Consider the following 144,179-nt stretch of genomic DNA (forward strand, 5'->3'; position numbering starts at 1 on the left):
TAATTTGATCCCCTTTGTTGTAGCAGCCTTTCAAATACTGGAATACTGCTATCATGTCACCCCTATTCTTTTCTTTAGACTAGCCAAACCCATGTCCTGCAGCTGTTCATGTTTTAGTCTCCAGGCCTTTGATCATTTTAGTTATTCTTCTCTGAACTTTTTCCGAAGTCTCAACATCTTTTTAGTAGTAGGTTAACCAAAACTGGTTGCAGTATTCCAGGTGTGGTCTTACTAGGGTTTTATAAAGCGGTACTAATAGTTTGCATCACCTTGATTCTATGTCTCTGTTTATATAACCCAGGATTGTATTAGCTTTTTTGGCTGCTGCGGCACACTGCTGGTTCATGGTTAAGTGATCGCCCACTAGGACTCCAAGGTCCCTCTCACAGTTGCTGTTTTTGAGCCAGGTCTTGCCTAATCTTTACATAAAACTTTGATTTTTCCTGTCTAAATGAAACTCATTTTGTTGGATAGGGCCAATTGTTCAAGTTTGTCAGGATCTTTTTAGATCCTAAGCTTGTCTTCTGGGGTGTTGGCTACTCCTACCAGTTTAGTGTCATATGCAAATTTGATGAGTTCCCCTTCTATTCCCTCATCTAAGTCATTTATGAAGATATTGAACAGTACTGGGCCCGGAATGGGACCTTTAGGCTCCTAGCCTTGGCCACACCTCTTTCTCCTCGAGCCTCCCACCTCCGCCCATTTACCTCCAGTGTTTCTTCTCAGCTGGCCTGCCCCCGCCCATTCTCCCTGGCCAATGGACCCCTGGCCCTCTGCCTTGTGTCCTTGGCCCTGCCCTTTTACCAATCTTTGTTCCAGACCATTGGCCGCCCAGGACAGTTAGCCGCCAGCCAATCAGAGGGGTGACAGGCAGTAGTCCTGTTGCTCTCAGGGGGGCAGTGTGTGATAGGTGATTGCAGGGGATGTCCTGTGAGGTAGCAGGAGAACAGCAGGGCCAGTGCGGCTTCTCTGATTGTGGGGGAAAGGGGAGGAAGTCTGGTGTGGGGCAGGAAGTGGGGGAAGCCTGGCGTGGGGCAGCAGGCCAACTCCCCATTCGGTGTGAGGCCAGAGTACAGAAGCAGAGGCAACGGAGGGAAGGGTGGAAGAAAAAAAAGAAGCTGGTGCTTTGCAGGCTTTTTTAAGCTGTCAGAGTCTCTGGGCAGAGCAGGCAACATGCAGGCAGTGGTGCGCGGGGGCTTCCCATTTTGATCCCTCCCACCCGTCGTTGCCTCTGCGCCTGGACTCCAGCCTGATGGGCCTCTGCGTGGCTTTCAGCTCACCTCTCCCTTCCCCCTTTTCCCCTCTGTTCATCCAGTCTGGTTTCAGTCCCCCTTCCTCCTAGCCAATGTTCCCCTCCGTTCATCCAGTCTGGGAAGGGAAGGGAAGGGAAGGGAAGGGAAGGGAAGGGAAGGGAAGGGAAGGGAAGGGAAGTAAGTCATGGGCTGGCTGCCAAAACAAAGCAAGATTATGACATACACTTGAAAGGAGATCAGGAAGTTTGTAATTGGGGGGTTTGTCTGGCAAGAACAAAGAAAGCTTATTCACAGGGAATATGCACCTGTAAAGCTTGTAACAATTCTGGGTGGTTAGAAAGCTGATAAAAGTAACCAAGACTTAGGTATCTTGCAAGCTCAGCTAAAAGTTAGGAATAGGGATGGCCTGGAGAAAATAGAATGTGTATTAGGTATCTCCTTAAGCACTCATTAGCCGAGGCTTAAGAATAGGGATGACTACAGACCAATAGAATGATTGTTAGATCATTATTAAAATGTTTATTAGATGATATTTCTTATATATTCCGCATTTTGCTTTAGTGAAAATGCATAAAGCTTTCTTAATTCTGTGGTTCGAGGTTTCTTGGCATTTTGGCCAGGATCCCTTTAGAGCACTTCAATAAAAGAAAACAAAACCTGCACCTCCTCAGCACTAGGCTCAAACATGAATTGGGGACAACAGAAGGGAGAAGGAGAGTGGGAAGGAAGGAAGAAGGAAGGAAGGAAGGAAGAAGGAAGGAAGGAAGGAAGGAAGGAAGGAAGGAAGGAAGGAAGGAAGGAAGGAAGGAAGGAAGGAAGGAAGTCAAAGCCTTCCGTAGGAATCTCAATTTGGATATCTTGACATCAAGATGTACAGAGGAAATTGGAACTTTGAGGGTGAAGAGATAGAACAGTGCCCCTTTGCAGATAAGATAAAATATCAATTATTAAATAAACTAATGAAAGCTGTTTTGGGGAGTGCTTGTTTCTTTTTCTTACCTATTACTACTTCAATGGTGTGTGTGTTCAAGGGGCTGTGGACTGCACCTCCCCCCTCCAACCTGATGCACCCTGCCACCCTCCCTGCTCCTGTCCCCAGCCCCATGGAAGGCTGCAAGAAGCTCCCATCCCAGCTTCTCATCTCTCCCTTTCTTTTCCTCCCCAATGTTTATGCTTGCCTCTGTGTTTTCCCTCCTCACTTCCCCTCTTGCAGCCTTTTGTGATTTTTCAATCTCTTTTATTTTCCTCTTGAACAGAGCCTACATGTCAAGATCCAGCTGCTGCCCAAGAAGAGCCTTGGTGGAGCAGTGGGCTAATGCCTCCTTAAGTAACACCAGCTGCCTGCAATTAGTGCAGGTTCGCATCCCACCAGGCTCAAGGTTGACTCAGCCTTCCATCCTTCCGAGGTAGGTAAAATGAGGACCCAGATTGTTGGGGGCAATAAGCTGACTTTGTAATAGTGCCGCTTGGGGGGGGGGCTGAAAGCCCTAATAAACAGGCATATACATAGAATGAAGGCTATTGATAAGCACACCAGACCTGCCGTTCCACAGAACAGCCCCTGCAATCGCCCATTGCATACTGCCCTCAAGAGCAACATGGCTGCTGCCTGCCACCCATCTGATTGACTGGCGGCTAACTGTCCCGTGCGGCCAAAGGTGGCCTTGGGGAAAGGCAGAGGTCCAGGAACCCATTGGCTAGGGAGACTGGGCAAGGGAAGGCCAGCCAAGGAGAAATGCTGGAGGCAAATAGGCGGAGGCAGGAGGCTCAAGAAGGAGGCATGGTCAAGGGTAGGGGCAGAAGGATCCTAGAACCTACTTGGCCTAAGCTGGAACCCTGTGATACCCCACTGCTTACTTCTCTCCATGAGGATGTAGTACCATTGAGGACTTACTCGTGTATGGTTTGTCAGCTAGCTACAGATCCATCTGGTGGTGATATTTTCTACCTCACCTTTTTCTAGCTTACTAAGTAGCAGATTGTGATCTACTTTGTCAAATGCTTTACTGAAATCTAAGTATACTACATCCACATCATTTCGCTGGTCTACTAATTTAGTCACTTTATCAAAGAATGAAATAAGATTGGTTTGGCATGATCTGCTTTTAACAAACGTGTGTTGGCTACTAGTTATAACTTTGTTTGCTTCTAGTTGTTTGGAGATCTGTTGTCAATGCTGCAAACATTGGATTTTTTGCTCTGACAATATAATAGGCAGCCTTTTTATTTAAACTGTTTGCTCTGATTAAAATGAAGGCTAACCAGTTGTTTTAAACAAGGTACAGATAGGAATGAAACTTGGCATGTTAAACTAATTGGAGAATGTGATTAATGACGTGCAATTAAGAGAGGGAATTGCGTATGATACGATGAGTTCAGGGGAGGAGAATTCAGATTCTGGCATCAATCCATGAGTGCCGATACTTCGTTCTCATTATTATAGACTTTTAAGAAAAACAATGCCTGAACCATGACATTATGCCAGAATCTACTTTCTTTTCAAAAAACCTGGGAGTCCTGAGCCGCAGTTGCTGTCTCTAGCCTTGAGAGAAGCTGGCAAAGATTCAGGGAAAAATCTTCCATCATGGGAAAAAAGAAACTGCTTGGAGACGGTGACCTGGCAGCTACTGAGGAGGAAGTAACAGACAGCATGCTGTGGGAAGATGAGTTTGTGCAGGTCTCCCAATTTCAGGGAGAACACAAGCAGTTAGGAGAGCTTATCTGGTCGTCAGGCTGGAACTACTCCAGCGGAGACTCCAGACACGAGACTGCCCTGCCAGAGACTTCAAAAGCAGAAGGGTGGGGAGCTACCAGATTGTCTGCCACTGACAATTTGGGACAGTGGAAAATCCTGTCTGCAGACCAAACAGCCCTCCAGCCCCAGAAGTCCCTTGCCAGGCCCTCCAGACCCACAGAGACAGAGAACCCCAACCTGGGGCCTCTGCAGCAACAGGAGGTTTGGGATGCAAGTGGAAGGCCAACAACCTCTGAGCTTGCCACAGCTAATAGAGGCCTTGCAACAGCTTGGGGTAGTGCAGAAGCCTGGAGATCAGCAGCTGGTGGGAGGAGGACGACAGCAAGGAGATTGGTCGCCGACCCTGAAAGTACAGCAACCGCTGAGGGGCCCGCAAATGAGGGAGACCCAGCAGCCTCCCCTCAGACAACCACAGCAAGGTGGGGCAGCAGCAGGGCCCAAACGTGCAACCCCTGGGCATACAGCAGCACCAATGGGGTCACCAGCAACTGGGGGCACAACAGCAGCAGTGGGGGCCCCAGCAACCAATGATGGCCCCACCCTTCAGAGCAACCTTCAATGGGGACGCAGAGAAATTGATTTTTTTCCTCAATCAAGTACACTCTCATTTGAATCGCTGGGCCTATCTCTACCCAGACCAAGGTGCTATGGTCGATGTGATTGTGTCCAGCCTAGAGGGAGAAGCATCCGAATGGTTAAACAATTTATATAATGAGCAAGCCCCTGAATTGGAGGACCCCCACCTCTTCCTCCTAGGGCTGAGAGAAAGATTTGAGGACCCATCCATTGCCCTCAAAGCAGAAGAACAAATCCACAAAATAAAACAAGCTGGCCGGCCTGCCCTGGAGTACGTGCAGGAGTTCCGCAAGATAGCCAGTCGGATAGAGAGATGGCCTGAGCAATCCATAATTCATAATTTCAGCGAAGGATTGAATGACCACCTTTCTCAGGCCTGCATCTACCAAGCTGTACCTGACCAGCTGCAAGATTAGATGTTCAGCTGCCCCGCTATAAGAAGCCTCTCCCATCTGAATCCAAACTGAGGTCAGACCACCCCGAATAGCAATCACCTCCACGAAAATCTCCAACTACTGTGATGGCTGAAAGACCCAGACCACCTGCAGGCCCATCAATTAAGTGTTTCTGGTGTGGACAGCAGAGACATCAAGTATCGAACTGCCCAGTACCCTACCCCCAATCGCAGAATAGACCAGGACCAGCAGTGAGAAAGAAACCTGCAAAGTGGCTAACAGGAGAGAAATCCAACCGGATGACGCAGGAACCTGTTGCCCAGGTCACATCCCCCACAAGGGAGGACGCCAGAACTCAGGCTGGATCTGCCCTCATTCTACCCTCTTTCGACAGTGACGACGGAGAGAACGACCTGATGGTGAGCCAAGACGTCCCACCTTTCTCACTACCTGCCAAGCTCATAATCCCTAAGTCGGGTATGCAGGTAGATTTAAAGGTGCTAGTTGATTCTGGATGTTCCTGATGCATCATTAGCTTGCCATTTGCCATGAACCTGGTTGTTGTTAGCTGCGAAGTCATGTCTGACCCATCGCGACCCTATGGACAACGTTCCTCCAGGCCTTCCTGTCCTCTACCATCTTCTGGAGTCCATTTAAGCTCACGCCTACTGCTTCAGTGATTCCATCCAGCCACCTCATTCTCTGTCATCCCTTTCTTCTATTGCCCTCCATCTTTCCCAGCATTAGGCTCTTCTCCAGTGAGTCCTTCCTTCTCATTAGGTGGCCAAAGTATTTGAGTTTTAGCTTCAGGATCTGGCCTTCTAAAGAGCAGTCAGTGTTGACTGACCGGTTTGATCGCCTTGCAATCCAAGGGAGTCGCAGGAGTCTTCTCCAGCACCATAGTTCAAAGGCCTCAATTCTTTGGCGCTCAGCCTTTTTTATGGTCCAGCTTTCACTGCCATACATTGCAACTGGGAAGACCATAGCCTTGACTATACGCACTTTTGTTGACAGGGTGAACATGAACCTGGGCATACGAGCAAAACTGCTCTCCAAACCTGTGAAGTTCGAGCAAGCCGATGGCTCCCTGATGGGAGGGACTTTAGTCACGCAATTAATGGAGCCCCTACGCCTAGAAATAGGTGAGCACTGGGAGTTTATTTGCTTCCTGGTGGCTCCAAAAATGACTGAGACTGTGATCCTAGGATTAACCTGGTTGGACAAATGGAAGCTGTCTATCTGGTGGGAGAAAGGAATGAGAACTGTCAGACTATAGGGCCCAATCCCCCCATTGATTCAACAGATGTTACAGGGAATTTTAGCCCACCCAATGAACAAGCACACATGGCTGCCTCACGGCCACCAGGCAAGCCGCTCATCCCCAGTGAGTACCAGGACCTAGCGGAAGCATTTAGTGAGAAAGAATGCGATACCTTGCCTCCTCACTGGCCCAATGATTGTTCCATTGAACTGTAGCCGGGGGCCAAACTTCCACGACCAAGAATGTACAATATGTCCCCCCTTGAAATGGAGGAAATGCAGCGATATGTGGATACAAACCTAGCGAGAGGATTCATTGAATGGGCCAAGTCTACTGTGGGAGCCCCTGTGTTGTTCAAAGAGAAAAAAGATGGGTCTCTTCATCTCTGTGTGGACTATAAAGGCCTAAACACTGTGAGTGTGGAAAATAAATACCCTCTCCCCCTCCTGAAAGAGTTGCTAACCCACCTGGTGAAGGGGAGCGTCTTCACCAAGTTAGACCTGAGAGAAGCATATTACCGGGTAAGAATAAAGGAGGGGGATGAGTGGAAGACAGCCTTCAACTGCCCCTTGGGGAGCTACCAATTCAAAGTCATGCCATTTGGACTGCAGGGGGCCCCAGTCATATTTATGCAGTTGATTAATGAGGTCCTACATGATTATTTATACAAAAGTGTTCTGGTGTATCTTGATGACATTCTGATAATACAGTATGAATATGACGGACCACATAACCGGTCAGAGAAGTGTTAAAGAAACTATTGAATGCCAAACTTTATATCAAATTGTCGAAATGTGAATTTCACCAGACCCGATTAGATTATCTTGGCTACACAATTTCCAATGAGGGCATAGAAATGGACCCAGCCAAAGTGAGAGCTATAATTGAATGGCAACCCCCAAAGACTCGCAAACAGCTTCAGAGCTTTTTAGGTTTTGCTAACTTTTATCGCCAATTCATTCCCTCCTTTGCTGAGATTGCCCTACCCCTTACAGAACTACTCAAGACAGGCAAAGGAGGAGGGAAACGCGACCGGGCCAACCATTTGCTTGGACAATGAGCTGTCAAACAGCTTTTGAGAATTTAAAAAGACTATTTGCTGCTGAACCAGTCCTAAAGCATCCATGCCCAGGAGAGCCCTTCGTAATCCAAGCTGACGCCAGCGACGCTGCAGTCGGAGCTGTATTATTGCAAAAGAACAAAAGTGGAGTCCTACAATCCTGCATCTACATCTCAAAAAAATTAACTGAAAGTGAGAGGAGATGGGCAATCTGGGAGAAGGACGCCTTCGCCATTAGGTGGAGCCTGTTAAACTGGCGACAGTATCTAGAGGGGAGCAAGGTGCCATTTGAAGTATGGACAGATCAGAAAAACCTAGAGGCCCTGAAGACACACACACACACACACACACCGCAAACTGTCCCCAAAACAAGTGCAGTGGGCACAGTACTTTAATCATTTCAACTTCACTCTAAAGTACATACCGGGAGAGAAAAACTTCTTAGCTAATGTGCTATCCTGATTACCCCAGTACAAAAGCGAACGCGTAGAGGTCAAAGAGGTAATATCTCCAGTTCACAACCTGCGGCACAACTCACATCTTCCAGAACCCCCAATCCTGATGACCCAGGAGTGAGGAAGATAAAACGAGAGCTCCTCACTGATCAATGGTTCAAAGATAATCAAACCTCCTTAACATGCAGGGATGGTTTGGCATACAAGGGTGGGGGGGAACTGTATCTACCCGAAGCCCTCCGTCTCAATGCTCTCAAACACAGCCATGATGTAAAACAGGCTGGACACTTCAGATATTTAAAAACTCTACACCTCACACCTGTGATGTGACACCCAGAAAAATACGGCATACCCCATTTAATTCTCCAGGAAAAGATTGAAGGCAAATGAGGTCCAGGCAGAAGAAGAATATCATGGTTTCAAAATCTAAGGGATTGGTTTGGACAGAACTAAGAAGCACTTTTTTGTGCGGCTGCTGATAAAAAACAAGATCACCAACATGATCGCCAACGTCTGATAATGGATATGGCACAAGAAGAAGATATTTTATTTATTTATTTATTTTATTGGATTTGTATACCGCCCTATTCCCGTAGGACTCAGGGCGGTTTACAGGGCAGTTAAAACCATGAATACAAAAAAATAAAAACAAATAAAACAATTAAATTAAATTCAAGCCCCAAGAGTAAATCTAAAACCCAGTTAAATTAACAACCCCACAGTCTGGACCAAACAGATCAAAGAGCCAAGTTTTCAGGTCCCGGCGAAATGAGCGAAGGTCGGGGGCAGTCCTAAGTTCTGTGGGTAGTTGGTTCCATAGGGCAGGCGCACCCACAGAGAACGCCCTTCCCCTGGGAATAACCTGCCGGCATTCATTAACCAGTGGTACCCTGAGAAGGCCCTCCCTGTGGGGGCACACAGGACGATGGGAAGATGATGCCGGCAGCAGGTGTTCCCTTAGATAGTCCGGACCCAAGCCATTTAGGGCTTTATAGGTCATTACCAGCACCTTGAATCTCACCTGGAGGGCAACCGGAAGCCAATGCAGCTCACGGAGGTGTTACACGGGAGTATTGGGAAGCTCCCAAGATAGAGGAAACCAAAGTAAGAATTCTGTTTTATTCAGTACATTTTATTAAAAAAAAGTATGGCTTAAGAAAGTATATAAACCTAAGAATTATGGCTGCACGGTCAATTAAATTCCACTAGATATTAGGTCCAATTATATAATAGATCCCCTTCATGGATTACAGCCTTGTCGTGGTGAAGGGGCTTGTGTAATTCAATGAAGCTATGAGCTATGCTATGCTATGCAGGGCCACCCAAGGCAGATAGGTGATAGCAGAGAGTTATGGTGGAGAGGTGGAGATGAAACAGCATACATGGGGTAGGTACAAAAACTATCCATATGGTTTTCAACTTGCACCTGAACATCGGCAAGACAAAAGAGATGGTGCTAGACTTCTGGAGGAAAAGAGAGGAACCTGTCCCACTTTACATAGGGGTGGGGGGGGCTGTGTGGAGTTTCCTCCTTTAAATTCCTGGGAATCTACCTCTGTGAAGATCTTACCTGGAAAGTCAATACAACCCAGGTGGCCAGAAAGGCCCAACAGAGACTTCACTTTCTGAATGGGTCTTGCGGAAGAACAGGGTAGAACAACGGCTAATGACCTTCTTTTACCAGTCTACTATAGAGAACATCAAAAGGGACGTGGTGGCTCAGTGGGTTAGGACGCTGAGCTTGTCGATCAGAAGGTCGGCAGTTTGGCGGGTCGAATCCCGAGTGCCGCGTAACAGAGTGAGCGCCTGTTACTCGTCCCAGCTTCTGCCAACCTAGCAGTTCGAAAGCACGTAAAAATGCAAGTAGAAAAATAGGGACCACTACGGTGGGAAGGTAACAGCGTTCTGTGCGCCTTTGGTGTCTAGTCATGCCGGCCACATGACCACAGAGACGTCCTCGGACAAACGCTGGCTCTTCGGCTATGAAACGGAGATGAGCACCGGCCCCTAGAGTCGGAAACGACTAGCACGCATGTGCGGGGGAACCTTTACCTTTACCTATAGAGAACATCCTCTCACAAAGTATTGTGGTTTGGTATGCTGGCCTGACAGCTGCGGATAGGAAAGCATTACAAAGGGTGGTGAGCACAGCACAAAACGTTGTGGGCTGTCCCGACACCACTGGATGACATCGCCAGGGCTCACTGCCTTGGAAGAGTGAGGAAAATTCTCAGGGATGACTCACACCCTGGTCGGTATCTCTTTACTCTCCTACCATCAGGTAGGAGATACAGGAGTATAGCCAGCCATACCAACAGGCTGAAGAACAGCTTTTGTCCATGGGCTGCCAGGCTCTTGAGCGGGAAATAATTTTATATATGATTGACTTGCGAGGCTGGTGTGTTGTGCAATTAACTCACATGGTGTAACAAGATGGTGGGTTTCTTGTCACTGTGAGTTGTGGTGGGGGGCACAAAGGGAGGCTCAGCCAATCTCAATGTATACATGGTTGTGCTTTGACAATAAAGGTTCATTCATTCAGAGTTCTGACAAAACGTAATCCACTGGAGAAGGAAATGGCAACCCACTCCAGTATCTTTGCCATGAAAACCCTATGGACAGTAACAAAAGGCAAAAAGATATGATACTGGAAGAAGCCCCTCAGGTTGGAACGTGTCCAATATGCTACTGGGGAAGAGCAGAGGGCTAGTACTAGTAGTGCCAGAAAGAATGAAGCGACTGGGCCAAAGCCAAAATGACGCTCAGCTGTGAATGTATCTGGTGGTGAAAGGAAAGTCCAATGCTGTAAAGATTTTTTTCTCTATAGGAACCTGGAATTTAAGATCCATGAATGAAGGAAATGTTCTGAACCAGCCAACTACCGGCCTTGTAATAAGGCAAACCCCTGTTCAAGCAGTAGAGACTGGAGAGCGTCTGAGGCTGCAAAGCGTCTGCCAAGTTTAATTCACAAGCAAAACAACAGAACAAAAACACAAGAACTTGAATCCTCAAGCGGAAGGGTTGCTTTCAGCAACCAGCCCCTCCCCAAACACTCCTTTTATTTAGAGTTCAGGGCGTGGTCTCCCTGTGCCTCCTCCCGAGGAGTCCCACAGCCTTTCTTTGTTTGTTCCTGCTCGACTGCCTCCTGCGTCGGGCGTCCTTGAACAGGGCCAGCTGTGGGTCATCATCCTCCGCACTATCGGGCTCACGCAGCTGAGAAGAGGGCCCCGGCTGAGAGCTCTGCGAAGCCTCCAAGCCATCATCAGCCGGTTCGTCTTCCACACCCTCCTCCTCCCCCTCATCTGAGTCATCCGATACATCCGAGCCGGCTGCCGGACCCACCGGCTGGCCCTGAGTCACAACAGGAAAGCTGCAAGAGATGACAAGACTGTACATCAACATCTTAGGAATCAACGAACTAAAATGGACAGGAATGGGTGAATTTAAGTCAGATGACCATCAGGTATTCTACTGTGGGCAAGAATCCCTCAGAAGAAATGGAGTAGCTTTCATAGTCAATAAAAGAGTAGCAAAAGCAATACTGGGATACAATCCCCAAAATGACAGAATGATCTCAGTTCGGATGCAAAGCAAACCATTCAATATCACAATAGTCCAAGTCTATGCCCCAACCACCAGTGCTGAAGAGGATGAAATTGACCAGTTCTATGAAGCCCTACAGCACCTTATAGAATTAACACCAAAAAATGATGTCCTTACAGCTGAGCTATTCAAAATTTTAAAAGAATGTTCACACTATCCCACCGTCGCACTCATTTCACATGCAAGTAAAGTTATGCTTAAAATCCTACAAGCTAGACTCCAGCAGTATGTGGATTGAGAACTACCAGAAGCACAGGAAGGATTTCGAAGAGGCAGAGGAACGAGAAATCAAATTGCCAACATATGCTGGATCATGGAGAAAGCTAGGGAGTTCCAGAAAAAACATCTACTTCTGCTTCATTGACTATGCTAAAGCATTTGATTGTGTGGATCACAACAAACTGTGGCAAGTTCTTAAAAAGATGGGATTACCAGAGCATCTTATTTGTCTCTTGAGAAACCTATATGCGGGTCAAGAAGCAACAGTGAGAACTGGACACGGAACCACTGATTGGTTCAAAATTGGGAAAGGAGTCCGGCAAGGCTGTTTACTGTCACACTGCCTATTTAACTTATATGCAGAGCACATCATGAGAAAGGTAGGGCTAGATGAATCAAAAGTTGGAATTAAGATTGCCAGGAGAAATATCAACAACCTAAGATATGCAGATGATACCACTCTAATGGCAGAAAGTGAAGAACTAAACAGCCTCTTGTTGCAGGTGAAGAAGGAGAGTGCAAAAATTGGCTTGAAACTTAACATTAAGAAAACCAGATTATGGCATCCATCCCTCTCAATTCCTGGCAAATAGATGGGGAAGAAATGGAGGTAGTGACAGATTTTATTTTCCTGGGCTCCAAGATCACCACAGACGAGGACTGCAGCCAAGAAATTAAAAGATGCTTGCTCCTGGGGAGGAAAGCCATGGCAAATCTAGACAGCACACTAAAAAGCAGAGACATCACCCTGCCAACAAAAGTGTGTATAGTCAAGGCTATGGTCTTCCCAGTTGCAATGTATTGCTGTGAAAGTTGGACCATAAGAAAGGCTGAGCGCCAAAGAATTGAGGCCTTTTAACTATGGTGCTAGAGAAGACTCCTGCAAATCCCTTGGTCTGCCAAGCGATCAATCCAGTCAGTCCTAGCGGAGATCAACCCTGACTGCTCTTTAGAAGGCTAGATCCTGAAGTTGAAACTCAAATACTTTGGCCATGTAATGAGAAGGAAGGACTCACTGGAGACGAGCCTAATGCTGGGAAAGGTTGAGGGCAAGAGAAGAAAGGGAGGATAGAGAATGAGGTGGCTGGATGGAGTCACTGAAGCAGTAGGCGTGAGTCTAAATGGACTCCAGAAGATGGTACAGGACAGGAAGGCCTGGAGGAACATTGTCCATGGGGTCGCGATGGGTCGGACACGACTTTGCAACTAACAACAACATATAATAGATGAAATGAAGGTGAAGGTGGAGTCATGTTCACAAGAAGAGTAAAGTTATACATAGGTAAAAGATTGAAAAATCTACATTTTTTAAAAGATCAGTATTTAATGAAAGTAAATAGTATGACCAAAATATCTCCCAAAGCAATTTCATCTTTGTTTGCTTTAAAATAGAAGTATAAAACCATCCCATTTCTTTTCCTTTCTTAGTAAATCACAAATATCTTTATTCTCAGGTTTTAGATTTATTTTAGTACTTTATGTCTATTTAGCTCAGCAGTGTATTAACTGGTGCACTACAAGTGCTAATGTAGATCCTGCCTTCTCTCCAAAGAGCTCTAAACTGCCAGTACTTTCAGGATTTAAGCACTGATATAAATCTTGGAGCCAGATGCTTCTAAATTAGTATTTTTTTAGTTTGCAAATTATACTTTTTTCAATCCTAGCAAAAATTTGAGTGTTGAACATTTGTAGTAAATGAATGAAAATCTAAATAAGATAAAATAAACATATTTTACATTAGGGAAAGCATATCAGATGACTTGAATAATCAGAGTAGAAAAACAGCTATATAAAGGAATAGTATTGAAGAATAATAAAATGAAAGCCAAAACACCCATCCTGTTCACAAATAACCTAGCCAAAACAAAAACAAGGCAGTCAGAACTGCTTCTTCAAGTAGAAATTTGACTGTCAGAAGTCTTCAAATCTGTCTGTTTTGATAATCATGCTTTGCTTTTTTATTTCTTGATTTTGAATGTTCTCAACTGTCCAATATTGGAAAATAAAAAAGAATATTTTGAGCACTGCCCCTGAAAAGTAGGTTAGAATACAAAAGTTGTAACACTAAATTGTTCACCCACTTTACTTTCATTATGCTGGCTCCAATTATCATATTATTACATAACTAACTTGATAAACTCTTTCCCAGGAAAGTAAAATATTCAACTATAAAATTAGTTAATTAAGAGGAAATTTGCAGATAAAATCAACACAAGTAAAGGCGTTTCTATTATTAATAAAGCACATACTGACTTGTTTATTTTCTTTAGGTTCCTCAATTATCAAGTGCACTTCTGCAATATCTGTTGTTCCTTAGCAAGCAGAGCTCTAATCTATGTTAATAATTTTCCTGCAAAATACTAAGGATTAAGGATATTTAACAATACTTTGCACATCCTGTTAACCTTCATTTAATATTTAGATTGACCTCTTCTAATCTATTGGTCACTATATTGTTTTCCAGGTTTTCTAGGACAGAGAATTCTACTGGAATCTATTGATTCTTCTTCTATTGTTTGTTATATTTCTCTAGATTTTATTTCACAATTCCTCTATCAATGAGATGCAGGACTTCAAAACAATTCCTGTTATTGTTTTGGAAAATTGTGGTATGAGCTCAAGATCAGTATGGAAATTGGTTGCCTTTGTTCTGCTTGAGTTTGACTTGGAATTTGGAGATAACCTTCTCCAATATTCTGTTTCTGGTCGCATCTTTATAACTGAGCTCTTCAATTTTTTAAAATCCATAATACAGTAAGTTTGATTTTTGTGGATATAATCTGGTGATGTGGAACAACATATCCAAGATAAATAATTTCAGAAGACTTGATTTCCAAACTATGGAGAAGGAAACTGTGATGTAACAATAGAACTCTTTCACTCATTGGCCTGCATCATGCAACATATTGAAGCGTAGTATTAGTTATTTCATTTAGGTTTAAGGATATTGATTCATTCACCTATTAAGACTTTTGAAAACTATGATAACATGTTGTGCAAACTCAGTTATATTGTTGTACAATTGTGAGTGACTCAGACTGAAATGTGACTTTAAATAAGCTCACCAAATTTTAACTCCTGAAATAATATATATATATATATATATATATATATATATATATATATATATATATATATATATATATATATATAATGTAGTTTCATCATTACAATTCAAATCATTTTATTTGCCTTACAAAAAGGATATACATAGCCTGCCTTATAAAGCAGTTTGCTGATGTGCTGATGATTCTCAACATCATTATGCAGATTTATAGATTTCTCGGTCCCCCTAGAAAATATTACTGTTTTTATTTCCCTACATGTTCATAAATCATATATGACATTTATATAAGAGATATAAGACTTATGAACATGTAGGGAAATAAAAACAGTAATATTTTCTCAGGGGACCATATTGATAAAGTGTACGTCCCAGATCATCTGTCATATCCTAGGCAAGGATATTTTCAGAGGAAATTTGATATGCACAGGAAAGAAAATGTATTTGTAAACTCTTTATGAGCTAGCATACAGTTGAAATCAGTAATGTGTAGTTTTTCAAATATTTATTCATCTGCACAATATGACTGCAGGGCAGCATGGCCAATGATGAAGACTGTATTGGGAATGTGTATACTGTCCATCCTTAGCTTCTAGGATGGCAACCATCTTCTTTCAAAATTTCAGCTTTAGTGACAGGTTTGACAAACTATGCAAATCACCCTTCCCATTTTAGCATCCTTCAAGTGTGTTGTCACAGTAAAAGGATTGTCAGATTACATGACTATGCATTTGCATCAGTTGGAAAGTTGATGGTTCAATAGAAGGGAAAGGTTGATCTGTCTAATCTGTTCAATTTATGATTGCAATACTCTAATGTACTAAAGACATTTACAACCAGAAAGGCAATATAACCTCAATAAGAATATAGGTTAGCAATCCTAACATAAGGTATAGCTAGGTATATAGGTATCTGTTCATACAGAATGTTATAGTATTTTTCATGAGAATTGTTACACAAATACAACACATAACCTTGGCATTTCCCTGACAAAAATGTATTGACATCTTAAAACTACCTGACATGAATCTACATATTGCGTAAAACCACATTATTTCATAGCTGTGTAGTATTTTTTTGACACATCACCTCTTTCTTACCATAATGATCTGCAGCACTTACCACTAGTACTTAGACTTATATACTGTTTTATAGTACTTGACAGCACTCTCTAAGCTGTTTACAGAGACAACATATTAGTGGTCCTTGGTGCTCTCCGAGCTTGCTTGTTTTCTTGTAGACGTTTCATTACCCGAACTAGGTAACATCATCAGTGCTAGTAAGGAGTGCTGTTTGTGGTCAGTTTATATTCTAGTGGCTTGTTTGTCAGTGTCGGTGGGGGTGGGTCTTAGAGATTCTTTGATTGAGCTAATAATAATAATAATATATATAAAGTTGGAAGGGACCTTGGAGGTCATCTAGTCCAACCCCCTGCTCAGGCAGGAAACCCTATACCATTTCAGACAAATGGCTGTCCAGTCTCTTCTTAAAAACCTCCAGTGTTGGAGCATTCACCACCTCTGGAGGCAGGTTGTTCCACCGGTTAATTGTTCTAACTGTCAGGAAGTTTCTCCTTAGTTCTAGGTTGCTTCTCTCCTTGACTAGTTTCCATCCGTTGCTTCTTGTCCTGCTTTCAGGTGCTTTGGAGAATAGCTTGACTCCCTCTTCTTTGTGGTAGCCCCTGAGATATTGGAACACTGCTATCATGTCACCCCTCACCCTTCTCTTCATTAAACTACACATACCCAATTCCAGCAACCGTTCCCTATATGTTTTAGCCTCCAGCCCCCTAATCATCTTGGTTGCTCTTCTCTGTACCCTTTCTAGAGTCTCGACATCTTTTTTACATCGTGGTGACCAAAACTGGATGCAGTATTCCAGGTGTGGCCTTACCAAAGCATTGTAAAGTGGTATTAGTACTTCACTTGATCTTGATTCTATCCCTCTGTTAATGCAGCCTAGCACTGTGTTGGCTTTTTTGGCAGCTGCAGCACACTGCTGGCTCAAACAGAAGCTGTTTGCTTCTTTGGCAGTTTCAACTTTATTGTTTACTTGATTATTGGTCTGATTAATGGTTAACATCAGACCAACAATTAAGTAAACAATACCCCAATCAAAAAACCTCCAAAGAAGCCAACAGCAAACAGTTCAATCAAAGAATGTCTAAGACTACTCTTACCAATACTGACAGGCAAGTCACTAGAATATAAACTGACAGCAAACAGCACTCCATACTAGCACTCATGATGTTATCTACTTTAGTTTAGGTAATGAAATGTCCGAAAGAAAACAAGCAAGCTCAGAGAGTACCAAGGATCGTTTATGTCAACCCTGAGCTACAAATATTCTCTTTTATTAGACAGCATCTTACCTCCAACAATCTGAGTCCTCATTTTACAGACCTCGGAAGGATGGAAGGCTGAGTCAACCTAGAGCCAGTCAGGATCGAATTCCTGGCAGTGGAATGCAAAGTTATCCTGTAATACTGTATTTTAACCATTGTGCCTCCACAGCATAAGTTTGCTTAATTAATTTGAAGTTAACACACTATATTATAGCTATACTGGTATTCTTTTTAAGAAACACGTTTTCCAGATTGTAACTTTAGTTATAAAGTTGTATCCCACTCTTATGCACTGGTTACCAGTACTTAGCAATATCATACTGCCCCACATTAGAAGACATCTTGTTCAGCTATACAGAACAAGGTGCACCCTATTCACCAGGACAATGCACAGTTCATCACAAGATTGAAATCCCACAGGACAGCTTGGAGAACAGCTATTCACTAACATCTACCCAGTTTAACCCTGAGATGCCTAGAAAGAGAAATGGTCCAAGATACCTTCTTGGAGACTGACCATTAGTGATCCCTCTACCAAACCACCTGGTTTTGACCTGCTTCTCTCTGTTCGATCAAAATTGAACAGAAGTAGGTGTGATACGGATGCACTGTATCAGTAGGAATGGAGAGTCCTCTTGTTCCAATTGTGCTGCTGATATGCAAATGATTAAACATATTGAGCAACATTGCCACAACATGCATTCTCTGATTCCCTAGAACACAGGTCTGCAACCCGCGGCTCCGGAGCCGCATGCGGCTCTTTCAGCCGTCTCCTGCGGCTCCCATTCCTCTGCCATGTGCAGTCCCCCCCAAAAAATGGGACTAAAAAAGTTCAACCAATCAATTCAAATATGCAGGGTAGGTGCATATCTCGCCTTGGCTCCACTCTTCAGTCAAACCCTGTTCTGCGCATGCACGCATGTACACGCATGTGAACACATTTTTTGCGGCTCCCAGTTTTTCCTTTTGTGAGGGAACCGGTTCCGAGTGGCTCTTTCACTGTTTCAGGTTGCTGACCCCTGCACTAGAAGATCTGCATGAAACAACACCAGAGGCGATCGCCTGGAGGCTGAATTGGACATCCAGTTATGAGGCCACTGCAATATTCCTATAGAAGTTTTACTTATAATTACGTAGACTGTGTATATATTTTACTTATCTTCTGTCATGTTCTCACCATGCGCTAAATAATAAAAGTACTCTTGCATGTGAAATGGTAAAAAATAATTTTGTTCTTAATTGGAAATGGTATGCTCAAAATATAGAATTAATTTGTTATGTATAAAAGTGCTTTTAAAGGATATCTTGATCATTAAATTGTGTTGCATTTTGTAATGCTCATTATTTTTAATCATACAGTTTTGAGCAAACTTATTAGAAATGGAAATTATATTTTATGTAGTTACAGGATCGATCCCTGAATAATTTATTGCTGTCAATTGTGCAGTTATTCTATGAGTTTTGGCTAAGATCAAGTGTAGTATCTGTTATAATTAATTTAATTACATAATCTGAATAACTTTCTTCACTATTCAAAAATTGGAAATTTTACACTGTTTTATATGCTTGATTTTGTCTTTTCTTCTCGTTGTAAGTAAAATGATTTAATGCTATAGAGCTAGCTTTCATTTAACAACCAAATGTTTAATGACCATTCAATGTTTTTATTTATTAAACTTCCATGCTGCCCATCTCAGGAAGGCAATTCTAGGCAGCTTACAGGCAATCAACTTCACAACAGAGCTCCTCAGAACTCCTTATGACCAGTTCCAGAGTTCGGACAGCCATCCACCTGCAGTCACATTTTGGGCACTTGGCAACCAGCTTGCATATATGGCCATTTGCAGCATCCTATGGTCACATGACTTATTTTCAATGGGTTTTTTGCTGGTTTATAGCATTTACTTCCAGCAAAACACCCATTGAAGAAAATAGGCTCTCTTAATGACCATGGCATTTGCTTAATGACTGCTGCAAAAAAGATAAATCAGGTATGGTAGCCTGATGACATGTTTAATGACTTCCATTACTTAGGACCATAATTCCAGGGTCAATTACTGTCATAATTCTTACCACTGAAAATTTGGTTAGGGAAAAATATCTTTCATGTAATAAATATATCTTCTCAATTTGTTCTTACTTCCAACAAAAATAAAAATAATATTAGCAATTCTATTATACATAGTTGAATAAATATAAATAATGATGTAATTCTGGATTGCTCAATAATATCCCAATATTTTGAAAAGCAATTTGAATTAATTACTTAAAATAGTACTTAAATAATTACTTAAAATAGTACTTAGTATAGTAGGACTATACTATTAATATAATGTGGTTAGCTAAATAGAGATATATTTACTTAGAAAGATTATGCTTCTGCTTTACTTTTTACAAACTGGGAATATGATTAACTTTTGAGAAACTTCCTTTTAAGAATCAGCTAAGACACAGTATAAACTAGCTTAAACAGATAAACTAATCTATTTAAGCTGGTTTAAGACAGGGGAAATCACTGTACAGAAACTGCTTTCTCACATTTTCAGATCCTACTACCGTGTTTCCCCGAAAGTAAGGCCTACACCAACAATAAGCCCTAGCTTGATTTTTTGGGGTGGGCCTAATATAAGACCTATCCCAAAAATAAGGCTTAGTTTTGGGGTGAGGCACACACCTAAAAGTCAAGCTAGGGCGGGGGTGGGGTGTGGAGCTGCCTCACCCACCCTGTACCCATTTATCTTGCAGCCAGACCTCTCCTTGTTGGCCCACTTCTTCTGAGGCCTCTTCTGCAGCCAGGCCTGCATTTTTCAGTCACAGGGCTTTCCAGAAGGCCTGTGCAGCCAAGAACCAAGCTATGGATTCAACCCATAGCTCAGTTCTGCAAGACCTCAACAGCCGAGCACCAAGCTATGGATTGAATTCATAGCTCAGTACTCGGTTGCTTAGGCCTTCTGGAAAGGCCTAACTGCAAATGCAGGCTTGAAAGCAGCTGCAGAACTTCAGCCCCAGAAGAAGTGGACCGGCTGGGTGGGACTGTTGGTGCCAGAAGTGAGATAAGGCCTACCCCAAAAATAAGAATTGGTGCCTCTTTTGGAGGCAAAAAATAAAATAAAAATAAATAAGACCCGGTCTTATTTTCGGGAAAACATGATATTAAAAAAATATCAATGATAAATGTGATAAATATATTTTGATATGAACATATGGAAGTATGATTAATATAATTAAAAACTTCTCAATGTAACATATAAATATAAAACAATTTAAAGATGTTTATTCCTTTCCGCAATTCCTTAGGTATTTCTCACCAAATAAATCATATTTATGAATATTTTACATTGATTTTAATCTCCAAAGAATCATTTATACGGCTTCAAATCATAAAAGTGTGCATTTTTATATACCAACACAATGGTCTCCATTTGTCCTACTGATCTTAAAATGTGTCTGGTTATTTAGCACTAAAATATTCAACGTATTTGTTAGTCAAAATCTCAAAATCTTATTTACATATTTAATAACTTTTTATCCAAATAGCCTTCATTTTATTATGCACGCTAAAAGTTGAAATGTATTGCTGTTCTGTTCACAGATAAATATTAAAATATATCTGAATGTATTTAAGATAAGTTAAAAAACAATATATATATAATATGTGTAAAAGACTTGCACACTTTATTGATGGCACATATACTGCTCAAAAAAATAAAGGGAACAGAAAATAAGACATCCTACTATTAAATACAGTACATTGTGTTAAGTGTTCCCTTTATTTTTTTGAGCAGTATATATATTTTCCTTAGGTATAATATGCAAGCCCCAGATAGAATATTTCCAACAAAATATAAAATATAGTTATTGAGCCGATTCTTTAAAATTAAATACCATTTAACCTAATGCCTGCAAATTTTGTTACAAAGATAGACTGGGTACATTAATGTTGCCACATATTGGAATAGTTTAAATAATTTCAATCCAAAACACAACAAAAAAGAGTTCTAAAAAAGTTCAAGGACACACATAATTACTTTCAGTTCTATGGCTGAATAAAATACTCTGAAGAGGTGTTACGTGAAATCTTCAACAATTCTGAAGTTTCCTCAACCCTTAAGACATAAAATACGTAAACAAAGTTAAATGACTCTTCCAAAATATAAAAACAGTAGCAATTTTGTATCTCTATTAAAAATTGGTAAATTTATGCAACTTCATATATAATTGAACAGACATATTCCATTATGTTAAATGAGTTTTTAATTTTAAAAATCAATGTTTAAGTATTTCTCAGTAGAAAATTAAGAATTATGAGCTTTAAAAAAACACTTTCCAATAAAACATCACTGCTTTTTCAAACCACATTACTACTTAATCCAAGATAACTTTTTTCAGTATAGTAAAAGATTTCCAATAGAAAAAAAAAGTTTAGCAAATAAATACTTTATTATTAAAGCATCTCATATTGTCTTCCAAAAACAAAAAATATTTTTTGTTTTTGGAAAACAATATGTGATGCTTTAATAATCAAGAACTTTAGTTTGATTCATTGTCTAATACAATTTTAAGAAAATACTACCTCATGGGAGTATGGAAAACACATGTACAGTACACTCATAATTTAATGAGGAAGGGGAATTTCAGTTAAAGTGCAATGTCCACTAACTCTGAGTGGTGTGTTCAAGTGAAATTGAAATGAGATTTTATTTCTGCATTTTTATGCATTTATGAATATCTAAAATAGCAAATCCCCTTCAAGGATTACTGCCTTGTCGTGGTGAAGGGGCATGGGTAATTCAATGAAGCTATGAGCTATACCATGCAGGACTCCCCAAGACGGACAGGTCATAGCAGAGAGTACTGACAAAATGTGATCCACTGGAGAAGGAAATGGCAACCCACTCCAGTATCTTTGCCATGAAAACCCCATGGACAATACCAAAAGGCAAAAAGATATGACGCTGCAAGATGAGCCCCTCAGGTTGGAAGGTGTCCAATATGCTACTGGGGAAGAGCAGAGGGCTAGAACTAGTAGCGCCAGAAAGAATGAAGCGACTGGGCCAAAGCTGAAAGGACGCTCAGCTGTGGGTGTATCTGGTGGTGAAAGGAAAGTCCGATGCTGTAAAGATTTTTTCTTCATAGGAACCTGGAATGTAAAATCCATGAATCAAGGCAAGCTGGACGTGGTCAAACAAGAGATGACAAGACTGAGCATCGACATCTTAAGAATCAGCAAACTAAAATGGACAGGAATGGGTGAATTTAATTCAGATGACCACCAGGTATACTACTGTGGGCAAGAATTCCTCAGAAGGAATGGAGTAGCCTTCACAGTCAATAAGAGTAGGAAAAGCAATACTGGGATACAATCCCCAAAATGACAGAATGATCTCAGTTCGAATCCAAGGCAAACCATTCAATATGACAGTAGTCCAAGTCTATGCCCCAACCACTGGTGCTGAAGAGGATGAAATTGACTGGTTCTATGAAGCTTTACAGCACCTTATAGAACTAACACCAAAAAATGATGTCCTTATCATCATGGGGGATTGGAATGCTAAAGTAGGAAACCAAAAGATAACCAGAATAACAGGCAAGTTTGGCCTTGGCGTACAAAATGAAGCAGGGCACAAGAGAATGCGATGGTCATAGCAAACACTCTATTCCAACTATCCAAGAGACGGATCTACACAAGGACATCACCAGACGGTCAACACAGAAATCAGATTGACTATGTGCTCTGCAGCCAAAGATGGAGCAGCTCTATACAGTCAGGCGCTGACTGTGGCTCAGACCATGAGCTTCTCGTTGCAAAATTTAGGCTTAAACTTAAGAAAGTAGGGAAAAGTACTAGGCCACTCAGGTATCAACTAAATCATATCCCTCACGAATATACAGTAGAGGTGACAAATAGATTTAAGGAATTAGATCTGATAGACAAAGTGCCTAAAGAATTATGGACAGTGGTTCGCAACACTGTGCAAGAGGTAGCAACTAAAACCATCCCAAAGAAATGCAAGAAAGCAAAATGGCTGTCTGAGGAAGCTTTGCAAATAGCTGAACAAAAGAGGGAAGCGAAAGGCAAGGGAGAAAGATACACCCAATTGAATGCAGAATTCCAGAGAATAGCTAGAAGAGATAAGAATGCCTTCTTAAATGAACAGTACAAAGAAATAGAAGAAAACAATAGAATAGGGAGGACCAGAGATCTCTTCAAGAAAAATGGAGAGATGAAGGAAATGTTTTATGCAAAAATGGGTATGATAAAGGACCAAACTGGCAGGGACCTAAAAGAGGCAGAAGAGATTAAGAAGAGGTGGAAAAATTACACAGAAGAACTATACAAGAACGAGCTTAACGTCCCTGATAACCACGATGAGGTGGTCACTGACCTCAAGCCAGACATCATAGAATGTGAAGTGAAGTGGGCCTTAGGAAAGCTGAACAACAACAAAGCTAGTGGAGGTGACAGTATTCCAGCTGAGCTATTCAAAATTTTAAAAGATGTTGCAGGTAAAAGTGCTACACTCAATTTTGCCAGAAAATTTGGAAAACTCAACAGTGGCCACAGGATTGGAAAAGATGAGTTTACATTCCAATTCCAAAGAAAGGCAGTGCCAAAGAATGTTCAAGTTATTGCATCATTGCACTCATTTCATATGCTAGTAAAGTTATGGTTAAAATCCTACAAGCTAGACTCCAGCAGTATGTGGATTGAAAACTACCAGAAGTACAGGCAGGATTTCGAAGAGGCAGAGGAACTAGAGATCAAATTGCCAACATACGCTGGACCATGCAGAAAGCTAGGGAGTTCCAGAAAAACATCTACTTCTGCTTCATTGACTATGCTAAAGCCTTTGATTGTGTGGATCACAACAAATTGTGGCAAGTTCTTAAAGAGATGGGAGTACCAGACCATCTTATTTGTCTCTTGAGAAACCTATATGCGGGTCAAGAAGCAACAGTGAGAACTGGACACGGAACCACTGATTGGTTCAAAATTGGGAAACGAGTCCAGTAAGGCTGTATACTGTTGCCCTGCCTATTTACCTTATATGCAGAGCACATCACGAGAAAGGCAGGGCTAGATGAATCAAAAGTTGAAATTAAGATTGCCGGGAGAAATATCAACAACCTAAGATATGCAGATGATACCACTCTAATGGCAGAAAGTGAAGAACTAAAGAGCCTCTTGTTGTGGGTGAAGAAGAAGAGTGCAAAAGTTGGCTTGAAACTTAACATTAAGAAAACCAAGATCATGGCATCCAGCCCTCTCAATTCCTGGCAAACAGATGGGGAAGAAATAGAGGTAATGACAGATTTTATTTTCCTGGGCTCCAAGATCACTGCAGATGTTGGCTGCAGTCAAGAAATTAAAAGACGCTCGCTCCTGGGGAGGAAAGCCATGGCAAATCTAGACAGCACATCAAAAAGCAGAGACATCACTCTTCCAACAAAAGTGCATATAGTCAAGCTATGGTCTTCCCAGTTGCAATGTATGGCTGTGAAAGCTGGACTATAAGACTGAGCGCCAAAGAGTTGAGGCCTTTGAACTCTGGTGCTGGGGAAGACTCCTGCGAGTCCCATGGACTGCAAGGCGATCAAACCGGTCAGTCTTAAAAGAGATCAACCCTGACTGCTCTTTAAAAGGCCAGATCCTGAAGTTGAAACTCAAATACTTTGGCCACCTAATGAGAAGGAAGGACTCACTGGAGAAGAGCCTAATGCTGGGAAAGATGGAGGGCAAGAGAAGAATGGGATGACAGAGAATGAGGTGGCTGGATGGAGTCACTGAAGCAATAGGCGTGAGCCTAAATGGACTCCAGAAGATGGCAGAGGACAGGAAGGTCTGGAGGAACGTTGTCCATGGGGTCGCAATGGGTCAGACATGACATCACAACAACAAAAAATAGCAAATAGAAGTTTATGACTGCATGTAATGAAAGATTCTGTTCACTTCATCTGATATTCATTATACTGTTTTCTGTATTCTGTATCTACATTTGAAATCTTGTTAGCTAAAAAATAAAACTGGATCCTCTTACTTACATTTTGTTTATTCTTTCCATTTTTTGGATTGTGTTTTCCTACAATTTAAAAGCAAGAATTTTAACTTTATACACTTACATTATCAACAACAAATAAAATCACAAACTTTCTATAGCTCTGCCAAAATATATATGTGCCAGTTTTAACTTACCTTTGAAACTTCTGACACATCATCATTAACAGCCAGGGCTTTGGGAGATGGATCTGCAGATAACAATGAACTATATCCAGATGACTGATGAGGACTGTCTGGCAATTCTACTTTCTCTTTATCTGTGAATAAATTCACATTTTAAAAATCAGCTTTGCCTTTACACACTTTAATCAGTCTAATTATCATATAGTCTGATTTATAGAATATTTTCATTAAAGAAACTAAGAACTCAAAGCAATGTTCTCAGACAAATTCAGATGTGAATATAAATGTAAATTAAAGGTAAAGGTTCCCCCGCATATGCGTGCTAGTCATTTCCAACTCTAGGGGCCGGTGCTCATCTCCGTTTCAAAGCTGAAGAGCCAGCGCTTGTCCGAGGACATCTCTGTGGTCATGTGGCCGGCATGACTAGGCACCAAAGGTGCACGGAACGCTGTTACCTTCCCACCATAGTGGTCCCTATTTTTCTACTTGCATTTTTATGTTATTTCGAACTGCTAGGTTGGCAGAAACTGGGACGAGTAACAGGCATTCACTCTGTTACACGGCACTCGGGATTCGACCCGCCAAACTGCCGACCTTCTGATCAACAAGCTCAGTGTCCTAACCCACTGAGCCACCGCGTCCCTTATAATGTAAATTACTACAGTTTTATAACCAATACAACCTGATAAATTACTTGTACAATCTTTCCCAACATAAACCTTTTCTACAGAGTTCAAAGAAATACAATGTGAATCTGTAATTTCTCTGCTTCTGTTAGAAAGTGTTTGATGTAGTTACAGGTTATTTTTATAAAACAACAAAATCTTCTATGGAAATGTCAATCTTTTTATATTGAGAAAATAATAGTTAATTGTGTCTAAAGGGAGAAAACATATGAAACTTGCTGATTGACCTCAGAGCTTAGAAATAGCATCTGTATTTTATTACACTTTAAAACTTTTCCAACTGCCACACACTAAAGTTAATTTATACGTTGGTACTTCTACAGAAGTACTGTAGCTTACTATCAAAATATAATCTTTAGAGAATAGGAAAAATCAATATTTTTATAAAAATACTAATCAATACAGTAGAAACCAGAGACAGATTAAATTTGTTCCCAATTCAGACTCTTTCTCTTAGAGTGCAACAGAACATATCTGTCAGCAATTTTTTATTTTTATTTTTGGAAAATCTTATTAAAAACATTGAAATAACTACAATCTAAATAGCAAGTCAACTTGCTAAATAACAATAAGGTAGTATTTAAAAAGTGACTACTCTATGTTACAGTAATTAAAATTCAGTTTGACTAAATTTCCATGCAATGTAGCATATTTAAATGAATAGCATTTTAGCAAAAAATAAATTAAAAAAACAGATTCAAGAAAGTTGCAACAAGTACTTACCAGAAGAAGATGGAGTCATGTTTCTGCTAGAAGAATTTTCTTTACTCATATTATTTAATTCTGTATCTAAATCAGCCTGAAATTGTAAAATATTTTACCATTAGTAACTCTATAGTGGTATAATTGTTCTGTAAAACAATAGTTATTTTGAAGTTTTCAGTCCTACTTCTGCAATAACTAAGCTACATTATAATCATTTTATAACATATTAGTAACATACTAAATAGCCTTAATTTTCAAAAATTATCATTAATTCAGGAATCACAGTCTTAGGTGTATAAATCCAATCTTCCTATTTTACTGCAGTTTGTTGTTGTTGTTGTTAGTTGCGAAGTCGTGTCCGACCCATCGCGACCCTATGGACAACGTTCCTCCAGGCCTTCCTGTCCTCTACCATCTTTTGGAGTCCATTTAAGCTCACGCCTACGGCTTCAGTGACTCCATCCAGCCACCTCATTCTCTGTCGTCCCTTTCTTCTATTGCCCTCAATCTTTCCCAGCATTAGGCTCTTCTCCAGTGAGTCCTTCCTTCTCATTAGGTGGCCAAAGTATTTGAGTTTTAGCTTCAGGATCTGGCCTTCTAAAGAGCAGTCAGGGTTGATCTCCTCTAGGACTGACCGGTTTGATCGCCTTGCAGTCCAAGGGACTTGCAGGAGTCTTCTCCAGCACCATAGTTCAAAGGCTTCAATTCTTTGGCGCTCAGCCTTTCTTATGGTCCAACTTTCACTGCCATACATTGCAACTGGGAAAACCATAGCCTTGACTATACGCACTTTTGTTGACAGGGTGATGTCTCTGCTTTTTAGTGTGCTGTCTAGATTTGCCATTGCTTTCCTCCCGAGGAGCAAGCGTCTTTTAATTTCTTGGCTACAGTCCCCATCTGCAGTGATCTTGGAGCCCAGGAAAATAAAATCTGTCACTACCTCCATTTCTTCCCCATCTATTTGCCAGGAATTGAGACTGCAGTTACAGTAGCACAATCCATGAATAGGCACTATGTGATTAACATAATCTTCAAACCCTGAATTGAAACACTATCTAACCTGAGATAAAGTGATATTTTTGTAGATCATGTTTCAAATTGGAGTACATCAAATATAGTAACAACTGCATAGCTTATGTCTCCTTATCAGAAATTTTGTACTATACCATTGACTTTTGATCGTGTAAACATTCATGGACTAGATCTATTACTTTTTTTCTATGTAAAAACAGTTACTGGGATATTTTTGGTCTGAGTGCAAAATGCTTGCATTAAAAAAAATAATTAAATCCCCAAATGTACTTTCATACAGTAAGAGAGCCAGGGGAGTATAATGGTTAAGATGGTAGACTAAGAGCAGTGAGAAACAGCTTCTAATTCTCCCTCAGAATCCAGCTGAGACTCATTCTCTTCTAACAGTATCAGAGTCTGTGACCAGCTAACTGATAAACAAACTCTCTCTTGCAAAACCAATCAGACCCTGAAAGCATGCAGGGCAAACACTAAGAAAAGCAACAATGATCCTATGCTGAACATGAAAATAATGCCTCTTGTTATACATTCTCTGGTTTAAATTTACAATTTTAAAATAATGTTTTGAAAAGCAGAAACCTACGTGTCATTTTAGCATCACATTAGAAATGTATTAAAAATAAATTACTTAAAATAGAGAAATTTCAAATAATACAGGAAACTGTATTAACAATTGTCAATTATGTTCATTAATATGAAGTAATAATAAATGTAAAAATAAGAGTAGCAGTTGGAATAGAATTACAATTTTCAAAATTTTCTATAGGCTTTCCATTATAATTGAAAAATATTTTAGAAGGTTGTCTTTGTAAAAGAAAGAACATTCTTTAGTTTTGATAACCTCATGACAGTATAAAAAAGGGAGTCTGTGCTATCTGAATTAATAGCTAAGCCAGATAACCTCTAAAGATAAAATGTAATATTAAATATTAGACTATTGTATTTCCAATTTTTAACAGAGAGGAAAGTACATAATAAAACATACTGTTTTAGAATGAAGCAACAGTTGTGTTTCAAGGAGGAGGACACGGCTCAAAAGATTATTCCACTCATTCTCTTCTATAACAATTTTCCCTTGTAGTTTCTTCTCTAAAGTCTTTAACTTTTTGTCCACACTGCTCAATAAATGAAACTTTTGCTGCAGTTCAGCAAGTTGACCTTTCAAGTCTTCTAATTCATTGTCCTTCTTTACAACCTGAAAATAACATAATTTTCATTCGCTGTAGTTATAGCACAAGTTTAGATTCTTACTAATTACATGAAACGTAAAAACCTCCACATGAAATCAGAAAGCATATTCATAGTGCTTATTCATTCACTAGAATCTTGTGCACTACTACTCACAGCACAAAAAACTTTAAGTAACAACAAGAAGACTGGTGTAAGTTCTAATAATTCACGTATAACCTGTTGACAGTACAGATTTGATTTTAGATCTGCTCTGTAGAAGCAAGCAGGATAGTTATCAAAACATTCATTTTCTGACATGCATTACCTGAAAGACATCAATGAAAGAAAAGTTTTATCTTTTCATTGATCTCATGGCTGAGTTATATTTGGGTGCAGTTGGACTTCCACAGGACAAAAGTGGACCAAGGGTGGAAAAGGGATTGATTTTGTCATATTTTATTCTTTCCTGCACCATAGGATTGCCTTGTCACAGTGGCAACACTTACAGAACTCTAGAAGCAATTCTTTATAATTATTCATTAGACATAATCAATTTGTTCAGTTTAGTATAGTAATGCAAAAGCTTTTTATCTAAATACCTTTATTCATATTAATGTTTATTCAATTATGATTTGTCTTCTAGTATTGCTACAAACATTGGTTTTCAAATGTCATTTTAACAAGCAGGAATTGGCCCAAGAAAATAAGAATGGTCTTACCTGCACATCTGTATTATCCAAGACATCAGTGTCATAATCCAAAACCTCAACCTTATTGACAACATAATCTTTCACTTCCTGCAGTGTTTCACTGATAAAATCTTCAGGGATATGCATGTTAGTTAAATTTTTATGATGTTCTATTTGAGGTTCCTTTGCATGTAGAAGACCCCACCCAAAGTAATAGTAAAGAATTTATTAAACAAAATTATTGATTCAATTAAAAAACATTTTGATATAATGTATCTGTGGAATATATTTGCACCGACATTCACTACAAATACTTGCTCTCCTTAATATTACACAGACAGGTAATCTCAAGCCTAAAGGACAAGATAGGCCATTTCCTTTTTTTTTATTCAACATCAGTCCCATTTGTATAATTGTGAGAATCAGTTTAAATTTCAGGTTCATAATTCAGTTTTACAGAGTATATGGTTAGTGATGGATATAATTTCTTAATATGCTTTCTTAAGAAATGTTATTTTTACTTTTATTTAAACAAAATCCATTCATAATTGAGAAATCTACTACCGCCAAATATCTTATTCTGCTCATATTAGGGTTTGAAAAGCAGCCATCAAATAATACGCTAATAAAAGAGAGTCCATTTTAAAAATATCAATCATAATTGTTTCTTTTAATCTCTGTCTCTGCTGTATATTAATCAGAAGTAAAATGGAATAGTAATGTCAATACTCCTAGGCAGCAATCTTTCTACGACTGTCCTCATTCAGTGAGAAATAATCCATTAGCAGACTGTTCATGTAAAATATGAGACAACAGAATTGTCAGATTTAGTGCTTTGGGGGGAAAAAAGAACATCAATAGATCTTTATTCTATCACCTCAATCATTGATTCTATACTGAAGGATTCTTTACACAGACTTCTTAAACAGATTAAGATGCAACATAGAACAGATCTATATTATGAACAGCCACTGACAATCCACCACTAATCGTAAAATATTATTTTGTCTTTTATTTTCATTTTTTATTATTGTTATTTTTAATACTTTGATTTGTAATGCTGGTCTATGACTGTAATGAAATTGATTGATTGATTACATTGTGAATATTTCAGTCATCTTACGGTACAAGGATGGAAAATTAAAAAAGAGATATGATCAGTTTAGTAAGATAGCATAATGAAGTTCACATCCTCCCAGAACATTATTATTAACAATAAAGCTACTTATGTTGAAAACAGATAAAATATACAACAGTATATTTTAAAATGACATGTCTCATTTCTTAAGAAAAATATTTAATTCCTATACTAAAGAATATTGAATATTCCTACCTGCTGCAAATCCACAGTATTGATAGCTACAGTAACAGACTGATTAGAAAAACTTGTGTGGGATAGAGATTTAACCAAATGGGTTCTCTTTTCTGTTTGGGATTTTATCTATAAGATATAGAAAGCCAAAATCCAGAGTTAGGCTAAGAAATGTATTGTATGCAAAACAGAGTATGTTTATTACATGACTGCTGAAATTCAGGATCTTTAGGTACATGATGGATCATACATAGTTCATATCAGTCATATCAATACGCTAATGGAATACCACTAGTCAGCAGATAGTATGGGAGGAAGGAGAACTATCTCTCCAAAAACTATTCTGGAAAATGAGATATTCTGACAATTTGGGGATAGGGAATTTTGGAGGAACCTATATGCAGAAGTGGAAACTTTCACATACAAAGCTATTGGTACAATAAACCTTTCTCATAAATTTGACTAAATTTACAACTAATTTAGTATTTATTGAAACCACTGCAATTTTAACTGCAACATGGATGTAGGAAATTGAAGAAATTAAATGAAAGAATGAAATAAATAAAATTGTAATGTTTCAAACATCGGAAGGAAAAAAAAACTCTATAGTATGTTTAGTAAGTAGCATATAAATTAAAAGATAGGCAATGATTTAATTAATAAAACATTAATAAAATATGAGTTATTAAAATACTTTGATATTAACCTCAAAAATGCAAATTTTTACATTAACTAGTTTTATCTTTAAAATGTTAACAAAATTAATTTTAAATACCTTATTCATGTTACAGAATTCTTTGTGCCTTTTATAAATGTAACTAATAATATCACAAACAATCTGTATTTTTCTTTCTGCAAAGCCATATTGAAGGAACTGTTGTTTTGACAAGACTGGTTTATACTGAAATTGATCACGAAGAAGCTGCAGAGAACAGATTTAAAAAAGGAATTTGTTTTCATAAAACTTTCATGTCTGTTCAGCTACAGTAGGTATTGGAAAGTTCCTTTTCATAAAATTCCAGAGGCTTGCTTCTTTCCGTGACCCCTTCTCTAACCCTCAATTTCTCTGAAGAAAAAAAAAATTGAGCATTTTTCTTTGAGCATAAAAAATAAATAACCAAAGAATTTTCTCTGTAGAGATTTTAGCTAGAGGACATCAGATAGTCATAATACAGACTAGATAAGAAATTCAACCCCTTCATGGATTACTGGCTTGTCGTGGCGAAGGGGCTTGCATAATTCAATGAAGTTATGAGATATGCCGTGCAGGGCCACCCAAGACAGACAGGTCATAGCAGAGAGTTCTGACAAAACGTGATCCACTGGAGGAGGAAATGGCAACCCACTCCAGTATCGTTGCCATGAAAAACCTATGGACAGTACCAAAAGGCAAAAAGATATGACGCTGGAAGATGAGCCCCTCAGGTTGGAAGGCGTCCAATATGCTACTGGGGAACAGCAGAGGGCTAGTATTAGTAGCACCAGAAAGAATGAAGCGACTGGGCCAAAGCCGAAAGGACGCTCAGCTGTGGATGTATCTGGTGGTGAAAGGAAAGTCCAATGCTGTAAAGATTTTTTCTCCATAGGAACCTGGAATGTAAAATCCATGAATCAAGGCAAGCTGGACGTGGTCAAACAAGAGATGACAAGACTGAGCATCAACATCTTAGGAATCAGCAAACTAAAATGGACAGGAATGTGGAATTTAATTCAGATGACCATCAGGTATACTACTGCGGGCAAGAATCCCTCAGAAGAAATGGAGTAGCCTTCATACTCAATAAAAGAGTAGGAAAAGCAATACTGGGATACAATCCCCAAAATGACAAAATGATCTCAGTTCGAATCCAATTCAATATCACAGTAGTCCAAGTTTATGCCCCACCCAACGGGGCTGAAGAGGATGAAATTGACCGGTTCTATGAAGCCCTACAGCACCTTATAGAACTAACACCAAAAAATTATGTCCTTATCATCATGGGAGATTGGAATGCTAAAGTAGGAAGCCAAAAGATAACCGGAATAACAGGCAAGTTTGGTCTTGGAGTACAAAATGAAGCAGGACACAGGTTGACAGAATTTTGTCAAGAGAATATGATGGCCATAGGAAACACTCTTTTCCAACAACCCAAGAGACAGCTCTACACAAGGACATCACCAGTCAACACAGAAATCAGATTGACTATGTGCTGTTCAGCCAAAGATGGAGAAGCTCTATACAGTCAGTAAAAACAAGACCAGGAGCTGACTGTGGCTCAGACCATGAGCTTGGACGGAGGTTCACAACATTGTACAAGAAGTAGCAACTAAAACCATCCCAAAGAAAAAGAAATGCAAGAAAGCAAAATGGCTGTCTGAGGAAGCTTTGCAGATAGCTGAGGACAGGAGAGAAGCAAAAGGCAAGGGAGAAAAAGAAAGATACGCCCAATTGAATGCAGAATTCCAGAGAAAAGCTGAAACAGATCAGAATGCCTTCTTAAATGAACAGTGCAAAGAAATAGAAGAAAACAATAGAATAGGGAGGACTAGAGATAAGAAAATTGGATTGATGAAGGGAACATTTCATGCAAAAATGGGCATGATAAAGGACCAAAATGGCAGGGACCTAACAGAGGCAGAAGAGATTAAGAAGATGTGGCAAAATTACACAGAAGAACTATACAAGAACGTGCTTAACGTCCCTTGCCTCAAGCCAGACATCCTAGAATGTGAAGTGAAATGGGCCTTAGGAAAGCTGAGCAACAACAAAGCTAGTGGAGGAAACAGTATTCCAGCTGAGCTATTCAAAATCTTAAAAGATGATGCAGTAAAAGTGCTACACTCAATTTGCCAGCAAATTTGGAAAACTCAACAGTGGCCACAGGATCAGTTTACATTCCAATTCCAAAGAAAGGCAGTGCCAAAGAATGTTCAAACTATCGCACCATTGCACTCATTTCACATGCTAGTAAAGTTATGCTTAAAATCCTACAAGCTAGACTCCAGCAGTATGTGGATCGAGAACTACCAGAAGTACAGGCAGGATTTCGAAGAGGCAGAGGAACTAGAGATCAAATTGCCAACATACGCTGGATCATGGAGAAAGCTAGGGAATTCCAGAAAAACATCTACTTCTGTTTCATTGACTATGCTAAAGCCTTTGATAGTGTGGATCACAACAAACTGTGGCAAGTTCTTAAAGAGATGGGAGTACTAGACCATCTTATTTGTCTCTTGAGAAACCTATATGCGGGTCAAGAAACAACAGTGAGAACTGGACACGGAACCACTGATTGGTTCAAAATTGGGAAAGGAGTCTGGCAAGGCTGTATACTGTCACCCTGCCTGTTTAACTTATATGCAGAGCACATCATGAAAAAGGCAGGGCTAGATGAATCAAAAGTTGGAATTAAGATTGCCGGGAGAAATATCAACAACCTAAGATATGCAGATGATACCACTCTAATAGCAGAAAGTGAAGAGGAACTAAAGAGCCTCTTGTTCCGAGTGAAGAAGGAGAGTGCAAAAGTTGGGTTGAAACTAAACATTAAGAAAACCAAGATCATGACATCCAGCCCTCTCAATTCCTGGCAAATAGATGGGGAAGAAATGGAGGTAGTGACAGCTTTTATTTTCCTGGGCTCCAAGATCACCACAGACGAGGACTGCAGCCAAGAAATTAAAAGACGCTTGCTCCTGGGGAGGAAAGCCATGGCAAATCTAGACAGCACACTAAAAAGCAGAGACATCACCCTGCCAACAAAAGTGCGTATAGTCAAGGCTATGGTCTTCCCAGTTGCAATGTATGGCTGTGAAAGTTGGACCATAAGAAAGGCTGAGTGCAAAAGAATTGAGAGGAGATCAACCCTGACTGTTCTTTAGAAAGTCAGATCCTGAAATTGAAACTCAAATTCTTTCGCCACCTAATGAGAAGGAAGAACTCACTGGAGAAGAGCCTAAAGCTGGGAAAGATTGAGGGTAAGAGAAAAAGGGGACGACAGAGAATGAGGTGGCTGGATGGAGTCACTGAAGCAGTAGGCGTGAGCCTAAATGGACTCCAGAAGATGGTAGAGGACAGGAAGGCCTGGAGGAACGTTGTCCATGGGGTCACAATGGGTCGGACACTACTTCACAACTAACACAACGAAGAAATTTAAAGTTAGTAGTCTTATAATACTATGCCATAATGCAGTAAAATTTAAATCAATGTTTAAATTTCAGGGTGTAATGACACTTTTACTTCTTCATTACTATTAATGGTAACATTGCCACATTAGCATATTTAAGATATATACCTTATACATGGCATCAACAAAACGTGAATCATTCTTTGCTGTAAGTTCCATCCCTGATTCCATTACAAGTTCTGCAATATATGTTGAGAACGATGTGAAACAGTAGCTAATGATTGGTAAAAACACAGATGGATCACCCTTTGCCAATCTGTAATAGTGAGAAAAACTAGATAAGAAATTACTGATAATTCAAAACCTTGCATCACAGTAGTTTTATTTCTATACTTCTGAAACACTGTCAGGAAACCATGGCTACATTTAATTAAGACTATTTTATAATTAATTTTTCCCCAGAATCATTAATCTGCATTTTTAGGACTAAGTGTATAATTACTCTTTAACATGTAAAAACAACAAAACTGAAACAGGGTAGTTTTCTTAAGCTTTTCCTAAAATAGGACTGGATTTATTTTTTAACTTTAGACAAAACATTCACTGCCTAGATAATATAGTCTAAGTTTTATTAAAATGATGCAAAAAGTACTTTTTATATGGAGACAGATGTTACAACAACAAATCACTATGCACTTCAATATGTGCTGTAACCTATTTTAAATACCGTATTCTGAATTTCATTGAAATTTAAGTCATAAATAAAATGGTAGGAATCTGTTTAAACAATAATAATCACCAGTTTAAAAATCATCTAGCAGTTAATGTAATCTTAGCTAAATATTTATTGAAAAAATGCTATGGCATGGAAACAAATTACCTATTTTATTATGATTCATTTATAAGTAAATGGGATAAACCTGGTAGAACAATTTTTTTCACTTTACAAAGACACAGAGATCAAAGGAACTACCAAAGTCCAACCCTGCTTAGACTCCATCAACTTTAACATACAGTGTTTATTTCAATAGTTATTTCTTATTTAATTTTCTAATTATAAGCCACCAGAGTAGACAGAAAATTTGCTTATTGGTAAAATTATTTCTGTTTAAAAAGTACAGAGTTTTCTTCTGCACTGGAATGGACTGACTTGGTGAGGCCAACTTGGCGTGGCCAGCTCACTACTGTCACTTCTGCCAACTCATTATTGCCAAGTCATTGCAGGACAACTCAACAGGGCCAATTCGCTAGGGGGACAACTTGCCAGGGAGAGCCAGGTGGGTGAACGAGCAGATGGGAAGAGTGCAGAGCAGCAGCAGCTGGGGGCTTCCTATTTTCACACACACACACCAGCACTGCACCAAGCCATTCAGAGTTTGGGCTATTCAGGGATGGCAGGGAGGTGGCAGAGACCGGATGCATCCCATTTTCACACACCCCTGGGCCATTTGGCAGAAGTTGCAGTCTTTGGGCCATTTGGGGGTGGTGGCAGTGGGTGGGGCAAGCAACTTTTCTTGCACAAAGTTTCCATTAAATCAGATTCTCTGGAAACAAAGTAAAACAAAGAGTAATACAGATGATATAATTTATCATTTAACAATGAATGTACCCAAAAGTTCCTTTTCCTGTCCTAAGAATGATGCAGCAAACCATCTTCCCATCATTTATTTTTAGATCAATGTCACATAATGTTACTTCTTTCACCCAAAAAATTCCAGAGGAAAACCTTAAACAAGTCATATGTTTCCATTCTAGTTTGTTTTGATCAGAAGAGACTGATTTGCTATATTCAGATAATACTGTACATTACTTAAAAACAAAGAATAGATTGCTGAGCAAAAAAATTCAATCGGTGATTCACCAAGCCACATTTATACCACAAATTAGCTATTAACATGCTTCCACTTACCCCATATAATCCACATCGCTAGGATAATTTATAACCCGAAGTTTTTGTTCTATTTTATGCAAGTTTCCTTTTAAGTCTCCTGTAGCCATGGTATAATTATTCTTTTAATTACAATACTTGCCTAGAAAGCAGAATAATTTTGTATTACAAACTTTATTTATTTACTCATTCATTCATCTATCAGGTTCAACTAACTCTAAGTACAAGACATTCATAAAATCAACACAAGTAAAATAACCATACAATCCAAAATTCTGCAAAGCAGTGTTCCATGACATGTGGGACATTACAGAAAATAGTTCTAATTCCCATTTCTTTCATCTCACAACTTTATTTCACAAACCTTCGCATAAGAGACAATCAAATCGGACAGGATAGTTCTATCTAGAGAAAGTAGTTCTGAAGTCAAACCATGTAGGTGTTTAAAAATTAAAAGCATCACTTTGAATTGCACCCAGATGTTTACTGGAAATCACTTCAGTGTCTCCTACACTGGAATTGTACAATTTTAGCTGTTCTCACTTTCAGCATGAAGACTATTTAATACAGTACTAAATGGCCTTTGAGTTGTCTTCAAAGGCAGGCCCATATAAAGTAGATACTCCCTGTTGTGATTCAGGGTCAGCCTGTGGGTTCGGCAGTTGGGTCGGATGACTCGGATGACTCAGACGAGGGGGAGGAGGGGGGTGTTGAAGAACTTGCTGATGATGGCTTGGAGGCTCCGCAGAGCCCCCAGCCAGGCCCCTCTTACTTGGTGGAGACCCAGCTGTGTGAGCCCGACAGTGTGGATGAAGATGACCCACAGCTGGCCCTGTTCAAGGACGCCCGACGCAGGAGGCAGTCAAGTAGGAGCAAGCAGAGAAAGGCTGTGGGACTTCTCGGAAGGAGGCAAAGAGAGGCCACGCCCTGAACTCTTATAAAGGGAGTGTTTGGGGGAGGGCTGGTTTGCTGAAAGCAACCGCTCCGATAGAGGATCAAAGCTCCGGTATCTTGTTTCATGTTTTGTTTGTTTGTGTAATAAATTTGGCAGACGTATTCCAGCCTCTGCCGTTTGTACAGGGGTTGCCTTTCTGCAAGGCCGGTAGCAGGCTGGTACAGAACAACTCCCAGTAATTGACAAGGCAAGCCACTAATATATAAACAGAGAGCAAATCCCACTCTCTTCTGATACTGATGATGTTACCTAGTTTGGTAATGAAATGTCTGCAAGAAAACAACAAAGTTCAGAAAGCACTGAGGACCCCTCAGAATGAAAGTGCTCTAACTAGGGCTTCCACTTGTGCATCTTTCACAATCATAACTCCAAGAGTATTCCAAGTCACAGACCTGCTTCTTCAGGGGAAATGCCACCCCATCCAGAGTTAACAGAGAGATAGATGGTCCATTGTATCCCCCAGCCTGCCCAAGGATGGAGATGTAAAATAGGGAAATCAGAAAACCAACTCCAAACCAGCATACATCTTCTCAAAACAGGCTTATGTAAACAGAGGAGAACAGACTGAATCTTATGGCATCCTATAAGACACAGCCAAGCAGTCTGTCCTCTTATTCCTCACCACATCAAACAGAATCACCCAGTTGGAAAGAGCAGAAACAATGCAACAGTGTGGTTGATTCCAATTCTTACAGTATGGCATCATTGTCCATGGTACTACTGTTGCAAAGATCAAATGGATAAAAGAAGCACTCCTTTCCCCCTCTCCAAGTCCTGACAGTTATCCACCAGGAAAATCCTCCAGCCACAGCAATGCTGTTTTCATCCCATGCAGGGTTGACTGTTTTCACTGCTTATTTTAAAAAGGGGAAGCATTGCATGCATTCGTTGGTAGGAAAAAAGACCAAAGTTGGATAGCCAAACTCCAAATAGTTTGGTTCCTAACAAATTTCATGAAAGTGATCCCACACTGGGCAGGAAGAGGAAAGAGAGCAGAAGTTAAGACTGTACCCGCTTGTTTCCATTTACTTGATTAGGGAAAGCAACCTACCGTCAACCACTTTTCATTCTTCCAACACTTAAATTTGCGGGGTTCTTGGTGTTCCCTGAACTTGTTTTCTTGCAGACGTTTCATTACACTAACTAGGTAACATTATCAGAGTTAGTTGGGAGAAACCCCACTCCCTACTAGCACTGACGATGTTACCTAGTTTGGGTAATGAAACGTCTGCAAGAAAACAGTCAGGCTTAGGGGGTATAATTTCAACCCTTTATCGATACTTACCTAGGATGCGTCTCCTGGACAGTCAGAGAAACTGGCGAACTTGTCAAGGACTGCCAAGGAAGGCGTTTGAAGGCGGCCAGGGGTGGCTTCTGCCGTTGAGGCTCAATCCAGCCGCTTCGATCTGAAGAAGGCTAGACCCGCCTTTTCCTGGCGCGCCGGGCTGCGTTTTCACCTCCACACTGAGCGGCAGTTTAAGCGCTCCCGCGGGCAGCCAAAGCTAGTTTTTGTTTCAGGTCCACAGACTCCTGACTCCTTTATTCCAGCCCCTGTTTAGAAACGCACGCCCTAGCAGAGACTTCTCCGGGGGGATCTCAAAAGGGGAAAACAATATCGCCTCCGCGATTGCTTCGGTTCCCCTGATCGAAAGTGTCGAAGCAGATCTACAGAGAATTTCCCCGCGCCTCAAGATCCTATGTGTCACTTCCGGTAAAAACAGATGCAGCGGCCGTTGCTCTAGTTGCCGCCAGGAGATCGAAAGTGAGTCTGCGGGAGCGGGCGCGGATGAGGTGACGACTCACGTTTGTGCGCATGGAAACGGAAGCCCTCTGGGAAGCTGGCTTGCTCCAACGGCTGCCAGAAACTGCGTGACTCCGCGCTCCCTTGTTTCGCAGGCTCGCACCCGACTGGAAGCCGAGTCGTCGCGGCGGCGGTTGGAACCTCAGCTCGTACAGGTAATGTGGGTCAATATCCAGGCGAGAACTGGCCTTGAGGGCTTTTTATAACGGTTGATCTCGGCTAGATCATATTTGAGACCAATCCTCAACTAAAGGTGGCACTGTCTGTTCCTTTTTCTTCCACTCCTGTAGGAAATTAAACAGCAATTGGAAACAGGTGTAAGATGCTGTTTGCGTCTCCATAGTAGTGTGTCAGTGTGTCAGTACTCTTGACGGTACATTTCCTAATTGTAAGATGTTGGCTTTTAAAATAGTTTCCACATTAGAGATTTCACCTACGATGTACATCATTCATAGATGTGGACCATGGCAATTTCAGCTTGGAATGTAAGAGGCATAAAGGATGGAAATGGGTGAAGTGAAAGAAAAATATATGCATGTTTGAAACGGTGATTAAAAAGAAAAAAAATATGAATCAGTATATGAATATGTTCAAAGCAAGTCTGGCTTGCAAGGATACAAAGGATGGCAGTAGTTTGTGTAAGCAATATTTAATTATTTTCCTTTATTTCATGCTGTTAATTTGCTTTGCTTTTTATTTCAATTATATGCCATATTATCAATTATTTCAGACATTTTATTTTAAAAAATAGTTTTTGAAGGCCATTTTTTAAAAACCAAATGCTTCAAAAGTATTTGAAGGAGCACTCCAGCAGACGTTTTTGAAAGAATTCTAAGCGTGCAGACAAGATTTTATTATTACAAATTGGATTTCTAGTTTTTTAATACTGTGTATCAAGATTACTTTGAGATTCATATGCTTCTGTAATTATGCATTTTTGTGATTCCCATAAATTCATCATCAGCACATTTAGGGCCACATAGGCAACGTATTTCTGTTGTTACTGATAATTCATAAAATCTGAACAGTTCTTCATTCTTGGAAAATTAAATACTGCAGTCTAAAATATGCACAGTATATATTATTTTCCCATTATAGTACTGTACACACACAAAATATTTCTCTTAGGCTTTTGTGTACTACCTTTGTTGTCTGAAATTGATATGCAGGTTCTGAGGTTTTGATTGGTAAAAAATACAGGAAACTAGAAGTTGCCTTCAAGCTTTACGGTTTTATTCAGCTGAACAAAAAGACGGGCTCCTCTAAAAGAGAGCAGCAGTTAAAGACAAGAAATCCTTGTATTTATTCTTTCTGGCTACATAAACAAGCCACCAAGCAAAGCTGACACACATACGATAAAGATTTCACCCAATAAGTCTGGCATACTGTAGATAAGAGAAAAGAAATAACTAAACATGTTCCCTTTTGGGGTTTTCCCTAAAGATATCGTATGTTCTCGGGTGGGTTAGGACATTGGGTGTTTTGCTGGCCTTTCATGACCTTGCATCTAGGACTTTGCAAGAGCCCAAAGACAGCAGGGCCATCTGCACATTCAAAATTGATATTTCCCATACTGTCCCCTAATTCCGGGTCAACAAAATAGTATATTTAGATATAAGAGACCTTTGAACTTCAATAGTTAGAAAAATGGATTGAACTAGGTCAGTGATGGCGAACCTTTTGGAGACCGAGTGTCCGAACCGCAACCCAAAACCCACTTATTTATTGCAAAGTGCCAGGGGTGCATCAGCATTATGGTGCCCTCGGGGGGTGGGCAGGGAGGCTCCTCTGAGTGCCACCTCTGGCATGCAAAAACCAGAAGCACAAAAATGGGCCACTGTGCTGCAAGACGCCGATACAAGGCGCTGCACCACGCAAGAACCGGGCAGGGGTAGTGAGTATCACAGGCACTAGCCCCTCCCCATTTTCAGCGCGTGCATGCTCACAGCCCCGCGCACACACGCATGTAAAATGCTTCCCCCTCCCTTTTCTTCCAGTCCGCCAATCGACAATGGTTGGTGACCTCTGCTCTACCATCTCTACTTGAGCTTGCTAGTCAGCCACTTCGTCTCCTTTGTGTTGGGCAGGGCTCCTGCTCCGGGCGGTGGTGGCAATCTGATGGACCTGCTGCTGCCGGCAGTGGCATGTGTGCCAACAGAGAGGGCTCTGAGTGCCACCTCTGGCACATGTGCCATAGGTTCGCCACCACTGGACTAGGTTCATGAAGATCAGTTGATGGCTTTAGGCCAACTATTCTGTCTCCAAAGCCTACAAGACAAGTGTTTTTTTAGAAAGAAGTATTGTCAATCTGGGCTGTTAGTTTGATTTCCAAGCTTGGCGATTTGGCTACAAATGTTTTGTCTCCGTTCTGGGGAGCCATCTTCAGTGTGCTTTGAATTGTGTTTATCTGTCAGAACATTGGCCTTTAAATACCTTTTGTGTAATGTAAATTGGTGTGGGTGTTATTTGCTATGGCTTTCCTCCCCAGGAGCAAACGTCTTAATTTCTTGGTTGCAGTCCCCATCCGAGGTGATCTTGGAGCCCAGAAAAATAAAATCTGTCACTACCTCCATTTCTTCCCCATCTATTTGCCAGGAATTGAGAGGGCCGGATGCCATGATCTTGGTTTTCTTAATGTTGAGTTTCAAGCCCACTTTTGCACTCTCCTTCTTCACCCGCATCAAGAGGCTCTTTAGTTCCTCTTCACTTTCTGCCATTAGAGTGGTATCATCTGCATATCTTAGGTTGTTGATATTTCTCCCAGCAATCTTAATTCCAACTTTTGATTCATCTAGCCCTGCCTTTCTCATGATGTGCTCTGCATATAAGTTAAATAGGCAGGGCGACAGTATACAGCCTTACTGGACTGCTTTCCCAATTTTGAACCAATCAGTGGTTCTGTGTCCAGTTCTCACTGTTGCTTCTTGACCCACATATACCGTATATATTTGAGTATAAGCCGAATTTTTCAGCCCACTTTTTGGGCTGAAAAATTCCACTTCGGCTTATACTCCAGTCAACAAAAAAAACTTACCGAGGACTTGTGCGCGGCCGAGGCTTTGGTGCTTCCGGGATCGCGCGCACCTCTCCCAAGCCACCGCCGTCCGGAGACCTGCCGAAGTTTGGGGAGGTTTGGGGAGGTGCGCGCGCACCTCCCCAAACGTCGCCGGGTCTCCGTTCCTCTGCGCCCTGCCTGCTTCTTTCCACAGCGGAAAGAAGCAGGCAGGCAGGGGGCGGAGGAACGGAGACCCGGCGACGTTTGGGGAGGTTTGGGGAGGCGCCCAAACCTCCCCAAACGTCGCCGGGTCTCCGTTCCTCCGAGCCCTGCCTGCCTGCTTCTTTCCGCTGTGGAAAGAAGCAGGCAGGCAGGGCGCAGAGGAACGGAGACCCGGCGACGTTTGGGGAGGTTTGGGCGCCTCCCCAAATATCCCCAAACGTCGCCGGGTCTCCGTTCCTCTGCGCCCTGCCTGCCTGCTTCTTTCCGCTGCGGAAAGAAGCAGGCAGGCAGGGGGCGGAGGAACGGAGACCCGGCGACGTTTGGGGAGGTTTGGGCGCCTCCCCAAATATCCCCAAACGTCGCCGGGTCTCCGTTCCTCTGCGCCCTGCCTGCCTGCTTCTTTCCACAGCGGAAAGAAGCAGGCAGGCAGGGCTCGGAGGAACGGAGACCCGGCGACGTTTGGGGAGGTTTGGGCGCCTCCCCAAACCTCCCCAAACGTCGCCGGGTCTCCGTTCCTCTGCGCCCTGCCTGCCTGCTTCTTTCCACAGCGGAAAGAAGCAGGCAGGCAGGGCGCAGAAGTCCGGAGACCTGCCGACGTTTGGGGAGGTTTGGGGAGGTGCGCGCGCACCTCCCCAAACCTCCCCAAACTTCGGCAGGTCTCCGGACGGCGGCGGCTTGGGAGAGGTGCGCGCGATCCTGGAAGCACCGAAGCAAGTCCTCGGTAAGCGGGCGGTCACTTGCTTCGCATCTCCTGAGGGAAGGGGGGGGCGACTGGAGCGGGCGTGTTTCCTCGCCTGCTGGGCGCCGCGATTTGCCCGGGGGAACGCGCGGGCCCCGAATAGCAGCGTGGAGCGAGGAAGCGGACAGCCAGGGCTTCCCGGAGAGCCAAGGCCACACAGGGTATTCCTGTGTATTCAGGCTTGCAAAATGGCAGATCGAGCCTCTGCTGGCGGCAGAGGCTTGCAGAACGGCGGATCGGCTTATACTCGAGTCAACAACTTTTTCCAGTTTTTGGGGGTGAAATTGGGGGTCTCGGCTTATACTCGAGTCGGCTTATACTCAAGTATATACGGTAGGTTTCTCAAGACACAAATAAGATGGTCTGGTACTCCCATCTCTTTAAGAACTTGCCACAATTTGTTTTTATCCACACAAAGGCTTTAGCATAGTCAATGAAGCAGAAGTAGATGTTTTTCTGGAACTCTCTAGCTTTCTCCATGATCCAGCGTATGTTGGCAATTTGATCTCTAGTTCCTCTGCCTCTTCGAAATCCTGCCTGTACTTCTGGTAGTTCTCGATCCACATACTGCTGGAGTCTAGCTTGTAGGATTTTAAGCATAACTTTACTATATAGTTATATAGTCACCATAGTTATAGTTCTTATATAGTTCTTCTGTGTAGTTTTGCCAACTCTTCTTAATCTCTTCTGCCTCTGTTAGGTCCCTGCCATTTTGGTCCTTTGCATGAAACGTTCCCTTCATATGTCCAATTTTCTTGAAGAGATCTCTGGTCCTCCCTATTCTATTGTTTTCTTCTATTTCTTTGCACTGTTCATTTAAGAAGGCATTCTTATCTCTTCTAGCTATTCTCTGGAATTCTACATTCAATTGGGTGTATCTTTCTTCCTTGGCTTTCGCTTCCCTTCTTTGCTCAGCTATTTACAAAGCGGTTGGTACATTGGGTCAATGTGTCTGTTTATTGACTTGGTGGAGAACTAGGCTTCGAGGAATTCTCTTTCTCCCTTTGATTTTGCTTGGGTTACTACTGTGGTCCTAGTTAGAACAAACATGAGTCCTTCTGTGTCTTTGTGTAGGGACATGAGGTCGTGTCTTTTGATAGCCAAGAAGTGTTTATGCAGTCTGATAGGTAGCTTTCTTCCCATTTGGCTCACATAATTCTTTTCACAGTTGCTGCACTGAATTCAGTATATGACTCCTGATCTTTGGTTTGTTTCTGTCTGCTCCTTAGGTTTTGATAAGGTCTGCCTGATAGTTGAGGCTAGTTTGTGGGCTACTGTGAGGTCATGTTGGCATAGTAGTCTTGCTGTCATCTCTGAAACAATTTGTACATAAGGAATTGTGATTTGTCAGGTCGTTGTTGTTTCTGTTGTAGTTGTGTTGCTTTGGGTGTTTGTATTGTTTGTGTCTAGTGATCTCTGGATGAAGTTTCTTGGGTATCCGTTTCTCTCTAATACTTTGTATAAGTGTTTTTGTTCTGCTGATCTGGCTTCAGTTGTAATGGGATTCTGATCTCCTGAACAGTGTTCTGACATAGCTTTGTTTGTGGCTTTTGGGGTAGTTGCTGTGGAAGTTGAGGATTTGATTTGTATGAGTTGCCTTCCTGTACACGGATGTTAGAAGTTAGCCTTTGGTGGTTCTGGTTACAAGGATCTCCAGGAATAGCAGTTCATTGTTACTCTTGGTTTCTATTGTAAATCAGATGTTTGTGAAGACGTTGATTCTTTAGTAGGTTTGGTCAACCTGGTTGTGCTTGATTATCACGAAGGTGTCATCCACATAACATACGCACAGCTTGGGGTTTATTTGTGGAAGTACAACTTTTTCAATTTTCTGCATGATCATTTCTGAGACCAGGCTAGGAGATCTCATAAGCAATCCCTTCAGTTGTTCATAGATCTGTCTGTCAAATTTGAAGTAGGTGGTTAAACATAGCTGGAGGAGTTCACGTGTGTTTTCTGTTGTGAGTGGTCCTCTTGGTAGTTGTGTCTTGTCCAGTAATTCTTTGATGAGATCAATTGCTAGTTTTAGTTCTACTGATGTGAATAATGCATTAACTTTGAATGATATTGTTTCATCTTTGTCAATATGTAAGTGTTTGAGCTTTGTCCAGGAATTGCATTGTTTATGGAATATCGGGCAATTCCATCAGCAGACACATTGATCTACAACCAGCCTACGAACCCCTCAATCCAAATCAACCACACAGCCAATCAGAGACAGCACCAACCCTCAACCAACCCATTCAAGTCCCTCCCAGCACACCTCCCAATGACCCTCACCTGATATAACCTCCCTATCACAAGATCTTTACTTGACACACCCACACCTGACCCATCACAAGACCTACTGACCACACAAAGCCCTTATAAACAGAAGAACACTGACATCACCTAAACTCCACTGAAGATGTTACCTAATGTTGTAATGAAACATTCGGAAACCAACCTGCAAGCTCGCCCTTGGAATGTTTCAAGCTTCAAAATATTTCCAAAAGGACTAAAACATTTTAAATGCAGCATAACATTCCATCCTCTAAAAGGGCTATTTTACGTTCAAAATGTTTCCCATGACAGTAGTGAAAACCTACTTCATACTTCACTTAGTACTTGATACATGCAAAACATATTAGCAATCAAGAAATTTGTTTGTCTTAGTTTCATTAAAATATGGGTCCACTGTTTCCTGAACAAAGTTTACTTCAGAACTGTACATGAGAATATTAGATGTTATAGAATTCACAAGTTGTGAAACAAGAAAAATATTGAAAGAACAAAGGCTTATTTTCTTTCCCATGAATATATTATATTTTTAGCTGTTGAAGTCAGATTCCTCACGCTGTTTCTTAATTATTTTGGTAATGAATGAACCACTGATCTAATTTCATTTTTTTGGTACTAGAAGTGCTTGTAAGTAAAGAATATCTTATAAATTATCCTGGATGCTGACATCTCTATTGCGTTTACTTATTCGATTTTCCTTTTATCTCAATTGAGTTGATTATTATCTGTGCAATGCTTACTTTAGCATACCAACTCAAGGTTTCTAAATTCAGAGATTGTTTGAAAGATGTTCCTTGTTTTTCCATGCCTGTTTTTATCTTCAGTTACTTTACAGATGTTTTTGTAATACTGTTTCTTGCCTCTTCTAATAGCCTCTAAAACAGTGATAGCGAACCTTTTAGACACTGAGTGCCCCAAACCCACCCTGCCCGCTCCGCCCCAGGCCACCTACCGCCTGCACGGCCCACCACAACAGATTGCCCAGGTGGTCCTGTAGCGCCATGGTGGCCACATTCTCTGCCCGTGCCCTGCAACAACGTATGCATGACAGGGTGCAAGAGAAGAGTCTTGTCCCTGCTACCCAGCTGCCATGTCCTTAGCTACACTACTCCGTGCAGGCCACACCCAGGGGCGATTCTCTGGGGGTGCTGCTGCTGAGGGGGTCGTGGGGGGAAGTGGGGCTAGGGCGATGGCGCATGTGCCCACAGAGATGGCTCTGCATGCCGCCTCTGGCACGTGTGCCATAGTTTTGCCATCACTGCTCTAAAACAATTTGCTAAGTTCCTTTCTGAGAGTTTTGCCTTTCTTTGCCTTGGCGTGCTTCCCTTTTGCTGTTTCTCTTCCTCCTCCTCCTCCTCCTCCTCCTCCTCCTCCCCCCTCTTCTACCCCATCCTCTCTCTCTTTTCATTTTTGGCAATCTCTTCACATTTATCCTTCTTTAAATCCATTCCATAATTCCTTGTTTCTTCTGTCGATAAAGTTTAGGATTTCCGAGTTATTCCTGATGTTTTCTTTGAAACCAGTCACTATATAGTATGTTCAAGATGATATGGAAACTGACTGGCTTTCTTTTTCTTCTTGAGCTTAACTTGAAGGTTGTTCATAAGCAGTTTGTGATTTGTTCCACAGTCAGCACGTGGCCATGTTTTTGATGCTGTAATTGAACTCCTCCACCTCTTTTAGCAAAAATATAGTCAATTTGATTTTCGTACATCCCATTTATAAGCGATATAGAGATACTGCTTTAGTTGTTTGAACATATTAGAAAATTTGATAGGATAAGGATATTCATGTCAATAGTTTTCTTAGATATGATTAACAAAAAGGTTTAAACTATAAAAGTTATGTTTATAGTTAAGTTACAGTTTTGAACAAAGTAAGACAGTTATATACTAATGATAACATGCTATTGCTAAAACGTATAACTTTGCTGAAAAATAAGTCAGAAGAATAAATGAAAGTATGATGAAATGGACCAAAAAAAATGGCTATAATATACAGAGGGACCAATGGGAAAATATGTGATGGAAAGGATTGACATTTCTAGCCTTAAAGAGAATTTTTATAAATCGTTGGTATTAGTGTCCAGAGAAATTGTCTAGAATGCATAAAGGTACTTAGAATCTTTGCTGGAAATGTGAGCAACATGAAGGGACATTTTATCATTTTAATGGACATGTAAAAAAATTTTTTGATTACAAATACATTCATTAATTCAAAAGATACATTTTTGGGGACTAATGGACAAGCAACTAGAAAATAAGTCATGGAACTTTGTTTTCTGTATAATAACTGCAGCAAGTTATACAGTTGAATTATTTGACACTATCCGCAGTACCTTAGTTATAATCTCTTTGATTAGAGACAATGGTTGACTGGATACCCCTTATAAACTTTTTGCATAAAACAGAAAAAATGCACTTATGGTTTTGGTGTTGATGAATAGAAAAAACCAAATAATGAAAAAGAGATGCTTTTGTAATTATAGAGTAACAGAATTTTTAATTGTATTTATATTTGCTACAAAATAAATTAGAAGCTTTTTTCTACTTTTTTATTCTTTCTATGCTTTTTCTTTTTTCCTTCTTTACTGCTCTTTTTTGTTTGTTTGCTTTTAGTTTTTATGTGTTTTGTAAAACTTTAATGAAACTATTTTTTAAAAAAAAATATTGGAGTGCAGAAATTGATAAATCGGTTTCCTGCTCCATTTCAGTTTCCTAAGCCAATACAGTGCAACTACATTTTAGTTTTTCACGTTTCCAACATTCCAGTCTTTAATCACAAACAGCACTTGCATGTTCTGTCATTTTCAAATTGGACTTGATCATAAAACCCATAATTAACCTCCTCTTCTTCTGTATCAGTGATTGGAACATAAACTTGAATGTCTAACCAGTATTATTTAGTTATTATATTCTTGTAGCCAAATATTGTTCATGCTACACCATTATAAAAGCAATACCATTTCTTTGTTTTTCATGTCCTACATAATAAACAGTATGATATTCTGAATGAAAATCTCCCATCCCAGTCCATCTCAATTCACTGAGGGCTATGATGGTAATCTGTAGTCATTTCATTTCTTCTTTCATTGTGCTGAGCTTTTGTGTGTACATGCTTCTTATGTTCTATGTTCCTTCTGTAATTCTATCTTTCAAGCTTTGTATTTCCTGATGCCAATATCAGTAACTATACATCCCAAAGACTTAAATTTAGCTATGTCATAAATACCCTTAGTACTCAGCTTTTTCTCAGTAGTAAATTGAATGCCGTCTGACCTGAGGGACCCATCATCCAGCACTATATCATCAGTCATTTTGTATTTTTTATTCATATGGTTTTCTCTATAAAAATATAAGAGTGGTTTAATATTGCATTCTTTCACACAATATAAATTGATGTCTTTATGATTGTGACGAAAGTGATCATCTGCCTCTGACATCTTCCTAGTTCTCTGCTGTCTACCCAGTATCTGGGTCTGTTTGCTTTAGCTGGGCATCACGGCTAGGAATACATACTCTTGGCAGATACTTTTAAACTATTGTAGATCTCATAATATAATATTTTTATAACAAGGAACTGCCTATAACTTTCTTTTTAAAAAAGGAAAATTAACATGAAATTGATAATTTTTTACTTTTAATATATTGATAATTCATGTGGCTGCCTACCTCACAGAAAGTGACTGTATAGATGCAGATTTATTTAGATATATAATTGTTTCTGAAATAACATTTATAAAGTTATATCAGAATTATACAAGATGTATTGAAAGAAAAAATAGGTAATATAACTTCAGTAATTTCATTTGTTTGCTCCAATACAAGACTTTGACAGAATATAATAAAAAATAAAAAGCAGCAGAAAAGCAATAACATAAATCAAAGATAAAATTCAAGATAAGTTGTCCATAACTTTCATCAGGGATGAAGGCTCATGGAATAAAACTACTTTAAGATGTTTGAAACATTAGACACTGGGATCCACCTATATTTCTTGGCGGGATACTTTTCTATACAATGAGGGATATCATATGACTCATACCTTATTTACCTGCCACTTTTAGCAAGTCTTTTGTAGACGTTCAAACAAACAAACAAAAAATGACTCTGGCAAGGTTTTGCCTAATATAGTGCTGTGCTATGTAGATCTTTAACAGTAACGAACAGTATGTTGAATTGGGCTCATAAACCTACTGGTAGCCAATATCATCATTTTAACATAGCTGTAATTCTATCCAGGTCAGCTTACTCTTCCAAAAGTCTTGCTATTCCTAAGTTCTACATAGTTTAAAACAAAATCCCCGCATAGGGCCTATTAAAGTAATCAATTTGAGTGAAAAGCAGAGCGTGGGTTACAGAAATGAGGGCATCCATGTCTAGGTGATTCATGAACTGATACATTGGTTAAAGCTGGGCAAAAAAAAAATAGCCAAAAAAGAGCCAATAGTCAAAGATCCAGAAGTCATAGATTCCCACCTTTGTTCTGAGTAACTACTGGGACTGCTATTATTGAAGTGCCCAAACATTTACTAATGATTAGCAATTCCATCTTGATAGAAATTTATCTGATTTTGTTTTGCCTCATCCAGATTTCCATAGACACTGTCTAGTTTCATGGGATCTTTTCACTTAAAATCTCATATTCTCTATGAACTTATATACCAAAGATTTCTCTGAATTTTTTTATAGCTATATCCGTACTGGAGAGAAACTTGCCAACTTCTCCTAGTACTGAGGAAATTGATTGATTGAATCCAAAATGCACTTATACTGGATTTTGATGATATCTTATGAATCACTTCAAGGTCTTTAGGAAACAATAAATCATGTTTTTAAAACATTAGTTTACATTTATTTTATATTATGAAAGGTTTTGGTTTTTTCTTTATCTTTAATGATGTTTGCAGTTGATCATTTGTTGTGGTGGTTGTGAAGTTGTGTCCGACCCATCGCAACTCCATGGACAATGTTCCTCCAGACCTTCCTGTCCTCTATCATCTTCTGGAGTCCATTTAAGCTCACGCCTACTGCTTCAGCGACTCCATCCAGCCACCTCATTCTCTGTCGTCCCTTTCTTCTCTTGCCCTCAATCTTTCCCAGCATTAGGGTCTTCTCCAGTGAGTCCTTCCTTCTCATTAGGTGGCCAAAGTATTTGAGTTTCAACTTCAGGATCTGGCATTCTAAAGAGCAGTCAGGGTTGATCAGGACTGACCGGTTTGAACATCTTGCAGTCCAAGGGACTCGCAGGAGTCTTCTCAAGCACCATAGTTCAAAGGCCTCAATTCTTTGGCGCTCAGCCTTTCTTATGGTCCAACTTTCACAGCCATACATTGCAACTGGGAAACCATGGCCTTGACTATATGCACTTTTGTTGGCAGGGTCTCTGCTTTTTAGCATGCTGTCTAGATTTGCCATAGCATTCTTCCCCAGGAGTAAGCGTCTTTTAATTTCTGGGCTGCAGTCCCCGTCTGCAATAATCTTGGAGCCCAGGAAAATAAAATCTGTCACTACCTCCACTATCTCCGGATGCCATGATCTTAGTTTTCTTAATGTTGAGTTTCAAGCCCATTTTTGCACTCTTCTTGTTCATCCGCATCAAGAGGCTCTTTAGTTCCTTTTCACTTTCTGCCATTAGAGTGGTATCATCTGCCTATCTTAGGTTGTTGATATTTTTCCCGGCAATCTTAATTCCAACTTTTGATTCATCTGGCCCTGCCTTTTTCATGATGTGCTCTGCATATAAGTTAAATAGGCAGGGCGACAGTCTACAGCCTTGCCAAACTCCTTTCCCAATTTTGAACCAGTCATTGTTCCGTGTCCAGTTCTCACTGTTGCTTCTTGACCTGCATATAGGTTTCTCAAGAGACAAGATGGTCTGGTACTCCCATCTCTTTAAGAACTTGCCACAATTTGTTGTGATCCACACAATCAAAGGCTTTAGCATAGTCAGTGAAGCAGAAGTAGATGGTTTTCTGGAACTCCCTAGCTTTCTCCATGATCCAGCATATGTTGGCAATTTGATCTCTAATTCCTCTGCCTCTTCAAAATCCTGCCTGTACTTCTGGTAGTTCTCGATCCGCATACTGCTGGAGTCTAGCTTGTAGGATTTTAACCATAACTTTACTAGCATGTGAAATTAGTGCAGTAGTGCGATAGTTTGAACATACTTTGGCATTGCCTTTCTTTGGAATTGGAATGTAAGCTGACCTTTTCCAGTCCTGTAGCCACTGTTGAGTTTTCCAAATTTGCTGGCAAATTGAATGTAGCAGTTTTACTGCATCGTCTTTTAAGATTTTGTATAGCTCAGCTGGAATACTGTCACCTCCACTAGCTAAGGACATCATTTTTTGGTGTTAATTCTATAAGGCTTTCTAGAACCGGTCAATTTCATCCTCTTCAGCATCAGTGGTTGGGGCATAGACTTAGACTACTGTGATATTGAATGGTTTGCCTTGGATTCGCACTGAGATCATTCTATCATTTGGGGGATTGTATCCCAGTATTGATAGGGACGCGGTGGCTCAGTGGGTTAGGACACTGAGCTTGTCGATCAGAAGATCGGCAGTTTGGTGGGTCAAATCCCGAGTGCCGCGTAGCAGAGTGAGCGCCTGTTACTCGTCCCAGCTTCTGCCAACCTAGCAGTTCGAAAGCACATAAAAATGCAAGTAGAAAAATAGGGACCACTATGGTGGGAAGGTAACAGCGTTCCGTGCGCCTTTGGCATCTAGTCATGCCGGCCACATGACCACGGAGACGTCCTCGGACAAGGGCTGGCTCTTCGGGTTTGAAACGGAGATGAGCACCGGCCCCTAGAGTTGGAAACGACTAGCACGCATGTGTGGGGGAACCTTTACCTTTACCTTTTACCTTATCCCAGTATTGCTTTTGCTACTCTTTTATTGACTATGAAGGTTACTCCATTTCTTCTGAGGGATTCTTGTCAGCAGTAGTATACCTGATGGTCATCTGAATTAAATTCACCCATTCCTGTCCATTTTAGTTTGCTGATTCCTAAGATGTTGATGTTCAGTCTTGTCATCTCTTGTTTGACCACCTCCAGCTTGCCTTGATTAATGGATCTTACATTCCAGGTTCCTATGGAGAAAAAATCTTTACAGCATCGGACTTTCCTTTCACCACCAGACGCATCCACAGCTGAGCGCCCTTTCGGCTTTGGCCCAGTCACTTCATTCTTTCTGGCACTACTAGTACTAGCCCTCTGCTCTTCCCCAGTAGCATATTGGACACCTTCCGACCTGAGGGGCTCATCTTCCAGCGTCATACCTTTTTGCCTTTTGGTATTGTTAAGACGCTGAGCTTGTCGATCAGAAGGTCGGCAGTTTGGCGGGTCGAATCCCAAGTGCCGCGTAGCAGAGTAAGCGCCTGTTACTAGTCCCAGCTTCTGCCCACCTAGCAGTTCGAAAGCACGTAAAAATGCAAGTAGAAAAATAGGGACCACTCCGGTGGGAAGGTAACAGCGTTCCGTGCGCCTTTGGCGTCTAGTCATGCCGGCCACATGACCACGGAGACGTCCTCGGACAAGCGCTGGCTCTTCGGCTTTGAAACGGAGATGAGCACCGGCCCCTAGAGTCGGAAACGACTAGCACGCATATGCGGGGGAACCTTTACCTTTACCTTATTGTCCATGGGGTTTTCATGGCAAAGATACTGGAGTGCATTGCCATTTCCTTCTCCAGCGGATCACATTTTGTCAGAACTCTCTGCTATGAGGGGCTCATGTTCCAGCTGTCAAGGTTCCGACAGATGAGCTTTTCAAATGACTCTGAGGGATTGTTTACCTTAAAAGTCTTTTATTAGAGCCCTAAAACATCGACAATCCTTGCTAGGAGAAGCTGAAATCTGAATTCCCCTCCACTTAGCACAATATGTTAAACAACAATTCTCCCCCCTTTCACTGCTGTCATCAATCACATTCTCCAATTAGTTTGAAGTGTCAGTTTTCCCTTCTGTTAGACAACCCGCCAAATTCTTATCTTCTCTTATTTCGAGACAGTCTTGAGACACATTCTTCCTCCCCACTCCCCCAGCAATAACTGATTATAGCTCTTAAATTAACACATAAGTTTAAATATGAAATATCTGCTTCTTCATCTTTTGTCAAAGCAAGATCATTCGATGTTAACAGCATTGACATCCAGCCCTCCCCCCCATACAAAAAGGACAGATCCTGTAATGTAAACAAAACACAAGTTAGGAGCTGGCTTTTGGTTTGTTGGGGTGTTTCTCATAAAACTTTTTGATAAGTCTGTCAGCTTTCGCATCGCTGGATTTCACCCAAATGGCTTCAGACAATGGGTATCCCTTCAATTGTACTAGGTACTGCAATTTTCCCTTAAAAATTCTAGAGTCACGAATACGTTTCGCTTCATAATGGGTCTCACCCGCTACTACGAGAGGTCTGGGTGCCTTCTTAGTGGGAGGTCTTAAAGTGGAGGCCTGAAAAGGTTTCAGTAAGCTACAATGGAAAACCGGATGAATTTTTCCCAAAAGTCTAGGGAGTTCCACATCCACTGTGACTGGGTTGATGATTCTCACAATGGGGAAAGGCCCCAAGAATTTTGGTCCTAATTTCTTGTTGGATAGTTTAAGGCGTAAGTATTTGGTCGACAAATAGACCTTTTCCCCAACTTGGAATGTTCTTTGGGGAGCTCTCTTTTTGTCAGCTTGCTTCTTGTAGGTCTCAAAAGTCTTTTTTAAGGGCACCTTTGTATTTTTCCAAACTTCTTCCCAACCCCTCACCCAATGATCAAGAGTCTGGGAAGCAGAGGGTAACTGAGGGTATTCCGGTATGGGGTTGAATTCTCTCCCTGTGGCTACCCGGAAAAGAGTGTAGCCAGTGCTGCTGTGTACTGAATTATTGTAAGCCACCTCTGCGAAAGGGAGGAGGTCAGTCCAGTTTGTTTGTTGGTAAAAAACATAGCTTCTCCAGCATGATAGATGGAGAATCCACGAATGGGTTAACTCTGTCTTCCTGCCCAATTAGACTAAGTCAAACTTGCCATGCCTCTCCTGGGCCAGGATACCTCCCAATCATGACTTAGTCTGTGCCCAGAATAGACGTGGTGATATTGGCTCCTAATTTTCACGGGTATAGGTATGTAGGTCTTGGCGTATTCAGGTCTTTTCCCGTGTAGGATTGAGGGTGTCTTGGCCAAGACACCCTCATACACAGACACACACACACACACACACACACCTGGCCAAGAGAAGGTTCTTCATCAGAAAGCCTCTACTGCCTTTTTCAGCGTGCTGATAGCATCAGAGGCACGCGAAGACTCTCAAAACTGCCTGCCTTTCTCCTGAATTAAGGGGGAAGGACAGGTTGCTTCTCTTTTTTCACTACCAGCAGTAGCAGCCGCCATTTTGGGTGCCACGATCGCATTGCTTTTACTCTGAAAAGACGTGCAGCCTTCTTTGCTCGCTTCTGAGAAGGGGGGGTAGATTTCAGGGCCCCCCCCAAAAAACCACCACAGGCTTCAAAGGTGCTTTCCTTGCCTCCCATCTCAGGGATGTTGGTCCCTGAGCCTCTGGTCAGTTCGCAGGGGTCTTTTTTCAGGCTCCTCCTCTCACAATCATTGCGGAGGGTTCTGAGTTCAGATCCCTTCTGACTGGCACAATCATTGTTTGCCTTGCCTGAAACCTTTCAAAGTAGATGATCAAGTACAGGAGGCTTCAACTGTAGCTCTAGGCCTCAACCTAGTTGTCTCATTGTCCATTCAAACAGAAGACGTGTGCTGGCCGTGGCATTCGTGGCCTTGCCGCCACCAACTAGGACCATTGAGCTGGCTGTTTATCACTGAGGTGATCTGTCGCCACTAGGTTTATACATGTGAGCTGGCTGTTATCACCGTGGTGATCCGTCACCACAGTAGACTTGGCTTGTGCTCCAAAGGTGCTTCAACTAGTCTTAAGGCCATCAGAAGCTTTGCAGGTGTGCCAGTTGTCCATTAAGTTGGGCCTGCAGCCACCACTGCCATAAAGTACTTATTGATCCCTGGGAGTGGCACACAGCCTCAGATCAGTACTCTGCTCCTCTGTTTGAGATCCCTCTCAGCATTCCACTGAGATATCTCCAAATTGTGATGGCAGACAACACCGCACCTCAGGCTTCACGCGGTCCCCCCAACACTCCTGCGCAATCAAAGCATAAGTCCTCCAAAATGGAGACTGCTGGAAAGCTCAAGGCCAAAGCCATCTCTGGCAAAAGATCCTCCAAGGCGGCAGAGAAAGAGGCCAGCAGGAGGCACCAGGCCTTAGAAAGACAGTTTGCCAAGGCCCAGAAACAGGAGACGATGGGCGCTGAACAGGTTTTTTCTCCTCTGGCAGAGGACTCTGTATTTGGGCCACAGCTTGCTCCTCCCTCATCTTCCCAGAGGGTCTGGTCTCCGGATGGGGTTGATGATGACCAACCTTATCTTGCCAGGGCTGAGCAAGAGGAGATGGTTTCCTTTACCCAGGGACCAGGTATCCAACTGATGCCTCTAGTCCCCAGAGAAACGCAGTACAGGCCCAAGGCCACCTTTACGCCCACAGCAGCCAGTCTTTGGCCCTCAGAGGCACAGGGAGTGTGGTTGCCGGAGCAGTTTCAGGCTTTGATCTCCCAGGCGGTCACCCAGGGATTGGCCTTACAACGTCAACAGAGGTATGCACTCAAATCGGTGGCCTCAGTGACACCGCCTTATCTCCCCTAGTTGGGAGCACCAGAATATTCTGACCCTATTTCTCCCACATGGTCTCCTCGCAGCGGAGTATCTTTTTCTGAGGAGTACGACCCGATGGAAATGCCCCTCTCAGAGGATGAGGATCTTACTCCAGACCCTCCTCCCTTTGTTGGTCTATTCAATCCGGCGCTCTTTAAATCTGCTTCATAAGGCCAGCGCTACTGCTAAGATTGGTCCTGACCAGGTTCCCCATCCTGGTCCATCCACCAACCAAGACACAAGGCCAGTATTTTCAGAGCATGTGGTCACTGAGCGTCACACCCCCTGTCCCCCTCTCTTCCTCAACACAATACAGAAGTGATGGGGAACAGCTGGCACTTTTCCCTCTCCATGGGGGACCGACAAGAAGCTCTTTAATGTTGACCCGGCCTTGTCGGAAGTGCTGTGGATGAACCTCTGACTCCACTCTTCTCCTCCCCATGGTGTCTGGTGATATGGCTGAGACCTTGAAGGCGGAGGACAGGAAATCTGAACTTTCCTTCCGCAGGCCTCAGCATGGGCGGTGAGGGAAACCACATCCACCTCTTTCTTTGCCAGAATCTCCCTTCTCTGGCTCCACCAACTTACCCCGGAGGAAGTCCGAATGCACCAGGACTTAGCCAAGTTAGTGGCTGCATCGGAGCTCATGGCGGATGCATCTACATGCTGCCAGGTTCTCTTATAGGGCCATAGCCTCCAATGTTACTGCTCGCAGGTTCCTGTGGGTCAAACACTGGTGAGCGGATGTTAAATCCAAGTGGCGCTTTTTGTGGAGGCCTTGACACCTTATTTGGTGGAGAACAAGGACAAGCGTAAGGTGATGTCTCATCTTCTTAGGCGGGCATATAGACGGCCTACCCTGTATGTCTGCAGGCAATTTTTCCATTCAGGATGAGGATCAGAGTTTGCTCAGCCCTCCCGTTCCTTCCCTCCCAGGTCCGACCATCAATTTGACCGACCGGGGACCAGAGACCAACCCAGTCGCAATTCCAAGCAAAGTGGCCCTTTTGAGACACGGGGGGCCGTCCCTTCAGAAAGTCTAAATGACTTCAGGGCGGTCTCCCCAATTGGTGGCAGACTGGCGTTGTTTGTTCAAAAATGGGAGGCCACCACCACAGACGCTTGGGTCCTCAACACTATCAGGAGCAGTCTGTCCCTAGAATTCATGTCCGTCCCTCCAGAGCGCTTCATTCCTTATCCGCTGTCAAAAAATGCAGTCAGGAGGGCTCTCACATCAGGGGCTATTCAGCACCTCTTAGAAATAAGGGCTATAGAACCAGTCCCGGAGGGGCAGCTAGGAAGGGGGATTCTATTCCATCCTCTTTGTCGTTCCGAAGACATCTGGAGGATGGAGGGCTGAATGCTCATCTCGCATACAAGAAGTTCAAGATGCAAACAGTACAGTCCATCTTGGCCAGCATCAGGAGGGGGGACTTCCTGACGTCCATTGACCTCACGGAAGCATACCTTCACATTGCCATCCTTCCTTCCCACCGGAAGTTCCTCAGGTTTTGCTACAAGACTCACCATTTCCAGTACAGAGCCTTACCGTTCGGCCTTTCGTCAGCCCCAAGAGTGTTTATCAAGATCTTGGCAGCGCTGACCGCGCATTTGAGGTCCATCCCAGTCTGCATCCAGTGCTATCTGGACGACATTCTCATCCAGTCCCTATCAGTCCAGGCGGCTCAATCGGACCTGGCTTTGTTTATCAAGACTCCAGGACCACGGGTTCTTGGTGAACTTTCAAAAGAGCCAGACAGTTCCCTCAACCCGCATTCTTCATTTGGGCGCTGTCATAGACACCGCACTATGCAGGGTCTATTTATCTCAGGAACGTCAGGACAGCATCAGAGCCCTGGTCCTTCAGGTCCAGAGGGAGCGTGTAGTCACCCTGGCCTTTCTTTCCCAACTGTTAGGGAAGTTGGTTTCCTGAATAGGAATAGTCCCATGGGCCAAACTACATTCCAGGGACCTGCAATGGTTCTTGCTCCCGTTTCAGAGGCAGCACCAGCTTCTCCAACCAAAGGGTAAGGGCTCTGTCTCAGACCCTAAACTCCCTCCAGTGGTGGACCTCGCCAGTGGTAGCCAATGGCTCTTTGTTCCAGGAGCCTGATCATCCTGACTATGGATGCCAGCCTGTTTGGCTGGGGTATCTAGGGTCTCGGCTCAAGGTCGGTGGTCCTGGTCCAACCTATAGCAAAACATAAATTAGTTGGAGCTCAGAGCCATACATCTGGCCCTATGCCACTTCTGCAACAGGATGGCAAGACAACATGTTCTGGTCCTCATGGACAATGTGGCGGCAAAAGCCCATGTGAACCGGCAAGGGGGTACCCATTCCAGGTTCCTTATGGCCGAGGCCCAACGGTTGGACTCTTGGGCAGAGACCAACCTCTCATCACTCATGGCTGAGCACATCTCGGGGGAGGCAAATCAGCAGGCAGACTTTCTCAGCAGGTCGACAGTGGATCATTCCGAATGGTGCCTGCATCCCGGTCTCTTTGAGGAGATATCGGAGAGGTTGGGTCAGCTGGTACTGGATCTGTTTGCTTCTCCAGCGAATTCCCAGCTTCTGAGGTTTTTCTCCCGGTTCCCCTCTCTGGGGGCAGAGGGAACAGATGCCCTCCGCAGCCCTTGGCCCGGGGGCTTGCTGTATGCCTTTCCGCCTCTCCCTCTGATCCTGGCAGTCATCCGCAAGTCACTGCAAGAGCGGGCAGAGGTGATACTTGTTGCACCACACTGGCCAAGACGGCCGTGGTTTGCCGACCTCATGAGTCTGTCAATCTCTCCCATGTGGAGGATTCCTCCAGATTGCATTTCACTCAGACAGGGAGCTCTGCATCATCCAGAACCCCAGTGGCTCCAGTTGACTGCCTGGCAGTTGAGTGGTGGCTCCTGACACATGAGTCTTATTCATTGTAGGTAATTACGGTGATTCAGGCCTCCAGACGGCCTACAAGAAACAGGATCTATGACTCCACTTGGAAGAGTTTCTGTAGTTGGTGTGCAAATAACCAGTTAGATCTTTCGGCTGTTACTATCCCGAGGATCTTGGACTATTCATTGGAGGGGCTCAACAAGGGCTTGGCACCCAATACCATCTGCCGACAAGTAGCAGCTCTCTCCACTGTATTTACGTGGGGCAATTCAGAGGCATTGGCTCAACATCCTGTGGTCCGCTCATTTCTCAAGGGAGCGACCAACACCAAGCCTCCAGTGGTTCACTGGTATCCCTCTTGAGATTTGTCACGGGTCTTGCAAGCCCTTACCTCTCCTCCATTTGAACCCATCAGGACCTGTACTCTGCGGTTCTTGACAAGGTGGCCTTCTTGATAGCCGTCACGTAAGCTAGACGTATTTCTGAATTGGCAGCTCTCTCTGTTAGACAGGACTTATGCATTTTTCATGCTGACAGGGTGGTCCTTCAATAGGATCCCTCCTTTATTCCTAAGGTCAACAATACCTTGTTTCATAGAGCGCAGGAAGCCATTTTGCCAGATTTTTGTCCTCATCCATCTCATGCTTTGGAACGCAATGGCACACTCTGGACGTCCGCAGGGCTTTACGCCACTATATTAAGCGGACAGCATCTTTTCGCAAGTCGGAAGCCCTCTTTGTTTCCTTTCAACTTTCTGCCTCTACTATAGGCGGGTGGATCAGGGCTTGTATTGCAGGGGCGTACCAATCTCATTCCCTGTCAGTTCCCAGGTGTATCACTGCTCACTCCACTCGTAGTGCTGCAACTTCTGCCACTTGGATGACACAGACGTCCATTGAGGACATTTGTAGGGTGGCGACATGGTCCTCGCCTTCCCCTTTCATGAGGCATTATAAACTGGATAGGTTTCCCTCCGCAGACGCCTCATTCGCCCGGAGACTGCTACAACAGGTAGTGCCACAGGGTGGGACACAGGTCCAGACTGATTCCCTCCCATAGGGACAGGGCAGCTTTGGTATGTCCCATTTGTGGATTCTCCATCTATCGTGCTGGAGAAAGGGCATTGTCTTACCTGAACGCCTTTTCTCAGCATCATGATCGAGAATCCACATCCACCCTTTAGTGTCCATCAGGTCCTGTGTCAGGGGTATGGGAGCCAACATGTCGGACTGTCGTCATTTGCTTCGCCTTCGTCATGACTGGGAGGTATCCTGGCCCAGGAGAGGCGTGGCAAGTTTGACTGACTTAGTCTAATTGGGCAGGAAGACAGAGTTAACCCATTCACGGATTCTCCCATCATTATGCTGAGAAAAGGCGTTCAGGTAAGACAACGGCCCATCTAAGACAGTGATGGCGAACCTTTTAGAGACTGAATGCCCAAACCACAACCTCAAAACCACTTATTTATTGCAAAGTGCCAGGGCCGCATCAGCATTGTGGTTCCCTCAGGGAGGGCGGTGTGTGTGGCCCACTGGGTGGGCGTGGCCAGGGTGGTAACAGCAGACTTGGTGGGTGTGGCCAGGTAGGCGTGGCCACCTGAATGTTCTAACACAGACATGTCAAACGATGTCACATAACATCGCACAACGTATTGGAGCTTTTTCACCATTGCTGGCAGTGGGGTGGACGTGGTTTTCTGATGACGCGTCTGGCCCATAGGCCAGCAGTTTGACACCCCTGCTCTAACACCTCTAGTTGAGCTTGCTGGCCGGCCATTTTGCCTGCTTTGTGCTGGCTGGGGCTGCTGCTCTGGGCTGCAGTGGCGCCCTAAGGGACCTGCGCAAGCTGCTAGTGGCGGTGGTGTGTGCCCACAGAGAGGGCTCTGAGTGCCGCCTCTGGCACGCATGCCATAGGTTCGCCACCACTCATCTAAGATATTGTTCCACCATATTGTTGGTGGATTTTGTGGCCCCATTAGTATCCGGGTGAAAAGCAGATGATAAGACTTGAGATGATTAATTTAAATTAATTTAAGAAAATTCCTCCAAAATTTTGCTGTGAACTACAGTTGTAAGAAAAAGTATGTGAACCCTTTGGGATTACGTGGAGTTTTGCATGAATTGGCCATAAAATGTGCTGTAAACATTATGTAACTCACAGAGCCTTGGTGGAGCAGTGGGCTAATGCCTCCTTAAGTAACACCAGCTGCCTGCAATTAGTGCAGGTTCGAGTCCCACCAGGCTCAAGGTTGACTCAGCCTTCCATCCTTCCGAGGTAGGTAAAATGAGGACCCAGATTGTTGGGGGCAATAAGCTGACTTTGTAATAATGCTGCTTGGGGGACGGCCGAAAGCTCTAATAAGCAGGCATATACATAGAATGAAAGCTATTGCTAAGTACATTGATTTGTGCTTTAGATTGTAAGCCGCCCTGAGTCTTCGGAGAAGGGCGGGATATAAATGGGATTAAAAATTATAATAAAAAAAACAATAGAAAAACACAGTCTGCTTAAAATAATATTACACAAACATTAGCTGTTGTCATGTTTTAATTAAACATAAGATGGAAACATTCACAGTGCAGGGTGGAAAAAGTATGTGAACCTTTGGACTTAATAACTGGTTGACCCTCCTTTGGCAGCAATAACCTCAACCAAATGTTTCCTGTAGTTGCAGATCAGACCTGCACAACGATCTGGAGTAATTTTGGACCACTCCTCTTCACAAAACTGTTTCAGTGTAGCAATTTTCTTGGGATGTCTGGTGTGAATCGCTCTCTTAAGGTCATGCCACAGCATTTCAATCGGGTTGAGGTCAGGACTCTGACTGGGCCACTCCAGAAGGCGTATTCTGTTCTGTTGAAGCCATTGTTTTGTTGAATTACTTGTATGCTTTGGGTCATTGTCCTGTTGCATCACCCATCCTCTGCGGAGCTTCAGTTGGCAGACAGATGGTCGTACGTTTTCCTGCAAAATGTCCTGATAAACTCTGGAATTCATTTTCCCATCAATGACAACAATCCGTCCAGGCCCTGAGGCAACAAAGCAGCCCCAAACCATGATGCTCCCTCTGCCATGTTTTACAGTGGGGATGAGGTTTTGATGTTGGTGTGCTGTGCCTTTTTTTCTCCACACAGTGTTGTGTGTTTTTCCCAAACAACTCAATTTTGGTTTCATCTGTCCACAGTATATTTTGCCAGTAGTGATGTGGAACATCCAGGTGCTCTTTTGCAAACTTCAAACGTGCTGCAATATTTTTTTTGGACAGCAATGGCTTTCTCCGGGGTGTCCTCCCATATACTCCGTTCTTGTTTAATGTTTTCCTTATTGTAGATGTGTCAACAAAAATGTTAGCATGTGCCAGAGATTTCTGTAGGTCTTTAGCTGACACTCTAGGATTCTTCTTTACCTCATTAAGCATTATGCGCTGTGCTCTTGCAGTCATTTTTACAGGACGACCACGCCTAGGGAGAGTAGCAACAGTGCTAAACTTTCTCCATTTGTAGAGTCTGTCTTACCATGGACACATGAACATCAAGGCTTTTGGAGATACTTTTGTAACCCTTTCCAGCTTCATGCAAGTCAACAATTCTTGATCGTAGGTCTTCTGAGAGCTCTTTTCTGCGAGGCATGGTTCACATCAGACAGTGCTTCTTGAGACCAGTAAACCAAAAACAGGTGTGTGTTTTTAAAGGGCAGGATGGCTGTCAGCAACACATCCAATATCATCACACTGTTTGGAGTCAAGGTTGGCTCACTCCTGGCTCCAATTAGCTCTTGGAGAAGTCATTAGGCTAGGGGTTCACATATTTTTTCCACCCTGCACTGTGAATGTTTACATGTTATGTTCAATTAAAACATGACAACAGCTAATGTTTGTGTAGTATTATTTTAAGCAGACTGTGTTTTTCTATTGTTGTGACTTACATGACGTTTAGAGTGCATTTTATGGCCAATTCATGCAAAACTCCACATAATCCCAAAGGGTTCACATACTTTTTCTTGCAACTGTACACTCCTCTATCTGAAACTATTCGCTTAGGGGCACCATGCAGTCGGTAGATATGTTTCAGGAACAATTTAGTCAGGCGTTGGGCAGATGGGAGTCCTTTGCAGGAGATAAAATGAGCCTGCTTCAAAAACAGGTCTATCACAGTCCAGATGACAGGATTTCCTCTACTGTCAGGTAGGTCTACCATAAAGTCCATAGCTATTTCTTCCCCTGGTTGAGAAGGGTCGGCCACCATTTGCAGTAACCCCGGGGTTTTCCCTGGCATTCTTTTCATGGTGGCACATACAGTACAGCTCCTGACATAGTTTCCCACGTCTCGTTTTAGTCCCGGCCACCAGAATTGCTGGTGAGTGAGATGTAGAGTTGTTAGATATCCAAAGTGCCCAGCCTGTTTGACATCATGGCTGTGTTTGAGAGCGTTAAGACGGAGAGCTTGAGCAAGTACAATTTTCCCCCCTTGTAAGCCAGACCATCCCTGCATGTTAAGGAGGTTTGATTATCTTTGAACCATTGGTCAGTGAGGAGCTCTTTTTTTTTCTTCTTCGCTCCCGGGTCATCAAGATTAGGGGTTCTGCGAGGTGTGAGTTGTGCCGCAGGTTGTGAACTGGAGATAATTGCCTCTTTGACCTCTACACGTTCGCTTTTGTATTGGGGTAATCAGGATAGCGCATCAGCTAAGACGTTTTTCCCTCCCAGTATGTACTTTAGAGTAAAAAAAAATGGTTAAAGTACTGTGCCCATTGCACTTGCTTTGGGGACAGTTTGCGGGGAGTTTTTAGTCCCTCTAAATTTTTGTGATTTGTCAATACTTCAAAAGGCACCTTCCTCACTTCTAAATAGTGTTGCCAGTTTAATAGCCCCCACCTAATTGCGAAGGCCTCCTTCTCCCAGACTGTTCCATCTTCTTTCACTTTCAGTGAATTTGCAGGACCCCATTTTTATTCTTTTGCAGTAACACAGCTCCAACTGCCACGTCACTGGTGTCAGCTTGAATTACGAAGTGCTCCCCTGGTCAGGGGTGCTTTAGAATCGGTTCAGCCGCACATAGTCTTTTTAAATTCTCAAAAGCTTTCTGACAACTCATAGTCCATGATAGTGGTTGGCCAGATGGCAGTTTCCCCCCTCCCTTGCCCGTTTTGAGTAGTTCTGTAAGGGGTAGAGCAATCTTGGCAAAAGAGGGAATGAATTGTCGGTAGAACTTGGCAAATGCTAGGAATCTCTGGAGCTGTTTGCGAGTCTTTTGGGGCTGCCATTCAATTATAGCTTTCACTTTGGCTGGGTCCATTTCAGTGCCCTCATTGGAAATTCTATAGCCAGATAATCTAATCGGGTCTTGTGAAATTCACATTTCAACAATTTGATATAAAGTTTGGCATTCAATAGTTTCTTTAACACTTCTCTGACCAGTCTTATGTGGTCCGTCATATTCATACTGTATTATCAGAATGTCATCAAGATACACCAGAACACTTTTGTATAAATAATCATGTAGGACCTCATTAATCAACTGCATAAATACAGCTGGGGCCCCCTGCAATCCAAATGGCATGACTTTGAATTGGTAGCTTCCCAAGGGGCAGTTGAAGGCCGTTTTCCACTCATCCCCCTCCTTTATTCTCACCTGGTAATATGCTTCTCTCAGTCTAATTTAGTGAAGACACTCCCCTTCGCCAGGTGGGTTAGTAAGTCTTTCAGGAGTGGGAGAGGGTATTTATTTTCCACGCTCACAGCGTTAAGGCCCTTATAGTCAACACAGAGACAAAGAGACCCATCTTTTTTTCTTTGGGCACAGGGGCTCCCATGGTAGACTTGGCCCATTTGATGAATCCCCTTGCTAGGTTTTTATCCACATATCGCTGCATCTCCTCCATTTCAAGGGGGGGCATAGCATACTTTTTTGGTCATGGAAGTTTGGCCCCCGGCAACAGTTCAATGGAACAATCATTGTTTCAGTGAGGAGGCAAGGTATCACATTCTTTCTTACTAAATGCCTCCGCTAGGTCCCGGTACTGGGGATAAGTGGCTCGCCTGGTGGTCATAAGGTAGCCATGTGCGCTTGCTCATTGGGTATGCTAAAATCCCCTGTAACGTCTGTTGAATCAATGGGGAGATCAGGCCCTATAGGTAGTCTCACATTTCTCATTCCTTTTTCCCACCAGATCAATGGCTTCCATTTGTCTAGCCAGGCTAGTCCTAGGATCACAGTCTCACTCATTTTTGGACCCACCAGGAAGCGAATAAACTCCCAGTGCTCGCCTATTTCTAGGCGTAAGGGCTCCGTTAATTGCATGACTAAAGTTCCTCCTATTAGGGAGCCATCAGCTTGCTCAAACCTCACAGGCTTGGAGAGCGGCTTAGTCCATATGCACAGTCTTAAGGCACATGACAGGCTAATGATGCATCGGGAGCAGCCAGTATCAACTAGCACTTTCAGGTCTACTTGTGCCCCTGACTTAGAGATTATGAGTTTAGCAGGCAATGAAAAAGGTGGGACGTGTCGACTCACCATCAGGTCATTCTCCCCTTCATTGTTGCTGTCAAAGCCAGGTAAAGTGGTGGCGGGTCCAGTCAGTGGGCCAGCATCCTCCTGGGTGGGGGACTTAACCTGGGCAATGGGCTCCTGGTACTTCAGTTGGACTTCTCTCTCGGTGGCTGCTGTGCAGGTCTCCTCCTCGTTGGTTCTGGTCTACTCTGCTGTTGCGGGTAAGGAACTGGGCAGTTTGCTGCTCGATGTTCCTACTGTCTGCATCGAAAGCACTTGATTGGTGGGCTTGTAGGTGGTCTAGGTCTATCATCAATAGCAGTAGTTGGGGGTTTTGGGGTTTGGTGGTAGCCATTTTGGTCCTGGCTTTGGTGCTGCTTCAAGTGGGAGAGGCTTCTTATAGCAGTTGAGCTGGACGTCTAATTTCACTGCTGCCTGTTACCATACTTGCAGCTGATCAGTCACAGCTCGGTAGATGCCGAGGAAATGTGGGAGTCCTCCAATTCAGGGGCTTCCTCGTTATATAAATTGTTTAACCATTTGGATGCTTCTCCCTCTAGGCTGGATGCAGTCACATCTACCATAGCACCTGGGTCTGGGTAGAGATAGGCGCAGCGTTTCAAGTGAGAGCGTACTTGGTTGAGGAAAAAAATCAGTTTCTCTGGGTCCCCATCAAATGTTGCTCTAAAGGGTGGGCCCATCATTGATTGCTGGGCCCCCCATTGCTGCTGGCCCCACCCTGGTTGTTGATTCAACAGCTGCCAGGGCCCATACGGCTGCTGTTGGACCCCCAGTTGCTGGCTACCCCATTGGTCCTGCTGTATGCCCAGGGGTTGCACGTTTGGGCCGTGCTGCTGCTCCCCTTGCTGTGGTTGTCTGAGGGGAGACTGCTGTCGGCTGGCAGGAAGTCATGGTACCACTTGCTGCTGTAGGCCCCTCAATGATTGTTGGATAGATAGATGAGAGTTGCTGTCGTCTACTCTGGATTTTGTCTGCAGGGAATTGTGGCACCCTCTCCTGCTGATCTACTAGGAAACGTTTTAGCCTCAAGTGCTGTGCCACCTCCCTCAATTCCGGGCCTCTCAGTGGTTGCTTGGAGCTGGGGGTGGTGACCAGCCTCCATGGAGTTGTCGTCCTCCAACTAGCTATTGCTTTCCAGGCTTCTGCATCACCCCAACCTGTTGCAAGGCTTTTATCAGCTGGTTTAGGCCCAGAGTTTGCTGCCCCTACTTCTGTGGGGATTGCCATACTCCCCACTGCTGTGAAGGCCCTAGATTCTCTTTCTCTGTGGGACTGGAGGCCCTAGCAGGGAACTCCAGGGGTTGGAAGGCTGTTAGCTCTGTGAAAGGGGGGCTGAGGGGCCTCTTGGCAGGAGCTGTTCTGCGCTCCTCATTTCTAGTTCTTCAAACCTCTCTGCTAGGTTGTCAATTGATTGGCTTTGGACCGCAGACAGATATTTCCACTCACCCAAGCATTCAATCGCAGATGGCCTGACTGCTCCACACTTGTCTGGGGAATGCAATGTGCAGGAGTCTCTTTGTTGTCGCCCCACCTCCTCTGCCTTTCAAGCCCTTGGGGATGGCAAGGCCGCTTTGAGGCACGTGGAGTTTCTGCTGGGCTTAATCCAATCTGACGACCAGACCAATTCTCCTGGTTGTTTGGGTCTTGCTCCCAGCTGGGAGGATTGCTGAATTTTTTTTCCTATCAGCTTCTTCGCTGGCCCATCCCCCCCCCCCTGGGCTGGCTGCTTGTGCCGAGGAGCTGATTTCAGGCAACTTTCCTTATTACATGATGGGATCTTTCCCAACTCTTTGTCAGCCTGTCTCCCAAACCTGGAGACAACGATGGGACCCCCTAGTTAGTTTGTAAAGTTGGTGGATTCCAGCATGATGTCAAGGTTCCAACAGTTGAGCTTTTCAAATGACTGAGGCATTGTTTACCTTAAAAATCTTTTATTAGAACTCTAAAACGTTGATAATCCTTGCTAGGAGAAGCTAGAATCTGAATTCCCCTCCACTTAGCACAATATGTTAAACACAATTCTCCTTTACATTGCTGTCATAAATCACATTCTCCAATTAGTTTGAAGGGTCAGTTTTCCCTTCTGTTAGAAAACCGCCAAATTCTTATCTTCTCTTATTTCGAGACAGCCTTGAGACACATTCTTCCTCCCCCCTCCCCTAGCAATAACTGATTATAGCTCTTAAAGTAACACATAAGTTTAAATATGAAATAGCTGCTTCTTCATCTTTTGTCAAAACAAGAACATTCGATGTTAGCAGCGTTGACACCTGTGTCATATCTTTTTGCCTTTTGGTACTGTCCATGGGGTTTTCATAGCAAAGATACTGGAGTGGGTTGCCATTTCGTTCTCCAGTGGATCACATTTTGTCAGAACTCTCTGCTATGACCTGTCCGTCTTGGGTGGCCCTGCACAGCATAGCTTATCGCTTCTTTGAGTTACACAAGCCCCTTCACCGTGACAAGGCAGTAATCAGTAAAGGGGGCAGTTGATCATAGCTTTAGATAAAATATTAAATTTCTCAACCGCATATTTCTCTAGCTTTATAATACTTTGTATAGAATCTTACAAATCCTGTCTTATCAATATATGTTTAATAGAATTCAGTATAATTAAATATATATCTGCAGACTTTTTACAGTTATAATTAACAAAGCCTGTTGTCCTTTTTAATGAAGTAATTTATATGTTTCTCTCCCTTTTGTTTACAACCTACAGGCTTGCAGATGGGTCAAGGGTTGTGGAGAGTGGCAAGGAATCAGCAGTTACAACAACAGGAATACGCAGGACAAAGCTGTCTTTCCAGGGAGAATGGTAGAAGGATGACTGTTAATAATGTTTCAAATACTAATCACCGGAAACATGCCCAAGGAGGAATTGACATTTACCACCTGTTAAAAACTCGGAAGTCAAAAGAACAAGAAGGATTCATCAACCTAGAAATGTTACCTCCTGAACTTAGTTTTACCATTTTGTCATACCTGAATGCAACAGACCTCTGTCTGGCTTCATGCGTATGGCAGGATCTTGCTAATGATGAACTTCTGTGGCAGGGGTAAGGTAACAACACAGAAAAGGCAATTAAAATCAATTTTTCTTTTGTGTGCTTTTTAAAAAGAATAATATAAGGTGAAAAATTACTATATAAGGTAATGTGAAAAAGAAGGCATACCCTCTTTGAGTTCTGTGGTGTAATGAGTACTGGTGACTGGTATATCTTGTGTTGTTGTTCACCTGAGGTTGTATTTACCTACTTTTAAGAACTACTAAGGACCAGATTATTTTTTACTATGTCCTGATATTTAAATCATAGAACTCAAAGAGGGTGTACTTTCTTTTTCACATCTGTAGTTCATGAATTATGCCAATATTTTAGCTTTGAAAATCTCAAAATGTAATGAAAAAGATTAAAAATGATGGATTCAGTAACTATTAATAAAAATATTAACTTGAATCATAAAACAAATTATCTTATAATGCAGAGGGCTTTTCAAATACAATTTTCTTGCAGATCTTTTCCACTATTAGAAAGTTTTGCTTCCACTCTAAAAGTTTTGTTTAAAATAATGTAGTAGTAGTTTATGAATGACAAAACGATGTATCCAATTATGGCTTCTTTCAAAACAGTTCAGTATAATAGTAACAAGTACCATTCAGTTACTCAACAAAACAAGAGTTACTACCTTAGAAATATTCTTACTGAATATTGTGTAAATCAGCTTTTCGGGGGGGGGGGGAATAGAAAAAAATTCTACTTTCAGTTAGAATGATACTGATTGATTATATAAATCAGTGAACTTTGAAATCAATAAGTTTTTATGTTTTTGTTTGGTATGAATAGGAAGAAACAGGAAATTTGATTTGCAGCTGCAGTTTCTAAATTATATGTGGATATGTGCTGCATTTTGTAGAATTTGATTTGTTTCAACTGTATGCAAACATTCACTTGAAGATACCAATAAAGGAGAATTTTTGTAGCTCAGGGTCAAAATTAGAAGGTCTTTGCTGCTCTCTGAGCTTGGTTGTATATATGTCTTACAGATGTTTCATTACCCAAACTAGGTAATATCATTAGTGCATTGATAATATTACTTAGTTTGGGTAATGAAATGTCTGGAAGAAAACAAGCTCAGAGAGCATAAAGGACCCCTCATTTGAATATATAGGATAAAAAGGAGATTGATGGGAATATGTTTGTGCATATAAGCAATGCTCAACAGTCCTTGATTCCAAGTAATTCCACGCACTGTATAGCAAAAATATCTGGAAATAGATAGGGGTATATAGGAAGGGGGTATATACCGTATTTTTCGGACCATAAGATGCACTTTTTCCCCCAAAAGTGGGGGGGGAAACGAGGGTGCGTCTTATGGTCCGAAGGTGATCTGTATGGCCAGCCCCAACCTCTGCAAGTGGAGCACGAATCGGCACGTGCTGAGAAACGCCGATCTCACGCTCCTGCAATCTGCCCCGCTCGGTTTCAGCTTCCCTTGCTACAAGAGAAAGCAGGCTGAAACGGAGTGAGGAAGATTGCCAGGAATGCGAATCGGCTGATCTTGCGCTGCTGCAATCTCCCTCGTTTCAGCCTGCTTTCTCTTGTAGCAAGGGAAGCTGAAACCGAGCAAGGGAGTTTGCAGGAGCGTGAGATCGGCCGATTCGCATTTCTGGCAATCTCCCTCGCTCCGTTTCAGCTTGCTTTCTGCAAGAGAAAGCCGGGCCGCAGGGCCGCCTCCACGGGTACTGCTCTAATGCAGAGAGGGAAGGACAAAGAGGGAGGGAAGGAAGGGACAATGGGAGAGGGAGGGAGAGAGAGAAAGAGAGGGAGAAAGAAAGAGAGGGAGAGAGAGAGGAGAAAGAAAGGGAGATAAAGAGGAGAAAGAAAGGGAGAGAAATAGAGGGAGAGGAAAAGAGGGAGAGGAAGAAAGGGAGAGAAGGAGAAAGAAAGAGGGAGGGAAATAGAGGGAGAGAGAGAAAGGGAGAGATAGAGGGAAAGAGAAAAATAGGGAGAGAAAGAGGGAGATGGAGAGAAAGGGAGAGAGAGAGAGGAGAGAGAAAGAAAGAGGGAGGGTAGAGAGGGAGAGAAAGAGAAGGAGAGAGAGAAATTAAATTAGTAACATGATTGTTAGGTGAATCTGGTTTCCCCACTAACTGCTTCTCAGAAGGTTGCAAAAGAAGATCACATGACCCTGGAACAATGTGACCATCATAAATATGAATCGATTGCCAAGCATCCGAATGTGAATCACATGACCCTGGGGATGCTGCAACAGTCATAAGTGTGAAAAATGGTCATGTCACTTTTTTCAGTGCCGTCGTAACTTTGAACAGTCACTAAGTGAATCATTGTAAGTCAAGGACTACCTGTACTTTATCATTTTTTTTCCTTTTTTGGTGGGGGGTCAAGTTTTTGACACCTTGCTGGGCGACTGGTGGTACTCGGACATTGCCTTGTCCTAAAAGTGGTACAATGGATGAAAAGGTTGAAAAGCCCTGTTTTAGTATACCGGTACTATTTGGTTCAGAATTTTTTTTTCTTGTCTGCCTGCTCTAAAAACTGGGTGCGTCTTATGGTCAGGTGCGTCTTATGGTCCGAAAAATACGGTACTTCCCTATTCATTCTTGCATACCTTTTTGGATTTAAATTTGTGCACATGGGTGCCCAGACAAAGCTTCTGTCTTTTATGAGTGAGATGTTTTGCATTTACGCTTGTAAACCAAGTGAGTTTTAATATTGGAGCTTTTTTAAAAAAAAATCAACAGGAATTTACTGAAAGCTTATATGACTAGTAAAAGAACAATTGATTGTTTGAAGATTAATCTGTATCATTGTGTTTCACTATACTGTACAATTGTGACTCAGTTTTGTACTGATGCTACTATATTGCTTGGAAGTAAAATTTTATATACTTTGCTTAATATGGCCTTTGGGCCAGAGAACACAACAGTAAAATACAAAAACCTGTAATTATTACTAAAACATTTTAAAGGATACATAAAATACAATAAATCCACATAAAATTGATTATTGTAGTTGCTGTAGTACAGATAGCTGTGGCAATCACCACACTTTCTGCTAAATTTTAACCACAGATTATGATGATTAAAAACAAATGGTAGCACAAAAATCAGACACTTAACCCCTCTTTCAATTCCACTCCTAAATTTTTTATCAGACTCCTCACATTGCCAGTCTATTAACCACACTTCTTAAGCCCCACGTCTAGAGTTTCACCAGTATGTTCTTAAGAGATTCAAATCTTGATTTGGCACAAGTTGTTATAAAACAAAAAAGGCCATTCTCATTACAGTAATTTTTCTAAATTCTTATTTTTCAATTTGACAATCCATTAGGTTTCTTTGAATCGATCAGTGTAAGATATTTTAAAAAGCACTTTTGAAGTCTATATACCATGATGTAGGAACTACTTGTAATATACTTCTGTTGTATTAAATATATAGTATAGATATATAATGTACTTTACATTTATTTATTTTATCCCACTTTTACTGTTTTTTATAAATAACTTAAGGTGGCAAACATACTTAATAATCCTTCTTCCTCTTAGTTTCCTCACAACAATCCTGTCAGGTGGGTGGCCTGAGAGAGTGGCCAAAAGTCACTCAGCCAGTTTTTTATGCCTAAGGCAATACTAAAGTTTCCATTCTCCTGGTTTCTAGCTGAACACCTTAATTTAATCAAATGTCAAATTCAGTTTCCCCTAATCAGAATTTGCTGAAAATGAAACATGTTTTAATAATTTAAAAACAATATAAAAATAACAAATTTTAGACAATTTATCAATCTGTAAAAACCCATGTTAGAATGAAAAGCACAGATCCAGATAAAAATACATACTTGGAAAGTGCCTATTAGGTTCAGTTGGGTTAGTGCCAAGAAGCTATTAATTATTAAAAACAGTAAATATATAGAATTCAGTGCCCAATATATTAAATAAATCCAAATCATCCGAGTCACTAATACCACATTCCTACACATATCTACTATATGTGATACAGAAATCTAATGACTCCACTGATTGTTATTACTAGGTAAATGTATGTTATACTTGCAGCCTAAAGCATTATATTCCACAACTTTGTACTAATTTGGTTATAGAGTAAATGGTTCTTTTGTTTGTATCCTTGTTATTTCCCTCCCGTGCAACATTTACTTAGAAACACACACTGGATCACATTCTTTCTCTGTGCAATGATTGATTTCCTGAAATAAAAGCTGCTTTCTAATGCCTGGTAGGTTTATTATTTTTACAAGTCAGATTAGGGTGAACTGACATTTAGATTACTTATTTAGGTAGTCTGAAATATTAATGGAATTATTATATAAATACAAGCACTAGATAGCACCATTCATTTGTCTTTGTATCTAGCACAGACTTTCCCAATGCTTATCTTCATATTTAGACTTCTGTATGTGATTTTAGGGTTATTGCATATTTAGAAGGCTTTTTTGGCCAATACTGCGTCTCTTGCCCACTGCCCAAAGTTTTGAACAATTTTGGAGGATTAGAACAGCATTGTGTTAAATTGAATTTCAACTTTTATTGTTCTGATTAGGGAAATTCCTTCTCTAAGAAAGTAAGACAGGAATAATAAAATCCTCTTAATTATTTTCTTATCTCTTATGTTTTATATCTTCTGAGATATATCTAAACTGCTTTGTGTCATTTTTAGAAAAGCAGCAAAATGTGATAGCTATATTGCTATTTATGAAGTGGGGATATGGGAGATTTATAATAGTAGTTACATTACATACATAACTGACAGTTAGAACAATCAGTGGAACAACCTGCCTCCATATAATTCCTACTACATAAGCATTATATGAAGGAGGGTTTCCCGTAACATTTGTATTATAGGTTTTCCTACAGTAGCATTTTATCCTCTAACACTGGAAGTTTTTAAGAAGAGACTGGACAACTATTTGTCTGAAATGGTATAGGGTTTATTGCCTGAGCAGGGGGGTTGGACTGGAAGACCTCCAAGGTCCCTTCCAACTCTATTACTATTGTTGTTGTTGTTGTTATATACCTCGTATAGTATGTTAGTCACATTTCATTTAAAATTGTAGATAATTGTCCTTTTGTGACAATGGCACTAATAAAATTAAAACAGTGAAACCTCATATAGAACCAGTGATGGTGGTGGTAGTGGTGATGATGATGATGATGATGATAATGACGATACATAAGTGCATCCCTACTACATATGCATTATATGAAGGAGGGTTTCCCGTAACATTTATATTATATAGGTTTTCCTACAGTAGCATCTTATAACCAACCTTCTGTGTAGGAGAGGTGAGTACAGTATTATAAGGAAATCTGATTGAAGTGTTCTGTATCTGTATTTCTGTTGCATCAGAATCAAATGAAACTGGGTGTTTTACACTCTACCTGCATGTTCTAATAATCTATATGAGAATAAATTAATTAAAATTGAAAGTAGATAGGTTTCAAGTTTAGATAATTGGTACCTTTTCTGATGTGGTTGATCCTCTAATTCCATTCTCTTAATAGTAATTAAGAAACCCTGACTGAGAATGTGTCTCCACTCATAACTGTAGACACTGTGGCTTTCTTTGACAGGCACAAGAAAAGGCAGTATCTTGCCCAGTTTTCTATCTTTCCCAGAAAAGCCCTTCTCAAAAACAGGCAAAAATAGAATAGAACACAACACAACACAACCTTGGAAATCTTCTAGTCCAGCCCCCTGCTCAAGCAGGAGAACCTATACCATTTCAGACAAGTGACTGCCCAGTCCCTTCTTAAGAATCTCCAGTGATGGAGCACCCATGATTTATGAAGGCAAGCTGTTCCACCAGTTAATTATCCTCACTGTTAGGAAGTTTCTCCTTAATTCCAGGTTGCTTTTCTTTTTGATCAGATTCAAACCATTGTTTCTTGTTTTGCCCTCTGGTACTTAGGAGAATAGTTTGACACCCTCTTCTTTGTGGCAGCCCCTCAAATCCTGGAATACTGCTTTCATGTCGCCCCTGTTTCTTCTTTTCTTTAGACTAGACCAGGGGTCAGCAACCCGAAACAGCAAAAGAGCCACTCGGAACTGGTTCCGTCATACACACAAAAAAGTGGGAGCCGCAAAATGTGCGCGCGCATGTGGGCACGCATGCGCATGCGCAAAAACAAAAAATACACCACCCCCTACGCCCGCACCGCATCCTGAGCTGCACGCACCTGTCGCTGCCCAATGCCACCAGCTTACGCGGGGGGGAAGAGACGGACTCGCAGGCGACGGGCACTGGGTTGCGGCGGCGCCTTCAGCCCGGGCACCGCCGGAGCCACCCGAGCGCCCTCTCCCAGGACCTCCAAACCTCTGCGTTTGATGAATGCAGCAGCTCTTCAAATGTGGAGGTGGAGGTTTGGGGAGCTGCGCAGCTCTCTAAACCACTGCCGCCCCGTTTGCAGAGCTGCTGCATTCCTCCGCGTTTGAAAGAAACACGAATGAACGCAGCAGCTGTGCAAAGAGGATGGTAGCAGTTTGGAGAGTGCGTGCGCACCTCTCCAAATCGCCGCCGTCCCATTTGGAGACCTGCCGCATTCGTTCATGTTTGACGAGCGCGGCAGATTTCCGAACGGGACGGTGGCAGTTTGGAGAGGTGCGCGTGCACTCTCCAAACCGCCGCCGTCCCGTTCGGAGACCTGCCGCGCTCGTCAAACATGGACGAACGCAGCAGCTGTGCAAACGGGACGGCGGCAGTTTGGAGAGTGCACGCGCACCTCTCCAAACCGCCGCCGTCCCATTCGGAGACCTGCCGCGCTCGTCAAACATAGACGAACGCAGCAGCTGTGCAAACGGGACGGCGGCGGTTTGGAGAGGTGCACCTCTCCAAACGCCGCCGTCCCATTTGGAGACCTGCCGCGCTCGTCAAACATGAACGAACGCAGCAGCTGTGCAAATGGGACGGCAGCAGTTTGGAGAGTGCACGCGCACCTCTCCAAACCGCCGCCGTCCCGTTCGGAGACCTGCCGCGCTCGTCTAACATGGACGAACGCAGCAGCTGTGCAAACGGGATGGCGGCAGTTTGTAGAGTGTGCACGCACCTCTTCAAACCGCCGCCGTCCCGTTCGGAGACCTGCCGCACTCGTCAAACAAGGACGAACGCGGCAGCTGCGCAAACGGGACAGCGGCGGTTTGGAGAGGTGCGCGTGCACTCTCCAAACCGCCGCCGCCCGTTGGGAGACCTGCCGCGCTCGTCAAACATGGACGAACGCGGCAGCTGTGCAAACGGGACGGCGACGGTTTGGAGAGTGCGCGCACACCTCTCCAAACCGCCACCATCCCGTTTGGAGACCTGCCGCGTTCGTTCATGTTTGACGAGCGCGGCAGACCTCCGAACGGGATGGCGGCGGTTTGGAGAGGTGCGTGCGCACTCTCCAAACCGCCGCCGCTCGTTGGGAGACCTGCCACGCTCGCCAAACATGGACGAACGCGGCAGGTGTGTAAACGGGCCGCGGCAGCTTTCCCAATGAGAGGCGCCACTGCCCGTTCGGGCGGAGGTGTGCGCGCACCTTTGCCCGTTCGAAGAGGTGCGCGCGCACCGGGCGACTGGGAGCCGCAGGAGACGGCTCAAAGAGCCGCATGCGGCTCCGGAGCCGCGGGTTGCCGACCCGTGGACTAGAGAAACTCAAGTCCTGCAGCGGTTTTTCATATGTTTTAGCCTCCAGGCCTTTGATCATTTTTGTTGCTCTTCTCTGAACTTTTTCCAAGGTCTCAACATCTTTTTTTGTAGTATGGTAATCAAAATTGGTTGCAGTATTCCAGGTGTGGTCTTACTAGGGTTTAATAAAGTGGTACTAATACTTCACGTAATTCTAGCTTGTGCGTTGAATACCAAACAAACGATGAGTACCTGGACAAAATTTTCTCATCAAAATGCGTTGAACACCAAATTTGGTGAATTTCAAAATGGTTGAGTATCAAGGTACCCACCATCCCACTTTGCAGATACAAGTGCCAAAATTTGCACTGACTAAAGCTTTACATATTATACTAAGTTTGAGAGCTGCATGCAACAAAATTTCATTTTAATGTATGTCGATTAGTGAACATTCAAAGTGACAATAAAGTTATTATTCTATCTATTCTATCTGAAAAAGCTTATGGTTTTATTTCTGCTTCTGTTCATACTTTTGCTGTGTGATCAGGCTTCACAACAGGGTTCTGCATTAAATCACAACTGTGGGCACTTAACCCTATATTAAGCACTTTGCTGGGCTTGGCAGAAGACACAATTCAGCTACTTTATAATACTTTTGGCAGACAAGCCTGAAGATAACAGCAGTTGATTTTTCCATTACCCACCTGTGTCTCTGTATATCTCTTCATTCATTGATCCATCCCACACAGTTTAAACTCTAGTCCTTTTCCTTTTAATTTAATGAATACTTGAAGACCCCAGCAATAAAAAGAAATACCTTATGGAATATGCTAGTAATGAGATTGGCATATATAATAAAACTGTTACAACTTATTCAGGCACTTTATTTTGCAATGCATTTCTTAATTCTTGCATATTGGGCTGCTGGCTTTTTTCCTATAATTGTAAATCTGAAATCTGAAAAAGATATTTGAAATAAAACTTCATAGTTTTATACTCCTGTACAAATATAAGTTGTTGAAATTACCTTGATCTGTGTAACTCTTAATATTTGTTTGCAGTAGGATTCCCCTCTTTCTCTCTGTCACACAAATCTACTGTGGAGACTTCCTCTTCTGGCTCTTGGAGAAGTCATTATATATAATCCCATTGCTTGTCAAGGAAAAGAAAACTCATAATTCACATTCCTCACATTACTACTGTAGAAAAGTACTATTAAACTCTATTGGTTACATTGAGAATTTTACATAAAGCATGTTACAGTGCTTTATAAGGCAATTACTTGATAGTAATATTCAGGAAGTGGATGGAATCCTAAAATCTTACATTATGTTTTTATAGCTAACAGACTTTTTTATATTGTAGACTGTGCAAATCCACTTGGGGTCACTGTTCCATATACAATAAGAATCCACCTCTTGGATTTTCTTTTAGAAAACTGTATATGCAACTAGATGAAGGTAGCCTCACTTTTAATGCCAATCCTGCAGAGGTAAGTAGAATTCATATATTATTAATAATATTAGCTACAGATATGATGCTGTTATTTATTTTTCAACTGTTTTAGAGACCCAAAATTATCCCAGAAGTGATAACCTAAGGAACATATGTCTCTTGAAGAACAAAAATGGCATATAACTTTTTAAATAAATAAATTATGCCATTGTGCATAATGTGTGTGTGTGTGTGTGTGTGTGTGTGTGTGGTGTATGTACACACACACACACACACACACACACACACACACACACTGAATCGGTACAGAATATTATTTATTTCCCCAGGAACAGATTGTAATCTTTATGTTTATGACACTTGAGACTTCGAATTAATTAATGGTATTTTGTGACAAATCATTGTTGAAAGACCAGTGGGTGAAATGCAAAGTTTAAAAATTTCTGAGTGATTATGTTGATAGAAAAAGAAAAAGAGCACTTAAAAATCAAAAGAAAGTGAAACAAAATCTGAAAATAATGCTTGAAGACTTTATACTATATGACATAAAAATAAATGATTGAATTATTGAAAATTATGTGTTTATACACACACACACACACACACACACACACGTCAAATAATTTCCATCTGGAACATAGCCAATAAATTGTAAAACATTTGAAATGTGAATCTCTTACTTTAGCTCAGGGACCAGAGCCATATAGAACAATCTTAAGCTCTAAATGATCATTTGGATAATACATTACTCTTGCTAACATCACACAGTTATAATTACCTTGAATGTTACAGGGAAAGGAAACTCTACTGCACCAGTATCAGTTACTCTTTGAATTGTAGATATATGCCAGTATACGAATTTAAGATCTGCTCTTTTAAGGCTCAACAAATTATAGAGATTATAAAATACATACAAATAAAAATCTACAATACAGTAATGCAACAGTTACAAAAATGGCAAACAACAATAGAGAATATGAACATTTATTTATATGGTATTTATATTTCAAAACATAAACATTTAAAAACAAATCTAGTTTTCCTTGGAAAAATTACATACCTTTTGAATGGAATGATCATGAGGTTCATGACAATTTAAAGGTTTTTTGTTAATTGAATAAACATGAATGTTTACAGAAAGTGAATATTTCTATAATAAGGAAATGATGAACTAGACAAATTGAAAGACACATTCTAATGTGTGATTTCTGTGCATTTGGGAGTAGGTTTTGTAGTTTCAAGTCTTGAACATATGCATGCAAAATCATCCATTTATTAGAGAATGACTTTATACAATAAAACATTAAAGTTACATTGAAAAGATACTTATTTTGGCAATTTCTTTTCCTGAAGGCCAAATTAGGATATTACATATGGATCCATAGGCATCATAAATATTGTGTCACATTTTTAAAAAAAAATAGAATCATTTGTGGAGAGAGTCTTTTCCCTATTGTTTAATACATATAAATTTTAACTATATATTAACATATGTTTTATTTACATTTGAATTCAACATGTTGAAATGTACCTCATAAGGTACAATTACTCTGTAATTGTTCAGATTTATTCCATATGAAATACTCTGGGTGTTTAAAAAATTAATGTTTTATATAAAATCTCTCTTTCTCCCAGGGTGTTAACTACTTTATGTCCAAGGGAATATTGGATGATTCACCAAAGGAAATAGCTAAGTTTATCTTCTGTACAAGAACTTTAAATTGGAAGAAACTGAGAATCTATCTTGATGAAAGGTAACATAATTATAAAATGAGAAACCTCATATTCCCTTGTATTTATGGGGATTTCTTATTAAAACATTATGAAATAATGGGATACTGCTACTTATTTCTGTATTACATTGTCAGCATTCTAGCATTTCTAGCATGCATTAATCAAGAATTATCATACTCTGCATTGTGGATAAATCTATAGTTTGTTGAATCCCCAAAGGAAGTGAAATGGGAGACATCTGTATGTGAATTGTATATTAAATTGCATTAAATTGATGACTGATTACATACAGTTTGTCTGGTTGAATAGTTTCTTTCATACATAACAATGAAAGCAAATATTTTGAAAAGCACAGCCAGAGAAAACTGAATATTTTATAATGTATCTAAAATATGCATATATAAGCTGCTTAAAGTATTTCTCTCTTTTAAATTAGGCGAGATGTTTTAGATGATCTTGTGACACTACACAACTTCAGAAATCAGTTCTTACCAAATGCACTGAGAGAATTTTTCAAACATATTCATGCCCCTGAGGAACGTGGTGAATATCTTGAAACTCTTATTACAAAGTTTTCACACCGATTTTGTGCTTGTAACCCTGACCTGATGAGAGAGCTTGGCCTTAGCCCAGGTAATATATATATATATATATATATTAATTGATGGGTTGACATGTCATATTATATTGTAAAATTTAAATGCTAACAAGTTTAACATATGTGATCTTCATGTTTAAATCTGATATTGTTTAATAGCACTGAATTGAGCAAAAGCCTTAAGGATCTACATTGTACATTCTTGTTATATATCTTGAAAGAATTATTAATTGACTTGCGTGGCTTATACTTATTAAAAATCAGAGAAAATTCATTCAGTGTCCATACTGCTACAAAAAAGGGAAGAGAGATAAGCAGATAGATGGACAGACAGTATTTTGACATAATATATTAGAGTGATAGTATGTTATATACCAACATGTGATTTTCCTAAGGAAATATGGCTGAAATTTATATACATTTTAGCCTTATTTAGTAACAGGACAGGACAGGACAGAACAGAATAGAATAGAATTATTTATTGACCAAGTATGGTTGGACACACAAGGAATTTGTCTCCGGTGCATAAGCTCTCATTGTACATTCAAGTAATAGTGATAATCATGATCATATATAACATGAAAATACATTCATCATAAATCATGAAATACAACACTTCATCATAAATCATAAGATGCAACACTTAGTGATAGTCATAGAGTACTAAGCAAACAACATAAATCATAGTAGGATATATATATATATAAATTGTAAGATACAAGCAGCAAAGTTATAGTCATAAGAAGATAAGGATAGGTAATAGGAAAGATGAGGAGTATCATAGTAATACAGCTTTAATAAGTATTTTGACAGTGTTGTAGCATGCAGTAATACAGTTCTTTTGTTTTTATACAGTTCTTTTTTTTATTTTACAAATAACATGGATTCCTAGAGTCTTGTCCTAAAGAATCTAAATCCTTTAATGTGAAATGTTGTGCAGGTTTCTTAAATTGTAAGCAGGCTTCACAAAATATTTTCTTGTTTTTTCTTATGCTTAGATGCTGTTTATGTATTATGTTACTCTTTGATCCTGCTTTCCATTGATCTTACTAGCCCTCATGTGAAGAATAAAATGTCAAAGAGAGAATTTATCCGAAACACACGCCGTGCTGCTCAGAACATTAGCGAAGATTTTGTTGGGCACCTATATGACAATATCTACCTTATAGGCCATGTGGCTGCCTAAAAAGCACAGTTTGTTAAAGACTTACAATCTGTTGTTAAAGGAAGTCAGTAACTAAAGGAATTTATCTGTTGTAGATACTGTATGGAGGTTAAACTAGTGCTGGTTATTCTAACCTCTTTTCTGCAATCAAAATGTACACAAACAACTTTTTTAGCAATTTACCATGGAAGCTGAAGAATTTTTGGCAATTTTTTTTAAAACTTTGCTTACAGTTTGCACAGAACTTTGCAATTAGTCTGACATATTACCATTTCTGAATGTTAAACTGACATTATAGTTTTAAACTGACAAGTTAGTGGACTTGTGCAGTTAATTTGCTTGAACACTTTAACCGGTTCATTTTTTTAAAAAAAATTATGTAGTGTGTACATACTGTATTTAACTAAAGAGACTTATAACCATAATTATTTTATTGTAAAATATTTTAAATAAAGTTTTTTTCCTCTTTTCTTCCTACTAGAAGATATATTGGATAATTTATTTCTTTACAAAGTGAGACTGCATGTTCTATAAAAGTTTACTTCACAGATTCATAACCAGTTATAAACTATAATATTCTGTGGGTTTGGACACCTATGGTTCTTTGATGTTGTTGAACTATGATCCTCACAGTCTTCACCATTGGTCAAGTGGGGCTGTTAGACATTATAGTACAGCAGCACTTAGAGAGTTGCAGGTTCCCCACCCCAATTCCTAACTACCAAACTGGAAGACAGGGTATCAGTCTATCCTTGTGCCTCAATATCTAGTGCCTAAAAATATTTTTTTTAAAAAATAAGGTGGGATGCTTTTATAATTGTTGCTGTCTAGGTATGCTTTCTAACAATCAAGGTTTTACAAGATTTATTTACTTGCATCAGTCGTACTCATTTTGTCATATTTAGAGCAGAAAACATTCCTTGTGAATTAATTTAAGAGATTGGGATCCAAAGGATCTATCTGCACAAGCCTTCCCAACTCTTTCAGCCCTTTCTTCCTGCTCCCATGATATCCTCAATGTGCATTGTAGGTATAGTTTTCCTTATTTTCCCCATTAGTATTTTCTCCTGCCAATCCTATAATTTTTTGTCTAATAGGCAGTGAAACTTGGCTATGCTCTAATTTGGTACTTGCAATACAAGAAGTGACCTGAGCAGACATGGCTAAAGCAGAGCCTTTTGAATGAATAGTAGGGAAAATTTAGCACTGACCCCAACATTGTTCTCACTATCAGGTATATTTGGGTCCATTTCTATATACCCACAGGAGTGATAATTTATAAGACCATGGAATGCCTTCTGATATTTTTTTCTATGTAATTGAAATAAATATTGTCCTTGTTTAAATTTGCTGAATTGGTATATGATTAGATTAAGGCACCTTTTATTTGAGGGGTGGAATGTCATTTAAAAGCTGGTAGGAGTAAAGTAATTGTGAACTATAGACTTTCTGCATTGGCTTCAACTATCTGACAAAAAAATCTTGCAATCTAGACACAAAGAGGTGTATAATGTAGCCAGTGTTCAAAGTGAAACAAAGTAAAGCTAGTGATAGAATCCAGTGTTGGGCACCAGGATTTCTCTGTTTCTTCTGCACCTGTTCTCATAATATCAGGGGACTAAGTAGAATTTTCTAGAACTGTGAATCAAAGTTGAAGTGCACAATTGGATACCAGCCATAGTTCCTAAGTCCAAATCTACCATATATATTTTTCCAAACAAATTGGATTGAATTATCAATAATAGTTTTGAAGAAGGTTGACTAGGACATTGCTCAGAGTTTAAAAAATACTTAAGAAAATCTGATAACTGTAATTTTTTGACTTGAAAGTGGTTAAGAACTTGTATTCTAAATGATGGATTTGAAATGCTATGTAATAATGATAATGTTAACAGTGCTTGATAATGTTATTTAATTATCACAATTATTTTTCCAATTACTAGAATGTCTACATTTTGTTTCCCATTTTGAATTCTGCTTATTTGTTGACTGTTGACTTGACAAATCTGAAATTGGTGTTACTCTTCAGCTGACATAATTATATTTAAAAAGAATCAAAATTGCACTGCAAATATTGGTTGGGGGGGATTGGGAGTTTCTTTGGTTAACTTTCTTGTGAAATGCAAATGAAGGTTAAAATGCAGATTAGTGAATTATAACTCCTCATTTGTTATATATTATTGTTACTTTAAATAAATATGTCACTCAATAAAATTTAGAGTCAGTTATCAAGTTTTTGTTTTTATACTGTCTTTTTATATTGTCTTTGAAAAACCTCTTCTGAAGCATTATTAATGTGCACAGTGACTTGCTTTAGTCCCATATTATTTGTTTCATATTTAGTTAGAATAATGAGGTGCTTGTTTTAAGATATGTACTGTATGCATATTTGTGTTCTTGTATTTAAAGGGTTTAATAAAATGCAGTGTTCCTCCTGCCCAAATTTATCCCAACCTCTGAAATATAATCCGGGCTATATTTCTGGGAAAAAAGCATTATTCTTTCTAAATATCATTAAGAAAGGCATTAGTACTGGAAATAATTAACTATCATCAATTATAACCCCATTTTATAAATATCTATTCAGAAGTTAGTTTTCCCAAACTTTTCCTTCTGGGTAGATATGCATAGGTTTGCTTCTTTAAATGGATGGTTTTTAGTATGGAAATGGATTAATTTTCACATTTAGTGATAATTAGACACATCTTTTGAAAGCATACAGTAGCTGTGTTGTGCATGTGACATAAAGCAAAGTCTCAACTGCTTGAATTTTTTTTTGGAAGCTATGGAGCATGGATTGGCCACTCTGTAGATTTGAGTGAATCAGATTCTCAACACATGATTGTGAAATTCGCCTGTATTCCTGTACACTTTATAATGAACTATAAGTAGACATGATGACAACTGGAAAGAGCCACATTCATTTGAGCCCACTTATCCATCAGCTTTGTAGATGTGATGTGGCCCAGGTGAGAGTAGGGTGGCTAGGCAGTAGAAATAGGGTGGAATGTGGTTTGGTGGTGGATGAAAGGACCTGATTGGGCACAGAGAGGGGGGTTCTCTTTTCAGACATGTGCCCTCTGATGTTTTAGCTGTAGCACCAACTGAAAATTCAAAAGAGAGGTGGGGGAGTGGCTATTGTCCTCCAGGAGTCTTGGTGCCTTTTGAGGCTCTGCTCCAGAAAGGAGACAATGTGAAGTTGGACTGCAGGATCAGCTGCGTCTCCTGCTTACCTACCTTTCTCCCTGAAGTGTAGTAGCATTCCTATCCAAGCTCCTGGATTCTGTGACCAAATTGGCAATGGAGTTCCACAGATTTAAGGTCCTTCAATCTGCTTTTGGACTCAAAAATCAGTGGTGGCTTGGGTATCCATGGCCACTATTGCAACCATGGGCCTGGTCCAAGGGCCCCACTCATACCATAATAGAAGTTGCACGTTAGATCTAATTTTTGTTTTGGAACGGTGGCATTGTGAGCTGGATTGGAAGAAATTAACAGTTCCTTCCCATGGACTGCTCTGTAGTTCTTGTGACTTCTCTCAACTGCAAAGAGGTGGATCCTGTTCCTTCAGCCCACACCACGTAACGTATGGACCCAAAAGGGTTTCAATTGGAACTCTTTTTTCTGAAGCTGTGGCACATGGTTCAGCCAAGGCCTTGGAATGAGCATACTGCAAGGCTCTGGATATGATTATGTCTATATGGATGTTCTACCATTGCGGATTCCTTAGCATTGGTTTAATTCTCTGTTCTTACTGCATCTGACAGTCTTGATTGATGGATTGAAATTTATTGGCTACTCAACTCCAGTAGACTTGAGTAGCATATACAGTGGGACAAAAAAGTATTTAGTCAGCCACCAATTGTGCAAGTTATCCCACTTAAAAAGATGAGAGAGGCCTGTAATTTTCATCATAGGTATACCTCAACTATGAGAGACAAAATGGGGGGAAAGAATCCAGGAAATCACATTGTAGGATTTCTAATGAATTTATTTGCAAATTATGGTGGAAAATAAATATTTGGTCAATAGCAAAAGTTCATCTCAATACTTTGTTATATACCCTTTGTTGGCAATGACAGAGGTCAAACGTTTTCTGTAAGTCTTCACAAGGTTTGCACACACTGTTGCTGGTATTTTGGCCCATTCCTCCATGCAGATCTCCTCTAGAGCAGTGATGTTTTGGGGCTGTCGCTGGGCAACACAGACTTTCAACTCCCTCCAAAGGTTTTCTATGGGGTTGAGATCTGGAGACTGGCTAGGCCACTCCAGGACCTTGAAATGCTTCTTACGAAGCCACTCTTTCGTTGCCCGGGCGGTGTGTTTGGGATCATTGTCATGCTGAAAGACCCAGCCACGTTTCATCTTTAATGCCCTTGCTGATGGAAGGAGGTTTTCACTCAAAATCTCACGATACATGGCCCCATTCATTCTTTCCTTTACACGGATCAGTTGTCCTGGTCCTTTGCAGAAAAACAGCCCCAAAGCATGATGTTTCCACCCCCATGCTTCACAGTAGGTATGGTGTTCTTTGGATGCAACTCAGCATTCTTTCTCCTCCAAACAAGACAAGTTGAGTTTTTACCAAAAAGTTCTACTTTGGTTTCATCTGACCATATGACATTCTCCCAATCCTGTTTGGATCATCCAAATGCTCTCTAGCAAACTTCAGACGGGCCAGGACATATACTGGCTTAAGCAGGGGGACACGTCAGGCACTGCAGGATTTGAGTCCCTGGCAGCGTAGTGTGTTACTGATGGTAGCCTTTGTTACTTTGGTCCCAGCTCTCTGCAGGTCATTCACTAGGTCCCCCCATGTGGTTCTGGGATTTTTGCTCACCATTCTTGTGATCATTTTGGCCCCACAGGGTGAGATCTTGCGTGGAGCCTCAGAACGAGGGAGATTATCAGTGGTCTTGTATGTCTTCCATTTTCTAATAATTGCTCCCACAGTTTATTTATTTATTTATTTATTTTAATTCCATTTATATCCCGCCCTTCTCCGAAGACTCAGGGCGGCTTACAAGCTTAGCAGTAGCCTTCATTCTATGTATATGCCTGCTTATCAGGGCTTTCACACACACCCCAAGCGGCATTATTACAAAGTCAGCTTATTGCCCCCAACAATCTGGGTTGATTTCTTCACACCAAGCTGCTTGCCTATTGCAGTCTTCCCAGCATGGTGCAGGTCTACAATTTTGTTTCTGGTGTCCTTCGACAGCTCTTTGGTCTTGGCCATGGTGTAGAGTGTAACTGTTTGAGGTTGTGGACTGGTGTCTTTTATACTGATAACATGTTCAACCAGGTGCCATTCATACAGGTAACAAGTGGAGGACAGAGGAGCCTCTTAAAGAAGAAGTTACAGGTCTGTGACAGCCAGAAATCTTGCTTCTTTGTAGGTGACCAAATACTTATTTTACCAAGGAATGTACGAATTAATTCATTAGAAATCCTACAATGTAATTTCCTGGATTCTTTCCTCCCATTTTGTCTCTCATAGTTGAGGTATACCTATGATGAAAATTACAGGCCTCATCTTTTTAAGTGGGAGAACTTGCACAATTGGTGGCTGACTAAATACTTTTTTGTCCCACTGTAAAAATAAGGAAAATGTAAAAACAGCCAAAAATCCTTGAATCACATAGCTCAGATTACAAGAATCTAATACACATCAAAAACAACAAAACAAAATGACCCTTGAATAAATAATAAACATCAACCACAGGCTTAGGTCCAAAGCCAGGTTTTCAAAGCTTTCTGGAACCCCAGGAGAGAGGGTGCCATCTAGTCTTTGAGAGAGTGCTGTTCCAATGGGTAGGGGCCACAACAGAGAATGCACACTTTTCAAGATGGCACTGCTTAATGGAGGCAACCTGGATGTTGTAGAACTGTTGTAAGGAATATTCTTGACACATGTCAAATAATTTTGTGTCAGTCATTTTTTCTTAGCTCAACTCATCTCACAGGGCTGTTGTGGGGGAAATAAGATTAGGAAGGTATGTTGGATATGTTCTCTGCCCTTAGTTATTTGTAAAAATAAAGGCAGGATATAAAAGTCATTGAACTTTCTCAGACTTGGGACACTGGTTAGGCCATGGAGGTGACCAAGATTTGTCTGAATTCAGTTATCCGGAACATTTTGAACCATTTTGATCCTCAGAAAGTGGGCCTGTTTCTTGGGGCTATGAGTCTGGGTTAATTCTCCCAGGTAAACTAGACAGGAATCATGACAAGATTAATTCTACTTTATTGTAAGGTTACATTAATAGCATCTGGCAAGTCTGAAGGCACAAACTTGCCAACTATTTAGGGTGGGTCCTTCCTAAGTTTCTTTCTTTGACTGTTAAGCGAATATGATCTTGTCTGTTTCCTAGGCAGAAACTTTGTATTATTTCCCCAAGATTCCCATACATTCCATTAGAGTCTGGTACCTGTGTTCTTGATCTGTGTTCCTCCTGCGTGGTTAAGGCCTTTAACAGCCCCACCAAGTGAACATCCTCCTAAGATCTGGCGGACTCCCATCTTTTACTCCTGTTCTGAAGAGGTGGCTCTTCCTCTGAGCATTAGGTTAGTGTGATGCTGGAGCCCTGTAAATCTAAATGTTGCTGTATGGAAGAGTGTTTTTGAGGTGCTGGAAGATTTTGATGGTTTTAATGTCACTTTATATTCTTATTGCTGTTTATGTGAGCTGCCCAGGGTTAAGGCAGATAAACTGAATGACCATATACTGTAACTCTTTTAAATAAATAGATCAATTTTGTCAGGCATGTAGACTTTCTGATTCCATGCAATTTGGTGTCAACTGTCCCACTTAGTCATCTAGCAAAAAAAAGACTCCTGGCTGATTGTTTTACCAAAAGTATAGTAAGCTGTCCCTCTCCGGAAAGTACAACTCTTGACACCATGTATTTAATCAAAAGAACTTTTACTGAGAAATAGTGGATGCAGTAAAGCCAAGCAGAATCTTAACATTCCTGCGCAAAGCAACAAGCTTATTTTCCCACTTTGAAGCCCAACCCCCTTGACCAGTCCACCGGCAGCCAATACAGTGCCACAAGGTTGTTTTGAGACCACCGAAGTACAGGACAGATAACGGTTCATCTTTGGGGCACAGCGACCTTGGTATCGGGCTAGAACCAACTGGGAAGGAGTTTGTTCTGTCTCCAAAGACGATCCCCCTCCCTAATTCCCAAGCATCTACAGCAAAAGCAAAAGTATGAAAAAGAATGCTTCCCCAAAGAGGCCTTCTCCCCTCTCCACCAGAATGGCAGGGCACCTGACAAGTATACTTTACTGAGTCTTAAATGGTTACAGAAGTAGCGAAGCCGAATCTGGGGTTTTCATGTGCAAATGATACAAAGTTATTTTCCCTCTTCCCTGACTATCCCCCTGTTATCTGTTAATGGCCAATTAGGTGCTTCTATTTTGTTTGAAAAATAAGCTCTCAGTTTGTGGACATTTCACCTCTGTATTCTGATGGTTGACCTTGGCTGGCTAGAGCTTTTCATGCCTGGACACAGCTTGGCTTTTACATACACACACACACACACACCACACACCACACCACACACACTTCCTCCCTACATGCCAATCCTTTCTTCCCTACCCCCTTTGCTAATGTCAGGCTGTCAGTTTGCAAAGCTTGGATAGCAGAGTGGCAACTGACATTTGGAGACTTAATGTAGTGTTTAAGATCAATCTAGCACATTTAACTATCAGATTATACATAAATGGTGCTGCAGTGATAATAAACACTATCTGTTTTCTGTTTCTTGTATAACCATTAGATAATAGAATCAATAGTTGATAAAGAAGTTGGTACCTGCATTTTGATCAGGAATGTCAAAGAAAAATATTTTACAGCATTGTCCTTTTAGATTATGTTTAAGTACACTTTGAGCTTCTGAATTATGTCACCGATGGGAATATAAAAAAGAGTAAAAAGAAAAATTACAATTAGTAAAGAAAAAATATATAAATACTATTCTACCAGATTACACACACCATTTTGTATTCTCAATATATTTTTAATCTTTTTTTATTTTCTGGTTATCTTTGGTAAGTTTTATTAAAGAAACTTTCTACCAGTTTTATCCTAAAAATGCTATGTCAGTCTTGGAAAGAGTAACTTTCCCTTGCCCCATATATTCAAAGTTCATGAACTAAGAATACATATAATATGTTCTTACAACTATTCTACTGGGAATCAGAATAACTTAAATTTGAATATTTTCTGTAGAATGCCAGTCCTGCTCAATTAGCTCAGATTAGGCAAACATGAGCAGTACAGTTAGTATAGTTAATGTTTTCCTATCTTATTTTTTGTTTGTTTGTTTTCCCTTCCTGACCACTTTGGGTGGAATATATTAAGGACACAAATACTGTAATTAAATAAATTTTGGGAAAGAATTCTAACTAGTGCAGTTAGAAATAACATTATTTCCTCTCTATATGTGCTTTTCAGATCTGTTTATTTGAAAAGCCACAAGACTCATATTGAATCTTTTTGTAAAAGCATTTTCATTTATAAAAGCTAGTCTCCCCTTGGCCTACTGAGTGAAGAATATTGGAGTTAATTTAAAATGATTAATGAGATTTTTGTCAGACTCCTGCCCTCTACTACCACTGCACTATGTCATCCCAATAACCTTGGAAACCCGGACGCCATTCTGTCGCCCCAGACAGCTTTTTCAAAAAGGAAAAGAGAGAGTTGAATAGCTAGTGCCAGGTACTTGTCAAGGATTGCTGACAGATGCTCAATCACAATATTTATATGGTCAGAACAAATGGACATACATTAGTGACTTAATTCATGTTTTGGACTGATGATCAATGCTGAGTAATTTTTAAAATGTAATAAATTAGTATTTTATACCTGTTTATTTCAACAAATTTTATATTTCAGCAAAAATAAGATTCTCGCTGTTCACAGCTTTAAATTAATGATGCAGAAGAAGATAATAACCAGTAGTTGAGGTAAGCTTTGTATAACTTTTTGAATGAAGAATGAGTCTGTAGTCCAGTTTTAGGCTAGAGTATAAATCTAAGTATGAGACCTTGTAGATGGTCTCTGTTTGCAATATTCAGAATGTGATGTTCTGATCAAATGAATGGTATATAGAAGCAATGGCATCTGCAGTCACAGTGCACCAGGTTGGGAAGGCATCTTTTATATTTATAGATCTTCCTTCCTCACTCCCTCCTTCCCTCGAATTCTTTCCAGTTTCCTCCATTTAATTTGTTTGTTGCATGCTTGCAAGGAGAAAGTCAGTGGGTAGGCAGCAAGAAGTTACAGATCCAAGGCAACCAGGAACATAAGTATTTGCTCCTGAGTGCGGAGGTGTGCTGGGGTGTGGGTCAGAAATTGTGTATGGTAATATGCAAAAGGTGCTGCATGGATTGGGAAGCCTGCATGGGTGTACATAAGAGATGCCATGAGGGTTGAGTATGGGTTGGGGGCAGCTTAAGTCAAGAAGGGTATGGAGGGCTATATGACAGCTGCCACACAAATCAGGGAGGGTGTGTGGGGGTAGCATGGATCAGGTAGAGTGCATGGGGCATAACCAAGAGATGCTGCATGTCTCAGGGAAGGCATGGGAGAAGTGCATGGTGTGCACAAAAGGTGCCATATGAGTTATGGAAGGAGCATGAGGTTGTGCTCCATATCAAGGAGGACGTATGGGGTGTGCAAGAAATCTCATGTGAGTCAGGAAAAGTTTGCAGAGGTTAGCATGAATCAGGAAGTGTGAGGGGGGCAGTATGGCCTTCGTGCAGAGACTGAAGAACCCTGGGCCGTAACAAGCTAGAGACTATGACTCTACTTCCCCAAAGGATGCACCTTTTATGAGCTGAAAGCTCATCCTTTCTCATAAAAAACCTTTGAAATTCTGGCCCTGGACATTTGTCCATCCATCCTGTGTGCACCCAAGTTAGTACGCAGCTAAATGTTTTTTCAGCTGCTGTCTCAGCAGCTACATCTCCAGCATGGAGAGGAGACTCTGGCAAGTCCTGTATGGCTAGGATATGTGCAGCCAGAGCCAGATCTGGCTCCATGTGTGGCAAGGGCAATCTGCTAAGGCTGTCTGCATGGCCCATTTCTTTGCCCAATTTGTGAATCAGCTTGTAGCTGTAGGCTGAAAGGAATATAGACCACCTCAGCATTCGAGGAGACAGAATCTGAGGTGTCTGCTTGTTTGTAATGAACAACCCTAGAAGTGGCTTGTGCTCTGTAAAGACCGTGAAGTGGCAGCCATACAAATAGCCATGGAACTTTTTAACTCCAGCCACAGTGGTCAAGGCTTCCTTGTCAATCTGCACATAATTGCGCTCTGCAGACGACAGGGTCCTAGAATAGTAGGCGATGGGAGACTGTTTCCCATCAGCCAACAAGTGGCTCAACACAGCCCCAACCCCAAATGGTGATGCATCACACGTGATGCAGACTGGTAACTTCTCATTAAAATGAGTGAGTACAGAGTTCAAGGACAACAGTGATTTGACTGCATGGAAACTTCTTTCGTGGACACTGGTCCACTGCCATTGAGCTTTTTTGTCTAGTAGCCAGTGTAACGGGTCTGCCACTGTGGCCTTATTTGGGAGGAATGCATGATAAAAATTAAGAAGGCCCAAGAAGGCTTGAAGCTCACCTTTGGACTTAGGGCTTGGGGCCTGCTGAATCGCTTTCAGCTTTGAATCTGCTGGATGAATGCCCTCGGCATCGATGCAGAACCCAAGGAACTCAGTTGACTCTACCCCAATCTTGCACTTTTCTTTTTTCAATTTAAGTCCCGCTGTGCAGAACCGCTGAAGGACGGCTCTAAGCCATTCAGCCAGAACCTCTATGGATTCCCCGGGAATGAGTACATCATTGAAGTAGGACCAAACCCCTGGAATGCCCTTGAGCATGCGCTCCACTACTCCCTGGAAAATCCCTGGGGTTACACTCACCCCAAACTGTAGGCGCTTGACCTTGAAGGCCCCCCGATGGGTGACAATGGTTTGGGCAGCTACCGTGGCCTCGTCCACCAGCAGCTGTTGGTAGGCCTGCACCAAATCTAATTTGGCGAACATGCGGCCACCTTGCAATGATGCCAAAATATGGCTGACAATTGGCACGGTACACGTGCTGTTGAAGTGCCTGGTTAACGGTGCACTTATAGTCAGCACATATGCATACTTCTCCTTTTTCCTTAAGTGCCGTTACAATGGAGGTCTCCCACACCCCACTGTCTACAGGCTGTAATACCCCCTGACTGACTAGCTTGTCCAGCTCTGCGTTGATTTTGGGCTTTAAGGCGAAACTCACTCAACGAGACTTGACCTGTAGTGGTGTTACCAGGGGATCAAGCTTGAAGGCTATCGGAGGACCCTTGTACTCCCTTAGGCTTGAACTGAAAATATCTGTGAACTCTTGACAGACTGAAGAAAAGTCTGCCACCTGTGTTCAGTGGATGCTGGTTACTTGAATGCCCAATTCATCAAACCAATCGAGCCCTATGAGGCTCGTACATTGACTTTCCACCACTACAACATCTAGTGGACCTGCAAACCCCTTGAAAGTCACCAGAAGTGTGGCTTCACCCTTGACCACCACTCGGGAGTTTTGAAAGTCTGTGAACAGAAGGTTAGATGGCCGAAATTTGATCCATCTGTTGCTGTGGATGCATATGTGCCGGAAGGTTCTGATGGAGATGATGGACATGGCTGAGCCTGTGTCCAGTTCCATTTTGCATGGAACTCCCTGAAGCTTGACCTGAAGTCGAAGCTTCTGTTTAAGGAGGCATTGGGCACCAGTGCAGAACACGCTCCTCCGGCTGTAGCAGAAACCTACTCAGTGTTGCCCCGGGGCCCCGGTACCTCTCCTAAATGAGTCTTCCTGCTGACAGTCCCTCTGGCGACCTCAGCAGACGGCAATGTGGCCTGGCTTGCCACATGCCCGGCACGTTGCTGTTCGGAATAGGCATTTCACGCGTTGATGGCTGTTTCCACAGCCCATGCATCTAAGAAATGGAACTGTCTTCTCACATGGCTGTGGTCCCTTCTGGTGCTTTTGTAGCTTGTCAACTTCGTAGTCTGAATCAGTGTTTTCCATCCATTTGACGTCCTCATGGTGGACAGCTTCGGTGCTTGAAGTGCTTTTGGAGGGCTGCAGCGCTTTCACGGCCCCTCCGGTGGCTTCGTCCGCCATGACCTCCTTCAAGGCCTCTTGTAGTGAGAGAGTCTCTTTGGTGAACAGTTTTTGTTGGAGCTCTCGATTCCAGAGGCCACAGACTAAGCAGTCTCTTAGTCTCTCCTCCAAATCTGTGAAATTGCAGAGCCAGGAAGCTTGACGAAGAGCGGTGATGAATTCTGTAGCAGTCTTGCCGGGCTGTTGCTCCTGCTGCTCAAAAGTGTGCCTCCACGCTATGACGGATAATTTTGGCTCAAAATGGTCTCGGAGCTTCTTCAACTCCACTTAGGTGATGGAGTCAAGTGGCGTCGGAGTGACCAGGTTCTCAGCAATATCGAAGGTGGCAGGGCCGCATATGCAGAGGAGGGTCGCAGCCTTCAGCCTGTTTTTGCCTACCTGGTTGGCATGGAGGTAATTTTCGATACAGGAAATTTAGGACGCCCATCTCTCCAGGTGTGTGATGTCGAACACGAGTTTCCCCACTTTTGCCATGGTGAGTTGTTTGCGTTTCTTGTTGCTCATGTTGCCTTGTGCTGCTGGCTTCTGCTTAGGCCCTAGGACGGATCCTCAGGGCGAGGTGGTCTCCAGCGTGTCTTGCTGGCAGACTGAGGGGGGGAAACGTGGTCCCTGCTAGGCTCTGTGCTGGCCTCACTCCCTAGTGACTTCAGACTCTTCCGATGAAGCAGCACATCCCACCTTCGTTGCCACTATTGTACCTCTGGTTCTTTAGGCATTATGTGAGATGAAATGTTGAAACAGCAAACTAGTTTATTAACTCAGAACAAAAGCACCCCTAATGGCTGCTGCACAGCTATTTATATGGTTAGCCTGTAGGTGGTGACCAATAAGTTTAACGTAACAGTTTCCTGCCCCAAACCTAATTATCAGCCTGGAGACAGCAAGTCTGGTTTTCAGTAACAGCAACTGTCACATAACAGAGAAATCTAGGTCAGACATTAAGCAAGTGATCAGACATTAACCAATTGATTTAAAACAATTATGGCCAATACATTACACCCACAGTCATATGATCAAAATTTGGTTGTTTTGCAATCAGAAAGTATTTACGACAGTTGTAACCATTTATGTACCAGTCGCCATTTGTGACCTTCCCAGCCTGCTTTTGACAAGCAAAGTCAATGGGGAAAGTCAAATTTGCTTAATGACTCAATGGTTCACTCAATAATTGCATAAAATTGGGCATGACTCACTTAATAACTCCTTGCTTAGCAATCAAAAATTTGGGCTCAATTATGGTCGTAAGTAGAGGACTACCTATACTTGACAACAATGAACTAATATAATCACATATATAACTTCCACCCAGAATTTCAAATGCATTAATTTCCTTCTTTCATGGTCTCCCTTGAGACTTTTTGAAAATGGATTAATTTCATAACTTCCAATTTGGCCATGTTCTTTCCAAATTGCTCCCTAAAGCATTATGAATCTTTAATTGGCTTCATCTCCTTCTAAAACAACACATGTAAACAAATAAATGTAGATTTTAACACATATAAGAATGTATATTCAACTTTGCCAAACTGATTTCCTCAGAGTTATATTGCACCATCCTTTCCTACACAATCTGTTCATAAGCTTTCGGAAGAAGAATTGTCAAATTGGTCTCTTTTTTCATAATATTAATGTCAGTGAAAAAGCTGGTTATCCGTAAGACAGGGGTTCCTAACCCCCTGGTCCACAGACCAGTACTGGGCTGCTGGCATTTAGGAACCGGGCTGGGCAGCTGGAGGTGCACTGAAAACACGTCTTCCACCTCCAGGAATGTGGCAAGTCTGCAGGGGTCTGGGCAGGGGTGGGAGAGTGGCAGGGCAGAAGCCATCTTGCTCAGTGCAAGGCCCTTCAACAGTTGTGCTTGCAACTGATTTGCAACATCTGAGCTCCGTGTCCTTCCTCCCCTCCCTCCTTCTGCTTCTTCTGCTTTCTCTCCTTCTGCCTCCTCCTCCTCTTCCTGGTCATGCTCCCTCTTCCTGCTGCTGCTGTTTCTTCCTCCTCCTCTTCTTCCTCACTTTCCTCCTCTGCCGCTCCCGGCACCCCAGCTGGGCTCATGCTCTCTTCGTGCAACTCTCCAAATTTGCAAGACAAACATGTGCCAGCCCAGCTTGCAACCAGGGGCTCCCCCAAAGCCTTGTTGGAGGGGGACCCCCCCAAGATATATGTGTGTGAGTGTCTTTCTCAGAGTGCAAATGGGGGCAGGGAGAAGCTACCTTTCACTTTAAAGCACTGCATCTCCAAGGTATTCTCTCTTGTCTGCACCTTTTCTAAGACCGCTGGGCTCTGTTGCATTTCAACTGGAGTTTTTTTATTTTGATGCGCTAGGTGCCTCGTGTTTTGGCAACATCCTGCCTGCTTTTTGAGGTTTAATTTGGTGTATTTGTCTGTGTGTTGTGTGTGTGTGTGTGTGTGTGTGTTCCTCCTCCCTTCTTTGTGCAACTCTCCAAGTTTGCAAGCCAAGCGCACTCTTAACCAGCTTGCAATGAGGGACGGTTTTGCTGTAAGGCTGAGTTTAGGATTGTCTCTTTTCCTTCCCACTGTCTTTGAAGCAGAAAGTCACTGGTCTAATCTAATACAATAATAAAAATAAAGTGCATTGTTTATTTATTTGTTTATTTATTTAGAAAATTTACAATAAATGTAATGCACTTGAATCATCCTGAAACCTCCCCCCCATCCATGGAAAAATTGTCTTCCATGAAACCTGTCCCTGGTACCAAAAAGGTTGGGGACCCCTGGCTTAAGGCCCATAAACAGAACAAGCAAGCTGTTCTAGATTTTAGCATCTTACATGTTAAACAGTCCTATGTGGACATTCTTGCCTCTAACGACCTCTACTATGCAATACAAAACATATAATTATCCATTAATTAACTCAATGACTTCAAAATCTGCCAGTCTGCATAAAGCTAAAGCTAAAACCTTTATCTCAAGAATTTCTGTTACATGATCTAAGACAGGGCTTTTCAACTAGTGGTACAGATACCACCTGTGGTACATTGGCACCTGGCAGGTGGTACGCGACCATCCTAGAAAAGTGGTAGTAGGGGAGAAAAATGAGCTGAACCAGTGGCAGCACTGCACAAGCCTAAGCGAAAGATGGCTGGAGCTGCAGGGCTGTCGGGGCTCAGCGGAAGCGCCAGGATCAGCACTTCTTCAGGGCTGTCGGGTCAGTGGAAGCACCAGGATCAGCACCAGGCTCCAGCTGGAGCTCGGCGCTGATCCTGGTGCTTCTGCTGAGCCCAGAAGAAGTACCGATCAGCTGGAATGTTGCAGCATCTCCAGGGTCTTGTGATTTACATTCAGATGCTTGGCAACTGATTCATATTTATGATGGTCACAGTGTCCCAGGGTCATGTGAGTGACCAAAACCTGCTTCAACCACCCAGCAGACGGGGGGAATAAAAACCAAATACACCCCACCCCACCCCCGCTGCCAATCCTCGACAGAAATGCTCAACTATGAAAACCTTGGACAGGAGGAAGAGCGCCACCGGGCAGGTAGGCAGGTGTCTTGCTCAGCTGTGGCTTGGGGGCACTTTTTTCAGGGCCATTTGTTACTTCGAACAGTCACTAAGTGAACTGTTGCAAGTCAAGGACTACCTGTACTTCATCACTTTTTTCCTTTTTTTTGACCCCTTGCTAGGCGACTGGTGGTACTCGGATGTTGCCATATCCTAAAAGTGGTACAATGGGTGGAAAGGTTGAAAAGCCCTGATCTAAGACATATCATGAGATAGTATAGATTCATATGGACACCTAAATATAAATGCACTGCATTGCTAATTTTCACACAATGTTTAGTATCTGCAACATGACAGTATTCTTTATTATTATTTAAATTATTTGTATAGGTGCCCAACTTGCAACATGCAATGGAGAAAGTAGAAGTGATCCAACTCACAAACACGATGTGAGATAAAAAGGCAGGGCTACAAAGTACTTTACACCAAGACTGAAATCAGGTGTACATTTCAAAAGAACAACATATTTGAACCAAGAAAAAATATATAGATTATAAGACAGCCTTAAAATGAATGTCAAAGATGGAACTTTTATATTTCATAATAAATATCATTGTTTACATGTCTTTATATATTCCAATGGAGTAAAATTATTTATGTACTAGAGTCTAAGAAATGTATTTGTTTATTTATCAAATTTACATCTCATCTCATCTCATCTCACAAAAAGTTATAAATAATCATAAAAATGTAAAACAGTCTTAAAGATCAAATATTTATAAAAAATAAAATATACAAACCCCAGATAGAGAGAATGAGTATACCCACTTCCATAGGGGGGGCCATCTACACTTACCTCCGGTTCCCTGGGATCTCCAGTCCTGGTGGCGTAGCCGGATCTTGAGGAACTTCCAAACTTGTCCCATCCAAAATAAGTTAGCCTTTATTAGATGTGATGCAAGGCTTTGTTGCACGATTGTTGGCCTTTTCATGTCATTGTACAACTGGAGTTTCGGGATGGAGAGACACCAGCACAGAGCTAGTGCTCGAATAGATAAGGCATACCTATGGCATATCATCCTGAAATTCAAAACTTCCGTGGTTCCATAAAAATCAATGCCATTTTCCATAAGAATCAATGCCTTATGAGTCTGCCAAGTTGTGAAGAGTAACTGCTGGATTTATTCATTTATAATTATTAAATTGTCTATCCAGTTTTTCTTATCTGCCTACCTCTTCTCACATTATTTAAATGCTTGGTCTTCTGACTGATTTTTTGCCCTGAAGTCTCCATTAAAAAAAAAGTGGCAAGGGGCATTGGTCTGCTTCCCTTTCTCAGAGAGCTGTCAGTTATCTCTAGGAGCATCAGGGGCATGAGTCACTGCCATAAAACAGAGTTAAGGGTCTGCAGCCTCTAGGAATTGCAACTCTGCCCCAAGGGAAATTAATCTTTCTGTCTGTTCTACAGACTCTAAGCCTGGGAATGGCCTTCTGAGTTAAGAAGCTCCCTACTGAAGAAAGGAAGACTCCTTATGGGAAGGAGCGGATACTAAAGCTTTGATCAATCCAACACACAGAGGAAGCCTTTGGTCCCCAACACAATTAGGAATGATTATAAAATCATCAAGCACGCATTGGTCATAGGAAATCTAATCCAAATGGATACTTTAGTTCCCTACCTGTGGTATGTACAGTTTAGCACCCAGTCAGGGTGTGAATGTGCTGTATGCCAACATAGTTATTATGTCAGAAGAAAATGGCAGAAATGAACCAGTTGTCTGTCACTTTTCCAGGAAGGGAAAAGTTTCTCCTTTTTTCCCCTTTTTTCTTTCTCTTTCAGTCATTACTCAAAATTCAAAATTATCCAATTGCTTTAGATTTCCCCACAAGTACATCTATAACATTTGTGATGATTCTGAACATGCCAATCTTGTTCTCTTATATAGTTGTGGTATTTTTAACTGCATACAAAAAAATTATGTAACTACTTAAGAATTCACCAACTGGTATATTCAGAAATTTTAGAAACCCTTCTAATTGTATCCAATTGTGTGGCCTTGATTATTGGAAATTGTACTGCAACATATATTACATTTTCTATCTTGTTAAAGGGAAGGTGAAAATTAAGTCAATTATACTTTATGTCTAAGTAATCCAATTGTACGGCTGTGACCCTTGCATAAGCTCAGCTCACAAATTATTTATGTGATATCACTAGTGCATACATATTCATATGAGAGCCAGTTTGGTATACAGGTAGTCTTTGACTTACACCACAACTGAGCCAAAAATTTCTGTTTCTAAGTGAGACAATTGTTAAGTGAGTTTTGTCCCATTTTAAACCACAATTTGCCACAGTTGTTAAGTGAATTACTGCATTAATTTATCATGTTTTCCCCAAAATAACCCCAGGTCTTATATTTATTTTTGTCCAAAAGACCCATTAGGGCTTATTTTCAGGGGATGTCTGACTTTTTCCCCCTCCAAGCAGCAGGTGGAGGCAGAGGCACGAGTGGGGTGGTGGGCAGTAGGCTCATCCTGCATGTGCAGCAGATCTGGAGGACCAGGTGGAAGGGGGGTGAGCACACAGGGGCTACAGTGTGGCACCAATCCTGCCCCACCACCTGCCTCATCCATGGTGGCAGCACCAGCAGCAGGCAGAGGCACGGGTGGGGGGGAAGACACAGGAACTACAGCATGGTGTAAATGAGATAGAAGATACTGTTACCACATCTAAACCATTTAGTCAGATGACCAGTGAATGTGGTTTCAGCTTTTACACTATTCCTTGACTAGAATATTAACAGGTCTAATTCAGAGATCACTCCCCTGACTGTTTTCTTGTGGAAGGTCTACAAACATGGCTTTGAGGCAGTAGCTGGGTGAGCCCTGGAGCCACAACATGGCTCTCTCTAAAACCCTTCTAAACCTCACTTTGCTAAATCGAAGAGGAGCCCTCCCATAAGCCAATCCCCAAACCGGGCAGAGCCCTCCAATAAGCCAAAAGCCAATGGGCGGTTGCTCCCTTCTCCTTTCAGAATGGGGCGTGTTCTGCGGCTGAGAAAGTAAAGAGGCAAAACTTTTATAGTGCAGTGAACCTGCAGCATCGAGATCCCACATCTGCTGCCTCAAAGGCATGTTTGTAGACCCTTGCAAAAAAACAGTCCTGGAGAAGAACAAGCAATGAGAAAGAAAGCCTGCCCCTCTCGGGTGGGAATACGGTAAATATGGAGGTGGTAGTTGAAGGAAGGGGGTGGGGTTATGATTGCATGCTGGGAAGTCAGAAAGAGAACTGAATCACTAAGGCTTTGAGACAGAAGTGGAAAGAAGCATGGGGAGCTTGGGCCATGCTGAAAGAAAAGGGGAGCGATCCCTGAACTAGACCTGCTAATATTCTAGTCAAGGGATAGTGTAAAAGCTGAAACTATATTCACTGGACACCTCAGACTAAATGGCTTTGGTGTGGTAACAGTATCTTCTACCTCGTTTGTGCCATGCAAAACTCGGTAGTTTGTGCCTTCACTCTCCATGCCTCTGCCTCTGCCTGCTGCCAGTGCCACCTCCATGGGTGAGGCAGGTGGTGGGGCAGGATTGGTGCCACACCACTGCCCCTGTGCACTCAGCCCTCACTGTCCCACCTCATTCTTCAGCAAGCCAGCCACCCGCCGCCCCACCCACAAGCGCCCCAGCAAATAGGAAGGGCAGGGAGCCCACATCCCCAAGAAGCAGCCAGGACTCCCCGCCCACCTGAGCCCAGCCCTGGAGCTGTCCCACACAGCCCAAGAGGGTCAGTGAGGCCCCTCAAGTGGATCAGCCCCTGGCACCTGCCCTGGTCCCACCCCCTCCCCCGGATACTTCTGGATCCCTTCAGCTCTGCCCAGGCTCCCCCAGGCACTTCCCTGACAGTAGAGCTGGCCATGTCCCCATATTCCCGCCTAGGGCAACCACAATGTTGGGGTTTATTTTGGCGCACACTTAAAAATCATGTTAGGGCTTATTTTCTGGTTGGATCTTATTTTCGGGGAAAAATGGTAGCACTGTTATAATGTGAATCTGGCTTCCCTATTGACTGCTTGTCGGAAGGTCACAAAAGGTGATGTTGACCCTGGGACACTGCAACTCTCATAAACAGGAGACAGTTGGCAAGTGCCTAAATTTCAGTCATGTGACCGTGGATATGCTGAAACAGTCTTAAGTGTGAAAAAAGGTCATAAGTCACTTTTTTTACTGCCGTTGTAACTTTGAATGGTAACCAAATAAACCATTGTAAATTGACTACCTGTAATGGAAACTGCAGAGACTAATCCATGGGTCGGCAACCCACAGCTCCAGAGCCGCCTGAGGCTCTTTCAGCCATCTCCTGCGGCTCCCAGTCCTCCTCTGCCATGTGCAGTCCCTCCCCCCAAAAAGTGGGACTAAAATAGTTCAACCAATCAATTCAAACTTCTCACGGAAAAAAACCCTGCAAAGTTTGAAGTGATTGGTTGAACTTCTTTGGTTTGTGGGCAGTCCCACAAACCTCTTTGCTTCTTCGGACTGCATGTGATGGCAGCAGAGGCAGAGATGGGAGGACTGGAAAGGTGAGAGCCCTTTTTCTACCTGCTGCGCGGGTGGAGGCGGCCAGTCTCAGGGTGCCCCAGGCATGCCTCTTCCCTGCCCGGCAGGTCTCCCCTCACCCTGCTCCACCGCCGCCTCTGCTAGCCTGGTGGGGGGGGTCACCAGGGGTCTCAGAAGCTTCCCCTCTTGGCCACCGCCTTTTGGCCATCCCATGGGCAGCGGATCTCCTGGGCCTCTTCCAAGAGATTCCCCTGCGGTACCTGCCCAGCCCGCTGACATCTTTCTCCCCGTCAGCTCTGCTGGGCCAAAAAATCTACAGCTATCTCACTACCTTTTCTGCACTCGGGTCTTCCGAGACTCCTGGTTCACATGGATCCTTGGTAGAATTTATATACGGAGGAAGGGAAATGTGGGAGCTCTGGGTGAGGTATGTGCTAGCTCCGGAGCTGGAAAGAGCAGGCCAGGGTAGGGCGCGGGACTCGGCCTGAATATTCCTGCCCAGCTGGCACCCCGGGAGCAACTTCGAGGGAGGCCGACAATTGCTTACTTGCAAGTTTGGCTTGCCGAAGGATTTCCTGAAGAAGGAGGTGCGAACTGTGAAGAAAAACTCCTCGCACGCCGATGCTTGCCAGCTGCTGTAGCCACTACTCATGCTGCTGGCAGCTAGTCCAAATCATTGGCACTCCCACCTCCCTGTTGCCGTTTCTGCAGGGACCCGGAGGCATCCCCACCACCACATGGAGATCTGCCTGCCCAGGACTCAGCAGCAGCAGAGGTGGTGGTTCCTCTTGCTGCACCCTCCAGTCACGTCGCCCTCCAATCTACACATGAGCGGGGCCGCCCTGTTGGAGGGGGCACCGTTTACCCCTCCCCAAGTGGCCGAGGGGAAGCGGTCTCGGAGATGCTCTCAGCCACCTGTGTGCGTGGCTGGCACAGCCTCTTGGTCATTTCTTCTTTCCCTCTTGAGCTGGATCGACAGGCAGTCTTGTCTACCCCAGCAGACAAGCAGGATTTCATTTACATGCAAGTATTTAATGCTTTTTGAAAAGCATTTTAGCTTAAGAACCTGGGTAAGGAGCCGTGGGTGGGGGCAGCCAGTCTCAGGGTGCCCTGGACCCACCTCTTCCCTGCCAGACATGTCTCCCCTCGCCCTGCTCTGCCGCTGCCTCTGCTAGCCTTGGGGGGGGGGTTGCCAGGGGTCTTGGAAGCGTCCCCTCTTCCCAGCTTCTGAGAGATTCCCCTGTGGCACCTGCCCGTTCCGCTGACCTTTTTCTCCCTGCCAGCTCTGCTGGTCAGTGTCTTGGGCCTCCTGCTGGTTCCATTGTGCCCCAAGGACTTAGGGGTAGGCAACCTTGGCTCTTTTATGAGTCGTGGACTTCAACTCCCAGAATTCCTGAGCCAGCCATGCTGAAGAGAAATGGAGAAGTTTCCATGCTGAGCCATGCTGGCTCAGGAATTCTGGGAGTTGAAGTCCACAAGTCATAAAAGAGCCAAGGTTGCCTACCCCTGCCCAAGGTTATCTGTTCCCCTTTTGTGACCTTCTGACAAGGGAAAACCAGATTCACTTAACCTAGTTACTAACTTATTGACTGCAGTGATTCACTTAGCAACGGTGGTAAGAAAGGACACAAAATGGGGCAAAACTCATTAAACAAATGTCTCACTTAACAACACAAATCCAACCCATCCAAATAAAATGGCTTAACAAGAAGGTATTGTCTCTTAACAGTGATTTGTTGAACACTGCTGGAATACTTTTCTGAATAAAGAAAAACAAAGCTGGTTGGTTAATTCTGCAGGTTGTTGTCCTACTTTCCTAGTAAGTGCTTTGCTGGGAGGGGGAGGGAGGGACGGAGAGAGAGAGAGAGAGAGAGAGAGAGAGAGAGAGAGAGAGAGAGAGAGAGAGAGAGAGAGAGAGAGAGAGAGAGAGAGAGAGAGAGAGAGAGAGAGAGAGAGAGAAGGAGAAGGAGAATATGAATATATGTGGTTGTCCTTACCAGACCTTTAGTAAAGAACGTTTAATGAAATATTTTGATGTTTGTTTAATTAAGAGATGAGGTATGGGGATAATTATGCTGTATTTAAAGATGGTAGATTAGCTGCTAAAATTGTTTTTACCTGTTGGGATGAAAGAGAAAGGGTTTTTTTCCCTCTTTCTCCTGTCCTTTTCTCTCCCCCCCCCCACATTTTTTTTCTTTTCTACTTTTCTATTTGTGGTTTTTATAGTTTGCACCGGCTTTTACTCTTTTCATTTATAATCCTTAATAAAAATATTTGAAAAATAGAGAACATTGTAATGAGAGAGAGACAGAGACAGAGAGATGGAGACAAAGAGAGACAGAGAATAACCTGCTATAATCATGCTAGAATGAAAGGTTATGACAGCTCAGATTAGATTGCAGGATCCTCTCTATAAGTGTGGCTCGTTATGAGTTCTCTGGCTTTCAGAGGGTGATGTAGTAGGTAGAGATGCCAAGAGAGTGACTGGAGGAAAATGAGTGCACCTGATCAAGCACAATTAAAGTTCTTAAACTTTTCTTTGTGATATTGATAAAGGTGGTGAAACATTTTAATTTCCATGTTAAATTCATGAAGAGCTGGCTGGCTGGGGAGGGGGGATCGTGGTTGAAGAAAGTGGAGGTGCAGCAGTGGGATTGCTCTCAATAAGAGCCAGCTGCGCTGCTTGCTCGTGTTTGCCCACCATATTGAGAGCAGTCCTGCTGCTGTACCTTGAATGGGGAGGACGAGCTTTGCTGCTGCTGCTCGGCCATGCCTGGGCTATGCCCTGCCGCCACCTCCCAAACACCACCTTCGCCACTGGGTAAAGCAGCGGCGGAGTGCTCTGTCCTTGGGGGGAAGCAGCAGTGGCAGTGGAGCGCTCCACCAGGGGTGGGGGGGAAGTAGTGACAGTGGGGTGCTCCGTGTGGGGGGGGAATTCTGTCGGTAACTGGTTATTAAATTACGTTGGTTATAATTGCCAATGTTCAACACCTGCCGACATGAGATTTATTGTGCTTTTCGACCCCCAGTAGGACAACCATGGATAAATCATGCAAGAAAAGAAAAATTTCAGAAGAAAACAGTGTTTAGTAATACATGGGCACATTCATTTGCTTTCACAGCTGACAAGACTGGTTTACCAGTATGTTTAATATGTGGTGAGAAATTGGCAAACAACAAAAAGTTGAATGTTGCAAGACATTTCCAGAATAAACACGCAGCCTTTGCTGAAAAATACCCGGAAGGAGATGAGAGAAAAAAAGCCGTTTTGGAATTGATGTGGAAGGTTGATCTGAGCAAGAATCATTTTAAGAAGTGGGTGACATCTGCAAATTCAACTACATATGCTAGTTTTGTGGCTGCTCAGGAAATAGTTAGGCACGGGAAGCTGTTCACAGATGGAGAGTATATCAAGGAATCATTCTTTAAAATTTCAGAATATCTATTCTCGGACTTCAAAAACGAGTGAAATTGTGCAGAAAATCAGAGATATGCCTCTCTCTGAGAAGATTGTCAAAGACAGAACCATAAAAATGGCCGAAAACATCACCGGACACCAAATTAAAGACATCAATTCAACTGAGGTGTACTCAATCACCTGTGATGCATCCAAAGACAAAGGTGATATTGAACAAATAGCACTGCTCTGCCAATATGTGAATTCTGCTGGGCCACAGGAAGAAATGATTGAGTTGATACCACTAAAAGGCCAAACATGGTGGGGAGGACATGTGTGAGGCTGTCTTGGATTATTTAAGAACCAATGAAATAAACATCACCCACCTGGTGTCAGTGGCTACTGACGGGGGCACCAAGTATGACAGGAGTGCAGCAGGGCTTTGTGGCTTTACTGCAGAAGTCACTGGGTAAAAAGCAGCTAACATTTCACTGCATCCTGCACCAAAAGGCATTGTGGGCTCAAACATTTCCTCTGGAATGCACAGAAGTGATGAATGTTGTCATTCAGATTGTCAATAAAATAATGGCACAAGGTTTAAATCACTGTCAGTTCTGTTTGCTACTAGAGGAGGTGAAAAGCACATATTCTGATTTCCTGCTGCACAACAAAGTCCAGTGGCTGTCCAGAGGGGAGGTGCTAAAATGCTTTGCTGCATGTCTGGAAGAGGTGAAAACTTACCTGGGCAGCAAAGGGCTCACCTTTCCTGAACTGGAACAGCCAGAGTGGCTGGAAAAGCTACACTTCATGGTAGATATGACAGCACACCTGAACACGCTGAACACAACTCTTCAGGGTAAAGGAGGCACAGCCCTGCACATGCTGGAGGAAGTTTTGGCATTTGAGCTCAAGTTGACAGTGTTTGGCAGAGATTTACAGAGAGGTACACTGTCTCACTTCCCCTCTTTGAGAGAGTTCAAACAAGGTCACAATATGATAAATTCAGAGTATTTGCAGTCTGCAGTCATTGCAATGCAAACATCATTTGGGAAGCGATTCTGTGAGTTCAGAGAGGAAAAAAACACATTATCTTTCCCTGTCACTCCCCTGACCAACGAGCCATCTGCACTGAATATGATTGCATTTGCAGGTGTAAGTCAACCCGAACTGGAGATGGAACCTGCAAACATAGCCGACAAAGAGACATGGGTGTCCAAGTTCCAATGCCCGACAGATAATCTTGAAGATGTTGCCCGTCAGAAGGCCAATCTCGTGCTGAATCACAAATGGAGTGTTATTGAAAACCTTCCCAAACAGGACAAGCTTATATTTGACATATGGAATGCCGTCCCCAGCACTTACACAAATACGAAAAAATATGCATTTGGAGTCCTGTCAATCTTTGGATCCACATAGGTATGTGAACAGATCTTCTCCAACATGAACTATATTAAAAACAAATATCGCTCACGCCTCACAGACAACAGCCTGCAATCTTGTTTAAAGATGAAGGTGACATCTTACAGCCCTGATATGCAGATGCTGTGTGGTGATGTTGAGAAGCAAAAATCACGTTAACCAGGTAAAATAAATATTTTAATTGGCTATTTTGCAAATATATATTTGATGTTGTTCACTGAAATAGTCCTTTTTTTATTCATTGACAGCTGACTGCACACTCCAGTACAGACAGACAGATGGACTGGCAGACGGGCAGATGGACAGACAAGCAGACGGATGGGCAGATGGACTGATGGATGGGCAGATGAACTGGCAGATGGGCAGATGGACTGACAAGTGGATGGATGGGCAGATGGACTAGCAGGCGGACAGATGGATAGACAGATGGACAGAATGACAGAAGCAGACAGCATTTTGGGTTTGTTGCAGGCAGATAAGTTAAGTTTGGCTTTTTATTTCATAAATATGAGGAGGACTCAGACATTGAGTATTGTATTTGAAAGTAACCTTCAACCCAGCGTTGTTGTTTTTTTGGAGTTCAAAATGGTTTTGTTGCATGCTGAAATAAGAATTGGCTATTATTTTGCAAATATATATTTGACATTGTTCAGTGAAATAGTCCTTTTTTATTCATTGTCAGCTGGCTGCACACTCCAGTACTGACAGATGGACTGGTGGACGGGCAGATTGACAGGCAGACAGACGAGCGGATGGATGGGCAGATGGACGGGTGGACGCACAGGCAGATGGATGGGCGGATGGGCAGATGGACGAGCAGATGGATGGGCAGACGGATGGACGGGCAGACGGATGGATGGACAAGTGGATGGATGGACGGATGGGCAGATGCGCAGACAAATGGGTGGGTGGACAGATGAGTGGACGGAAGGACAGAATGACAAGCAGACAGCATTTCTGTTTGCTGTAGGCGGATAAGTTAACTTTGGCTTTTTATTTAATAAATATGAGGAGGACTCAAATAGACATTGAGTATTTTATTTGAAAGTAACCTTCAACTCAGCGTCTTTTTTTTGGGGAGTTCAAAATGCTTTTGTTGCACACAGAAATAAAAATTTGTTTTCTTTGTAGCAGTTCATTGATTTCATAAATGCAGCACACTATAGATTTTTTATACATAGCATAAAGGTAAAAAACAATATATGCAGTGTTATCTTCATTTTAGATGTCAAAAGGGTTTTGCGGCTCCCAGTGTTTTGTTTTCGGTGGGAAACAGGTCCAAGTGGCTCTTTGAGTGTTTTGGGTTGCCTACCCCTGGACTAATTCAAGCAGTTGTCCCGAATCAACACTGACTTTAAGCAACAAACGAGAAAGGGAGGGAGGGAGAATTCCTATTCCCAGAAGCTTAGTTTCATAGACAGCCAAGAAAAGTCTTAATGTATACAATTTATATTATTCATACTCTGTGTATGTTCTAAAAAGCATTTCTTATTTCTATCTTACAAGTACTGTTTGTATGTGAATCATAACTATGTTTGCCCAATTTGAATAATTGGAGAAAGGGACTATATTTATTTTATTTATTTATTAATGAGATTTATATCCCGCCCTATCTCCCGAGGGACTCAGGGCGGCTAACAACAACAAAACTTAAAGGTCTCTGTACAGTAAATTAAAAATAAAATTTGAAATAAATTAAAATAAATTAAAGAATAGAGTTAGAATTGTAAAAATAATTAAAATCCCTGTCAGTCTAGGTCAGCCAGGTGGAAAAGGAGTGTTTTGAGGCCGCGGCGAAAGGACTGGAGATCTTGGGCCATCCGAAGCTCATGGGGGAGCTTGTTCCACAGGGCTGGCGCTCCCACAGAGAAGGCTCTTCCCCTGGGGGTCGCAAGCTGACATTGTCTAGCCGACGGTACCCTGAGGAGGCCTTCTCTGTGTGAGCGTACTGGGTGATGGGAATTCGTTCCCGGCAGCAGATGGTCCTGCAAGTATCCAGGGCCTAAGCCATGTAGGGCTTTAAAGGTAAGAACCAGCACCTTAAATCTCACCCAGAGGGCAACCGGTAGCCAATGCAGCTCACGCAGGAGGGGTGTAATATGGGAGTATCGGGGTGCTCCCATCACTACCCGTGCAGCTGCACTCTGCACCAGTTGAAGCCTCCGGGTGGTCTTCAAGGGCAGCCCCATGTAGAGAGCATTACAGTAGTCTATACGGGAGGTAACGAGTGCGTGGGTGACTGTACGTAGGGCATCTCGGTCTAGAAAGGGGCGCAACTGGTGTACCATGCGAATCTGGGCAAATGCCCCCCTAGCCACGACTCCAAAATGATCTTCAAAACTGAGTCGTGAATGTGATGACTTGGTTACGCAGAATCCTGTGGACCAGATGAATAGTATACATGTGGTTTCTCTCTCTCTCCCTCTCCCTCTCCTTCTTTGTCTCTCTGTCTCTGTCTCTCTCTGTATTATCTTGTAATTCAAACATGAGTCACACATTAACTTGGATAAATGATATCAGGATTATAATGGCCTTTTTCTACCCTGCATTAGGACTTTTCTGGAAATAGTGATTTATCATCTCTGGAAGCAGAATTATTATTCCCATTATTTTTAACATTTCTCATATTTCGTCTCAATAAAGAGCATAATTTTATGAGAACTGAACATTTCTCATATTTTGTCTCAGTAAAGAACATAATTTTACAAGTACTGCTGCCTCTGAATAAACTCCCAACAACTGAGTACTCATATTAATGATTTTAAGTGACACTTATACAAAAGTATGCTATTAGCAAGAAAAAAAATGATTCTACATTACTTTTCCCACCCCAACTCATCTTTCCTTTAGATAATAATGAAGTTTAACTCTTGGGCAATCTTGCAGAAAGGCCTAATGATGTTAACCTATACTTAGATATGCAATAGAGAAATTGCTAAACACAGTGATACTCACTGGATTAAAACCTGAAGGAAGGATAGCAGGCAGCTCCCTATGATAGGATTTAAAGTCAACTTATCCTAAAAGACTCTATGTGTTCCTTAGAATAGCTGTGGGTTATGAAATTTATTCTCCAAACAGCAGATGGATAATATTGTTTTAAATTACTGCTGGCTAAAAGAAGTCTGCTTAGCAATATTTTTCAACAATCCGGGTGAGATTCAAGGTGCTGGTGATGACCTATAGAGCCCTTAATGGCATGGGTCCAGATTATCTCAGGCAGCACCTGCTGCCAGCATCAGCTTCCCAGCATCCTGTGCACTCCCACAGGGAGGGCCTCCTTAGGGTTCCGCCGGTTAGGGAATGCTGACGGATGGTTCCAAGAGGGAGGGCATTCTCTGTGGGCGCGCCTGCCCTATGGAATGAACTGCCGGTGGAACTTCGGACTGCCCCAGACCTTCGCTCGTTACGCCGGGACCTTAAAACGTGGTTGTTTGATCTTGCTGGCCTGGACTGAGGGGGTTTTAATTTAATTTTAATTTAATTTTAATTTTACTTTGTTTAATTCTGGGCTAGTCTTAATTTAATTCTATTTTAAAGTGTACTTATTTGTATTGTTTTAACTCGCCCTGTAAACCGCCCTGAGTCCTTCGGGAATAGGGCGGTATATAAAATCAATTAAATAAATAAATAAATAAATAAATAAATAAATAAATAAATAAATAAATAAATAAATAATAAATGTTTAAAGAAGTCTTTCTATATTGTTTGTCTCTAGTATCTGGTGGGATATTTCAGTCATCTATCAGATTTACAATGTTATTTTTATTTTTTTTATTTTTATTTTAATTCCATTTATATCCCACCCTTCTCTGAAGACTCAAGGCGGCTTACAAGCTTAGCAGTAGCCTTCATTCTATGTATATGCCTGCTTATTAGGGCTTTCACACACACACCCAAGCGGCATTATTACAAAGTCAGCTTAATTGCCCCCAACAATCTGGGTTTACCTACCTCGGAAGGATGGAAGGCTGAGTCAACCTTGAGCCTGGTGGGATGCGAACCTGCACTAATTGCAGGCAGCTGGTGTTACTTAAGGAGGCATTAGCCCACTGCTCCACCAAGGCTCTGTTAAAACCAGTCATCATGTCATTCAGCTTGCAATATAAAATTGGCAGTATGAAAATGTCACCTGTCCTATGATATGATTTATCCTGTCTAGAATGACAGGCACAAAACTGACATGTTTCAATCTACACTCTAAAACTGTTCCTTAATATTAATTAGCCTTCATGGATTTTAAATGCACTAATATTGATAAATGAGAGTGGATTCCTGAGGCACTGAGCAGAGATTGGATTAAATAATAGCTCAGATCTCATCCAACTTTTACAGTGTGTTATAAATGTACGCCTGAAAGAAATCCTATACACTTTAATGTCATATGTTACTTAAAAATAAAGGTTAATGTAGCACATATGTTGTGAACTAAAGCCCACTTCTTCACTTACAGGGAGCACAAGTCTAGTCATACAAAAAGCTGAGTCTGAAGACTAGGACTATGAAACACAGGGGATGCTAAACAGGCCAGTGCAAGGAAACAACAATCCATTTATAGCGGAAGCTATTATCTCAGATAGTATTTGCAATAATGACAATAAACTTATTTTCTGAAAGAACTGAATTTGTCCAGATACCAGGCCCAATATTCAGAATTAGATTGATTAGTGACTTTCACAAAAGGAAAAAGGATTGCTGAAACAGACCAAAGCTGAACCCTCTTAAATTCCCCAGGTGGATATCTATGCAAATAAGTGCTTCTTTATGGCCACCATTTCAAAATCCCTGTTTTTTCTAGCAAGCTTGACCACTTAGAGTAATCACAACTGTTAGATCTTTGTGTGACCCATCCTAATTATTTGAAGCAGATTGTGGTGTTACACAATCACATCCAGTTCGACAGAATAGCAAAGTTCTCACAGTGCCCAACAGCTTCTTGGTTAGTAAGCAGGATCTAGGTATGGTTGCTCTTCATTTCTTTTGTTGGAAAAGAGGAAAAAGATTAAAAAACAGAGTTCTAGTCTAAAAACTTATGTCACGTCTGCATAGTTCAGTATCTGAATTTGGTGAGTCTTGCAATAAGGGACTTGTAATATTTTTTTGAGGGACGCGGTGGCTCAGTGGGTTAGGACGCTGAGCTTGTCGATCAGATGGTCGGCAGTTTGGCAGGTTGAATCCCAAGTGCCGCGTAGCAGAGTGAGCGCCTGTTACTCGTCCCAGCTTCTGCCAACCTAGCAGTTCGAAAGCACGTAAAAATGCAAGTAGAAAAATAGGGACCACTACGGTGGGAAGGTAAGAGTGTTCCGTGCGCCTTTGGCGTCTAGTCATGCCGGCCACATGACCACGGAGACGTCCTCGGACAAGCGCTGGCTCTTCAGCTTTGAAACAGAGATGAGCACCGACCCCTAGAGTTGGAAATGACTAGCACGCATGTGCGGGGGAACCTATACCTTTTAATATTTTTTGTCTGTTTAAACAGGGGGACATTCAGCTCTTTATAGCTCCTCCTCAATAAACTGAGCTGTTCTTCTAATTTTAAAAACAAATTTCCTAAAGACTCAATATAGTCTCTCCAATAGGAGTTCAAGATTTTTGGATGCTTTGAAAGCCCAAAGGAATTTTTAAGAGGGTGAGTAATCAATATTTGAAATAATCAAATATTCAAAAATCAAGGTGGCAGACTAATCCTAGTGTACAATATGACATATTATTTCATTTCTCCCCACATATGTTGCAGTGGATTTCAGTAATATTTCAATAAAAAAGACAACAGTAAAATGAATCAAAATTATTTGACTTAAAATGTGGCTCTAAAAAATAAAATAGTGACAGTATTAAAATAAGCCTTTATGCTTCTGGACCTTTCAACATTTTAAAACTTAGTTTGACTCTGTATCCAATAAAACAGATAATGTGATTAATTTCCAGCTCACGCAGCGTTTTCAAAGTGCTTGGTTAGCTTTAAACGGCTCAGAAGAGCCTGGGGGAGGGGAGGCGGTCTGTGTGTGGCAGTGACGGTGAACGTCAAGTTTTCTTAGCAATTAATTTCTAGTTCAATCAGCAAATTTTGGTTTCTTCCCAGGATATAGGTTGGAATCTCGACCCTCAGTTTGAACGCAGGTTTGCCCGAGATAAGACTCGTGGGATTTCTTTCGACCAAACGGACCCTTCGCTGTTTCGCTTGAAAGTCTTTCGTACCAGCCAAAGGCCCACTGAGTTCAGGGGGTGGAAAAGAACCCAGACGGCAACCCCCGCCCCCCAACCGAAGCAGCGTCGCCCGGGATGTCGCCAGATCGCCCAAACTGTAGAAACGGGACTCGAGGCTTTCTCGGAGGTTGCCCTCTTTTGCTTAAAGGGATTTCCTCCGCTTCTGCGCTCAGAATGTGTCGCCTGCTATTTAGGATACGGATGTAAGTATGCAGACTAGGCAGGTTGAGGAGAATGAATTTAAATAGCTGGAAGCAAAACGCGGCAGGCAGACTTCTTAGTTGAGTGGGGGGGAAAAGCGACGGAGCGGGAACAGGCAGGCGAAGGAACAGTCGAGACCCCTTTTTACATCCTAACTAATCTGCTGCTTCGTTCTTGTGAAAACAGCGAAATAAACAAATCACACATAAACAGCATCCTTGGCCCTGAGAGATCCCGATTCTTCCCCTTTTGACATCCGGGTTGTATTAGAAGAGATCAAGAGCCTGGAAAGAAGGCTTTGCTTGAAAAGAGTCCGGTCAGATTACAGTACTCTGGGCAGCATTCGCGTCTGGACGAGACTTGACGGCCGATGTGTGCGTTCACGGTGTGTGTGTGTGTGGAGGGGGGGGGGGTTGAAGAGCTTCAACACACATTTTGAAGGCATCCTTCGTGTTTTTAATATACCGCGCAGCAGCCAGAAAGGAATCTGTGAAATCAAACTCATTCTCTCGGGCTCGCTTTCTTAATTAAACTCCCGGAGCTGAGAGGGAGGACAGCTTTAATTTGAAACGAGCCAGCCCACCGCTGCCAGATTAAAAACTTGCCGTGACTGGCACCAGTCTTCAATATTCACTGGAGGAAAGCAGAATCTCCGGAAGTCAGTCAATTTGATTGAAAGACTCAGTTCCATCTCTAAGACGTGTTACAATTTACAGCCGCAAGCGACAAGGCAACCGCAGCAGAGAGGATGTGTAACTTGACGTGCTGGACGAAACTCGGGCTGGAGTAAGGTCCTGAGCGCCTTTGAGTTGGGGGAAGGAGTGCGCAGGGTGGGGAGGAAAGCGATTTCTTTCACGGTTTTGAGTCCTTGGAAGTTCCTCCCGAATAAAACACGGCTGAACATTCTGGCTGAATGTAGAAATTATAGCAAGGTATTTGTGCTCCTGGATTTAATGATCTTTGAGGAAAGGGAGAGACATCTGTTATGGCCAGATGTGTTATCTGTGGATAAATGTCATTTGAGTGTAAAGAAGAGAAGTACCGTAGGTGGTGTCACTTTTAATGGCTCCGGGTGATGAGTCAGAGTATCTAATCTGTTGCTGCTCCCTGGAAAATCACTTTTATTAACCAGATTACCTTTTCTTGATTATATACGGGATTCCCTCCCCCCTCCAATGTTCTGTTCGAATTGCAAAACCCCATTCCTTAAAATCCAGAGGTCTTTCAGTTCATATGTGCAACTGATATTGTATTTCAATCAAAACTCTGGCTTTTGTTTTTCCTCTACCTTATATTCAAACATCCACACAACCAAGCCAGCAAAGTTTATTGTGGTTACAAGCAGGCAATCTAGAATTTCAGTTTTTATTTATTGTCTTGCTTAGAGGGAAAGGTAAGAAATTTTGTTTGGACTATGATATAATGAATTATAGCTTACAAATGTGCATGTCTTTTAATAAAATTTGTCTGAAAAGGTGCTTCAATATTCCGTCTGATTTGAGGGTACTTGGATTAACATGGTTCCATTAAGATTTCCTTTGTCGCATGTAGAGTTCAGAGCTGAGCCTGAACTCTGTTGCAGATGTGGGTAGGGTGTGTGCAGAGAAATCAAAGGCATGGCATGCAGGGTCAAGCAAAGCTTCATTAAGTATGAATAATCTACTGGGCTCTTCACAACACATTGACTGGCAATGAGTACAGTCTTTACTGTTGCTTGTAAGACAGGCATGGCATGGCATAGCTTAACATATTAAGCTATGCCATGCCAGTACAGGTATTTGCATGTATGAATTATTAAACAATGAAACAGCTATTTCTAAGTACATTGTTTGCAGCAAGACTGACTATAGTGACTCCAGATCAGCTCTGTTTTCAGAATTTAAATCTGTCTCCACTTGTACTTGTTCATGGCACATTTGTGCCCTGACAATGATTATCTTTACCCTTGATTCAATGATTTTGTATTTATGTAGTCTCTAAAACGGGTTTACAACATTATTGTATCAGTAAAAGCCCCCCACACACACTGTATCCCCACCGCATCCAATAATAGCCTCAATGTTATAAAATATGTTAAGCTATGCCATGCCATTCATGATTTTGACAGCAAGTTAGATGGCTCAGTAGAGACCAGGAAGAGAAATGACAGAGGCAGGACAGGAATCAGCAATGAGGATAGCAAATATTATGCCAACTCTGTTGTGGGTGGGGTTTTTTTTTACTAAATTAATATGGGTAGATATCACTTTAAACCACTAATAGGAAAATGCTGTTGTGTGAAAATTTAATGGTGGCTATTTCTATGGAAATGAACATTCCTCGAGGACTGTATAATGGAATATTTTAACAGAAGCTAATGATAGAGTTATGAGACTATATAAATTAAGTTAGCTATTAATTAACCTTTCATTTATTATTTATATTTTGTCTATTTTTAAAAATGGGCATATTTTTATTTCCTCCTCTGTTTTTATAGAAGCTTCTCATAATAATTTTGTATATGTTTTTAATATGTTTAGCTACCCAGTAGCATATATTTGAGGTAGGCAGCCTTATAAATCTGTAAATAAATAAAATCTAAGATGGAATACTATGAGAGAAAGTAACCAACTCAAAATCATCCATTGCTGATGCTTAGTGGGGATATGAATGTTCAACTCTCTGAGAGATCAAGGCCAATATTATAAACTAACCACAGGGTTACTTGTCTCATTTGTATTTTGGAAGCCAATAAATTATTAGGTTGGAATTTGATTAAAAATGCTTATGATTAAGATATCAGAATAAGATGGGGAAGAACTGAATTTATCTTTCCCACTCAGTTTTGGACTCATGACATCTAAAACTTAGTTATTTTATCTCAGCTAGATCAACTGGGCTAGAGTTGTTATGGGAATAAAAAAGGTGTAATAGAGAGTCTTTTGCCATGTTTCAACTATGGGGAGGACATAACTGTAATAAATAAATATCCTTACTGTTTAATTTGCAATATACTGCATTTGTCTGGAGGAAAAGCTAGTTTTTCATCAAACAAATTATTTTTTTAATTATTTTTCAAATGGACCAGAGGCATTATTGATTGTCTGAAAATATTGAAAGCAGATAATTCTTTTCCTGATTAATCTTAGTTATTATTTTTACATCCAGAGATATTTATTTTGCAAATATAACCTGCATTGGTGTGATCCTGGTGTGGTTCCAGAGCCATCCACTCAACCTTCACAGAGATGTTGTAGCTCTGAGGAATGAACATGTACTAAGGCTACCCTCCCCCTCTCGATTTCAAATGTCAATGTACGTGCTCTCATTTTCTTCAAATATACGAAGTCAGTTCTACTAAAATAGCGGAGATGGCCGTTTCCCATTAAGTGATATGATGAGTCTTAACGAGTCTAGCAGACGATTCAATCTTCTTTCAGAGCGGGAAAAACAGCCGTCAGACTATGCCGCCGAACCGCCTTCCCTCTCCGCCCTGTTGGCAAGACTTGCAGAGCAAGGGGATGAAGGAATTTCTACAAAAGACCCGCTTCTGCTTCTCCCTTCCGCCCTTGCTCCCTGTAGCAGGAAATCCATACTGGGATTTTTGACCCGTGGAAGGTCGTTTCTCGATTTCTCCGACTGTATTTCTGGAGGAAACAATGGATATGAATTACAGTACCAGCATCGCGATCTGGGGATGGTGCATGTCCTTGCTTGAAAAATTAAACCATGATGCAGTACATTATTGCCCCACAGGGCGAGATTTTGGATGGTCCTGAAAAAAAAGGCTATCGTGTGTTCCCCACATGCTTTCCTTGCTACTCTCTGAAAGCCAGGGATCGATTCAAGGAACAGAACATGCCTCATCTGAAGAGAGAGTCTGGGAAGGCTGGATGAATGGAGGCGAAGCATATACTGCCTCCTTTAGCTTGCAAACAATACAAAATTACTTCAAGACAGAACCCATCCGTTATATAATAAATTCCAGATATAAATCTCCTTCCTTCCTTCCTTCCTTCCTTCCTTCCTTCCTTCCTTCCTTCCTTCCTTCCTTCCTTCCTTCCTTCCTTCCTTCCTTCCTCCCTCCTTCCCTTCCTTCCCTTCCTCCCTTCCTTCCTTCCTTGTATTGTTTTTACAAATAACTTAAGGCAGCAAACATATCCAATGCACCTTTCTTCTTTTTCTCCAAAACAACAGGGCTAGGCTGAGAGTAACTGGTCAAAGCCACCCAGTTGGCTTTTGGAAGATTACTCTTCTTTTCTCTATCCCTTATAAAACACTACTACTATTGTTAAATCTGCACATCTAGCAAAATTTAAGGATACTATTTTAAAACATTTATTTCACTGCTCTCTGTTCTCTAGTTCTTGCAGATGACAAATGCATTATGATTTGGATCACTTTTGTGAACAAAAGAGATACAAAGCAAGAATCTATTACAATCCAGATGAAATCAATTGGGTCTAACAGACTAATGTAATGAACATGTAATCAAAACAAAATTCCATTGAGTTGACTCCGATGTAGAATGATTATAGAATCATCACACCTCACTGAACTCATGGGAGGTAAAATAAATTTTCCTTCAAGTCAACCTTATTCACACATTCATATAGGCTTCTCAGCAAGGACCTGGAAATGGCTTGCCAATATCATTTTCCCCTCCAGCCTAGCCTACAATTCTGAGATTTCCTTGTAGTCTTCTATCCAAGTACTAAGCAGACCTATTTATATTTTCAGTTAAGGCTGACTAGATGCTACCTACTTGGATTCAATATTATTCTGGATAAATATATTTGGGATTGGATTTGACAATAAGAAATCTTTACAACATCAGACACACTCCTCTTTGGGCACAGATGACAGTCAGTCTTAGAAGGATAAACCAGTTTTAGCTTTCTATGCTAATGAAACCAAGTAATAGCTCCCCCCTCCTTTTTTTTCTTTGCCCAGAAAGATTCTATGCTTTCAGTGTCAGACTAAAAAAATAATTAATAATCTGGAATTAGGTTAATTTTCAGTTCTATACTAACAAGGTTTTCATTTGGTTTTTTTAGAAGCATCATTCAGATGCTTTATGAACTGAATGCTTTTTCAGGCTGAACATTTTGGTTGGTCATTAATTTAATCCCTTCTCCTCAGCCTGCAAGTTTCATTTATGGTTTTAGTATAAACTTGAACAGTTGCAACCATGGACTGTGAATCACCAAGTAGGGCTTTCAAATGCTATTTTGAAAGAAAAATTAAAAAGCAAGTCCATAATACTCCTGAGGATCATCTTAAGGTAAGCTTTTTATCATGCTGATATCTTGCTTTGATGATAATGATATGAAATCAGCTTCTCCCAATGCATTTGTAATTATATTTTTTCAGAGTCTGTTTTGCCTTTTTTCTATACCATATTAGATTTATAATATTTGTCCCACAATCATAACAAGGTTTATTTGGTTTTGGGTTTAAGACATTATGTGAACCCAAATACTGTGTTTACAAAACTTAGTTCATGGCTTTGAGTCAGGATACTATAGTTTGTCTACTGAACCATATTTAGAAGTAGTGGCTTTGCATGTTAATTGAATTCTTCCCTTTTGATATTGGCAGTATCTTCAACACCAGTTGAGATAGAAAGCATGTATTCTTGGAGAGAAGTAACTTTATATTTTTATATGCACTTCTGTATAACTTATATTGGAGAGAGAATATAAAAAGAATTCATTCTACAGGCAGAATATTTACTGACAAATTTATTTCTCACATTCTTTCATATTTATTGTATGGACATTTTTTTTATAAATAGAATGTAATAAAGGAGATACTATAACAATGTTCCTTTCTCACAATTATAATTTATATTCACCTTCCATCTTAAAAACTCAGGTCACTGGAAAAGGTTTATTTAATTGTCCCTATGAAGGCAAGCTTCAATGGATTCAGAATGTGGCCACACTACCAATGAAGGGTTGCCTCAGTGTGCACACATGACACCTCATTTGTATAATTTAAATAGAACATTAAATTTAGAGAATAGTAAATTATCACACAACATCAAATATCTGAAGGTAAAATACAGCTGTTTCAATTTATGAACAAGTAGCCTCATATTTGTACGGTACTGCTAGAGAAAAGGCCTTCTCCCAGGTATCTTCTCTTCTGGAACAGAATTAAGGTGATAAATTACACTTGGTCTCTAATGAAAAAAAGCTGACATTTCAGATAAACTAACCCAAACTTAAGGACCTCTTATTCTAAACTTCTATATTTGGTCTTTAAGTTGGTAGCAGATTGAAACTGATAATTGTAATCAAAGACTACTTGATCAGTTGCAGCCTTTAAAAGATAATTATACAAATTAATAAAATGACATAAAATAATTTGTAAATGCTCTTTGGTTATTCATGTGCACTGACAGCAGCAATACAATTATTATTTACAGTGGAGCTTTTCTGTGTAAGTAGTGGTTATTTGGTATGAAATGGAAGATTTCTATACTTCAACATTTAATCAAGCTCCATTTTGATGCTGCTACTCTAGATTACATACACGTTCTGTATGTTATCCTCCATCCTGATGCTTAAAGCTTGCTCCATCAGAAATAAAAATAAATAGCAAACATGACCGCAGACTGACATGAGCTTCAGCTTAAAATGCTCTCCATGGATGATAGAACCACAAAAGTAAATAAATCTTCAGTACCTAATTGAAAGGAAGAAGAAAGCTGTTTGTATAAATAGAGCTTCAGACGGAGGAAAAACAGAACCTAATGACATGAGACAACCGTCGGTCCATAGGCACATGTGCAGCTACAGGATGTCTGGGTGCACCGGACCACTTGCTCAGCCAGCTGGGATGGGCTCGGCCTGTTCAAAGAGAGCAGAGCAGCCCTGGTTTTCCTCACATATTGAAAGCACTGTCATAAGAACCTACAATGGCTTTTCCATCAGGGACTGAGGTTCCATGAATAACACTCGCTCAAATGTTGGCATTGAGGGTATGTTTGGACAAAATTGCTATTCTTAGGCTTGATTTCTCAAGATTTCTATGAAGTCTCTGTGCAACAAAGATGTTTTTGGAAAAATGTCTATCAGAAAGTAAGATTTCAGCTCTTACTGAAGTCCATTGGCCCAGGAATGAACTATTAGTGCATGGCTACAAGAAAGCTGATGTACTATTCAGCAAATAAGCAAGAATCTGCCTCCGCTGAGTTTACTTTTGTTTTTAGGAACAGAAGAAGAAGAACATATCCTGACATCAAGATTTTTCAAATAAAGGGCTTAATCATATATAACACTAAATCATAGTGGTCTTTTCATACATAAACTAAGCTAAAAGTTAATAAGCCACATTCTTGCTTTATACAATCCTTCAAATTATATTCTCACAATATGGAAAACATTGTTTAGTTGCTATGCAGATTCCAAAGCTTAATTTTTAAGTCTGATTTTTTTTTATTCCAGCTGTTCTAAAGATGTTCATATATGCTGAATGTTTTCCCTTTTCAGTTTCTCCAACACAGTAGGGGGAGGAAGCTAAAGTTGCTTTGGAGGACTCAGAGGATATATAAGATAGAAACAGCCTCACTATCATGTTTTCCTCAATCTGGACATCCTCCAAATGTAGATATTTCAATTTCCCAAGTGACATGCCTTTTAGTAAGAGTTCAGATATTTGCATGAGAAATCATGGAATCAATAAACTGAAAAGGATACAAAAATAATTTGGCCCAATCATAGAAACCAAATTTACAGGAAATTTTCTATTTCATTACAATGGGAATTTAGATTCCTTTATACTTGACAAGCAAAAAGAAGAATAATTAAAAGCATCAGAACTGAGCTCAATTTTAAAAGAGCTCAAAATTATTATTTAATTATAGAAGGACATAGAGTTGGTTTTGTTCTAATTTGTACAGATGCCATTTGTAGTCTATTTATTTTGACTTAGGAATAATAGTATCTGAGTAATCACCAGATCTTCTTTGGTTTATATATATATATATATATATATATATATATATATATATATATATATATATATATATATATATATATATATATATATATATATATATATATATATATATATATATATATATATATATATATATATATATATGTCAAATGCTTGTTAACTATTTCTCAGCTAACAAAGCGAGAGAGATCCTGTGGCTTAGAGGCGAAAACAACTGCCTAATGTGCAATCAGCCCAGGTTGCACTCTCAGAAGGGTATGGCTGACTGATGAAAACTAATAAGTTTGAAATGCATATCAGTCTCCCTTAATTCTTTGTTAGCAATTTAAAATTTACACACACACACATATATATATATATATATATATATATATATATATATATATATATATATATATAGCCACTCATTTCAAACAAAGGAGAATGTTCTAGGCAGCAGGCATTACAGCAGAAAAGGCACAGTTTCTAGTCCCTGCCAGTTGGCATTCCTAAGCAGATGGGACTTAGAGCATGACTGCCTGGATCCGACTGGTAGAAACAACTGGGAGTAGACAATCCCAAGCCATGAAGAACTTTCATTATGGATTAATATTTGATAATTTAGCATATTTATACAGCTAAATATACATGAGCTGCCCATCTCACAAAGATGGGATGCTGGGTCATATACAAACATAGCAATGATTAAAAATTACCCAACAATAAAAAGGCAAACATACATGCAACTATAAAAAAATCAAAATTTGGTTCTAAGAAAGTGATAATGGCAATTTAGAGACAAATTACATCTACAATTTAATTGCATCTAATAGATTTTTTTCATTTAATACCAGGATGATGTTATACACCTTTTGTTCAATATGTCATTTTAGATATATGCAATGCAGGTAAAAAAGGAGTGGACCTTTAATTGCACAAACATGGCCACTTTCCTGATGTTGCCATCTTTCATTGAAGTAAGTGCAAGAACTGAGAAGATCATTAATAATTTATTTCTTATTAAAAACAAAATCAAAAGCATAAACATGAAAGAATAAAGCAATTTTTGTTACAGCATTAAACATATGATTTAAACAGACTTAATGGGCCACAAAGAATATGCTAAATAGTCTTGAATATAGTTGTTTTGACCAGGTCTCATAGCCGTAGGCAGATGCAGGCACCAATGAAGTCTTTTATTGCATCGCTAAACCATGACAGACGGCCGTCCAGGGGTGTTGGTAAATCTCCACTCCACTTTTCCCCACAAAACAACCACCTACAGTCAATGAAACCCAGTCCCACCAGCTGGGTTCATTAGTTACCAGAACCAGTCCCCCAAACAGAAAGAAAGTCTAAGTCCACAAACCAGGTGCAGAGTTTGCCAACAAGGTCCATAAACCATAATCCAGAGTTAGAGTCTACAAAGCAAAGTATGCAAATCCAAAGGCTGAAACATAAGTCAAAATCCAAGAGTCAAGGTATTCTGTAGTCAGGGGAGAGCATGCTGATACAAATTATTGTTCCCAACAAACATACCCTTCCCCAGCCGCTGGTTAAATCACCCTGAACCCAGGTGTTCCTTGTAAGGGGGAACAGGGCAGCCTCCTTGCAAGCAGTCTCACCGACATCCTCTGAGCTTCACTCAACTCCACTCTCTGTGCCCATGGATCAGGTGGGAGAAGACAGCTATTCTTCATCAGAGAGGAACTCTTGTCTCTCATCACCCCTGCTGGTCTGCAGCCGATTCTCCCCTGCGTTTGTGAAAGCAGGTGGCTCCCTGCCTGATCAACCACTTCCCTCAGTGCTGGAGAGCCCTGGGACAGCATTGTCTTCAGTCCCTGGCCTCTCCATATGTTCCAGGGGAAATGTGTCATCCCCGTCTGATGATCCCAATTCCTCCTCCTCCTCCTCCAAACTGGGATCCAACATCTGTTCTTTTTATATAACTCTTCCAAATTATGTTTTTATCTTGCCTCCCACATATAGAAACATACTTAATTTAATAGTACATATATGAGAAGTCTCATTGTATAGATTGAACTGATATGGATAAGTTTTCTATCCACTTATGAAGAGGTATGTGATTTTCAGTAATGATTTGCATTGGTGACAAGCTGATGCAATGACAAATTCACTGTCTGTACATTTTATTCATATGAGAGCTAAAAAGAGCTTCAAGATGATTGTTACAGATCTCAAAATAGTAAATCAATTTCCATTGTAGGACAGAATTATTCAGGATTCTGAAAACAGCTGCGGAAACAATTAAATTTGTAAACCTGAAGCGAAAGGCAGAATGCCAGATGGCAACCAACCAATCACAGATCAAATAAAAGAAACAAGGAGAATCCTAAAGGGAGAGCCATATTTCATGCTATGGTTGCCCAGATGCATTTTGGTCCCCATAGAAGACTGCAGAATGGTTTGTACTTATATTTGACCAAGAAAACCCATCAATCCAGTGCAAAGCCATTTTCAAGTCTTAGATACTACTTAGCCACCTCTGCATTTTTCTTACCTCTTTTCATAACCTCTGTGTAATCCAGAAACAGCCATAGAAAGAGACAAAATTCTGTTTAATTGCTTCCCTATAATATGACAGTTCAGTTTCAGTGGTTAATCTATATAACCTTACTTGTCAAAGATAGCATAATTGTTTGACTGTATTGATTTCCCAGCCATATATCATCCCTCTCAAAATTAAATGTTTCCCACAGACCCAGAGATGGCAATTTCATTTCATTTATTATAGAACAATACAGCCAAGGTCAGTGGAACTATTTTAAATTGAACAATTTGAGTTTCATAATATTGCTTTATTAATAATTGTATTATTAAATTAAAAAGAATGTGCCATATTGATTTCATTTGTTCTTTTCTCAACATTTAATATTGTTAAAAAAGGCAGGTAGGTTTCCTTAAGGCTTTCCTTAAGGCTTGAAAAAGAATAATTGTGGTGTATGTATGTATCTGTACATGCGCATGAGCGTGCACACATACACACACACTTATGTAATCATCATCATCATCTTAGCCATTGTCTATGCACTGCATCCAAGGCCTCTTCCACATGTTTCCAACCAATATGGTTTCAAGAACAGCCTCCCCCTATGCCAGAAGAGGGGAATGAAAGAGAAGAGGTGGGCGGGTAGCTGGGTCATAGAACGGGTGAGGAGAAGTTGCTGAGTGGGGAATGGTCTGGCTGCAGGTGTATGGGTGTGGGGCACATGGGGTAGCTCCACACATCCCTGCCACCTGCCTCGCCTCACTTTATGGCGGTGGCACCAGTGCGCCGTGCGGCCTCCTGTCCCATTGCTGCAGCAAGCAACCAGACAGTGGGATGGAGTGGGCAGGCTCTTAATTGGGCTTATTTTGGGGGTAGGGCTTATATTAAGTGCACACTAAAAATCATGCTAGGGTTTATTTTCTGGGTCAGTCTTATTTTTGGGGAAGCATGGTGTGTGTGTGTGTGTGTATAAAATCATACATATAAAATCATTTTAGTATATCTAGTATACTCCTTTAGAGTACTTTTCCCAGTGCAATTTAATAAATCAGTTCTGAAGTCAAATATGCCAAGGCTGTGCAATGTTCTAATTTAACTATTTCAGTGTGTGCATTGGCTTAAGGAGAGGTATCAGTATAGTTTTGGAGTTCCCCTTAAAATCTGCATAAGAAATAAATACAGTTTTACTTTAAAAATATTTTCATATAAGAACTACATTATTAATCTTCCTGACAACTTTCATTGAATGTAGGAATAATCATGGTTAAAAGCAAGAAAACAAATAAGGAATTGCCCAAAGAAGTTGTGATTATTTTGATTATATACAAAGTTCTAACATCATATGTTTAAGCCATAATGTGCTTGATTACTTTTGGCTTCGTAACATATTCAAACATTTTATACACAATTGCAATTTAGATTTGAAAACCACATACACTCTGCCTAGCCTTGTTTTTTTTTAACAAACTATTCTTTTTTTTAAAAAAAACTAGTTCACTACAATCTGCTAAGATTTCAGTGTCAAATTAAATTACAGAATAGAGCTTTAGAGTAAGTGATGGCATGCATGTAACACTTGTCTGCAAGTCTTTAAAGTAGCTGTATCTTATCCCAGGATCATGCAGCAATTGTAGAGGGTAGCTTATGGTCCCAGGAAATGATGCAGCTGAAGGTTAAAGGTTCAAACTAGGTAAAATAACTTTTGCTTAATGCAGCTGTACATAAATTTTAAAGACTCTTAAAAATTGTGTGATCCAAGCAATAAAGATTATATATATATTGGGGTTTTATATAGATTCCTCTTGCTATGCAGCCTGGAGGAAATCAGGTAAATTTAAGGAATTAAAAAAAACCTCAAAATTTTAATTGAATTCCATGCATAAGAGGAGTTGGACCATTCTTATCATATTCAATACATATATAAATAATAATAATAAAAATGAAAAACAACCCCACAATTTTATCTCCTATCAACAAACATGTATCCTACTGAAAAAAAATAGTCAATTTCTTTATTTTGGAGTAAACTTGCTCCTTTTACTGGATTGCTACCAAATGGAAATTTGCAGATTAGGGAAATGTATTTAATTAGCTATATCCTTTTCAATATGAGTTTATTAGATTATGAGCAGTTATATTAATAAGACAGTTTATGCTTCTTGATTTGAGCAAAACTTTGCAATTATTTATGACCCATGCTTTTTAAAATTCATAGCATAAAAATCCATTTTTTCAGAAATTCCAAGTAAAATTTTACCCAATTTCCTGCTAGAATGCAATGGCCAAAATCAGTTTTTTTTAGCAACACATGCTTATATACTGTATCATGAGACAAAAGTCTAGTAGTACATAAAGGGCAGGCCTTGAGAATTTCTTTCATTCCCTATTGCTTTACAAAATGTCAGTGATGTTCAATATGGCTTAGTACAGCTGCACATCTTTTACTCAAAATCATGCTTGATTCTATTATTACTCAGATAAAGGCAGCTGGCCTAGAGCAGATCTTCAGCTCTGTCTGTTTCTCTCTGTAATCTACCTCTATAGCAGGGGTGTCAAACTGCCAGCCTGCGGGCCGGACACATCATCCGGAAGCCGCACCCACCACATTGCCAGCAATGGCAAAACTGTTCCGATACGTTGTGCGATTTCACGTGACATTGCGAGTTTGACATGTCTGCTCTATAGCTTCTAGATGGCTATACTTGGTTTCATAATCTAATGTGTTCTTGCCTTTAACAGTGAATCTTTTCAACAGTTTGGTAGCCAGAACAGTGGCATCCTGAAGTAGTTGGAAAGTGTACTCTTTTGTCATGGTTCCAACAGATGGAACTCTTCAAAGAACTTAGAGGCATTGTTCACCTTAAAGAATCTTTATTCAAGTAGCATAGAATTGGCATGTACATAAGCAAAGCCAAAATCTGAATTCTCCTCCCCTGAGCAGATAGTATCAAGCACAATTCCCTCCTCTAATTGGCAGTCATAAATCACATTCTTCAATTAGTTTGAAATGCAAGCTTCCCTTCAGTTCTCCAACTGGCCATTTCTTATTTATTTTTTTATTTTTACTTTATTATATTTTTATACCGCCCTTCTCCTGAAGGACTCAGGGCGGTGTACAGGGCATAGGATACAAAAGTTAAAAACGATTAAATAAATGCCCAAGGTTAAAACAATAATTAAAACATATTTAAAACCCCAACCCTAACCCATAAGACCAGGTCAGACTGCTCAAATAGATACGTTTTTAGATCGCGGCGGAAGGAGTGAAGGTCGGGGGCCGTCCGGAGCTCAACCGGGAGGCGGTTCCACAGGTCTGGCACGCCCACAGAGAACGCTCTCCCCCTGGGGGCCACCAATCAACATTCTTTGATTGGAGGCACCCTGAGGAGGCCCTCTCTGTGGGAGCGCACTGGACGGAGGGAAGTTGACGCCGGCCGCAGGTGTTGCCGTAGGTAATCCGGACCCATGCCATGTAGGGCTTTGTAAGTCATTACTAACACCTTGAATCTCACCCGGAGGGCAACCGGCAGCCAATGCAGCTCGCAGAGCAAAGGTGTAGCATGGGAGTATCGGGAAACCCCCAGCACAACTCGCGCGGCTGCATTCTGCACCAGTTGGAGCCTCTGAGTGGACTTCAAGGGCAGCCCCATGTAGAGAGCATTACAGTAGTCTAAACGAGAAGTCACGAGCGCATGAGTGACTGTACGCAAGGCATCCCGGTCTAGATAGGGTCGCAACTGGCACACCAGTCGAACCTGGGCAAAGGCCCCCCTAGTCACAGCTCCGATATGCTCTTCTAAAGAGAGCTGTGAATCTAGAAGGACCCCCAAGTTGCGCGCCCTATCTACGGGGGGGGGGGGTAATAGCTCACCCCCCATGGCCAAAGATGGGATAATCGGAATTTCCCGGGATGCCGGCACGAACAGCCACTCAGTCTTGTCAGGGTTGAGTCGAAGCCTGTTCCTCCCCATCCAGACCCGGACCGCCTCCAGGCAGTGGGACATCACGTCGAGGGCATCACTGGGGTGGTTTGGGGTCGAACTAAAAAGCTGGGTATCATCAGCATATTGATGATACCCAACTCCAAAACCACGAATGATCTCACCCAGCGGCTTCATATAGATGTTGAACAGGAGAGGCGAGAGAAGAGGTCTCAAGGTTGATCTCTGCCCCCCTGCCAACACCAACTGCGAGCGTCCCAGAAGGTAGGAGGAGAACCACTGGAGAACTGTGCCTCCCACTCCTAACCCCCTGAGACGTCACAGCAGGATACCATGGTCGATGGTATCAAAAGCCGCTGAGAGGTCTAAAAGGACTAGGACAGAGGAGCAGCCCCTGTCCCGAGCCCGCCAGAGATCATTCACCAGCGTGACCAATGCCGTCTCCGTGCTGTACCCGGGCCTGAAACCCAATTGGTACGGGTCTAGATAATCAGCTTCATCCAAGAACAAAGGGAGCTGTTGCGCCACCATGCTCTCAACAACCTTCGCCAGAAAGCGAAGGTTGGAGACCGGATGGAAGTTGTTCAATATTGCTGGGTCCAAGGCAGGCTTCTTGAGGAGGGGTCTCACCACCGCCTCCTTCAAGGCGGCGGGAAAGCTACCCTCACTCAAAGAAGCAGTAATCACTGCCTGGAGCCAGCCTCGTGTCCCATCCCGGGCCGCATAAGTCAGCTAGGAGGGACACGGGTCCAACAAACACGTGGTGGAGCTCAGCTTCCCCATGATCTTGTCCACTTCTTCAGGAGTCACAGGGTCGAACTCTTCCCAGATTACATCGACAAGGCTGCCCGTATCCTCATCGTCAGACTCTGCCCAGTCGGAGTCCAGACCGGTCCGGATCCGAGCGATTTTGTCCGACAGAAATCGACTAAACTTCTCGGCTCGACCCTGCAAGGGTTCCTCCCTCACCTCCTGATTAAGGAGATAGCGAGTCACTCTAAACAGGGCGGCCGGGCGATTATCTGCGGACGCGATGAGGGTGGCAAAGTGGTTAGACCTTGCCACCCTCATCGCCGCGAGATAAGTTCTCGTAAACGACCTTAGTTGTAACCGGTCGGATTCAGATCGGCTGGATCTCCAACAGCTCTCTAGGCCCCGTCTCCGACGCTTCATCTCCTGGAGCTCCATGGAGAACCATGGCGCCCATTGGGATCTGCGCCGGGTCATATCTTATTTAAAAAAACCTTGATTCTCACACTATTCCAGTATTGTTATGTCTAACTAACTCCCATGCACATTACTCCTCCTCCCCTCACAGTATCATCTAATTCTAACTCTAATTCTATGAGTAAAACATAAGAAGGAAAATAGCTGCATCTTCATACATTGTCAAAGCAAGAACATCTGATGTTAGCAGCATTGACATCCTTTCTTGTATTGTACTGATTTAATTATTAAATTGTAGTGTTTCTTATATTACAAATATAAGACACACAGAAGGAAAGATTGGATCCATCGAGCATTGTAGTTGTTTCAATCATTGATTAAATTGTGACTTTCTATGGACCCATTTTCTTTTAGAAAGCATATTTGTCTTTAGAAATATCCTCAGACCAAATGAAGTTGTTATGATCTGTGTGCCATTGTAGACACAGACAAATTGTATATAGCCAGAGTTTCATGCTGAAATATAGACAAAGGGGGGTAGGGCTTCTTCTCCTTAAATAATTACAAGAGAACTTGTCAAACATTTGATTACTTATATAAACAAGAACTCAATCTGTCACTCAGTTATGCCCTTAAATGTTTCACTAGTAGTGGCAACTCCCTGCCTCCACTGCCACTATATCCTTTATAGTTTGCAGGTATAAAATAATGATTAATGGACATAAAACAGATTATTTAGTAAAGAATGAATTAGGCTTTCAGATTTAACATGTTTGAGTTAATAGTCAAAGGTAAGTCACTTATGATACTTTTAATTTCTATGTTCTCTTCTACTTTTAATTGAATAAATCAATTTATCATTTTCTTGATGATTGTACTTGGGGAAAGTATGGCTACAGTGTTATTATCTGCTTGGTGTTATCTGTTTATTAATTTATTTATTTACTTAATATAATTCTGGTTGCAGAATGTATGATGCACTAAGGAACATGAATATGTGATCATGGCAGAAATTGCTCCTATATGCTTACTTTATTCCCATAAATATATTTCCACATGCCAGTTTAATTATTTGTCCATCTCCAAGAAGAAAGCACAGTTGGCACCTTGTACTGAGTCTTCAACTTCAAAAAGGAGGATTCTTTCCTAAGATGTTAAGGATGGAATAAGATTAACAGCCTTCATTTAGAGGACATTTTAATTACACCTTTATCAGATAACCTAAATCTCAAAAGGTGTGTGTGTGTGTGTGTGTGTGTGTGTGTGTGTGTGTGTGTGTGTGTGTATTGGGATTATTGCTCAGAATTAAAATCTCAGATAAAATATGGAAAGGAGGAAGGTGAAGAGAGGTTATATAGTGTTATATGATAAAAGAAGACAGCAATATTTAAAATGAGGTAAGCGTTGGATCGATTTATGATGTATTTTATCTTCTAGAGGAACCCAAGTTTATCATACTGTCATTCAGCTTGAAGCATTGGCTATATATCTTTCTATCTCTCACTGTACTTCTGGGCTGAAAAGAAAATCTTTGCTAAGATAAGATGTATGAGCTGGATCAAATGCTAGATGCAGTTTTGCCCTTGATACCCACATAAATTTTCTCTCTAACACTTTCTGTTGGCAAACATTAATCTTGATGAATTGAATTATGCCAATTAGTCATCTTCTTTAATATATCTTTCAAACAACAAATTGAAAACATATTTTATGAAGAAATACTTTCTTATTCTTCCAGCATGTATGGTACAAAACTGGATCACATTCTCTAGATTTTAACTTCCTCAATTTTCTATGCAAGTTACAAAAAATGTTGCACCAAAATACTTCCTTCACAATAAAGCCAAAGATAAAAAAAATCTGAATCCCCAAAGTGTATTATTTTACAGACCTCTATATCACTGTGGCTTATTTTACTTCAGCTTTGCACACTTCTACCATTAGGGGCAACACCCAAGAGGTACAACAAGGCCAACTACTAATTGATTTCATATGGCCATGGATGTTATGCGCAATTCAAGGAGTTGACACAAGAAGTTAACTCAGATGAAAGAAGTCTGCAGGTCAGAGGTATGCTTTGAAAAGATCATCACTCTCTTCTGCTGCCCTAAATGGATGTTATATTGAACAGCAAGGATAAAGAAGGTTCACCAAAGATATTGCTGTTAAATGGAGAATGGAGAGTGGAGAAATTATTAGACAAATAATCATATTACATGTAATTTTATATACTATGTTCAATTTTAATTTTAAATTAATTCCAATTTAGTTTTACTTCATCGCACAGTCTTTGGGGAGTACAATTTTCATATGCTGGTCAAAATTCAAGTGTATTCTAGGCTTGAAAAGAGAATGTAAAAGAGTTTCTCACCAGTTTGGAATAAGGATGGAAGGCAATTTTTTTAAAATCCTCAGATGATAGATTAATAGCTAAAACTTTGACAGCAGAAGCGAGTGCAACCAATTAAGGAAATGATCCACAAAGTGTTATAAGAACATAGATGGCCATTGGCTGCCTAGAGTGCTGAAAATTGGATCAGGCCTGTTCATGGTCCTTAGGTTATTAGCCTACTGGCTGTCTGCTGCTACCTGGTCAACAGAGGAAAAAGCAGTAATGTAACACCAGTGGTTTTCTGTAGAGGCTGATGAAATACCAGACACAGAAATGTTTTTGAAGAGACAGGGACATTTGGGAAATCCTGTTAGTTATCATAATAAGTATGTATGACACAAATGACTTAAACACTTGTCACCATTTTTTAACCTTGATACTTGCTTTTTATGACTTTAGTTAAATCAAGGAACACAAACTCATAGGAGTTTTCATTATCAACTAATCACCAGGACAGGATGTTTGGTAGGCACATTTATTTTTATTTATATTCGCATTTCATAAAATCCCAGGGCAAAAATGAGCATTAAAACAGTCAACAAAAATATAATAAAGTCAACAGTCAGAAGAAACCTTTCCTTTCCTTTCCTTTCCTTTCCTTTCCTTTCCTTTCCTTTCCTTTCCTTTCCTTTCCTTTCCTTTCCTTTCCTTTCCTTTCCTTTCCTTTCCTTTCCTTTCCTTTCCTTTCCTTTCCTTTCCTTTCCTTTCCTTTCCTCCTTTCCTTTCCTTTCCTTTCCTTTCCTTTCCTTTCCTTTCCTTTCCTTTCCTTTCCTTTCCTTTCCTTCTTTCCTTTCCTTTCCAGAATTATGATTATTGTTTATTTTATCAGCAGAATAATTATGGAAGTTGCTGCCAAAGAGTTCTCCAATAGCGCATCTCTGAAGCAATGCTGGTTAGCCTATACTTTGAACGGATGTTTTTCCTTTGCCCCTATGACTAACCTTCTAATACTCAGTGGCTCCAGTCCAAAGCCTGGTTAATACATCTGTCCAGAACACATGATTACTTGGTCATAACATTTCCCCGGCCACCAGCCAACAAACCAATCAGCATTTTTCTCTCAATATCATGAAAACTTTTGCTGTGTCAAGCTATTTGAACTTTAGGCAATGTATATATGAATGTACACATATACCACTAGAAGATTTTAATGTAACCTATTCCTTTCTCCTGCAAATTATGTTTGAAAAGTAAAAGGCTTTTTAAAAGTGAGATTGGTGAAGCTGAAACTCTTCCTTATTTTTTTAGCAATTAATGTTTACTGTTGATTCTGTGAAATCCTGTTTGGAGCTACTGTTCAAAACTTTACAATGGATTGCCTGAGCTATTTAAATCAGGACAATTGTATGCAAGGTTGCCTGGGAGAAAATACAGTGGTTTTCCATAGTCTTTTTGCCATGAAAGTTAAAATTGACTTTTAAGTGACTTTAGCTTACTTTAATGAAATACAGAGTCTTGTAACAGTTTGTGAGCTGATGGCTATTTTCAGCATTTTCCACAATATTAGCTGATTATATTAAAATTGATGCTGGTGAAATGGTGAAAAATGCCATGATCCCAAATCCCTAATCGCTACCCACACTGACACCAAACAACACCAGTTCAATTGGAGCAACACTAAAATCATCAGCCATGCTGCCACCTGCCACACTTGGGAGTTCATCAAAACGTAGCACTCCACAAGCAATTCCATCAACAGACACATTGATCTACAACCAGCATATGAACACCACAGAATCCAAATTAATCGAACAGCCATCTGGAGACAGCACCAACCCTCAAGACCCTCTCCTTCCCCCCCCAGCAGTTCACCTTCCAATGACCCTGACCTGACATCACTTCCCCATCACAAAACCCATTACCAGCCTCCCACTGATGACTCACTCCTGACCCATTAATTCACAACCTCCAACAACCCTTACCTGAAGTACCTCCTCATCACAAGCTTCTGTCTGATGACTTATACCTGTCCCATCACAAGACCCTCATTTGACACTCTGACACCTGAAGCCCTTATATAAGTAGAACACTGACACAGATATCCATTAAACACCACTGAAGATGTTACCTAGCCTGGTAGGTACCAATTGTATAGGTATTGTTTGAAACAGAAATAAGATTTTCAGTAGTAAATTCATTTTCACTGTGGTAATTCTTCCTAATATTGACAGTTGCAAGTTTTTCCATTTTTTCAAATCCAGTTTGAGTCAATAATTTTGTGTAATTATCTTCTTTTATCATTGAACATCTTGCCGTTAATTGTATCCCCAGATATTTAACCTTTTTAACTGTCTGCAATTCTGTCTTTTCTGATATATATATATATATATATATATATATATATATATATATATATATATATATATATATATATATATATATATATATATATATATATATATATTGCTTATCTGTAAGGTTTTTAACTATTACTTTAGTTTTTTCTCTATTTATTTTCAGTCCTGCCATTTCTCCATACTGTTCTATCTTTCCCAATAGTTTAGGAATCATCTCCAAAGGTTCTTCTAAAATAAAGAACAAATCATCAGCAAATGCTTGTAATTTATATATTTCACCTTTTATTTCTAATCCTTTAATTTCTATATCTTGTCTAATATTTCTATTCAAAACTTCCAAAGTGAAGATGAATAGCAGCGGGGATAGTGGACATCCTTGCCTTGTGCCTTTCCTTATCTCAAAATTCTCTCTATAGTCTCCATTCACAATCACTTTAGCTGTTTATTGTATATCGTTTTTATCATATTTATAAACTTCTGTCCAAAGTTCATTATTTGTAATTGTTGAATCCAGGGCTTTTTTTCTCATAGAACGCTCAGAACGGAGTTCCAGCACCTTTTTTGGATGGAACCTTGTAGGATAGCCAAGGCGGGTTGTATGACATGAGTGAGTTCCGGCACCTTTTTCTTTTACAAAAAAGCACTGGTTGAATCATAAATTGCCAGGAAATATTATTGAATGCCTTTTGGGCATCCAGAAATACAATTGCCATTTGTTTTCTTGGATGTAATTCATAGTATTCTAATACATCCATTATCACTCTTAGATTGTTTTTAATTTGTCTCTTTGGTAGAAAACCATTCTGATCTGAATGTATAAATTCAGTTAAGTATCGTTTCAGTCTCTCTGCCATTATTGAAGTAAAGATTTTATAATCCACATTCAGTAATGATATTAGTCTGTGCCAAATCTGCATCTTCTTTTGGTATTAAAGTGATATTTGCTTCTATCCACATGTTTGGAAGTTTAGCCTTCAACAAGAGTTCATTGCAAACATCTTTCAACGGTTCACTTTGTGAATCTTGTAGGGTTTTATATAACCCCACTGGTAGTCCATCTGGCCCTGGTGGTTTTTTTTTTCATTTTTTTGTTTTCTTATGGCCTCTGTTATTTCCATCATTGTTATTCTTTCCTCTAACATAAGTTACTGGAATTTTTGGAAGGTTATTTCCTTTCAAATATTGAATCATTCTCTCTCTTGGGATTTCTTTTATATCATAAAGTTTCTTGTACTATTCTTTAATTATCTTTTTTATTTCATCGTTTTTAAATTGTAAACCACCTTTTTCATCTACTAATTTGTTTATCATTTTCTTCTTCTGTTTTTTAAGTTTATAGGCTAACCATCTTCTTGGTTTATTTGCATTTTCAAAAAAGTTTTGTTTTGCTCTTTTTATTTGCTGTGCCAATTTTTCTGAGTCCAACAAATTTAATTTATGTTTTATTATTTCCATTTCTCTTTTCAAGATCTTCTTTTGTGGATTCATTTGCACTTCTGATTCTAGTTTTCCAAATTTATCTTTTAATAGTACATACTGCTCTCTTTTCTGTTTATTTTTCTTTGCCGTGTAAGTTATGGCTATACCTCTAAAATATGCTTTAGCTGTATCCCATACATTTTGTAGTGTACTATCTTCTTTTTTATTTTCTTTTTAAAAAAACTCTTTTTCTTTTGTTGCTAGTTCTATAAATTCTCTTCCTTTTAATATAGATTGGTTTAAAGTCCATCTTAGGTTTTTTTTTATCCCTCTCCACTTCACTTTTAAAGGGTTGTGGTCTGCCCATGTACCTGGTTCTATCTCAATTTCCTGTATGTTCATCTTCAGTTCAGGTGTCATCCAAATCATGTTGATTTTAGACCAGGACTTTTGACTATTTGAATAAAATGTATATTGTAATTTTCCTGGATTAATTTCCCTCCAAACATCTTGTACTCCAATCTCTTCTATCATATTGAAAAAAATCTTGGGTAGTTTTCTTTTTCCAGTTTTTCCTGTTTTACTACTTCTATAGTCTATTGTCCCATCCACAATCACGTTAAAGTCTCCTACTAAACAAATGTTTTGATACAACAGTTCTGTTATTTTTCTATAAAGATTTTGATAGAATTCTTCCTGGTTGATATTTGGTGCATATATTGCTACTAACAATGTTTGTTTTTGATGTAAATATATTTCTACCATCACAATTCTTCCTTCTTCCTCTGAATAAATCATTTTAGAATCTACTGTCTCTTTAATATATACTGCAATGCCTCTTTTCTTTTGTTGCATTGATGCATGATAAAGTTTCCCAATTTTGGGGTATTCCAACAGCTTATAATATTGTTTTTTCATGTGTGTCTCTTGCAAGCAAATTATATCTATATTTAATTTCTGTAGTTTCCTAAAAATTTTGCTTCTTTTTGATGGGAAGTCCATTTATATTCATTGAAAAAATTCCATTTTTTTTCTCCATTTCAGTTATTTATATTTAGATCTCGTAATTCTATGTTCTCTGGCCATTCCTTCACTCTCTTGCTCAGATTTCTCTTTCTGATCTAAGTGTGTAGGTGTTTCTTCAGCTGCCTCTTCTGTTTGTTTTTGTTCTTTTCTCTCTTCTTGTCATTCGTTGTTGCTCTCCTTCATCTAAAAATGCTCTATTTCACTCATCAAAGTCTTCTGCTTTCCAGATTGAATCCAGTCGGTATCTTGTGTTATTCCAGTTGATTAAAATCCCTTCTGGCATTAACCATCTAAAGTTTATGCCTTTTGCAATCAGCTTTGTAGTTAAAAAATGATATTATCTTCGAGTATCTCTTAGGCTTTTAGGTATCTGCTTTAGGACCACAATTTCTTTACTCTTATATTGTAATGGTTGCTCTCGAACTCTTCTCAGTATTTCATCCCGTGTTGTTTTCTTTATGAATCTCACATGCACTTCTCTGGGTAGTTTATGTTTCCTTGCATAGCTTGAATTCATTTGGAATATTTCATCTATCTACATTTGCATCTCTTCTCTGTCTGCTTTTAGGGCCTCTGCCAAAAGCTCAAGAATCACAACTGCTATATTTTCTTCTCTACCTTCAGGGATATTTTGAAATCTTAAATAGTGTTCTGCCTTTTCCATTTCTAACATCGCTATTGCTCCTTCGAGATTTTGATTTGCTTGTTCCAGTTTCTCATTTTCTTGCAGTAGTATTTCCATTTTTTTTATCAATATCTTCTGCTTTATTTTCCACTTTCTGAATTATTTGTTCATCTTTAAGCATCATTTGATGGTGAACTTCAAATTGTGGCCTTATATCCAAGATTTCTTTGCTTAATTTATAAAATTTACTTTTTGTCTCTTCATGATTTTTTGCATTGATTCTTGAGTAAATTTTAATGTAGATTGCATCTCATTTTGTGCAGTGCTTATTTTCTCATGCTGCAGCCTTTCCTCCATCCTTTCAGAGGGTTTCTTCAGTCCATCTGGACCGATTGCCATCTGGTCCAGACTCATGAAACATCCCTCCTTCTTCGTTGCCCCTCCAGGGCAACTTTACGACCCCTTAGGATCACCGAGCAGAAAGAAATTGGACTGGGAAGCCAAAGCCCTGGCTTCTTCCACTGTCTCATTGCACACCAAACCAGGAAGTCACCAGGCATTTGTTTTCCTCAAAGTACAATTTTAATGGCTACATGATATCAGCATGAAAAAAGGTGTAACCAGGACTGGAAGTTCCCCCCCAAAATGTTACAAAGTAAAAGTTATATTTCCCACCCACTAAATATATAATAAATCACATTCTCCAATTAACACCTTTGGCGGGCTCTCTAATGGTAATTCTAGCCCACCAAACACTTGAGCAATTTGACCTTGGTTCCCATAAGAAAGTTATTGTTTTGTCTGGAACAGAAGAATGCATTTTCCCTTCCTCCAAAGTTTTGCAAGCTGAAAAATGAAGAAGAAAGATGGCTGTAGGTTTGACAGTCAGGTCCCCTAAATGAGAGAGAAATCCTGAAACAAAGAGAAGTCAGAGTCAGTTTTTTAACCTTTTGGCTTACTTGGATGTCTATTATGAAACCTACATATTAATCTTTCAGCTTTCACATCAGTACTTTTCACCCAAGTGGCTTCTGATAGGGAATAACCCTTCAATTGTACTAAATATTGCAGCTTCCCTTTATACAGTCTAGAGTCAAGGATTCGTTTTACTTCATAATGAGTCTCTCCCTCTACAACAAGAGGACTCAGTGCTTGTTTGGGAGGAGGTCTTATTGAAGATTCTCTATAAGGCTTTAATAGGCTGCAATGGAAAACAGGATGAATCTTCCCTAAGAGAGGAGGAAGCTTTAATTCCACTGTGACTAGGTTTATAATCCTCACTATGGGAAAAGGTCCAAGAAACTTTGGTCCTAATTTTTTACTAGGTAGTTTGAGTCTCAGGTATTTTGTAAAGATATATACTTTTTTCACCAATGTGGAAAAATCTCTGAGGAGCTCTCTTTTTGTCTGCTTGTTCTTTGTAAATTTTTGAAGCTTGGTAAGAACTGATTTAGCATTATCCCAAACAGTCTTCCAGGTAGTTGCCCATTGATCTAAAGTTTGTGAAACAGGAGGGTCTTGAGGGAGTTCAGGCATGGGAACGAATTCCCTACCAGTAGCTATTTTAAATGGAGTGAGTCCAGTGCTGCTGTGCACAGTGTTATTGTAAGCCACCTCTGCAAAGGGGAGGAGATCAGCCCAGGTGGTCTGCTGGTAATTTTTGTAACATTTAATATACTGTTCCACCATACTGTTAGCCTTTTCAGTGGCTCCATTAGTAGATGGATGAAAAGCTGATGGTAGATCCAATAAGCTTTAAAAAATTTCTCCAGAACCTAGCAGTGAATTGCACTCCCTTATTGATATAATTCACTTTGGAGCCCATGGAGTCAATAGATATGTTTAAGAAATATTTGTGCCAGTTTCTTTGAGAGGGGAGGCCAGTGCAGGGGATGAAGTGAGCTTGTTTTGAAAAAAGATCAATCACAGTCCATATTATCGTATTTTCCCTACTTTCTGGTAATTCCACAATAAAGTCCATAGCAATTTCTTCCCAAGATTGGGAAGGATCTGCTACTTGCTGTAACAACCCAGGAGGTTTATCTGGTCATTTTCTCATGGTTGAACAAATTGCACAGCTTTTTACATAGTTCTCAACATCTTTCTTTAGTCCCAGCCCCCAAAATTGTCATTGAATCAAATGCCAAAGAGACCTGCTTGCTTACTGTCATGACTGCATTGGAGAACTTGGACTCTTAGAGTCTTGGCATGTTAAAATGGTTTTATTAGTGAGAAACCAGGGACCAACTTTCAGCTCTCCTTTTAGTCTTTTTGTGATAGGGTTATGAGGCTCAGTATGTTTAGCATGTGAAGGATTCCCTGTTCTTATCTGAGAAATCAATTCTGCTTGTGGAATGACAGAGTTTATAATTTCCTCTCTATGGTTTTTGTATTGGGGCAATCTGGATAGGGCATCAGCTAAGAAATCCCCCCCAAAGGTACTTTAATGTAAAATTGAAATGGTTGAAATATTGTGCCCATCTGACTTATTTGGGGGATAATTTACGAGGGGTTCTCAATGCCTCCAAATGTTTATGATCAGTTCATACTTCAAAAGGCAATTCCCCCCTTCAAGAAAGTGATGCCACATGAGCAAAGCCCACCTTACAGAGAAAGCTTCTTTCTCCCAGACTGCCCACCTACATTCAGTGTCTGTCAATATTTTGGAGGTGTAAGCGCAGGGTTGTAAATTTTCATTCCTTTGTAACAGAATGGCCCCCATGGCTACATCGCTGACATCAGCTTGGATGATGAATTGCTTTTCAGGATTGGGGTGATTAAGAACAGTTCTGCTGCATATAGTCTTTTTAAGTTTTCAAAAGCCATTTGACATTCAATTGGTCATGGTAGTGGTTGGAAGGACCATGGCTTTCCCCCATTTTTCTCTGTTTTTAATTGTTCTGTTAGCGGCAAAGCAATTTCAGCAAAAGAGGGAATGAATTGCTGGTAGAAGTTTGCGAAGCCTAAAAAGCTCTGAGCTGTTTGTGGGTACATGGGGGTTGCCATTCTAATAAAGCTTTTATCTGGCTAAGTCCATCTCTATTTCCTCACTGGAAATCCTATAACCCAGATAATCAAGACGTGTTTGATGAAACACTTGGAGAGTTTTGCATAAAGTTTAGCATTTAACAGTTTTCTGAGTACTTCACGTACTAATTTAACATGTTCTGCCATGGTTTCAGTATAGATAAGGATATCATCAAGGTAAACTAAGACCCCTTTATATAGGTGGTCATGCAGCACTTCATTAATCAACTGCATAAACACAGCAGGAGCCCCTTGTGGTCCAAAAGGCATGACATTGAATTGGTAGCTTCCCAAGGGGCTGTTAAATGCTGTTTTCTATTTGTCTCCTTTCTTGATTCTCACTCTGTAATATGCCTCTCTTAGGTCTAATTTTGTAAAAATCTTTCCTTTTGCCATGTGGGCCAACATGTCCTTCATCAAGGGGAGGGGGTACATGTTTTCCATGCTGACCATGTTTAACTCTTTATAATCTATGCACAATCTCATTGACCCATCTTTATTTCTCTAAATAAAATTGGGGCAGCTACTTGGGATTTTGCTGGCTGGATAAATCCCCAGGCCAAGCCTTTGTCGATGTACGATCTCAGTTCTTTTTGTTCACGAGTGGTCATTGAATACATTTTTGGTTTGGGTAATTTTGCTCCTGGCAAAATCTGAATGGCACAGTCTGTGGTTCGATGGGTTGGTAGGAAATTACCTTCCGCCTCACTGAACACTTCCACCAAGTCTGTAAATTCACTTGGGATGATAGGTTCACCTAGTGGGGAGATGACACCAGATTTCAAAGTTTCCAGGTATTGCACTTGGCTCTCAAATGGGTTACTAAGTGGAGCGGGAGGCAATGGTCTGGTTGCCAGTCTTAAAGTCCTAATTCTGTTTGCCCACCAAATCATAGGGCACCATTTGTCAAGCCAGGCCAACCCCAGGATTACCACTTCAGTCATTTTTGGGATCACCACAAATTGGATTAATTCCCAGTGCTCTGCAATTTCTAAATGCACTGGTTCAGTTAGGTGGGTAGCCACCCCCACTATGAGTGACCCATCGGCCTGCTCAAACCTCATAGGGGTAGATAGCAGATTTGCTCTAATATGCAATTTTAGGACTGTAGGGAGGTTGATTAGGCATCAAGTGCAACCTGAATCAACTAAAACATTCGAGTCCATCTGAGTCCCTGATTTTAAAACTACATTCTGACTGATAAGGCAAAAGGTGGGACAGGTTGACTCACCATCGTGTTAACTTCCCTTCCATCATCACTCTCATAGGGATCTGGTTTGGGTAGGCTTTCAACTGGCTCCTTTTGCTTCTCCTGGGGAGGAGAGGTAACTTGCGTGATCTGCCCCTGGCTGGCCCAATTCAACTTCTCACAGTCGGGGCTGTCTCTTTGGCTTCACTGGAGGAGCAGCCGCACTTTTTGGTGGAGGGAAAGGAACTGGGCACTCTGCAGCTGGATGTCCAGGTTGTCCACACCTGTAGCACTTGATCTGGGACTCAGCGGTTGCTCGAATGGACCCAGGTGCCATTGCTGGAGGTACTCATTGTGTTGGTTGATGCTTTACAGGATCTGCTTGGGCTGAGATCCAAAAGCAGCAAGTTCAATATCCATGTTTGTAGCTAAGTGGTACCAATCATGGAGATAATTAGGGTTGCCTCTGCAGATGCATGACTGGAATAGATTGCGATCCAGCCCGGCTTTGAAATAGTGGATCAAAGATTTCTCTGGCCAGTGTCTGATCTTTCCTGTCAGTCTGCGAAACTCTCTCACATATTCTCTGGCTGGTCACCCTCTCTGTTTAACATTGTATAGGTCTTTTTCCGCTTGCACCACCTGGGACTCATCCTCGAATCTGGCCCTCAGCCCATATGTGAAATGATCGAAATCCCATAGCCCAGGTGCTTGCTCCTCTCGTAGGCCAGCCTCCCCTTCCAAGTTGGCAGCCACTGCATTACTCATTTCTGCTTTGTCCAAATAAGCCCATTCATAATGATTTCTGTGAGACCACACCTGATTTAGGAAAATAGTCACTTTTTTGGGGTCTCCATCAAAAGTGGGCTTAAGAGTAGGTGAGTCAGCTAAGTGATGATCCCACAGGGTCTGCATGAACCCTGGGAAAATTTTTTGTGGTAGCTGCAATCTCCTTCTTCGGAACCCTGGTGGTGGGGGTCTCAAGCTGGCAGGTTGCCAATGCCAGTCAGGGCTGGCACGATGCCTATAGGGATCAGCACCCACTGGATGCTGTTGATGATCTGGGCTGGGAGGATGTCTATGGCGGTTGGGGCTAGTATAGTGCCAATGACTCTCTGGGCTCACCGGGCATCGGTGGTGATTAGGGCTGGGAGACCGATGGCATCTATCAGGGCTAAAGGGATGCCTGCACCGCTTGGGACTCACAGATCATCTGTAATATTCAGGACAGACCTGTCACTCGGGCCGATCTGGAGTGATCTGATGTTGCTGGCAGTTGGGGCTTCTCCAGTGCACTGGGCTCGATGTCAGGTTGGCTTTCGGGAGTGGTAAGGTGGCTCTTTCGATTACTACAGGCCTAGGGCTCCATCAGGGTGGCTGTGATTCCTGTGCCCATCTGCCTTCTCTCCCACCTATGAAGATTTGGCGGGTAGCCTGTCTCCCGTCTTCCATGTCCAACCGATCAATCTTCTCTCTCAAGCATTCCACTGAATGGCTGTGGACAGCTGTCAGGTACTTCAACTCACCCGATTCATCCCAGGCTGCTGGTCATTTAGCCTTCATTGGTACAGGTGAAAGAAGACCCTGTGATGAAATCAATGGGAATTCAACCTCAGCAGCCTTCAGGGTGTTTTTAGTGGTAGCGCAGCATCAGACCACCAGGTCCCTCCTAGGACGATAGCCTCCTCCTTCGGAGTTAGCTTCTCTCCCAGGACATCATGGGTCTTTGGCCTCACTCCAGCTGTCATGATTATACTTTCCATGAAAGTAGCAGCCTTTGCCACATCCGCTGCAGCTGCTCCTAGGCTCGGGAGTGATTCCTTTTTCTTTTTCATCTCTGTGTCTTCCCTGAGTCTTTGTTGTTCTCCCAAAAGGGTTGGGTAAGTGACCAGAGCTCAGGACACTGTGGATGAATGAATTTTGCAGTCTTGGTTTAATGTCATGGTTCCAATAAATGAGACCAAAAGAAATAAGAACTCTGAGGCATTTGTTTTCCTCAAGGAGCAATTTTAATGGCTACGTGATATCAGCATGAACAAAGGTGTAACCAGGACTGGAAGTCCCCCCCCCAAAATGTTACAGAGTAAAAGTTATACTTCCCACCCACTAAATATGTAATAAAACACATTCTCCAATTAACACATTTGGCGGGCTCTCTAATGGTAATTCTAGCCTGCCAAACACTTGAGCAATTTGACCTTGGTTCCCATAAGAAAGTTATTGTTTTGTCTGGAACAGAAGAATACATTTTTCCTTCCTCCAAAGTTGTGGCAAGCTGAAAAATGAAGAAAGATGACTGTGACAAAAGTAGTTTTGTAGGTTTGACAAAACTATTTGTTCTCAGCAGTCTTACTACTATCAGCAATCAGATTATTTGTTCCGATGAGAGATAGTTTCTTGTCTGCAGTTCTTTTGGAAATATTTCTATTTACATGTTTTAAAATATGAGCATTAGATTAAACATAATATATCATGTGGCCAGGTGCATTAAATTTACATTTTATAAAGTTGAAGCCGAGCAACTAGCAAAGAACAAGCTAGGAAATGATATCATTTTAAGACCATAAGTAATCCAAAAGACTAAAAAAAAGAGACTAACATGAATAATGTTAAGTGATCTTCAATGATAGGTCCAAGGCGAGGGCAAGGTTTCATGTTCTGTTTTCATGCACTGTGTTTAAAATGATTACAGGGGAAAAAATTAAAATGATTTTGTGTAGAAAACATTCTGTCAACTGGTAAATGAATAATTGGCTTGAACTGTTCAGGTTTTCCTTGCCCCAACTCAGGGGTCAGCAACCTGAAACAGTGAAAGAGCCACTCGGAACCGGTTCCCTCACAAAAGGATAAACTGGGAGCCGCAACAAATGTGTGCGCATGCACGTACATGCGCACATGCGCAGAACAGGGTTTGACTGAAGAGTGGAGCCAAGGCGAGATATGCTCCTACCCTGCATATTTGAATTGATTGGTTGAACTTTTTTAGTCCCACTTTTTTTTTTTGGACTGCACATGGCAGAAGACTGGGAGCTGCAGTCTTTAACACTCTGTAGTCTACTGTAAATTCCTTGTGCAGGAGGAGAGCAGTGTGGAACTGCAGATGCCAGTATGCAAGAGTATGGTTTATTCTTTTCCTGCTATTGCAGATAGTCATGTACTATAGCAGCTCTGTCCTATTTCTTCTTTTTGCCCAATTCTTTTCAGACAGATGTAGCATATATGGGGAAAGAAGGTGGTATACAACTTCAGAGAATACAGAGGAGCCATCAAAAACATTCATTCTTCATTCATTCATTTATTTATCATTAAAAAGAGAAAGAAAACAAATATGCAAAAGGATGGGAGGAAAGGAAATAAAAAATAATTGATTTAAAAATATAATTTAGGTAAGTGGACAAAAGAGTCACCAAGCTTGCACTGTTAGTGCTTAGTATATCATTGATAAGAAATTATCAGATGTATAGGTAGCCCCTCTCAAAAGAAGTTTAAAAAAAGTACTGTGGCACGCTGCCAAAATTCAATTGCAAAATGATTGGATTTTATCTACATGATGTTAGTATTCTTGTTTTTTCTCCCATTTCCACTTTTAAAAACTATCCATTTCCCTAAAATCCTAAAATTGGATCCCAGTATTTGCTAATTTTGCCATAGAATACTGAAAGTGCATCTTTAGGATGTTTGGAGGAGGATTCAGTATTCCTAGAAGATGATAATGAATAAGTTATCCTATAGAAATTTTTCCATTTCCTTTCCATTCCCTTTAGCTGGTTGAGGGAGTAAATA

General features: G+C 41.3%; 2 protein-coding genes across 6 annotated transcripts; one reads left to right on the forward strand and one right to left on the reverse strand.

Annotated features, from left to right (window-relative positions):
* Positions 1 to 10,690: 10,690 nt before the first annotated feature.
* CEP44 (centrosomal protein 44) lies at positions 10,691 to 39,242 on the reverse strand. 5 transcript variants are annotated; one of them, XM_081332356.1, is made up of 12 exons: positions 38,996 to 39,242; positions 36,777 to 36,897; positions 35,036 to 35,183; positions 31,537 to 31,683; positions 30,783 to 30,890; positions 29,480 to 29,632; positions 28,576 to 28,785; positions 26,577 to 26,652; positions 25,180 to 25,301; positions 25,029 to 25,066; positions 21,014 to 21,091; positions 10,691 to 11,125 (listed from the first exon to the last, which is right to left on the reverse strand). In XM_081332356.1, the coding sequence occupies exons 2-11, from the start codon at positions 36,863 to 36,865 to the stop codon at positions 21,022 to 21,024; spliced, it is 1,161 nt and encodes a 386-aa protein (XP_081188482.1). In that variant the 5' UTR covers positions 36,866 to 36,897; positions 38,996 to 39,242; the 3' UTR covers positions 10,691 to 11,125; positions 21,014 to 21,021. The 5 variants fall into 5 exon arrangements, with proteins under 5 accessions (XP_081188482.1, XP_081188484.1, XP_081188481.1 ...); XM_081332358.1 differs by lacking the exon at positions 10,691 to 11,125 and having other exon boundaries at positions 20,238 to 21,091; positions 35,036 to 35,106; XM_081332355.1 differs by lacking the exon at positions 10,691 to 11,125 and having other exon boundaries at positions 20,238 to 21,091.
* Positions 39,243 to 39,433: 191 nt separating this feature from the next.
* On the forward strand, positions 39,434 to 83,677 carry FBXO8 (F-box protein 8). Its single transcript, XM_081332890.1, has 6 exons — positions 39,434 to 39,666; positions 68,580 to 68,916; positions 77,863 to 77,989; positions 79,588 to 79,706; positions 80,123 to 80,319; positions 81,283 to 83,677. The coding sequence occupies exons 2-6, from the start codon at positions 68,588 to 68,590 to the stop codon at positions 81,468 to 81,470; spliced, it is 960 nt and encodes a 319-aa protein (XP_081189016.1). The 5' UTR covers positions 39,434 to 39,666; positions 68,580 to 68,587; the 3' UTR covers positions 81,471 to 83,677.
* The last annotated feature ends 60,502 nt before the right edge of the window (positions 83,678 to 144,179 follow it).

Source organism: Vipera berus (genome assembly GCF_964194415.1).
Source record: "Vipera berus genome assembly, chromosome: 7".
Lineage (NCBI taxonomy): Eukaryota > Metazoa > Chordata > Lepidosauria > Squamata > Viperidae > Vipera > Vipera berus.

Bases quoted from the DNA above. Each gene is read 5' to 3' on its own strand.
- CEP44 (XM_081332356.1), bottom strand. From the start codon at position 36,865: ATGGCTACAGGAGACTTAAAAGGAAACTTGCATAAAATAGAACAAAAA. The intron at 26,653-28,575 runs GTATGTTTTATT...TTACAATTTCAG, and splicing joins TGTTGCTTCATTCTAAAACA to GCTGATTTAGATACAGAATT. The intron at 25,302-26,576 runs GTAAGTACTTGT...ATTTATTCACAG, and splicing joins CATGACTCCATCTTCTTCTG to ATAAAGAGAAAGTAGAATTG.
- FBXO8 (XM_081332890.1), top strand. From the start codon at position 68,588: ATGGGTCAAGGGTTGTGGAGAGTGGCAAGGAATCAGCAGTTACAACAA. The intron at 79,707-80,122 runs GTAACATAATTA...CTTTTAAATTAG, and splicing joins AGAATCTATCTTGATGAAAG to GCGAGATGTTTTAGATGATC. The intron at 80,320-81,282 runs GTAATATATATA...TCTTATGCTTAG, and splicing joins AGAGCTTGGCCTTAGCCCAG to ATGCTGTTTATGTATTATGT.